General features: G+C 39.5%; 3 protein-coding genes across 10 annotated transcripts in view; 1 reads left to right on the top strand and 2 right to left on the bottom strand.

The window, feature by feature from the left end:
• Nucleotides 1-263: 263 nt before the first annotated feature.
• On the bottom strand, nt 264-5,035 carry TMEM60 (transmembrane protein 60). Of its 2 annotated transcripts, none has more exons than XM_080355369.1 (2): nt 4,982-5,035; nt 264-957 (listed from the first exon to the last, which is right to left on the bottom strand). In XM_080355369.1, exon 2 carries the CDS (start codon nt 913-915, stop codon nt 511-513), a length of 405 nt encoding a protein of 134 aa, XP_080211495.1. In that variant the 5' UTR covers nt 916-957; nt 4,982-5,035; the 3' UTR covers nt 264-510. The 2 variants fall into 2 exon arrangements, with proteins under 2 accessions (XP_080211495.1, XP_080211494.1); XM_080355368.1 differs by lacking the exon at nt 4,982-5,035 and adding an exon at nt 4,621-4,912.
• Nucleotides 5,036-19,548: 14,513 nt separating this feature from the next.
• Nucleotides 19,549-71,817, top strand: PHTF2 (putative homeodomain transcription factor 2; the record flags this gene model as incomplete). 6 transcript variants are annotated; one of them, XM_080360257.1, is made up of 18 exons in its annotated part: nt 19,549-19,593; nt 32,196-32,252; nt 32,658-32,669; nt 35,712-35,781; nt 38,329-38,487; nt 43,188-43,353; nt 44,028-44,192; nt 49,344-49,545; nt 51,660-51,818; nt 54,182-54,400; nt 56,969-57,097; nt 58,221-58,493; nt 59,537-59,668; nt 61,802-61,888; nt 62,822-62,977; nt 66,634-66,729; nt 70,910-71,035; nt 71,797-71,817. In XM_080360257.1, 18 exons carry the CDS (start codon nt 19,549-19,551, stop codon nt 71,815-71,817), a joined length of 2,274 nt encoding a protein of 757 aa, XP_080216383.1. The 6 variants fall into 6 exon arrangements, with proteins under 6 accessions (XP_080216383.1, XP_080216382.1, XP_080216384.1 ...); XM_080360256.1 differs by lacking the exon at nt 32,658-32,669; XM_080360258.1 differs by lacking the exon at nt 56,969-57,097.
• Nucleotides 71,818-101,453: 29,636 nt separating this feature from the next.
• MAGI2 (membrane associated guanylate kinase, WW and PDZ domain containing 2) overlaps nt 101,454-121,896 on the bottom strand; it is a gene marked incomplete at both ends in the record, with an annotated part of 741,772 nt that continues 721,329 nt past the window's right edge. For both annotated transcript variants that reach the window (XM_080355648.1, XM_080355649.1), the window contains one exon: nt 101,454-102,250. In XM_080355648.1, coding sequence (XP_080211774.1) covers nt 101,454-102,250 — 797 coding nt within the window. The remainder of the gene's footprint in view (nt 102,251-121,896) is intronic.

Raw genomic sequence — 121,896 nt, 5'->3', positions numbered from 1 at the left:
TCTCACTGTCAGAAAGGCCAAGTAATTTCATTATTTTTTTTCTCTTACTTGGCAGCTATGAATTGTTATTGATTCAGCACACTATACAAATTACTGTTAACTGGTTATTTCCTTGAGTGACAGCATCAAGGAGCAGAAGACTTAAGTCCTTGTTTCAAGGAGTACCCTGTGTGCTGAATGCTCTGGGATAGAACACTTGTGGTTCCTTTGGAAAGACCTTCTCCCTGGATGTGAAGAGCCAGTATGTTATTCTGTGTAACAACAGTAATAATCATATTAGAACATCTTTTATTGGACAAATACTTTTATTTACAAGAGCATCTGTGATAGTTTTAAAATTAAAAAAAAAATGGAACAAGTTTATTTCAGGTCTCCAGCCTGGTTTAGGTGAAGTCTCCAGCTTGATTGATTTCTTATTTGGTGTTCTAGTTTGGAGATCAAGTTTGTGGCAAAACTGTAATAATCCAGTAATTGGTACCAATCTCAGTGTTGAAAACCACATAGTATAGCTTAGTCTCTTCGTACATAGAAGATATTATATCCAAGTTCGATCATACCCCCAATAAGCAAGGCCCACAAGGGGATAAATACATAGGCCAGCTTCATTGTTGTAAACCGTTGCAGTTTAGCACAGAGGGCAAGGCAGAAAGCCAATTTAAGTAGCATTGCAATGAGATACCAGGTTTTTTTCTTGATGTTTTGGGAGCCATTGCGAGGGTCGAAGCCAGACTTGCAACGTCCAGCCATTTTTACAATCAACATAACTAGAAGAATAGTATCAAATATCCAGACTGGAATAAAAATGAGGAACCAGTTCCATGGTGCTTTCTCATCCAACTTTAGCACCAGCATGATGAGGAAGAGTAACGTAAAGAGCCATGTCAGTAGTACTCTCTGCGCCAGGGACATTCTCATTTAAACAGCTTTCAGAGGAAGTCTTTCACTGTCAGCAACAACCTAACAAAACAAAAGAGGAGGGGGAAGCCATCAAAAGATGCCACTACACAACCATTAGGTATATTCCTAAAAGGAGGCTCATTTCTTGTTCTTGCTTTCCCACCCCTCCTAACCTCACCTACACACCTAGTGTTTCTCTGGTAACCACCACTCTCAGCGAAGCACTCTTCTGGCCCTGTCCACCGTTCCATTTAAGAGCCTTAAGTCAGATATGTAACCTACCTTAATGTAAATTTGTTCAGTGAAACAAATGATGCTTTCATCCTGAACTAGCTCCTTTAGGGATTTTTGTGTGCTAAGAATATGTTTAGATCCATTTTCCTCCAGCACTGAGGTGCTCATAATTAGCACTTGAAAATAAACCTAACAATTCTCTCTATATAATGAATAATCATAGTAAAACATAAACCAACTAACAAGCACAAGTAACCAACCATCTGAAAGATCCTGCAGCTGAAATGACCCAGGCTGAAGCTGAGTCAGGCAGCACTGCCGCTTGCTGTCAAGCGGCAAACTCCTAGAAGTTACAGATAATGTTGGCATTTTGGCAAGTATGCAGACAGGAACACTACTGAGGTTTATTGGCTTGCTAGTGTATTTATATTTCTATGTAGTCATGGCAAAAGAAAAACAAGGAGGCTATCTGGCACTACAGACATGAAACGTAGTGTTGGTATTCCTAACTGAAAGGCTTTCACTACTGCATCTGCCAAAAGCCTTTCACTGCAAGCGTAAAGAGCAGAGGTGAGAACAACTATGATCTTAAGACTTCACGCTACAAATACATGGATCATCTATATCAGTGAAATGGTGCTGAAATAGGTTTAACTATTTAAAAAAAAATTGCCAATTCCCTTTGGAACACTGATATTCTTTCATTCGAAAGAAGAAACTGAGCTTTGATTTGTTCCAGATTACAAAAATCCTTAAATAACTGAAAGTGAGACAATGTGCTCTGAAGCATCTAACCCTCTCTGTCAGAAACCGTGAGCTGCTTCTCCCTTCTCCTCGGTGCTCACAAGCTACTGCTGCTTCCCAGGTTCTTACTGATCCTCACAAGATCACCCCATTAAGCCTATTAAACTCACTGAACAAGCAGAAATCTATTAGTACCTTTTTATTTTTAACTGGGTTCATTTTTTTTGCCAGATTATCAAGTTGAACCAGCTTTGTACTCAGATTAGCATTGGAACCAGAAGGGAAGTAAAAGCTGCTGGCTTAACTGGTTAGGAGATGACATTAAAGCTAAGGGATAACTATTTTGTACACCACTAAAATTATCCTACAATTTCAATCTGGGTCTTCAGACAGTTCAGCAGACCTACTTTTTTGTTCAGTCTGGGCTTGAAGGTTCAATGGATTTGACCTGGTGGATAGTAGTGGGATTTCTCTCAAGGAAAGATCCAGTTTAGCCTAAAATAACCTAAATTGGAGTTATTGTCAGTGCATCTCTTCCCTTGTGTTAGGGCTGACCCAGAGCAGGCCAGTTCCTTGAGCAGAACCAGCAAAAGAAAAAAGGTTAAAATAGGATTTTCGTAGTTTGCTTCTTGCTGTCTCAGTTCTGCTCAGATCCAAGGGTCTGGTGACAGCCAGCTACCAGCCAGGTGGAACAGAGACCCCCTCCTTAGGGAAGGGGTGAAGGTGAGTAGGGACACTAATGCAAGAGTTAATTGCTAAGCAGACAAATCACTGGAGGAGGTTTAGACAGCATTGCTCTTTTCTTGTTACAGAAACACACCTAAAGCACCTGGCAGGTGCAGAAGATTACGGAACAATTACTGTGACCTGCCTGAAGTATTTCCAGTATTTTGACAATATTCCCAATATTTTCAAGTGCCAGACTGCAGCTGAAGTGAAACAGGTAGTGATCTGAAACAAAGTTTGGACATTCCTTTAATGAGAAACTTTTTGATAACTAGTTGTAGAAATCAATGCTACAGATACTACAAGAAGGAGACTCTCCTGTTAGCAAACTGGGGAAAGTGGAAACCAAAGAAACAGAATGGAAACTTGGGTCTGAAAGGAAAAAAGGAATTCAACACTGTGATAAAGTATCCGGTTATCAGATACTTAAAGAAGGTGCTATCAACTGTCTCTGAAAGAAACAGAAAGCTATTAAAGATACAGTAGGTGAGGCTACTGAATTTGAAGGTTGATCACTCGATGAAAAGATTCGCAGCTTTCCTAAGCATTCAGAACCACTTTATAACAATTTTCTAAAAAGCACAGGCAGAAGACTCAGCATGGGACATTATACTGCCTTTCTTTGACCTAACTGAAGAGATGTAACCACAAGATTGGACAGGAATGCAAGACTCCATTCAACATTAGCAGCTATTTTTGACAAATACTCAAGAAAATCCACATGTCCTACAGTCCAAGTAAAGGAAGCTTTGAAATTCTGAAGACTAAGAGCTGGGGATACAGCCGACATAAGGATGAAGGCTTTCATTACATGGAGCACTTGGTCATCTCTGTTAGGAAAGACAGGAGATTCTCAGCAGGTTCTTAGCTACAGGCCAGCTATCACAAGGTGCTTAATGCCGGAGAAAGGATGCAAATATGGTACAAGTCTAAACTAGCTCTTCTGTGAAAACACTGAAGAAATGTCAGAGCATAAAAATAAAAAAAAGCTCTGGACTCCTTGTAGGACTCACATAATTAATAGTAAGTGAAACATTTCATTAATGAGAAACACCATTACTGACCTTGGCGAGATGATCTGCATAATTAGAATGCTATGATAGCTAATTATATCCTATTTAGAAGGAAAAAAAAGAGGAGGGAAACTTACACATAACATTCAACTCAATATTAATGATAACATAGATCTATAGATTTAAATTTAAACCTTAACCATTACCTAATAAAGGTCAAAAAGTGATATTATACTGAAAACAAATGAAATAGAACTCTAAGTTGATTAAGCAATATTTTAAAGACAGTTTCAGTAGGTACAAGTAATTTAACACCTAGAGAGAAATATTCTGGTAGCCCCATTTTAAAGCCACACTAAACTAGTCTGATAGGAATACAGGTCAGGTATTCACAAGTTGTCCTTGCAGTTGGTTCCTTCTTAGTTCTGGTAGTCTGGGTAGATTAGAAAGCGTAAACAAAACTACAACATCCCCTTAACTGGAGAGAAACTGTAATTTTAAGAGCCTTTGTAACTCCCGGGTGCTGAATTTGACTGAAAAAGAAAAAAATCTATAATTCAGAACCTATTCCGAGAAAAAGGATGAGGAAACCGGCGAACCAGCCAAGGGTTTCAAGCCCAGCCGGGCCCGCGGCAGCGCTGGAACCGCCCGCGGTGCCTCGAGCACCGACCGCTGTCCCCGGCCGGGCCCGCCCACAGCCCGCTGGCCCGGGCGGCGGCTCGGGGAGCCCGGGCCGAATCCCGCGGGGCTGCGGCTCCGGCAACTCCCGGACCGGCAGGGCCGACCCCGGAGCCCCTCGGGCGGGGGAACCGCCCGTCTCTCCCGCCCCCGCTCGCTAACGGAGGTGCGGACCGGCTGACCCCCCCGTCCCACGGCACCGCTGCTCCAGCCCTCCCCACCGGCTGCCGCCCCCCAGCCGCAGCGGGGCCCTGCCCGCCTGCAGGAGGACGGGCCCAACGCGGGACCCTGAGGTGGAAGCCCTCGCCCTCCCTCCTGTGCCACCTACCACACGGGCCCGGGCCGCCCTGCGCCGCTGCCGCCCTCACACAGACCCGCCGCCGCCACCCTGGCAGGGTCCCGGCGCATCCCCGTCCCGCCCGGCTACCCGAGGCCGGACGCGCAGCTGAGGGGCGGCCAGGCTCTCCCGGCCCGTTCCGCCACAGGAAACCCACCGCCTCCCTCTGTCCCCGCCCCGGGCCTGGCTATTGGGCAGCGGGGACGCACGTGCTACTGCGCTCCGCTGTCACTGGGCAGCGATGAGGTCGCTCAAGTTAAATCCCGCCTTCCCCTCAGCTACTCGGTCGTGGCGACGCCCATCAAGGTCCGCCCGCCCCTCACAGCCGGCGGCAGTTCAGCCTTGAGCCCACCTCCTTCCATTCTCTTTGCCGTCCATTCGTGCAGAAGGCTGTCTGTCACACCGGCCCCGCCTACACTCTTCGGAGATGTGCGTCAATAACCGCCCCACCTCCCTCCCGCTCTCATTGGGCAGCGCCACCGCCAGTCATATCTGGGGGCAGGGGAGGGGGGCGGGGTTAGTTGCCGACCCGCTCCTGGCCCCGCCCCCGGCTCGGCGGCGCGCGCGGTCTCGGGTGGCGCGCTGTTGCTGCCGCCGCTGCCTCCCGGGCGCGCGCGCCTCCTCATCCTCCTTCCCCCGCCGCCCCGGCTGCCGCCTCGCGCGCGCGCCGCCGCCTCCCCGCCGTCTCGCGCTCCCCTCGCTGCTGTTGTCTGCGGCGCGCGCTGGCCCGCTCCGCGCGGCACTGGCGGCCGGTAAGGGTGGGACCCCCGGTCAGCGGGGATGGAGGGTGGGGGGCTGGCGGGGAGGCGTCCCCACCCCAGCGGGAAGGGGGGAAGCGGGGCGGCAAGTTCCCCACGCGGCGGGGGAAGGGGCCGGCTCGGCGGGGGCGGGGGGAGGCGGCCGGAGCGGCTTCGGCTGAGGAGCCGGGGCGAGGCGGGGGTGCCCGCTCGGTGAGGGGCGAGAGGCGGGGGGGGCGCTCGGCCGTGCGGGGCGGTTGGCGCATCCCCATTTGCCGCGGCTCCCCTCACCCGTGGCCGGGCGGCGAGAGCGGCTCCGCTGCCGGCCCGCCGGGGGCCTCCCGCCCGGGGCAGCCTGGCCGAGGGGCGGGCGGGAGGCCCGTGGTCTCTCAGGCGGGGCTGCGCGGGTGTCCGCGCCCCCCGGGCCCGTCCCGCCGGGCGGGGGGTCCGAGCGCGGCTGCTGAGGGGCCCTTCCCGCCGCGCCGCGGGCCGCTCCACCGGCGTGGGGGCTGCGCCGTCCTGGGGAGCCCTCGGCCATCGGGCTCGTTGGCCTCCGGTAGCTGGGCTCGGTGCGGGTGGTAGACGGTCAGTTACGCGTTAAAGCCTTGAGCCTCTGACCGTTTCCGTTCGCGTTACTCCTGCTGGCTAAGTCTGACTTGAGCTGTTAACACACCTTTTCCTTGGTAAGTTGCTGTAATGCACCGTGAGCTGCTTTGGTGCCTGTGCCAGGTGATGGGACTTTTTTTCTCCTTTTCTTTAAAGGTCCTAAATTTCAGCATCTTTACCTTCATTTCTGACCTCATCTACTTTTGTGTTCTCGTATTTTATACTCTCTACTCTTCCTTTGGTGCTTGCTTTCTATTCCTTACCGCTTTTCTCCTCTTTTCACCCTAACCCAATGACAACCTGTCTACACCTTGTACGCTGTCCTTGGCTCTCAATTTGGGAAACTAAATGTCAGGCTACTTCCTGTGAGTTAAAATTTCTTTTGACAAATCTGTTTTCCTGGTAAGTGCTGTATTTGCTGTTTTTTCTGTCAGAAGCCAGGCGACCAGTGGGGAAAAATGATCATGCAGTAGTAGAACTGTCCAGGTGTCATCTTCTTTACTTTTGTTTTCACACATACTCCCTGGGTACATGTGACTTGAGTGTATCAGATTCACTGGCAGTTTTAGTCCATGTTCTCATGCTCTGTGCTTGGTGTTTTGTCTCTTACTGCTTTTACATGTTATTGGTCACTTGAAAGATAATGCTGCTCAGTCTTGCATTTTGTTCCAAATTTGCCAATGTCTTAACCATCTGTCATATAATTAACTGGAAAAAGTAATTAATTGGAAAACCTGACTTGTTGAAAGTACTTTAATTAACGCTCTGAAATTCTTTGTGATGAAAGATTCCTACAGAAAATACAGCTGGTTTTACGATTTTGACACATGAGTTCTCTAAGAGTAATGAGATTAAATATAGTGTGTCATCAGTAATTTGCCCACTTCTATCTTCCTGTTGATGCTGTTAAATAGATGGTGCTATCTGTTTTGTCAGGGAGAAGTGCATCACTTGAAATAGCCTCTTAATCCTAGGAAGTGAGTCCTAGTATCTTCAGCTGCATGTAGGGTAGTCACTAAGCGTCAGGATATATTTCTGTTCTATACATTAGCACTTGGCATGAGATGTTTTTGTTTTCCTGGAGTTAGAGGCTAAAAGCATTCTGTGAGTAAATCTCTGAGTTATAAATAGCTGTATGTATTTGGCTATTTCTGTAGCTCTGAAGGTTTTGGTGATCACCTTTGATTTGCTTCTTTATTTGTGACTCTCTGGAAAGGATAATCCTTTTCTCAGAAGTCTTATTTTTGTTTCAGTAAGGTGTTTATGAGCTGATGTATGTACGCACACCATACTTCTGTCAGTTTTGACTTTTTTTCTTTTTTTTTCCTTTCCCCAGAGCTCTACTTTACAGTATGTACAAACAGTTTTCATTTCTGAAGGTGAAGGTTGAGAGCAATACTTGGAACTGGTGTGCTTAAGATCCTGATCCCCATTTGAAGTGGAATGTTTGCGCTGTTGAGTTTTCTGTTGCTATGTTTTGCTGCCAGTGTATGTTTTTATTCTGGATATAAATATTATAAAGGATAAAACATGAGCCTGAGTCATCTGAAAAAGAATTTGGAAACCTAGTTGATTTAGTTCAGTGTTTGTAGTAGAATTTTTTTCCTCTTGTACGGTGTGGGATGTGACAAACAAATAAATGGTTGGTAATTGCTGGGAACTCCATGGAGCATTTCAAGTGTTCTGGTGGTACTGGATATCTCCCAAAGCAGAGTTAGTTCGGCTCGGCTCAGAAAGTTGCTCCCAGCTGTATCCATAGCTGCTGAATGTTGGTGTGAGTTTTGCGCAAACTCAGAATCCTGTAGGTTTTGAAACAGGGACACAGGGTAGTGGTGTTGTGTTGGAAGGGAGGCATAGGTGCGTTAAAAAGCCTTTGGTCAGCTTTGCTTGAGGCGGTTAACCAGGCAGCCGAGGGTGGAGCGGCTCTTGGAGGTGAATAATGCTGTTCCTGTCGCAGCTGGCAGGGGTCACTGGAAAGCAGTGGACATTATTTTTTTCCTCAGTTCTCCAAAGTTACGTATACTGGATTCCCAGGTTTTTTCTAAATATAATATTTTCTACTTGTTTATGGTTGAAATTTTGTTAAAGAAATAAAAACATCATTTATTTTACTTTTCTCAGGACCACTGTGAGTGAGAGTGATGACAGTCAGAGGGTTTATTTTTGTCTGTAAGGAAGTTCTTTTCATAATAAACAGCATGCTCTATGGATTCATCACCGACCAGTTTGTGTGAATTTTTAGCTAGGATTACGAAGGGCAGAAAGCTTGCACAATTACTTTCTTTGTCCGTCTTCTCCTGTTTGAGAACTTCTTTAGTCAGTCAGATGGCGAAACCAAATTTAATGGCAGCTGAAAGACATTAAATACCTACACAGTAACAGATTTTTATAAAACTTTTGGCAGCTAGTGACTCAATATTTCCATCTGAAGAAAGGCAGTTATAACTGAGTCACTTTCCTCAGATCAACTGCTGGCCAGTCTCTGTGCTGAGTTCTGAGCCATTGTGGTGCCCACTGCTGCTGGCCCAGCCAAGCAGTTGGGGCAGCTGATCATGTAGGTGTGGGGCAGGAAAAAATTGTTGAGTGAGGTGGAGAAGGACAATAGGGAGCCACAGGACACTGGTAAATGCAGGCAAACTTAATTGCTTCTGCTCACGGAACAAGGCAGGTCTGTTTTTATTGTGATTTTGTTGTTGGTTTTCCGTGTGGGCTTTTTTTTTTGTTTTGGTTTAGTTTTTTTGTTTTGTTTTATGAAACAAAACAGAAATCTTTTAGGATACCTCTACCAGAGGTAGTGCTTGTTCTGACCATTCAAGGACTTTAAGATATGTACTTTACATACTACTTTGAGATATGTAGTGACATGAAAAGCAAAAGACTTCAAAAGCTTTAAATACCATGTGTTCTCCCTGGAGTTTATTGTGCTATTATTCATGAAAGTCCTTGCTGGTCACAGAGGAAGCAGTTAACTACTTGAAGAAATTATATTCAAATTTTTAAGGAGAATACAAAGAGATTAATAAATTGCCTATAGGCAAAAATAAGAGTTAATAGTAGTTAGGGATATAATGTATTACTGTGTAATGTTTGGGCATGCTCTACGTGTAATCATAGAATAATTTAGGTCAAAAGGTTCACTGGAAGCCATCTTTCTGGTCCAACCCCATCTCAAAGCGGGATCAGCTTCAAAGTTAGAGCAAACACGTGCATATATGGAGACCCATTATGTCACCAAGAAATGTGGAAATATGGCTTATATTTGTGGGGATTTTTTTCTGTTGAGGGCAGGATATCAGAGAGTTCACAGAGTTATTCTCTTGGTTCTTAATTTACATGTGTAAAGAGGATTTTTTTCCAAATTCACTTCTGCTGGGAATACTCTTTAAGCGAGACATGTAGTGTTCAGTATTTAATTCTTTGTTCATTTGAGGTGGTCTTGGTAGACTCACTCCAGAGAGACTAGATGGCTTTCTGGAATGACTCCAAGCATTGGATTGAACTCCTGTTTGCAAATACATTTGTGGTTGTTCTTAAAAATTAAAATACAATTGCAAAGTGGGAGAAGAAATTAAAGCAGTGTAGCATCAAATGTGAAGTCATGCAAGCCATGCATTTTGGAAGCTGGCCAGCGCCAGATGCTTTTGGGGGTTAGGTGGTTGGCAGATGCCAGCGTGGCGGCTAAACACTCTTCGTGTTCAGCTGTCTTAAGGGACAGTTTGTTCTTAGCTTGCTGTGTTGCTTGTACCCTTTGTTGGTATTAGCTACTGGCCATTGGGAGTTCGGGCTAGGCAGAGTATTTTTGTGGCCAAATCAGCCCAGTGATGTCTCTGGATGTTTTCTTGCATCCTGGGTCACAAAGCTTGAGATTCCCTCAGCTGTGGGTTTTATTTTTTTTTTTTTCTTCTTATTGTGTGTTTAAATAGCTGCTTTCTTTTTGACTCTGAGTAAAATCTTGGCTTCAGTGACTTCCTGTGGTACTGAGTTTAACAGTCTATTTATGTGTTGTGATATAGTATTTCACTGTTAAAAGCTTGGCTTTGCTGTGCTTTAAGCTCAATTAATGAATGAAGTTCCCTTTATTGTTGGAAGCTGTTGTTTTCTTGACTATATTTTCTTTGTATTTCTTGAAGTCTCATTTAATTTATAATTCCTTATTTTTCTGTTCGGACTTGCCTGTCCCAACAGGAGATTCTTTCGAGCAGTTGATAATTTATAGCCTTTCTCAAAACACCTCCCCCTCTCTCAGTATTTTAATATTCTTCTTCAAATAAAATCCATGCATTTCAGGTTAGATCACACAACTGATTTACAGAGCTGTATTGTGGTGTTTTCCTTCTTCTTCTTCTTCTCTTCAGGTGTCTCTGTGTTCTTCTGACTGTAGTATATTGAATAGAAGAGCTCCCTGAACCGCCAAATTCGCTTTCTGGATTTGAGATACCTGATTTTAAAGTCTTGTGTGGTGTACATAGTTCATGCCCCTCCTCCCTGCCTTATAGATAATAATTCGCATTCTTGATACTGAATTCTGGTTATGTTGCTTGTTGTTAAAGTTGATCCAGTTCATTGCCAAAGTTGATCCATACTCTTAAGCTTTGCTAATGTTAGATTAATTGTCATGTGGAAGCGTTACTACTTCAGGTTTTCTTCTCTGATGTATAAAATATAAATATAGTGAGTACTGCTGAACCTATTTACAGAAGCTTGAAGTTTGGAATAATAGGGCAGGGCTCAGTTCACACCATGTAAGGACTTAATTTAGGCAATGCTTTGTAAAAACTTTAGGCTACAGGTCTAAACAGGGCAAGGAGGAGAGGGGAAATTGTCTTAATTAGTCCAGATTAACTCTGTTAATGGTACTTCAGAAAGTCTGCAGGTAGAGATCCGGAGTGTTCAAGTTGGCTTCAGTCAGAGATGCCTTACTATAGGCAGTGCTTCAGTGCTCACCTTATTCCATGGTCCATAGATCTGCAGAGCTAATTCGGATGAAAACTGCTCATTTAATTAGTAATGGCAGTCAATTCCTTGGAGATGTCTCCTGTGCGATGGATGGGCTCTGATGCTGGTAAAAGAGATGGAAGCTGGTGACTGAGAAAGAGTGTGGTCTGTGGTAATACTGGTTTAGAGTGGTTAAAACAGTTGCGAAGCCTTACCAGGCCACCCTGACCTTCTCCATCACTCTGTGTGGGCCTTACACATCTTTAGTGAGTGATTTCTTCTGCTGAAAGTTCCCTCTTAAGAGAGAACCATCAGGAATGTGAAGCATCTCTATTTGTAAGCTGGCATTAGCTGTCAGCACCCGATGAAGCAGTGGTGTGATGAGCGTCGATGCTCATCTTTCTCATAAAAGACTAATGATTAGCGTACTTAGAAAATTGGAAGCTGTGATTTCTGGCTGCTGTGATCCTGAATGGCTTTAATGTGAAACCTCTGGAAGAAGCTTGCTGCCAGGGCATGTGTATATTGAATGAGATCCCAGATGTCTGCATCTGTCACTGCAGAGTGGTCAGGTATGTGGCAGCTAGAGGAACATAAAAAAAGCAGACTAGCAAGATTCAGTCTGAGTTTAGTTTTGGGATCAGGATGCTTCTATGTGAAGTAGAATGGGGTTTTGTGTACGCTTCTCCTTGGACTGACACTAAATGGTAAAGCTATCAGGCCGGCAGTGTGTGATCCACCTGAGCAGGCAATAAATAGGCTGTTTTACTCAGAGTGGATGTTGCTATTAATTTTTATTATCCAGTTAGCCTATTGTAGTGGAGAATGGTGAACTGAAAATTTTGTTCAGTTTTCTGGCTATTTGATCCATGGCAATGTTTGCTTTTCACAAACAGCAGTCTATTTAGAAGTCTTTGACATCTTTCCAAAGGCTCTTAGAAAGTCCACATATGTTTTATCACTTGCTCTTGTTTATCAGTTAGTTTGACATGTTCAGAAATGCTGATAGACTAAGACATGATCTTCCTTTGCAGAACCTGCTGATTAGACCCTATCAGATAGTCTTTCAGGTATAATGTTGTTCTATTTTTAATGATAGTTTTGAAGATCTTGCCAAATACACATGTAAGGCTTGTTACTCTGCAATTCCTTTTCTGGATCACTCCAGAGACTTTTTAAAAAATATAGGCTCAGCATTCTCTACTATGTTTCTATAGAACAGTGTCTGTTACAAGAGACTGCAGCTTTTTCTGACAGCTCAGCCACTTCATGCCTCAGCTGCTTCAAGAACTTGCTGGATAACTATTTGTAGAACATGATGCAAACTTGGTTATTTAGGAGTGGTTTTCAGCTTCCTGACTGTACTCATCGAGAAGCCACAACTCTGCTGTGCATTGCCTGGTGACAGATAAACACGTCTTCCTAAATACCAAGTCAGTATTTTCACTGGGCAAGATTTATTGTTGCAGGAAATTGCTGTTGTGTTTAGAATCATAAGGAGGAGAAAAGGAGCATAGCATTTTATTTCAAGGTGGCCACTGTATATTTTTTTGACGGTTTGTTGAGAAGAGTGTATATATAAATGAAAAAATTATATTTATAGAAATTCTATTCCTTAAAGAAGTTGTTATGGAGTATACGTGCAGTATTTCTGGGATTTCTCATTATATGTTTGTAAATATGTTTAATGGGATATGTATTTATGTGTGTAGTATTCAGCATAAAGACCAGCAATTAAAAAGAACAGAACTTGAGGTTGACCATATACTGTGTTTTATTTGTCTTTTTTAAGATGCAGCATTTTCGGAAATGTCTTGGCTTGTAGATCTAGTGTGCTAGCAGCAATTACTGCATTTGTATTGATGGGAATCGATGTCTCTTAGATAAGATGCAAAATTAACTTGATTACAGTCCACTTTAAGGCCTTGAAATTTTTTCACTTCCTTAAACAGTATAATGTATTTAAATATTTGGAGCCTTTTGCTAGTTAGTAACCAATGCAGCAGACTCAGGAGTAAATTGTGACAGGTGTAGAATCCTGGAATTCTCAGTACAGAGTTCTTCCCCCCTGTTTTTACAAGTAAGGTAACTAGGAAACTGTGTGATATCACTTCAAATGGAGCCATGAACAGAAAACAGTTACGGAACAAAATTAGGAAATTTGCACAGACCTTAAAGCTGAGGGCACAGAATCCAGAAATGGCTACAGCAGTTGCAACAACTGCACCCAATGTTCTTTTCCCAGAGCTTGAAATAAATCTCAGAAATCCTGATACTCAACATTTTGTTACTATTTCAGACAGTTGTGTAATTGACTGGCAAAACAAGTATTCCTTGAGGACAGTCATTTTTTCTGTGATACTTCCTTGCTAGTTTGTCCTTCAGATATTTGTGTTTTTACTGTGGAAGTGAAGATGGTTAAGTGGAGTCTGCTTCCTATCAGAACTTGAAAACTGATTCTTGCTGCATGCTCAATGCTACAGCTGCAGCTGTGGGAGCTTCCTGCTTGGAATGGTAAGGGATAAATGGCATGAGCTTATAAGGAAGATTGTGTATGCAGTGGCAGAAATGGGATCAGATACGGTGGTTTGTGTGCAAAATACAGAGGCCTGAGAAAGTATCTGTTTTTCAGTAATTGGCATCTTAACTGGAGGCACGAGTAGGTATGGACATGCCGCCAGATGTCTGTGTGTGTCATGATACATCCCGTTTGGTATGTCTGCGTATATAAGAACAGGGCTTGATACACAGCAGCCAGCATAAGGTCTGATTCATACTTTATTGTTGGTATTGTTGGCCTGATAATCTCCTTAAACAAACATCAAAACTCCTCGAACAGGTACCTAGGGATGTTCAATGTTTTTTTTCCACCAGTTGTTTGGGGGTGGTTGTTTTCTAGTGTTGTTGTGGGGTGTTTTTGTGGTTTTTTGTTTTTTGTTTTTTTTTTTTTTTTTTGTGTGTGTGTGTGTGTGTTCTTCTTTTTTTTTTGAGATGGCATGAAGAACAGGGTTTGAAAATTCATTCTCTTTCATGAGCAGTGTCTTAGGAATGGTGATATCCAAATTTAGCAGAGTTGTCGGTGTTCTTTGGGGAAAGCAAGTGTGATAATTCCTTTATATTTACATAGTATCATGCTGTTCTTTGGGAAAGCAAGAATGTTAATTCCTCTTTATTTACAAACTATCATGGCCTTGGATTGCAAAGCAACAATCTGGGAGGGCCTTGGCTGGCTGGGCAGCAAGAGTACTTTTCATGCTGGCTACTGGACGTGTTCCTCAGGTTATCAGTGTCTGATATTTTAATTTTATTTTCTTTTTTGGCTTTCCTTTGGCCGCTTCAGATATTCTTAAGGCTAGCTGAAACAAACGTGATAAAACTTTCACTGAAAGGTGTGAACCTGGGAGTGACAAGTTTCTCATTTGCTTGTATACAATTTGCAATTCTGAAATGCTGCTTTGAGAACAGCAATGCATAGATAAAGTACTTGAACAGAACACTGAGTGCATTGTATAGTGTTTGATGTTCCTTTTTAAAATGAAGTGTAAGTGGTTTATTTGTAATGCACGTAGAAAGAGTGTGTCTTTTGAAACACTGGTTCAAGGGTTTGATCCTGTTCTCGGTGGCAGTGGCAGAGCTCCCGTGGATTTGAGCACAGGAAGGATGACTCTAAGTTTAGTGCTGTATCTGCATTGCGTTCATACGTATGTTGGTTTGTTTCGTCATGGCAGAAACAGCTTTTCAGGCAACAGCGGATGCCTAATATGACTAAGATGTTTATTGAGCTCATTTAAAGTTAGCTTAAAATATCAAATAATGTCAACAATTTGATGATAATGTTAATTTCTATTTTGATGTTGAACCTGGAAAGTGAAGGGGTTTTTTTTCCTCATTCAAGTTATTTTCTAGCTGTATATGAGCAGGTATAATGTTTTACTTTGAAGTGAGTTTGTGTGTGACAAATGTTGCTACAAAATTAGGAGTTCAGGCCATAGGTTTTCCTATTTTGATTCATTGTCTCTTCTTACTCTTCCTACCAGGAAATATTAGTGAAGTTATGCCTGTGATTGTGAAACTATAATATGGAGGATCTAACTTAATGGTAAAACAGTTCCTTTGTAGAAAGCAGTTGAAACCAAGTTCTGATAGTCCCATGGCTTTATGCAGTAACATTTTTAAAACTTCCTTTAATTTGCTGCTAAGGGAAATTAAGCTTCTGGAGGTAATAAAAATCGATGGTGTTTTGAAAAACATTTGAGCCAAATGCCATAGCTCTGCAATTTTACTTCTAATGATGTCTAGTGAACATACCAAGTTCGTCATTCCGTGATCATAATGAGCTGAGAAGGACATTCAAGCCTTGACTCAGCAGCTGGGTGCTATCCTGACCATTCAGGTTAGGATTGTTACAAAGGAAAGGAGGTTCCTTGAAATATTTAGTGATTCACAGTGTTTAGGGGCAAGGAAAGCAACTACTGGCCTATGCTTCCTTGTTTGTGTTGTGTTTTTAATGGTGTCCTTTTGCTAGCTGACACTGCTTAGACCTGTATATTCTTCTAAAAAATGTCTTTTTTTTTCCTTTTGTCACTATGAGGAGCACAATTTTGTTTTGAACTTCTGTCAGAGTTCAGAATAGATTTTATTTTCTGTAGTCTGTCATTTAGAAATGTATGCGTTTGTGTCTGACTTGGGTCACCAAATCATTGTGGATATGAATAAAATTTTAAAATATAGTTACTTTGAATTTATTAAAATCTATGTTGTAGTGTCTAATCTTGTCTTATACAATAAGTGCTGCATTGCTTGAGTGAGCATTTAACTACCTGAAGACATCTAAGTATAGATTTCTGTGGCTTTTGTGGAACTGCTCATTTGCTTTTGAGGTGTAGTGTGTACTTACTTAAAATGGAATGTGATTATGCTCTGAAATAGAAAAGAAATAGCTAAGAAACCCTGTTTCTAGATAGGGATCATTAAAACCAGGTAGTAATCTAGTTTTAGTTTTAAAGAAGTACTGCAGTTTTGATTAAAAACAAATGTTGCTTGTTATTCTTAGTATTAACTGTGAGTTTGATGGAAATGTGATGAACAGCTATGTTGATCACAACAACCCTGTGACATTCAAGCTTTTATATTTGGATGTTCTGTCTAATCTCTGAAGTTGGGAGTGTTTCTTTTATTGCTCTTAAGTCTTCAACTAGTTAAGATTAAGTTAATCTTGCTGTAGTTACTCTGCACAGGACCTCATACAACTGAGTGCAAAAGTCGGTCCCTGTCCCAGATGTTGGTATTTGAGAGAGAACATGAAACAAATGGCTGGATCTGGAGAGGAAGGGAGGAGAAAAAGGCAGAGCAAGAGGCCATGCTCTGTGGTGCTTGTGGGTGTGCATCAGCACTTTCGATTTGTTCACTTTACCCATTTGGTGCTGATGTGCCTTAGAGCCCAGCTTGTACAGTCTGACTTCAGGATCAACATCTGTACAAATTGTCAGTTGAATAACATATTAACTTATAATGAATATGCAGAGTTCTGAAATTGCTGTGATGCTTAGTCTCCTCTCTAGGTGTTCAGTGAGCTGTGGGCAGATTTAGAGTCAGATCCAGGGCTGCAGCTTTAGTGCTTTGAATTGCTACCATCCATTTCTCATCAGATAAGTTACCTTCAGGCCAAGACTATTGAACTCATTATACTGTCTCAAAAAAAAAAATTAAATTGACCAAAAAAACAAACCACAGACAGATCCCAGACCCTGTAAGCAGGAACACTATCTGGAAATAACTAAATGAACCTTTTTACCTTTCAGTTTTGTACTGTCTCAGAAATTGTTGTATACCTTTTGAAGAAAGCGTATGATATTTCCTTGTAGAGGTGTTTTTACTTAGCACACCAAACTCTGTTAAAGTCTTTTGAGACATGCGTCCCACTATTCTGTCATATTTGCTTTTGTAAGCATCATCTTTGCATTTGTGTATGCAAATGTGTATGCAAATTTGCTTTAAACACCACCAAAATAGACTCTGTGAAGGATTTAATGTAGAGGGTTTCTTAAAAATATTAAAACCGAGGGTAATTTAAATATCAGGTATGTTGATAGAAATAAAATAAATTAATAGTAAAAGTACTTCATTATAATTGGTTTATAGTTTTATGATGTGATTGTTTCTTGAGGCAAAGGGTTTTTGAGTAAATTGGAGAACTACTGCAAAAAAGGTGCAGCCTTTAAAATGACTTGTCCAATTTTAGCCATATTTGATACAGCTGAAAGTCCTGGATTCACAACTTAGTGTTCATTTCCTGAAAAATCATTGTCCTCAGAGGGAGAGAGAGTTCAAGTTAATGTAACTGTTGAGGGAAAGGTTTCTGTGCAGGCTGAATGTTTCGTTCTTTACTGCCGATAATGAGTTTTTCCAACCCTTTCCTCATCCTGTAATTATGGTGGTAGGAAGCAGAGTATGTTGTATATAATAGGGGATGTTGATTTAAGAGAAATGCAAAGGAATTAAAGATCCTCCAAGATGAGGTTGGTGTTTCCGTGAGCAGTGGGGCTGCTCTTGCTGTGACTGTGCTATGTAGGTCACGTTATATGTGGAGACTATGTATGGCTAAGGGTTTTATGTGGCTTTGAGTCTGTAGTCCGGTGTAGCAAATGATTTTAAGTTCACTTAAACAAGTTTTCAAACAAGAGAACATCCTATTTTAAGCTTTGTATGGGTGAGAAAGAAGGGTATCTGGTTTATGGAATATGCCAAGTTACATCAAAGTCTCCGTTGGGCTCCATGCTTTATGCGATAGAAATATTTTTTTATTTACTGTGCCAATGAATTCTTAATATCTGGTACTTGCTCTTAGAAAAACTGCTACTATTATCAGAAACCAATGGATCAGAAACAATTACACATGTTGACACAGTCATGGCTGCCAGCTTTAACTGACTTGATGTGACTTACACAATATTATCAACAGTGGAAAAATTGCACTGTTTGTTTACTCAGTTGTACCAAAAGTCAGTGTCCTGATATTTCTGAAATATGTTAATGACTGTTGAAGCTCTCTCAGAGACATTTCTTTCTATTGTGTTGTAATTTTGTCTGAACATGTGTAGAGGTTATTTGAGTTAGAAATCTTAAATATAGCTCCTTTTGGGTATATGATGTCTGTTTTTTGAAAAAGCTTTGTGAAACATTAAAATGTATGGCATTATGTTTCTTAGAAATTCTTGAGATCCAGTGTAAAATGTTTGTACTGTTGAAGGTTTGTACTATAGTCTATATGATACATATCTAAACTTGCTAAATATGGTGTCTTTAAAGGAATGAACTGTGTAAAATACAAGTACATCCATACATGAGTCATGGAAGGCAATAAATAGGTGTCAGTGCAGAACTGAGTCTTTTGAAGGGTCATCTTCTCTTTCTGAGGAATGCCTTGGAAGATGGTAGTGTTGATAGGGCAGTTTTAAAGGGACTATTTGTGATTTTTGTACAAACAGCTGTTATGATCAGGTCGTCCAGTATCTGCTTTTTTTTTAAAAAAAGTGAATTTTTTTGTGATCAACAATGTATAATAAAGTGTTACAAGTTCTTGTAGTGTTTATGCATTTTATAAAGACACTTCTAATTTAATGTATTGCACAATTTCAGTTTCCATCCCATTTTTTTGGAAAGTGTATTGTTCTTTGTCTTTCTTATCTGTGCAAATGCTGTAAACAAATGTCTTTCCCTTTGTTTTAAAATACAAGGATCACCTTTAATCTTTCACTATAAAAATTGCCTACAGATGAATAATTTTTATTTTCTTCCAATGAAGAAATAGAAGGTGCAATATTGTTGATATTGACAGTGTTATGATAAGTGTGATGTTTTTATCAGAAATCATAAAGCCATAGAATAGTTTAGGCTGGAAGGGGCCTTCAAAGCTCATCTAGTCCAACCCCCTGCAATGAACAGGGACATCTTCAACTAGATCAGGTTGCTCAGAGCTCTGTCCAGCCTGGCCTTGAATGTCTCCAGGAATGGGGCATCCACCACCTCTCTGGGCAAGCTGGGCCAGTGTTTCACCACTCTCACCATAACAAATTTCTTCCTTATATCTAGTCTCAGTCTTCCCTCTTTTAGTTTAAAATCATTGCCTCTTGTCCTATTGCTACAGGCCCCACTACAGGACTGATCTAGCACTGTTTTTTGTCTCCTCCAAAAATAAGCAATTGTCTGTATGAAATTTTATTGCATTTTATAACGCAATTATTCCTGGACTTCAGAATTCTGTGCTGTGGTAATAACTATAGGTTGCTTAATTTATTTAAAAAAAAAATGCTGCATGTAATTTAACTCTCGTGAGGTTCTTGTGAGACTATTACAGATCGTCTCTGTGCCATCTGTGTTTTACTGAGAAGGGTGGCCAGAGCTGACGCTTCTGATGTCCTGTAGCAGCAGTATCATTGTGTTTTTGTTTACTTAGAGGAGAAAACCCTATTACTAAAACAGTAATTAGGCATGGTGTGAAGTAAGGAAAGCTGTTCAGTGCTTTGCAGGTAATGGGAGTGTTTCTACATTCCCTATGTTGGCCTTCATAGAGAAGGTGGAAGTAAAGTTCTGTCTTTTTCTGTTAACAGCCTAAAATGACTGTGTGAATTCAGTGGAATAAATGGCGTCCAAAGTAACTGATGCTATAGTTTGGTACCAGAAGAAGGTAAGCTTTCTATTTGTTTTTATGGTGGCTTAAAAAAAAACCCAAACAGTTGGCCTGTTGTGTTTTATGTGTAAAGTATAAAAAACATAAAATACTATTGCTTTATTGATTAGCGTTGTATGGGAGTGAGTAGCTGGAAACTTTTCTTCCAAAAGTAAATGAATATTTAGTTAATGAAACAGAATAGCTCTGTGGTCTATGTTGAAAACTCCTCACTCGTTTGGCTACTTGTGCTATGGAAAAAGACAGAAAAGAAAATTTTCACTCTTTAGAATGTTAATTAACATACAGGTGAATGTTTCTATAGCATATGAATGAATCCTTGTATTTAAGTAGAAAGCAAGAATTGAAATGTATTTTCTGTCAGTAACAAGGAACTGTGTAATCCACACCCAAAAGAGATAGGCTAAGGCTTTTTGGAAGTTAATTAGGGAAAAAAATCAGGGGGGAGGAAAAATATGTCATTTGGAGATACATAGTTACAGTACCACCAGATACTGTATCTTTTGATTCACGTTTGCACATAGAAATGTTGATGTCTCTTTCTAATTTAGTATTTTGACAATTTCAAAGCATCATATCCTCTTGATGTTGCTACATTTTGAGGTATGTTTCCTTACTAAGACATAAATAAGGTGTGATGATTTTATTTTCTTGGCCCTCCATGGTTTAGTAAGTTTCTATGAGTTATTATTTTCCTTGGGGCTATGGCCATGTTTCTAAGTGAATACATCTTGTCCTTAGGAGGATAATGGCAATACTCTTCAAAACAGAAATTCTGGTTAACTTCTAGCTAAGCAACAGTTAATTTCTAGAATTAGACAATATGGGTATGCTTTGAGAGTTTTACAACTGTGAATTAAAGATATAGTTGGAAAAGCACGAAGATTAATTTTGCTGACTTAATTTATACAAAACATTCAATTACATATTTAAGAAATTGAAAACAATTTAGAATTTAATTAGGTTTTTGTTTGGTTTTGTACTGTGTACTCTCTCCCTTCTCTTATTCAAGCTTTACAAAAAGTATTTTTGTAAAAGTATCAGTGGAATTACAGTGTGGTTTTGAACTATTTCTTGATTGCAGGTCCAGTCACTTTTTTTTAAAGATTTGAAGGATTACTTATAGAAGATTTAGTGTAAACAAAATCCAGTGCAGGATCTTATGAAAGGGGAAAATGATGCTGATTTTACCTACTTTGTGCAGATAATACTTAAAAGCACACAGTTGTGTCCATATTTGGTCTGGCCAGGACCTCTTTTGTGCAATGCAAGAGATGCTGGCTGTCAGATTCTTATCATATCTTTGAGGTTGTTTTATTGATGATGATGAACTAGTCTTTGGACAGATCTTTTATGGTATTCAGCTTTATGTATAAATGGTCCTTTGATGCAAGAAAGAGTCTGAAGTCTCTGTAAATCTTAGGTGAAGCTGATGCTTGTTATCTCTCTATATTTTTTTTTAACTACATGTCTGTTTTCCTGTTGGTGATAGAGGAAAAGGAATGCCCTATGTGATATTCACCAGCTTTTCATCTTCCTGATGTTAAGAAGGCAGGATCTGCTGCTGAGTCACTGTGCTCTGACCTTACGGCGGGCAGGCCTTCTGTTTTTCATGTGAACAACCCATTCCTCAATTTTACTCTTCCCAGGACACTTCTCCTAACAGAATTGCTTATTATCAGTACAGGTCATTCTTTTAACCCTTGTTCTGTCATTTTTTTCCAGTTATTCCACACACGTTTCCATTTATTTCATTCATACCAATAATATTTCTGCTACAAGTCTCTGCAGGCTTTTACGGAGGTCTGCTCAGCCAGAAATTGCATGCTGCCTTTATGGTGAGGAGTTCTGGGGAGGTGACTCTTGTTACTTCATGAAAGACTGGGCTGTCTTCAGGAGGGATAAGATCTTGTGTAAACCAGATGTTGATGTTTTCCATGGCGTGAACAAAATCTAATTGCAGTCCATATGTGGACTGGGCTCTGCCAAATCAGCAGGCTTTTCTTCTTTTAGTATGAGGAAGTGGAGTCTGTTTTGGGGGCAAATGGATGCAATGCAGAAATGTTGCATCTCATGAAAATCTTCATGCTAATTTCATTATTTCTTAAGCTCCATTTATTGAAGGTTCTCTTGGATCAGACTGGTATCCCCAAGGGCTTTTTTCACCCATGTCCTTGATTTTATCTATTTATTTATTTAAATCTCTCCCATGGCACAATATTTTTTTCCTCATGGATTTGTTGTTTGCACCAAAGATTTCAAATTGGGGAACAGGAAGAGCTATGCTAGCTGTTACTGGGTACCAGACATTTTTTTGTCCTTTCTGATACATTTCTGTTATGTGATTGCTTATGATGGCAAAGTACTGAACTCTGAACTCTGTGAACTTTCAGTTCAGGTTGCTTTCGGTTTCACATTTTGATTTCTGAGTTGTCAAGTTGTCCTATTTACCATGCTTTTTGGATCTGTTTATTCCTCACAGAAGTAACTGAAATTGAAGGTGGGGAGGGATCAAAACTTATCACAATCTGGCAGTAAAGCATAGTTTCTGGGGCAAGAGAGAACCAGGGTTGCAGTCAGTATTGATCAAATTGATGTGACTTGCCTATGAAGTGACAAAAATAAAGTGTTGTCTTGGGGAGAATTTTCAGATTAATAAATTGATGTATGAATGCCCTAAAAAAACCATGAAGAACTTCTAATGTTTATATTCATACATAAAGAAGAAAAATATATTTGAGTAGTTAGAGGTTGGGTAAGCAGAGAACTTGCTCCTTGTGTTTGTTTTCCATTTTAATGTATTTTTGGATGTATTAATTTTATGTCTCTGTCTACTGAATTTCAAAGGTCTTGTTGTTTCTCAAAAGTAAGGCACAGAGTTAAGCAATTGAGCTCTTCCAACCCTACTTCAGGCAAGTTTACTAAATACTATATTTACTCATGTGACTCATTCTATTGTCTGAAATTGAGCTCCTCACACGAGGGTGATTTAGTAATGCACTTCATCGTTTAAAAGGTCAGACGCCTTATTATGTAAACTTGTAGTTTGTTGTTGCAATAGAGATACTGTGCTTTTAGTGTATTGGAGCTCTTGATTGCTGTCTTATAAAAATACAATAATAAATTCTTAGTTATTTTAAGTTTGATTGTAAGATTTCAGATAGTGTATTACACCAGCTTGTTATTGGAGATGTAAGATTGCATGGACAGAGCTTTACAACTTCCAGTGATAGCTTGGGTTTTCCAGATCCTACAAATACTTTTCCAAGGCCTGAAATGTTAACGGATAAATCCTGCTACACACAGGTTGGGTCTGTAGAAAGCAAAATAAATTAAACCTCTGCTGCGTTCCTGGGTGAACTGGGGAGTGCAATGCTGAGATTCATATGTCAGACGCGGTTTGTCTGGCTTGTTTTCAACACTTTCTGCTGCACCAGCTCTTGCAATAAAAGGGTGTGGCGGGGTGTCTGAATTGTTCTCTAGAATGGTTTGTTACATTGGTCCCAGGCAGCTACCAAGCTAGTTCTTACATACATGCACTTTGTTAGTTAATATCCTTAGAATTATGTGTATTTGCCAGAATACTGATCTTGCTTCAGATTTGTAATTGATGGATTTTATGGGAAAAAAACATAATAATGTTTCCTCTGAAAAAATCAGAGACCCCTCACAATTACTTTAAACAATTTTACTGTCTGATCGCTCACCTCTCTGATACTGATAGTTTATGCATACTTGACATACTGCCTCAGTAACAGTAACTGACGTTAAAAATCAAACATATTTCTTGTAACTTAAGCTTTTGCATTAATTTCTTACAATACTTTCAAGTTTTACAGATAGTAGATGTGCAGTTTTTGGTCTGTTTTCTGGGCTGGCAACTATGTGTAAATTATTTCAATCCTTATAGAAGCTTTGCTGCTAAAATGAGGAACTTTATACAAATTAGTTAATAATACTGCAGGAGAGAATTATGTTGCTACTTCTCTTGGGGATGGTTGTAGGGAAAGGCAGAATGGAACTTAATGAATTGAACCTGAATCCTGCACCTGATGACATATCAGTTAACTTTGCCAATGCAGCTTTCTGCTGTTTCAGGTGTCCCTTGGGTATGGCTATTAAAGGGCACAATAAAACAAATGAGATGTTTTCTCTCTCATGGCTATAAAGGGTAAAATTAGAGTTCTAATTTCATTGCTTGAAGATATGCAATATTCAGTGTTTTACAGCTCATTAGTCCAAGATTATGCTTGCCAAGTTAATAAAGGAAGAAATAAACTAAAAGTTATATAATACCCTGAAACCACCCATTTTCCTTCTTGGCACTGAATTTTTGTCATGTGCTGGTGACCCTGGCACCAAAACCCATTTTTGCCAAATGGTTGGGCTGTATGGCTCTGTTGCTTAAAACTTTGGATGCTGAAACTGCATCAATTTGAAAAGGTCTGCCTTCAGGTGCCAAAACTTGACAAGTGTCAGAGCTGGCTACTTGTGAAAGCACTGAGGAAGAAAGATATTTCTAGAAGAGTTTCCTTCCACATAGTGCTGGGATTCGGTACTGGGGTTGTAATCTGACCAAATAGGGGGGATTGCCTTCAGCTCCTTGTTTCGGTGAGACAAAACTCGAGTTTCTGAATCTTGGGTAAAACATCACTCAGAAACTGATGCTGTGGCTGAATAAAGCAAGCTTGCGTTTTGCCTGGCTGTTGGCTCCCCTGCCTGCTTTGCCTTCCCACAGACTTCCATGCACTCATCTGGTGAATTTGGTCGGGGAACTAACCCAGTTAAAACTTAAGACTGAGAATCTCTAAGCAGATGAACCTATCTAATGGAGGGATTGAAATTGCTCTGTCAGTTCTTGAAATGTTTCATTACGCCTTGTGAAACTGTAAACTAACATTTTATTTTCCTGAGTGATCTGATTGATCTTTCAGCCACACAGATGGGTGTTCTGGCACCAGGAAAGTGTGCTGTGAGAAGTGGAAATGGTCAGCAGTGTAAGGGCAGTGCAGTTTCAAAAGCCTAGGTGCAATGCTGGTAAAATTGCTGGATTTTCACTGATCTTCAGGGAGTTACACCGAATAATGGGGCTGTCAGAGTGGTTTTCTTTTCACAGTTATGTCTTGAGGCTGCTTTGTTTTGTGTAAGTACATAATTGTAAGAAAAATAAAATGTTGCAGAGGTCTTAACTGCTTAAGAGTGGGTGAGTAACTGGGCTATATTAGCAATGGTGTAGCCAGTGGGTCAAGGGAAGGGATTATTCGCCTCTGTTTAACTCATGTGAGACTGCACCTCAGATGCTGTATCCAGCTTTGGGCAGTGACATTCCTCCAGCGGAAGGCCACCAGTACTGTTAGGAGCTGAACCATGTGATGTACCAAGAGTCTGAGAGATCTTGGTTTGCTCTGTCTGAAGGAGAGAGGGCAAAGGGCAGAGCTTGCTGCTCTCAACTGCTGCTTTGGAAGCTGTGGAGAGGATGGAGCTGGGCCCTTCTCAGAGGTGGGCAGGGATTGCATGAGAGACAATTAACAGAAGTTGAAATGTGGGAAATTCTGATTATAAGGATAAAAATGTTTAGCGTGATGTTTGCCAAGCATTGAGACAGGACCCCAGAGAAGCTATGGAAAGCCCAGTCTTTGGTGACGCTGGGATCTCTACTGGATAAGTCCTTGAGCAAGCTGCTCAAGGACTGGACCTGCTTTGCACAGGAGCTGGGCTAGATGACTGCCAGAGGTTCCAACCTGTGCGCTTCTGTGATGGCTTTAGTTTGAAATCTGAAGATTAATAAATTTTGTCCGAAGGGATTGTGCTTAACTGTGATTAATGACAGAGATGGAATCTCAGTTTGTGCTGCTTTTTAGGTGTTGCTCTATAGTCCATGAAGCCAAAGAAATGGTACCTAAATTTACCTCTAGTGTCCAGTTCATGTCACTAGGGAATGGCTTAGTGTCACTGTTGATTACTCTTGTAATCTCATTTAGCTTAATATGCAAACTGTTTCTAACTATTCTGATGTATATAATTTTCCCTTATGCTTAATTGTGCAGTGAAAAAAGACTTTTTGTGTTTTTAGTAGATATGCTAAAATCTGTAAACCATTACTCAATGCAATAAGTAGGGCTGACTGTAGTTACCAAGAATTAATCTGTAATGAATGATACAGAAAAACTTCTAATATATAGTTGAGAAATGTTTAATTATGTATTATTGTACCCTGAAAGGGATGTTATCTTTGAAGTAAGCTTTGGTTAAATTATTGTTCAGTGAAATGGCTGTAAGTCCGGTGCAGAATTTTAGCAGGTCATTAGTCGAAAATTAAAACAGTTAAAAATAAATAAGCCTTAAGGTTTTAAATTGCTTAATTTTACTCTAAATAGCTGGTTTCAGCTCTGCCTCTGGGGCTGAACAAGGAGAAGGGACATGAATCCCAGAATCTTTTAGTAATCAGAGGTAACAATTCAACAATCATAAATCCAGAGCTCTGCACCTTAAGATATACAGTTCTAATCCCTTCATTGTTCTTCTCCATTTGACTAAAAGTTACTAAACTGTTTGCTATTAGCAGACAGGGTACAACTATTATATATAGTGATTTCCATCTGTGGTCTATTAGCCAAGTTTGTCTTAGCTTAGCTTGTCTGGTCCACATAAACCAAACTGAAAAATCCTCACCACCCTTGACATCCACCAAAAAACAGCCTGAAAAATCCGATCCTAAAACTAGAAATCTACTCCAACAGAGATAATGATACTTCTGAGCTACTAGATTATTGCCTTTGTTGCAATGGGGATCAGTTCATGTAAGGAATAAAATGGGGTTTAAAATAACTTTTAATAATCCTGTTTCGAGTTTTGAGAAAATAAGAAATGATTTATCGAATATCTGAAACTCTGTACTTAATCATAAACTAATTATTAAGCACTTTGAAAGATATTTTAAAATTAGTAATATTACATGTATAGAAATTATTTCTGTGTTGTTATCCTAATATTAAAATTGATACATAGAATCATATATTATTATAAGAATATGGGACTGTATATGTTAATAAAACATATTAGCTAATATTTTAACACTGAATATTTTAATAAGGTGTTAAACTCTTAACTTCGTCAGTAGGCAGTCCAAGGAAGCAATTTTGTTTTTTCTTTACCAAGCTCTGTATCTGGTATCTTTTGGATTTGTAATACTATTGTGATGTTGCTTGTAATAGTGTTTAGAGGTTTTAAAGAGCAAAGCTAAGCATGCAGATTTCATTATTGATAAACATTAAAGTTTTAAGATCCAGCAGGAAATACGATGTATTCTTAGGATTATAATCTTTGCTAGTCTGCTTGGTCATAAATTATAAATGTCTCTTGAAATATTGATTGATTCTATTAGAATCAGAAGGCCTTGTGAGTATTGGGCTACACGTTGATACCATCACTACATTAGCTTAAAGTGAATATCAGTGTCATTCACAAAGCTCAAATTCAATCTTGATGCACGTATGGCTTGTTATGAGAAAGACGTTGGGAAGAAATATTAAGCAGTGCAGAAACCCTTCGCACTGGGCTTTATTTGAAGTAAAAATTGGCTGTATTCTCAAGAGCTTAACTTTTGACTTAGGCTAATTGCTGTTAATATTGTAAAACCAAGCTGTTCAGGTGCCAAACAATTTGCGATATATAAAGAAATGTGATCCAATGCTTTCAGAGGTATTTGATTGGGAAGGAATAAGTGTAGTTATTTTAGGTAATTTCAAGAGGTGTACGTATCTCTTAAAACAGAAAAAGTTATGAAGAGTCTGCACTTAGGATATCAAATTTATGTAATCTTTCAGGAAATAACTAGCTTTATCAGGTATGTTTAGTTTTTTCAAATGTGTAGTTGCTTAATATCCCATGTCAATTCAAATAAAAGTTAAATTTTTTTGACAATTACTTCTGAGGAAACTTTTTTTTTCCCCCTAGAAAACGTATTTGAAAGTTTATTAGGCTCGATTGATTTAGGATGCTAAAGCCCCGCTTTTCCATTGTGAAAGAAGACTGGCAGAATTTTCAGTCTTTGCACATAATCCCTTGTATGCTGAACATTTTAATAGGTACTTGAAGAATAGTTGTTGATTCTACAAATACATAAAAGAATAGATTTCTTTTCATCCTCTTGGTGTTTATTGAGGCACAGTGTCTTTAGAACTGAATATTTTAGAGGTAACTGGCTTGGATAGACTGGATAGAATCTTGACATTGAGGAAACCTGGGATGCATGATTTCCACTAAATGTATAAAATAACATCTGGTAATTTATCTAGTTCTGCTACAGGTATGTTATACCATGATTTTTTGTATCTGTGACATATTACTGACAGGTTTTCTACAATGGGGTTGTGTTGCTGTTGATGATTGGTGATGAAAGTTACACGTAAAAATGATAGGATAGGCTAATTATCTCACTTGAATTAACAAATAATATGAAAAAGATCAAGAGAGTTGTTTTTTCATGCCAAATCTTAACAAATAAATGCTGTAGAATACAAATTTCAGGTTGTCTTTGATTAGATATTTTATGAATTAAATTAGAAGACATTTATGTGATAAATCAGATTAAAATTGGGATAATGTGTTGTATAGTTTGCTAAAAAAGTCTGTTGCCAGGTTTAGACTGGACCAATGGATTGAAAATACCAGTCACAAGCTATTATACAAACAATCTTCCTCTTAAGACCTGAACAGATTTTAAAAGCATTACTTATTGTTGTATACTTAAAATTTGGACATTTTTGGACCCTTGTATTTTGTACTCTAAATTTTCTTTGAAGGATACTGCAGGACCTGTAGCAACAATGGGTGAGACTCCAGGTAGAGTTGGTGGCTTCAGGAGCTGCTTGAGTTGATGGGAACCTTCATGTTGGGCCAACAGTTCAGGCACAGGGAGCTTGAGAACCTGCGGGGGAGCCCTGGGGACAGGTGTACATTGAGGGAAGGCTGGTTTTGATCAAGTTTTGTGTATATTTAAATTCTTCTGGTTGGAAGCATGAATGGTCTTATCTCTGGAAGTTTATTCCTTCATTTTATTTGCCTTTAAAGCTTAATTTCTTTGGCATTACTAGATGCTAGACTTCTTTTTAGTGTCCTGTGGGTATGTACAATTTTAAAGCATTGCATGAATAGCCAAGAGCTAGAGCCTACGTGCAAACGCTTGACAACTTCATATTTAGATTTAACATGAAACATAATTTAGATGCAAATACTTGTAAATCAAAACTCTTTGAAGGTGGAATTGACTGCTGCTCTCAATAATTTAAAGCTGGGAAGGTTTGGTAGTATTAACTTACATTCTTGAATTCATTTAGGAATTACATTCTTGAATTCATACAGGTGTCCAGCATCTCTGGTAATCATTCTATGTTGTAATTTAGCTTGTTGTTAATGTAAAACACTTTTCAATGATATCTGCAAGATATGTTTCACAAACTGTAAATGTTTTTTTTCCTGACATGAGGTAGAGAAGAAAAAAAAAATTAATGCCTCTGGGTTTTTTTGTGTTGTTTCAGTAAAAGTAGTTTTATCTGTTTTTGTTTACTGTGGGAAATGCAGTGTGTCACTACACTACTGCATAACAATGTCTTTGTCTGCATGTGTTTCCTTTTGGTCCACGTGCAAGAGAAGTATAGAGGGATTCAGGAGGGAAATTGGGTCTAAATTTGATGGGCTGAGCATGTACACCTGCTACCTAAAGTGCTCCTTAAACTTTCTTAAAACACAAAGAGGTGAAATTTGGTAGGTTAAAAAAATTACAAATTGTGAGAGGTTGTAATGATAATTACTGTCGGTAATTATTCCCTTAACTCTTTTTAGTTTGCAGCAATATGCTTTTACTTAATAGCCTTGTGCTGAGATTTTAATAATTCAAGTTGATCAGAGGTGACTGGCCAGATCCACTAGGCTAATAAAACAGTTGTAAAAGACCATCGCCCTTAAAGTTGTTTTGGCTCTCTCATTTTACCTCCTGCTGGAAGAGTTGCTTTATGGGGCAATGTTGAGAGAAAAATGTGAGTGGCAAAATCACTATTTGTCTTCTTTTGTGGAGACTGAAGCTTCTACCTAGCCTTGAGGGAGAAGAAATGTTTGTAGGAAAATATAACAAAGTCAAATTTTAAATCAGTCAACTTCCTTGCCTCAGATATCTTCTGGGATCTGTTTCCCAGAATTCCTTTAACAAGCGGTCTGCTATGCATCTGGAAGAAGAATGCTCGTCTAAAGACTCTTTCAACTTTAAACCAGTCTCAGCTATGAATGGAATTAGGAATACAGTTTGCTTTCACAGCTTTATTGGCACAAGGGCTTCCGCATTTCTTTCTTGCATAATCAAGAAGGAGACAGACTTGCATCCCCTTTTCTGTCTCTGTAGAAAGAAATCTTTTTTGGAAGTGAGGAGGGGAGGACACAATATTATGCAGCACAAAAACTTCACTTGGGGCTCTTATCAGTAAATTTTATGAAAAACAGGAAGACCTGAAATTTCATTTAAACTGTATTTAGAGAAAAAGCCAGAACAATTAGATAGAAATGTCTGGGTGGAGTGGTTATTCAAGATACTGACTTTTTAATTGCTGGCTGTTATCCAGGTGGAGTTAGCTCTTAAACTTCCTTTGGTTTAATTACTTTAATCATAGCAAGTACTTAATTCTGCCCAGTACAGTGCCCAACTCCCTAATTATTTTCCACAGTCTCATTTTTTTTTCCAAGTGAGAGGTGCAAAGCATATATTACTATTACCAAAAAGCCAGTAGATTTTTTTCCCCAGAGTTTTAAGGTAGCAAAATAAAAACTGTTTGGGTGCTTAGCTCTTGTGAATTGGAAATATTATTTGAATTTGAGAATGGGTAATTTGGTTCACTGTTCTCACTTTCAATTTTAGATATGCTTTGGATTTTACTGCTATAAATTAGATTTTTTTCATTTTTCTCCCCCCACCCCATCCCTACCTGCTGGGTCAGGTTTAGAGGCACAGAGGATACCTCTAGGGCTTTTTGTTCATGTCTCTTTTTATTTATGTTGGATCCTTGGTTAAAAGATCCTGTTTAACCAAGAATAGCCTTTTTTTTTTTAATTTATTTTTTTAAAATATGTGACATCTTTTATTTACCACTGCAATAGTAAAAGGCAAATCAAAGCAGTGTTCTGGTTTGAGTTGTATGTGCTTGTGCTTGGGCCTTTGTTGCAGTTTGTGAAGTGGAAAGGGAGCTCATGGCCCTGCAGGAAGGTTGAATTGATGAGGATTCCTTTTCCTGTCCATCAGGTGTCTGGAATAAGCTGCTTGTGTCAGCGCTCTCTGCACAGCTGCTAAAGGACTTTTAATCTTGGAACATGCATCTGTCTCTCCCTCATGACCTAAAAGCAATCTTGCACTTACCTGCTCAGAGTGCACGATCTGAATCAAACTCCAGATACCCCTCAGTGTGTGAGCGCAGGCGTGTGTACATCTAGGTAAAACTGCTGGGAAGGAAAAGCTTTAAAATCAACTTAATAAAAGAGATGATTACTGAATATCATCTGGAAACACCATTTGTGCAGAGTTCAAAGCCATCTGAAATTTGATAACTTCTTCAAAAACTTGGAAATATTGTCTCATATATTGACTTGTTCTTGTCACTTTATCTTATATGTGAATTTTCTGAAGTTTAAGGATGCCTTTCTTCAAAATATTTGATAGTCATGGAGTGGCGTTCTTTTATAAACAAACACACTGTAATATCTTAAATTAACTTTAGCTACCTGTATTGATAGTTATTTAAAATGTCAGAACTGATCAAAACTGCTCTTAGTGCTAGGATTGTAAGTGCTTGCAGAATCAAACCTTAGTCTTTCTATGGTTTTGCTCTTATAAAGTTTTCTACACTGCTGTGGTGAAGTTAGAGCCTAGGAGAAAACAATTCCTTTTTATTGCATTTTTTAAATCAAATGCTTGTAAGCAATTAGAGGAGTTTCATGAATAAGTAGACCAGCAGCTTAATGAGAGTGGGCAAATTTTGGAGTAGGTCTACTAGAAACATTATTTCATCAGAACTTCAGTGGGGAAAGTGCCATTTCCTGATGTTCTTTGAGGTTTCCCTTGCCTATAATCTGGTTGCTTACAAGCCTGACCATGTATTTTGTTGCCGTGCAATCTTAAGAGATAAAGCTAAAGACAACGTAGATACAGAGATGGTTTAAAAACAATGAATTAAGGTGTGGGTTCAGCGAGATGTGCATGGTGTTTTCTCTGAAGTTAACTAACAGCCGGTCAGCGTTGCTGCCGTGGGTCAGTTCTGTGCCAGTACACAGACTGGAATCCCAGCCTGGGCTACGCCATCCTCAGAGCTGCGCTGGCCATGCCATGGGCTGAGGTGTCTGCCCACTCCCTGCTCGCTCTGACACCACTCACAGCTCAGCTACACCCACTCCTGCCCAGACAGAATGGAGAACATAAAGATTTCTTTGTAAATAAACCTCCCCGAGCAAACAACCTGCTGTCTTCATGCTTGTCTTGTTGAAGATTGGTTGGTTTTGTTTGATCAAAATGCTTTAAAACTTAACATAGATTTTTGTGTGTGTGTGTATTTTCTTTTTAGATTGGAGCATATGATCAACAAATATGGGAAAAATCAGTAGAGCAAAGAGAAATAAAGGTAATAATATAGCAATTCAACTTTTTTTTTCCAGTTGTGAGCAGTGGTGTCTGTCATCGTGTATGTTGATGTAATTTACAGTGTATGCGGTGGTATTTAATACTGGTAAAGTAAAACCAGGCTTCTGGAGTGTAACCAAATGTAACCGGCATATTATGCTCTATTTATTTTACATAATTAATAACTTTGCAGCTTTTAAAGTGCTGCACCTTTCTGTATCTCAGTACTTTTTTTTCTTTTCTGTTATCTTAAGCCAGGGCTTAGTTGTTGTAATACCTCTGTCTTTCACTTTTCTTTGTGATGAATTCTAATGTCAGTTATCTGAGCTCTCTTTACTTTCAGTTAGTTACCTTATACCTGCAGTTTACTTTTCCTCCTTTATGATGCTGTCATTGTTTTGTACAGTTTATTAGACTGGTAAGTACTTCAGGCTTTGTTTCCCCGAACAAGCAGTTTAACAGCATTCTTTGCATTTTGGTTTAACTAACAGTGCCATCAATGTCTGCCACATTGCTAAATTGTTTTGGAGAAAAAGAAATCAATCCTATATGTAAGAGTTTTATGGATTGTATATTATATCATGCTATACTCAATTATGTTAATTTAATTAACATCTCCTTGCAATTAACCTTTTTTCTTCAAATATTGCACACAAAAAATATGCTGTTACTGCATGAGTTTCAAGGCGTTGCTAATTCCTAACATGAGCGAAGTGTACATGGCTTCCGTTTCCTTGTGGGTGGTTGTTTGTTTGTTTTTCTTTCCTCCCCAGCACTTAAATAATTAAACAAAATGTGCTGAGGGACTTGTTGGCATGATACGGAAACTTACTGACCTGAACTACAGAGTTACTTGATTTCTGTACAAAAATCTACAAATTAACTTCTAAGTGGGAGAGAAGCGCTTCTAAACCCTGTGCCTGGATCTTGGAGGTGCTGCTGGTCCCGGGCTGGCTTATGATACAGGGTGCCCCCCATAGTGCAACCCCCAGGACCCCACCTGACCCCCTGGCAGCGACTTGTCCTGCCCGTGGCTACCAGACCCAGCCAGCTGTGCCAGACAGCTTATTAAAATAATAATTAAAATTATTTAAACAATATATTGCAAATAATGCCTTGCGCTTATTAAAAATGCATCTCGTTTAGCTCAGTAGTCCAATAACTAACAAATTAATGATGCCCGCTATATGAGTTTGTGCTGATGAATTTAGAGTAATGAACCAACCTACTAGATTCAGGCATTGCATGTTAGCACTTTAATCTCCAAGCTACTACAGTACTGTTATAAATAAACTTTACTAAAAAAATATCGTTTTTTTAGTAGAAAACCTGTTTCTGATAGTATAAATTTATAGTTTAGTTAGAACTATAATAGAATCTATTAAGATTGATTTTAAAATGTCTGCAAAAAAATTTTACAATAATAGCAACTATTTTTAAGCATTTTATTTAACTTTTTTTTTGCTATGAGTCAGCTGAACTGTATTCAGTGCAGAATAGAAGTTGTATGAACGAACCAGATGGACTTCAACAGTATGAAACAGTATGGTTTTTTTTTTAATTAACCCTAGTTTGAAACACTGCTGTTTTCTACATACATTACAGGCATTTGTACATTTCCATGGACACTGAAAGTGTTTGGGATTTGACCAATGGAATGTTTAAAGATTGTGTCTCCACACTTTTCCTATGAAAGCTGCTTCAAGTCATACTGTTGCAGAATTCTTTCTTTCAATTGAAAACATAATTTTAGCCACAGTGGTAAATTTTTCCTAGGATTGTGCATGTGTTTCCAGGGGGTTATTTTTTCTAAGATACCTCTTTATTTAGACTTCCAGGAAAAATCTTGAGGCCCATAAGCAGTACATTTGAAAATTATTGTATCTTTCAGTATTTTATTTTTAAGCTTTAGATCTTTTTATGGAGTAGCTCACTTATGCAAGATTTCACAAGAATCTGTAGCTGGTTCTACAATTATAATAATTTCCAGTTCTAATTATGGGCTTGTTTTCTCATTCCACATTAAATTACTGCAGCTTTAAGACTGCTGTTCTGTAAAAAATCTTGCATGTTGAGCTCTGTGCAGTGCTTAAGTCTACAGTACATCTGGTTTTCTCTATTCGTCATCCTCAGAGCACATTTTGTCCTCTCCATGTTTTAGTTCTATGTATTAATTTTGTTTAATTTAAAGCAATCTCTCATTTTTCTAAATGACACCTCAAGTGATGACTATATAATGTAGTTCATTGTGAACAGTTTGGTGTCATGGTTTTGTTGTTTTGGTTCTTTTTTATTTCAGCATGAAAAATAAATCCGATTGCATTTAGATGTGAGAAATATTATGAGCTTCACTCTACCTATATGAACAATTTACTTGATATCATTCCTATGAGGATTAGCATGACCAGATTTCACTGATTTTTCTGTCATTGAGAATAATTTCATTTTTATACTTTCTCCTGAATTTAATGTTTACATTCAAGTAATACATGTTTTTACACATGGATGAAATATGACCATGGTGGAAATCTACAGTTCACCAGTGAATTTAACTGCTTTTGAATGAAAACAGTTAAATCACTTCAATCATAATTCCATTTGTACTCAAACTGTTTTTTGCAAACATTGTGTTTTCCACGCTATGAATTATACTCTGTGGAATCATTATTGGCTGGTGTGACCAAGAGCCTGATCTAAAGGGATCAGAATAAACTCACAGCTGTCCCTGAGGCTTGAGAGTACGGCATCACATTTTAGCATTAAAAACAACAGTGAAAGGTTTGCAGGTTGTTTGGCTTTTCAGTGAAGAAAGATAACATTTCTAAAAGACAAATAAGCTTGCTTTTTATCCTGCCTTTTTCTGTTATGTGGGCTTTTTTTCCTCTTTTTAATTAACTAATCTATATTTACTATTAAGAAAATGTCAATGCTGTTCTATAATTTGGATTTCTGACAGTGGAACTTGCCGGTTAGTGGCTTTTGCATTACAACATGATTTGCTGTCTAAGTTTGGAATGAAGGAGTTGCAGTGTAAGAATTTTGTGAAGTTTAATTAGACATCTAAGGAGAAAAGAGATCCAGGAGAGTCATTTGTTGCAAAAGTTCTGCAAATGTAATGTAAATGTATTACTAATTCTTGCAAGTGTGTGCATATGTTGTCTGCATAATCACAAGCCATGGGAGATGAGTGCTCAGTGCTTAACTATGTTTGAAAAATTACCTAATGGGTCAGTAATTGGTTGGGTTTTGTTTAGATTGTCAAGTGTGTAAAAAGCATTTATTGTGCCTTGTTCCTTGAAATGTTGATTTTATAGTACTTTAAATCTATGAACATGACATATTTGTCTGAATATTCAACAACAGTGTAGGTTAAATACAATTACTGACCACATCAATATTTTTTCTTTTGTAATGTCTGTCATTTGCGTGAATACATTTTGATAGCATTTGCGTATTGCAGGGTTTGAGAAACAAACCAAAGAAAACAGGACATGTGAAACCAGACCTCATAGATGTTGATCTTGTAAGAGGTAGGTCCTGAGTTAGAAAAAGCTGAATTTCTCAGTATAAAGATAACTGTTATCCTGTGTCTTGTAACAAGTGTTTTAGTAAGTATTAAAAAAAAAACCAATGCTACATAATTCCTACCTAAAGAAAATGAGTAAGAAATATTGTTAAGAGATGACCTCTAGATTACACTGAAGGCTTAAAAACTTGATTTAAATTTTGTCGTATAGATTTAGAAAAAAAGAAATATGTGATTGTGACGTATTAAAGTTTTTGAGTTATTGGTTCAGAAATCTCTTATTTCCATGTGTTCGGACTTCTTCCAAATATCCTGACATTTAGAGGAAAGGTTATGTTTAAAGTTCTGGAGAGCGAAAATTGCATAGGCCTGGAATATTTATCGCCTGTTTTAAATAACAAAACAGCAACAGAAGGTCAGATGATAAGAGACTTTTCAGAAAGTCTTCATTTATTTCTAGTTTGTTTTATCTTTATTTGATTTCCCTCATGCCTCACGAAGGCTAGGAAAAATACTTCTAGCATTTTATTTTCCATGAGCCCAGCAGCCTGCGTGGTCTCCTGATTCTGTTCCAGGCAGTGCTCTTTGAATTCAGATCCCAGATTAACCGAAGCACCCCACTGTCCTCTCGTCCTAGAGATACCCAGGCACCCTCACACCCAGAGCCTGCCCCAGAGACCCGTGCACCCCTTGCTCCCAGCCCTGTCCCCCCCGTCACCAGCTGGTCTGGCTTTGTCTTTGCTGGCATTCGCAGGCTCGTTGGGGCTGCTGGCACCACGGACACACAGCCCCAACTTGTGCTCTGGGGTCTGGCTCCCAGAGCTGGCACTCAGCCCCCCTACGCAGGTGTGCACAGGGAATAGACCCCACCTCACCCAGGAGAAAGTTACAGGAATTCAGTTAGAAGGCAGGACAGACCGCACTGATGGTTTAGTGCTAGAGTTAGGTTAGGTTATGGTTGAACTCCATGATCCTGAGGGTCTCTTGCAACTGCAATGATTCTATGATCAGACACATGGCACAGCCAGATAAGCAACGTACTGACCAGCAGCTGTTAACGTGCAACCGGCCTTTTTTATCCCCTGCCTCCTCAATTGTGCCACACTTGTTCCTTCCCAAATCACCTAAACACCTGCTTCCTCCCACTCTTGGTTCCTTCTTTAAACATCCCATAGCAAGTCCTGTGCAATCTGAGCTCCTTTTCCTTTGCATCCCATGAGCTCCACACCCTTGGACAGCAATCCCCAACCCCCTTTCATCTGAAAGGTGATCTGTGGAGCTGCTCCAGTGGCTCGTGGTGATGGTTTCAACCAGGGCAGCAGGGCTGATGGCTCTGCTGGGACCCCTAGGAAGGGCCTGCTTAAGGGCAAGGTCCTTCCTTGATTTGGAATTCCAGCCTGGCCTTGTGGAGATGGGCCTTCGAAGGGCTGATGAGTCTAGAACCCTGGCAGGGTATTATTTGGGCTCCCCCTCCTGCCATTGCCTCTGAGCTCTTCTGTGGGCATGCAGATGAGCTTTTGTCACATCACCTAACAATATAACTTGTTAAAAATAGGAATGTGAGAGAAAGAAACAAAATCAAATATAACATTTGAAGTTTAAAGAAGCAGAACTGAAAACTAAATGTTTGTAGGAATTTAGGAACAGTAGTAGACCACTTCAATATAGTGGTATACATGAATAGCATTTAAATTACTAATCTGCATGGATGTCTAAGTTGGCGTTGAAGTAGTTTGAGTACGGACAGTGTTTTACCTATGCCAGCAGAGAGCTCACTAATGCCAGTTCTGCTCGTAAAAAAGGTGGAAATGGCAAAGCAGCACACAGTAGTTGCCCTTCCCAAGCAGTAACCTTGGCGTGACTTGAGTCACACCCCAATTGAGTAAATGTTGCACAGTTTTCTAGCTGCCAGAAAAGTGGGAATGTGCAGGAAGAAAAAGAAATGGAAAGATATGAGAGAGAAAGGACATCTGAATGAGTGCAAAATGCTGTAGGAGAAACAAAGATAAGTTATGCTTTAGGTGGCTTCCCTGCTCCTGGGGCCAGTCCTCAGCTGGACAGATACTCTATACTTCTCAACCTCATTTCATTTTTCTGAATGACATGGCTGGAGCAATTTACAGATGTTGTTTTAGATCCCTTTGCTGTGTCAGGAAAGGGCTCTGCTGTGCCCACACAGGTGTGTGGAGTTCTCATCTGACTTCCTGTTGCTTCATAGCAAGTTTCTGATACCTCAGTGAAACAGAATAATTTCTAATAATTTATCTTTAAATAATAAGAATTGGCAATGTTTTGTTATTCACGCATTCCAAAATCTAGGTATTTGTAGAAGTTCCTGATAATGGCAATCAACAGACCACTAACAATTTTCACAAATTTTGGATTGAGGAGATAGTCAAACAATGGAAGTACGAGGTTTATTCAAATAATTATGTTTAACAATTACTATTTTAAATGACTGTCTCAACTATTCTGCTATTGAACAAGTAAGGTTATTTTGAGCTCTAGCAATGAAATATATTGAAATTTATTCTCTTTTTTCTTTTTAAAGGATCTGCTTTTGCTAAAGCAAAGCCTGAAAGTCCTTGGACATCTCTGACCCGCAAAGGAATTGTGAGAGTTGTTTTCTTTCCGTTCTTCTACAGGTGGTGGCTACAAGTGACATCGAGGCTCATCTTTTTCTGGCTGCTTGTTCTTTACCTTCTTCAAGGTAGAGTTGTATTACAGGCACAGCTTCAACTGAATGTCTTATTTTAACCATACGGAAGCTACTCTATGTTAGTTGGTTTGTTTTATGCTGTTAAGGTAAATTCCATCATTGGAATGACACAGTCCCAAGCATGTGTCTTTTGGTTGACATTCCTTTTACATATGTAGAGGGGGCATCCTGAAAATTTAAGGATTTCATCACAGGTTTTCCTCAGCATTTAGCACACGTTAGCTTCTCATCTCTGTATATAATGTAGGTTTTCAAGGCTTTCTAATTTAATTCAGGACTAAGCAGTATGAAAGGAACCTTTGACTTAGGGCGTGTATTTTGTCTTGGGCTTTTAATCTTTCCAGTACTTGTGCAGATCAAGAGCTCTGGTTAAGAAGAAAGCACAGCGAAACCTGCCAAGGTGCGTGCAGCTTGTGAGGCCTGGTTGGATGATCTGTTTGACCAGCTTCTCGTTGTCCTTACGATTGTTGTTTTGTCACATCAGAGGCAGTGAACGTCTAGCTTATATTTTAGTCAGACCTCAGCCATGCTCCTGAATGACTGGCAGATGTGGGGCTTATTGCTCTATGGGCTTCTGTTCTTTTTTCTATTGCAATGGGGAGACTACGCATCTTAATTTTATATTTCTTAGATTATAGAAGGACTTTTGGACAACTGTTAATGAACAGAAGGCAATTCACAGCTTTCAGGATGCTGAATCTTGAGTTCTGGTACTCTGACTTTGTGCTTCTCTTAATTATTTGTACTGTATAAGAAGAAAATTAGAAAGGGAAGAATGTAATGTAGTGAGTGAGTATCTAACGGCGTTAAAGTCACCAAAAGAATAAGTGTATCAGATGCGTGTACAGCAGAAATGGAACAGAAGGTTAATGGAAGTTGGGAGCAATTTAAGTACCCTGAGAAGCTAAATGACTGATAAGTTTCCCACTGAAGTCCAATTAAAATACAATATTACTTTTTAAATTTAGCCATCTGTCCTTGCAGTTGTGAATCGGTGTATCATTTGAAAATGATATTTAAAACAAGAAATGGAATTAAAAGAAAAGATGACAGTGTCTCTTGTGTGATGATGTTAGCAGCTATAAAATGAATTTCATAGTACCAGTGCCCCAAAACTGGAAATATTGACAAATAGTCATGTGATCTCCTATAAAATTCTCCCTATCCCCGTTTCTGAGATAGATGCTTAAGAAGTATTGTTCTGTACGTTAGCATTTATGTGTACTGTGGTAAGTGATCCTATAGTGTTAATAATTTTAATCTAATTTGTAGTAATATAGGTAGTAAAATACATAAGTTGTAGTTCATTTATTAACATGTCATAGGTGGCTTAATCTAAGAAAAACAATTATAGTTTTTTTTGTGTTCCTATTCTTAAATTTATTTTCAAAAATACTTTGTTCGTGGAGCCTTCATAAGATTCTAAAAGCAACAAAATAGTAAGACAGTGCAGATTCTGAGTGCAAGCAGGCTTTTTGGACATTTAATTACAAGATAGCTCTGTAATTACTTCCCCCCCCGCCCCGCTTCAGATTTCTTGGGATCTATGATTTACTAAAGTTATGGTTGGACTGCATCATATCCCTAATCCATATAGTCTGAAATGTGACAAAATATTTTTGATATTTCTGAGGTTGTGAGTTAACAAATAGTGGAAAAAATTAGTAGTATTCTATATTACATTATAATCCAACTATTTGAAACACTTGTCGTTTAAATTGTGCTGAATTAACTGCAGAGTTTTTGATGCTTTTTTGAATCAATTGGAACACTTGTAATGTACGTGTAAGTGAAATTAAATTGACAAAATTTTTGACTGGAAACTATTTAAAAAAGCCCTCAACAAGCCTCTCCTTTAAAAGAATACTTGCTAGCGTTTATGTAAGTCAACAGAAAAGAATTATTTCCTTGGCTGTGGATTTAAACTCCAGATTTTATTTGCATTGGCTTCCTTTAGTATAAAGTATGATTAGCAAAATGTGTGATAAGAGAACTACGGAGAAATGTTTTCTTGTCCAAGGTCACGGAACAGGCTGATAAATTAAGGCAGAAGTAACACCTTTTTATTCTGACTCCTTATCCGTTTAGTTTATAGCATTACCTCATTTTTACTTTAAAAATGTTTCTATATTCTAATAGGAAAATTTTTAAGTTATAGCATGTCTCTCTATGATGTATTTCTTAAGTGCAAAACAAGAAACTTTAATAGTTATATAACGGTTGTTTATTGTGATACATATATATGTATGTATGCATTTTTAAACTTGATAATACAAATATTTCAAAGCTTTAAATGCTCTAAAAATAAATGCATGCTGGCCTTTGAAATTTACAGTTGTTTTCTTTGATGCAGCGTTTTGCTCTGTGTGAAATGATTTCATTTGTGTCCATTTCACAAAATAAACTGTCGTAATTTAGCAAAGTCCCAGTCCAAATACTATAAATAAGTACAGAACTAATTAAAAGTGGTGTGAGAAGTTCTGTTCCGTGACCTGGCTGTTGGTAGGAGCAATTCTAGGATAACCTGAAATATAGTGTATTGATACACTGTGCAGAAAGAATTTATTGGATTCCAGCCCCCCCCCAATCCTACTGAAAAGATTGGTAACACTTTCTTAAATTTGTGTGAATTGGTGGGAATCTGCAATCTACAGATTTGTGTCTTCTGGAAGAAGATGATTTCTTCTAGATCACTCTGCTTTGCTAATGTGTTTTTTTAAGTAGCAGAAGAAATCTTGTAGTGAAGTTTGGAATTATTTAGTGGAGGCCTATTCCTGCAAATGATTTCACATGGGTCCGTGGAGCTCCATGTACTTATCCAAATTGTATGCTACAAGTCACAATTGGCTACTTTATGTCTTCTGAAGCCTATTATATGTGTGAGAAACTCAGATAAGCTCGTTTAGAAAGAGGGAATATTATCTGTACCTTTTACTGTCTGTACTTTTTAAAATTTATTTTGTAGTAAGTTGGATTTCTGATTGATGCATTCTGTCCTTCTGAGATCTCATACAGCAAAAACTTAGTCCACTCATAGTAATAAAAGATCCCCTGTGTGTTCTCTGTAAGACTGTTGTGCTTTAATTTAGGAAAAAGACCGATGGGAAATTAGTTTACCACAATAAAAAATAATTCCATTGTTTTGTACATTCATTATGTTTCTATTACTGGTTACCTTGCTAAAGATTATTTCATGAAAAACACATCTAATCTCTTTTTAGTGGAAAACATCACAGCCAGATATCTGCTGTGTTAGGTGTGGCTTCATGTGGTATATTTTAGGCGTTTGAATATGCCACACAGATTTACACGTGGTTGGATTTTTTTCAGTTAGTTTTAGTAGAGAAGTGGTGAAAGCTGTTGAACTTGTATGGTATATTTCTTGTGCTAAGAGTAGGTCTAAGTTATGGGATTTTCCCTTCTTTAGTGGTACAAGGGTAAACCCAAGTTCTCATGGGATATGTGGATGTTAGGAGCAGGGAATTATTCCTCTGTTCTGTTTCTGACTTGTTTCTTGGAGTTTCTGTTTTTTTCCTTGGCAGCTTTTCTCAGCTCAGTTATGAAACACAGCACTTGAAGCCATGGAGGCAGCTCATTGAGAACATACAATAGCAGAGAAAAGAGAGAGATTGCCTTGTCTGTTTACCCCACGCCTGTTGAATGTGTCCAGACTTACCTGAAGCCTGTAAAGACATTTCTGAGCTGTAGAAGTGGTTGGGCTCTGGGTACAGGAGCAAGGAGAGCTGCATGTGTGTTGGCTATATATGAAAAGCTGGTTATAGGGTCACAAAATTAGGGGTTCACTATGGAACTGGAAGTTTCTCCTTTTCCAACCATGAGTGCAAGTTGGAGTCCTGGTCACTTCAGCTGGACTGCCTCATAGTTTACATGGTTTGCCTTTGATCTTAATATTTCAAGAAAATATACATACAAGTATATATGAAATGTATTCAGGGTTTCATTTACACATGTCTGTCTATCTGTATGGGCAATTTTGTCTTTTGACTGGAAGATGGAGAAAATGCTCTATGCTAGACAGTACAACGAGTTTCTAGTCTCTTGGTGCTTACAGTGTCGAAATAGATGTCTGGTTACCCAGAGTAGCAGGTTAGTTGAGGTTGGCAAAGACCTCTGGAGATCAAAGCAGGGTCAGCTGGCACAGGGTGCTCAGCGCTGTGTCCAGTCTGGGTTGGAGTATTTCCAAGGATGGAGAGACTTTGACTTGTCTGGACACCCTGCTCCCGGTTTGATGGCTCCTGTGCCCACCAAACTTGTTGGGTTGTGCTGCATCATTTTGAGTGATACAGAATTAGTTTTATTCAGGCTGCTTTAAGAGTGACATTTGCTTTTTGGTTTTGTCTCTTACAGGAGTTTCACCTTAATTTAAAGTTGTTTCATGACAGACCTTTTCAAATGCTTCCCCCTCTCTTAATTCTACCACCTTTTTTTTAACAATAGACATAATAACACAAGTGTAAAAGAAGAGATGGATATTCAGACAGTAGGCAACTGTTTAAATCTTATTGCAGCCTATTTCATTGCGATTATAATTCCCTCCTCTCAGAATTACATGGGTTGGTTTAAAATGCAGTTAAAGGACTACGTCTGACTGTTTTTCTTTCTGACAAAAGCCGTATGATGAGCTGGCCATTTCAGATACTGAACTCAACTTCATTTCCCTTCTTTTCCAGTTGCTGCTGTAGTGTTATTCTATACAGCCCAAAGCCCACATAATATACCTCTGACTGAAGTAATTGGGCCAATATGGCTCATGTTGCTACTTGGAACTGTGCATTGTCAGATTGTTTCAACACGAACTCCTAAGCCACCTCCCAGCACAGGGGGTAAAAGAAGAAGGTATAGTCCATGTTAAAGTACTTATCGTTTAGGATTGTTAAACTATTCTAAACAACGTGCATGAAAAAATGTAGGGGTTTACAGTCTCTGCTTTGCAAGAGAAGAGAAATTGGTGCTCAGTTTTTATCTAAAAGTTTAAAATGAGTACTTAATCAGTGCTCTTCAACTTTTATGCATTGACTAATTATGCATTGTTTTAATTTTAATGCGTTGAATCTGACATTTTGCCTCAAAACAGTTTATATCTGAGTAGTGGTGGAGTAACAATATTTATGTTACTGCAAATCTAGTTTTATGTGCAATACTGACCAATGATCTCTGTGAGTAACATACATTAAAAGAGATGCTATTGGAACCTAAGTCTTCCAGCACTTAAATGAATAAGGTTTGCTACAGTGACTTGTCCCATTAAAATGGGAAAACCTGCAGCAGTGACTTCTTGCATATCTAAGCCTCTGATGATGAGATGGAATACATTTTGGGTTTAAGGGTTATGGTAATGATTGTTATGCTTGGTTTTATTAAATGGAGTTTATTAAATTGATGTGATAAGGCTTTAGCAAAATATTTTAAAATCTTGCTTGGTTTTGCATGCTTAAATTGCTGAACGTGTTATAGAACTAGTTGATTGCACTTATAAAGCTACCTTCCAATTTTAATCTCTTCTGATGAAGGAAATTAAGGAAAGCAGCACATTTGGAAGTACATAGGGAAGGAGATGGCTCTAGTACCACAGATAACACACAGGAGGGAACAGTGCAGAGCTACGGTACAAGCACCTCTTGCAGTATTGGCGCTGTCTTCAGAGATATCTGGCATGCTGCTTTCTTTTTACCAGGGTTTGTATTTATTCAAGGCTACATATGTGTTAGAGATGCGCTATCCCTTTTCTAAATAAGTAAACATTGCTTAAACTTTGCTTCATCCAGTTATTGGTTTTAATAATAAACTCATCTTCGTATTTGAACATGTACTAATTTATTGTTTCTTGACTTTTGCAAATGCTGATGCAATTTTGAAAAGATGTGGAATTAACTTTTAGTTAAATTCTATTTTGTAGGAGTATTCTGTGTGGGCTATCAGGAACAAACCAACTCAGTTTCTCAATTTTAATCCAATGAGAAAATGGAACTCTTTAATTTTACTTTATTACATTAGCTGCTTATTACTCAGAGAGTGCTTATTGAACTCTATCACTTTCTTCAAATCACACACTTTTTCTGAAGGAGAAGCCTTCAGGATTCAGATTAGCACAGCATTTAGTTTATAAATAAAACATCAAAGATGCTTTTTCTAATAACTGGAAGAAACTTCTAACACTGTTAGATTCCAGTGCTGTTTTGCAAACGATCAATCTGTTAATGCAGTGCTCTGGGCAATTAAAAAGTTTTTGTTTTTTTAAATTTTAACAGGTTGTTTTCAATATATGATTTGTACGCAGTATTGTGAGTGCTATATGTGAGCATTTATTAACAAGAGAAAATATGCTCATAAAATAGTATGAAATTGAGAAAAGGGATACTGCAAGTTATTACATTAATGTTCCGTTGTGCATGCTGCATTGTTAATATGGCAACACTAACATGTCTGTCATACTCGTGATGCGTGCTCTTAACCACTGGTAAAGCTTACCTTATGTTACGTTCTGGGAATACCTAGTTGAAACTCGAAGTTACAAAAATGTTTAAAAATATTGTAAGAGCAGAGTTCATTTGACTTTTCTCTCTATAGTTTAATCTATAATAGCTTTGAGAAGCTGTTCTTTGAATCTGTATGCAACCATATCTGATATGGTTGGAGTGTAATCTTGTAAACTTTTTAATATTTCCATTCATTGAAGATACTGATCTGCAGAAAGAGCAGGAGTGTGGGAAGATTTGGGGTTTTGTTTGTTTGGTTTGATTTTTTTTGCTTTGTTTTTTTGTGGGTTTTGTTTGTTTTGTTTTGTTTTGTTTTGTTTTGTTTGTTTGGGTTGGGTTTTGCATGGTTGGTTTGTTTGGTTGTTTTCCTTCCTTACCTTCCATCATATAGGGCCCTGTGTTTTCAGTTGAGAAAGGCTGTGTGGGACTTTCTCTAAAGACTTGTTTAAACCATTTAATGAGAGGTAGTATATATAGAGGTGTATATATATATACACACTATATGTATATGTATATAGATGCTAAACCTCAGTGATGACTACTTAGTATATACAGTATCTTCAAAGGATAAAGAGCTCAGAGTAACTGAGAAAGCTGTAAGTAGCCCCTGGTCAGTTGTTACCTCTTTAATTGCGGATTCCCAGTTGTTTGTGTACAAACCACACCAGGAACTCATCCAACTGAAAAATAACCTTCCCCCCCCGCCCCCCCCCCCCCAGGAGATCACGCAGATCAGTTTCTTCATGTAATTTTTTTCATGGCAGCATGAACAGTTTTGTCAGCACAGTGGGATGGCAGAGTGGGGCTGGGAATGAGTAAGCAGGAGTGCAGTGGGGGGTGCATTGACTGCTTTACTTAGTGATGTTGCTGAAGAAAATTTTATGAAGCCTCAGTGCAAGGAAGCTGTACAGCGACATCTGTCCTGTTTCTTAAAACATATTTTGAAGCTCTTTAGATAAGCACATTAGAATGTCTCATTAGTGTTTATTTATTTTTTCACATATACTAAGCCTTGAGATACCATTTTCTGAGGCTTTGAAGATACGTCTTAAACACGTGGTTTCAAAATTAACCTCAGAAATGATGTTCTTTGCTTTAGAGCAGGCTCCTGCGTACTTAGACCAATTGCCTACACTCAGGTCATTGGTAATCTGAAACTGTGTATTCAGTAAATATCCTTCTGAATACCAGAACTCAGTCTCACTAATAAAATAGAAGTCTAAACTTTAATCCAGCACAGGGGGGAATTTGGAAAAGACTATTTATTAGCTTCAGTGGAAGGGAGCACAATATCCAAATAAATAATTTATTCAGAATGTAGTACTGATTAGGGACTTTGCTCTCTGTGTGTCCTTATTCCAGTTCTGGAAAACTGTAACTTTCTTAAGCCTTTTGCAGTGTGGACAGGGAGAAGAGTTTTTTGACCAACACAAATGAAAATACATGGGAATAAAATACTTGACAGTGAAAATCTACAGTCTTCCAGAAACTGGATTTCACTCTTCCTTAATATTTTCTCTAGCTAATGCGTGAATAGGACTAAAAGTAATTCTTGACTCAGTTTTTGCATATATTCAGACTTATTAAGACCTTCTTGGATTTATTCTTGGTGTTGTCCTATCTTGTGCTCAAATACTGTTAATTCTAATAGGAAGTTTAGAAGTTGATTAATGATGTGTATATACAGTAGTTCTAGGAAACTATACATTTCTGTCAGCTAGGAGTATTGTTCATGTTTGTTATTGTTTTTTCTTTTAACACAGTGTAGTGCATGGAAACCAAACTTTAAGCCCAAATTTCTGCTTTTCTGGCTTATGATTTACACTGGAATTTAGGTATTCATACAAAAACTAACTGTGATTTCTACATTGGAAACAAATGGAGGACTTCAGTCAAGTTACCTGTTTTCTCAGAATGAGCTTTAATTGATATCAGACTAGTATTTGTCTTGCGGTTTTAGCACTTACACATTGCTTGACTAGCAAAGTCCTATCTGAACAAATTGTGCATACACACATACTTTCTTTTTTACTCTTATCTCTTCCTACTTAACTGTTTGAGGCTACTTCTTCCTAGTAGCTTTCAAGTTTCACGTGAAATGTAGAAGAACTTCTCAAATCATACTTGGAAGAGTTGTCCTGTTACTCCACTCACACAGCTTAGTAAATTTCGGGGCAGATCTCTCTGACTGGACATGTGCATGTGTGTATTTGAGGAGAACTGCATTCCCTTTTACACTGTTAAAAGGAAATGTTTTAGAAGTGCCCAAAGTATATTTAATGCATTAAAAATTGGCCTCTCTGGGCTCCTGCTTGTTGCAAATAATTTAATGTAAGTGCTACTTCCTTAGTGCTTACAACTGAGTTTACTGAAACGTATTATTTTACAGAGTTGCCACTGCAATGCTGATACTTGCTTTATTCCTGAAACAGAATGGCTGGGTTTTTTTTTTTTTCCCATTAAATAATAAGCTAAGCTTTCTTCAGTTGTCTTATCTTTGTTTAGTTAAACAACGACATTATTGAATGGCACAGAAATAACCTTCTAACATGTTTACTGTTGATAGTTTGACCTTTTTGTCCAAAGCCTCAATCATGTTTTCGATGACCTTCTTAACGGACATAGAAAACTAAAACTGTGTATGTGAGCTAGCACATTGGTAATCTGCAAACAGGAGGAGGTTTACTAACTGCTTCTCCAGCACAAACCACATGCTAAAGCGCCTTGCTGGCTCTTAGTTTGTAAGCTTATAATAAAAATTAATCCGTGCAGATATATAACTACAAAAAAGTTTCTGTTGGTTTTGTACTCATTTAGAAATAGAACTAAGAATTTTGTGAATAGATCAGCGAATAATAGGTGAGTTCTATGGCTTCCTACAAGAGAAGTGGAGCAGCAGTTACTTTAGTTTAAAAAAAACTATAAATGTTGTTAGCATTTTTCCAAGAAGGGGTGAGGGGAGGTAGAGTGAGACTAAAGATGGGAAAGGAGTATGAAACACCTTACTAATGTTGCCTTCTCACTATTTCATCTGCATTCCAACAGATGAATTATTCCTTCTTGGATTTTTCCATTTTATCCAGCTCTCCCTAGATATTTTTTTGTGTTCAGGTCACTCCTGTATATGTGGAATACCTTACCTTGGGAGGAATGTGAGGTGACTATCCTGATTCGTTTGATGTACATATTAAAGAGAAATTGAATCTTCTGCTGTGTAAGCCAAGCTCTCACAGAATTCCTCACTCCTTAAAGAGAAAGGCAACGCACATTCCTTCGCAGAAGCACACGATCAGTTGAACAGATTCTTGATAGTTTTGTGCCAATGTCCAGCCGTTTAACTTTTAATAAAAATTTAAAAGTATGGAAACTTGATTTATAACACTTCTCCCTCCTCCCTCCAAGTGTTCTGGGAATCTAACAAACAATATATAATAAATGTAAGATATTAATTGCTTTTCTGATATTTTCCATGTCATTTACTTTGAGAATACAGAAGCTTAAGTGAAGACTTAAAGTATACTCTGTCGATAAGGTTGCAAGCTGCTACTCCTTTTCATTCCTTCATCGATTGCACTTTCTAATTTGGAAGTGTAATCATCAAAATGTTTGCTTTGAGAAAGCCTTTTTCTGGCATTAGGCATTCTTTCTGCTACATCTTTTGAATAGATAAGGGCCCTGATGTCTAGAAAATGTTTTGGAAGACTATCCGTCAGTATCAGTAGCCTTAACAATAATACTGAAGTATAATTCATGTGATTTGAAAACAAGTTTAATTACTGTGTTTGTAGATATATTGAAATATATTGCCAGGGGTGTTACTGGATAATATGGAAAAGGGTAAATCACTGTCTGTTTAGTAGAGTTCTCAATAAGCTAAGTGTGTTTAAACATCAAAAAATGTCTGTGTACACAGTACTAAACAGAGCATGTTTGTTTGCAGCTTCAGGAAATGGCCACTAGCTTTGAATTAATAACACTTTAAATAAACATTTCTCATACCTATTTTTTTCTTAAGATAGAATAGGGAAGTTTGTCATTAGATTTTAGACTTGTGGTTTTTCTGTTGCCAAAGTTGCTGGGAGGTTCTAGTTTTAAAACATGGATTACCTTTACTGTTCTCTCAATAGCTAATGATGAAATTTTCTTTCAGACTGACAGATTCTTTTATACCAATTTGTAACAAGTAGTGTATGAAGTGTTAATGTTGTTAGTTTGTGTCATGTTAATATTATTAGTTTATGTTCATCTTAATAGTAAAATTAAAACATGGGTTGAGAGGGGTAAACACAATTTAGACTGGGAAAAAAATTGAGATAATTAATTGAATACATATATTTGTTTCAAATATAGATCTAAAAAAGCAAAAAACTCAATAGATAAATCCACTGAGACTGATAATGGCTACGTGTCCCTTGATGGGAAAAAGACAGGTAAAAGCAGTGAAGAATGTGTGCAGACCCATGAACGTCGATGTGAAGTGATCAAGCCAGAAGAGTCGGGCTGGAGCACAGCACCAGTGCGAGATGCCTTCACCAACCACAGTCATCACAAAGTAAGTGTGCTTATTGCTTTCAAAGCAGGATTATTCACTTGTCAAATGATATGTGAGGTGTATCTTTATGATGCTTTTCATGCATTCTTATCTACTTTATCCTTAAAAATGTTTTTAAAATGAAATCGGACTTAAGGCCTTGGGACCAAAAATTGTGTTAAGTCTTCTTATTTCATCCTTATATTCCTCACCTTTCCTTTTTCTTGTTGGAAGTTCCTTACTGACATCTAAACATCCTTTGCCATTCTGTATTTCAGTGCACATATTTGTGTGCTGTGGGTTTTTCCAGACCAGCTGAACACACTGTACCTTTTCCTGCCTCTTTGGTACTCTGGGCACAGGTCTGTCTCCATGGTAAAATGGAGCAGTTTGGATTACTGACAATTTACAATTTTGAGGTCATTCTGAGCATTCACCTCTGAATCATCTTTTCCTTTTGAAATCTGAATCTGAATCATCTTTTTCCTTTTCCTTTTTTCCTTCTTTGTAGAAGATGAGGAAAGCACAATTTCCCTCTCAGTGAAACAGGCAGGACTCTGTAGAGTAAGGAACAGGGATGAGATGGAAGCGTGGGAAGTGTAGAACTTTTAATTTGGCTAAGTCTAATTATCTCCTGGATATCCTGTTTTCATCTATGCAATAACTTTTCCAAAACATTTTTCCTGACTCTCCTATCAGTGGCATTTGAACATATATTGACTGTCATTACAGCTTTACACTTGACTCTCTCTCACTGGAATTGACCATCAGTGATCAGTCATAGGCAGATTTTTTCCATGGAAAAGGGAAAGGTTATTCTACGGAAGTCTACAAGTACACAGTTTTATAAAGGAAAGACTTTATTTGTGGATTTCATAGCCAAGTTATATAACAGCCCCTTAAAGATCCATAGATGAAGTCAGAATGAAGGTGTTGAAGGTTCATCTTGGGGCAAAAACTTCATTTTGTTGCTCTGCAGGAGGTGCTTTCTCAGCAGTGATAGTAACTGAGGGTCAGTTTTCTTTATCAGTTCCAAGCATTTTACATTCTGGATGAAATTCAACAAATCAAGGATTTTTAAGAAAAAGTAACTTTAAGAGTTTTGAGTTTCTTTGATAGAATGGATGAGACGTTGCCTGTGTTGAACATACTCAATGAGTACACACCCACATTCAAGAGAAATTGGCAGAGTCTGGAATAGGCTTCTGTCTCCTCCTTCTCTTTTCTTCCCCCAAAGACAATCAATAGATTTTGGTGCCACTGCAAAAGGTAGTAGATAAGACACCCCAGACTGTTCTGTGTGTCCTTTTTCTGTGCAACTCTGCTGTTAAAACAAATGAAATGACCTGACCTTGAAGCATCTCAGAAAACAGCATTCATCATGGAAGAGAGAATGATGTCTGAGCTGCAGAGAGGGGAAAGAATTTGTTGTATTTGTAGAGAAGAGCTTAACGATTTTTGTCCTTTTAGCATTTCAGTGATGACAGGAAGACTCCAAAGACAACTTTGCAGGATAGTCTCTGGTGATCTCATAATAAATGAGAATACACACACAAAAAAAGCTTTTGACAGCTGAGTGATCTTTCACTGCCCTTTTTTCTTTCTGTTACTGAAAGGGCTACTTTAACTATAGTTCAAAATCAGGAAAATGGAAAGTGGAATAAAATAATGATCTGAGTATTCTACATGTAATCTGTAGCACTTTATCATTGGAACAAGAGGTAAATGTTAACTTTGTACTGTATGTGTTGATAACTCCATGTTGTAGTGTCTATTATCACAATTTTGTTGAGGTTTGTTGGTTTGTTTTTTCAAATCTTCTGGCTATTGTTGCCTCTAAGCCTTTCTTGGTAGGTTTGCTTTAGACAAAGTCGCATTTAAAAGAAGAATGTCATGTTCTTTAGTATAATATGAGCTAGCCCTTCATCATTTGAAGAATGTTTATTTTGATATTACAATTTCTGTTTTATAATTCCTTCTGTACCACTTAATTTTGACAATTGGAGATGTATTAATATCTAATGTAACTGAGCATAGATAACCATGTTGCAGGAATAAATTTAATTTCAGTAGTTGAGAACAAGACCTAGTAAGGTTAAGTGTATGTCCTAGAAATACTCTGTTTCTTGCACTAGGATACTCACAGGACTGTGACAAATTTATCAGATGAAGTTTCTAGTGAGGAAGGGCCTGAAACTGGATATTCTTTACGTCGCAATGTAGAACGTGCTTCTAGTGATTGTACACTTCGAAACAGGAAATCTCACCATTATAAGAAACACTATCCTGTGGAGGTATGTTATTTTCTATTGCTTCTTTTCTGTAAATTGTTAAAACCTCTTGTTTTCTTATTGAATGTGTATATTTTCCTCAAACGTTTTTTCTCGTATATTGGATTTTAGGAGTCTGTTAGTTGGAAGTCATGCTAGTGTGGGACAGGATTTTTTTTTTATTTAATGATGGTTTTAAAATTAAGAGGTTTTTATTTACTTGTTTTTTCATTTTGTTGTAAAAGTATTATTAGATAATCTTCCATTTATTTCTCACAGACGTTGGTTAGAAAGATCCAGAAGGCTAATTGATTTGACTGTTTAATGCCATATGCATGTTTGGTTTAGGGTAACTGAACAGGTTGATACTTGGAACCATTTGTTTCATAATTACAGAAGACACCTCTTGACTGTATACTTGTACAGCTTGTAGTGCTTGACAAGAGGAATCAGAAAGACATGAGTGCAGTCAGTTTTTTTTTAATCTTAAATATGTTTTCTCTCGCATCGAGTGCTTCAGAGTGAGGGAAGACTGTGTAGGTATGTTCAGAAGCTGAAAAGACTAAAGTTGGTGTGTGTAGCTTTGGCAGTAACGCTTTACTCTTGTTCCCCGTTTACTGGTCTGGCTGATGCCTTGAAAGAGGAAGCCTTTCTCTGCTGTTACAAACTCGCCTCCCCCACATGATTACAAAGGAAATGAAACAATAGTTTTCAAATCTATGAAAGCTTTCTTTGTATTAAAAACAAAATAAAAAATTGTGAAGTCAGTGGATATACTGTCAACTTCTGTCCTACATTTTCTTGATCTTTATGTTTACTTGTCAGCTTAATTGTTGTTTGAGCAAGCTTTTTAATGTTCTTCATTTATTAACTTTAGGACTCAGTGGTGCCCAGTAGAGACTGCCTTCTATATATTTTTTTTGAGAAAACAATTATTTCAGGCTCTTTCTGCATTGATGTTATCTCCCACTTTGTAAAAGAAATAGTTCAGACCAAGTTTTTTCTAAATATTTCTTTACAAAATTGCTTACAGAAAACACATTAAGCATGATTTTCAGGAAGAACAAAATTTCTTCAGATAGTAATGCATTACAAATCATTGAATTAGGATGTCTGCTGAAATATTGCTTAATTATTTTTTTTCAGTGTAAAAATTGTGTATATTCTCAAGAGAAACTAGTAGAAATAAATACATTTTGTGTTAAGAGGGAACAGAAATTGCCAGAAGATGGTGATGAGTAGGATGGTACTACTTTTAAGACTACCTACATGTCTTGCAGGATATGGATTCTGCTTACAGTAGAAAGTAGTCTAATGTGCTGCATTCTTGTTCTGAAGACAACATTAGATGGTTTTGTATGTATGCATGGGGAGATTTTAATGCCCCAACCTTAATATTTTGGGGTTTTGTCCAAGATATAGCTAAAATTTGAGCATAATAAGGCATATTTCTCAAGCACAGTTTGTTTAAAATAATTGAGATTTTATGTTTGACTATGTAGATTACACATATACCTAACATTAGCTGTGTATACTTTTGTTTAATTTTCCGCTTTAGACGTGATGCATAACTGTCTTCAAACAAGTTCACTCTCTCTTTGCCTTTGAGAAGCTGTGTTAGTAGTAATAATGGGGAAATGTGATTTACAGGGGACTTCGAGAGACAATTCCTCTTTTATTACAGACTCTTACATTTAGTAATGTACTTCTGGAACATACCAAGCTTTCTTTTACAACTAGTTCAATTGTGTCCACACTGCTTGAAAGGCTGTTTGAGTGCCTCAGGTCTTGGATGACTGGAAGTACCTGTCCAATCTTCCTCTGGGGTCTTGCCTGTTCTAGAGAAAGATTTCCGTACCGTATGCAGAAGTTAATAAATAGCTAAAGTACTTCAGCTCAAACAACTAGAGACAGAAAATGAAAATGTCAGATTAATTTAAAATACGTTGTGAATGATACTTTTCTCAGTCACATTTCTGAATTACAATTTCAGTCCAGTGTATATGACTTTAAGCCTCACTTGTGTTTTTCACATTTTCACTAAAATAATGAAGCTCTAAAGTGTTTTAGAAGAGGCTTAATCTATTGCTTATGAAATCAGAACTTTGAGACATAATTGGAGTCTATGGCTTCATACTTGCTGTTCAAGTCTAAAAATCTGTAGAATAGCCATTTCCTTTTAATAGTTAATATGATTTGATTCATCATTATGTGATTTCCTCCCCAGCAAAGCAGGATCACGGACTGTCATTTGTATGGTGTCAGTGGGCTGGAACATAAAAACCAGATAAACACATATTCAATAATTACAACTTTATAACTCTTCTGTCAGGAGACAACGTAGAATACAAAAGCTACATTAATTCCCATGCATATTTTAATTTCAGGATATACCTAAATCAGGTACTAGCTGCAGTTCTCGGTGTTCAAGCTCCAGACAAGATTCTGAGAGTGCGAGACCCGAATCAGAAACGGAAGATGTGCTGTGGGAGGATCTCTTACACTGTGCAGAGTGCCACTCCTCCTGTACCAGTGAGACGGATGTGGAAAGCCCTCAAGTGAACCCGTGTGTGAAGAAAGAATACAGAGATGACCCATTTCATCAGGTTGGTATCCACCCATTTTGATTTTTTTGCACTGCACACAAGTTCAGTATTATCAGCTGTATCGTAGGACTGAAGGCCTGGGAGAAAAAACTCTATATTAAATGAAAGTAACAAAGCCAAAGCAATTTGATAGCAATAAAACAAGGAAAATTTGATTTCTGCTATTTGGTCATTCATTTGTCAAATTAAGAGGATACGACAATATACCAAAATAGTCTGCAGAATATTTGAGTGTTTGAATCTTAGTTCTAGTTCAGGTCAAGTACCAATTGATTTAAGTTTCCTCTGTGGTAGATGGTTCTGTGTGGACGTTTTGTTTGTTTGCTTTTCCTTAGTGGAATTACTTTTTTTTTGAACACATATTAGACATCTTTCTGTTTGCTTGTATATAGATGTATATATAAAAAAGCAAACAGCAAGATAACATGCATAGTATTTAATGTTTTGTATATATATATGTGTATATATATAGATAGATAGATAGATAGATATAACGAATGTATTTGATGTTACATGTGTGTTGTATGTCTAAATTCTATTTGGGTATATTTTTATTTTTACCTTAAAGCTAATAGTTTTATTTTCCTTATTTAATGCTTTTCTGCAGCAACATATAGGCAGTTGGGTTAATGTCGAACAGAATCCATTGGTAGTACTTAATCATTAACAATCAAGTATTCGTCTTTATTTGATAAAATCCATTCGGATGTCACAGTGTCAGTTATATTTTATACTTGTAGTACAAGTCTTATCTTTAAATTGCATGTTAATTGCATTGCTAATTTGAACCATTTAAGTAAAGATAGGAGAGAGAATGTGAAACATTTTCCTGGATAAACATGTCCTGTGTTGGTAGCATGTACCTCAGTACTAAGGAATGTCATGCAAGAGATGGTGTTAATAAGGATAAACATTTCAAAAGGCAGGCTTTTCACTCATAACCTTTGAAAATCATATATCTGTTGATTTTAAAAAACAACCCCCCAACTCCCTCGTCCACCCCCCAAAACAAACAAACAAACAAACAAACAAACAAAAACAAAAGAGACAGCAATTTGGATTTCATGCAGTGTTTGCTTTTTTGTTTTATTTTTAGTTCTTCTTGCTTCCATTTCATATAAACCCTAAAACTGGAGCCTTTCAATAGGGATTTAAATTGCAGTATTTTCATTGACTTCGCTGTTCTGCAGTTGAGTGTTTTTCTGTTTGATTGTGGGTTTTGAGCGTCAGCTCCTGGTGTTGATACTCCCTCTAGAGGTAGATCCTGGCAATCTGTGATTAAGAAAATCCTGCAACTAATATTTGCATTGTTTTAATTTTTTTTTTCATCCAACAGAAAAAAAAACAGATAATAGAGTACTTAGCAGAATACAAAGTTGTCAGATAAATACTGTTAAAGCAAGTAATAAAATAAAAAGCTTTACTTTTAGTCAACGGCAAATAAAGCTTTTGAAAATACTGTTACACTGTTACTCTCCCCTTCCCCAGGAGCATCACTTCCAGTAATTTCAATAATTTCAGTAATTTGATGCACATAGTGCTAGGTGATCAGGCAGAGTTAAGAGCAATTTTAATAACTTAAATGGAAATGAATGAGATTGGACTGAGGGAACTCAAGAAATGGCCACAGCAGAACTTGTTGCCTCAATGTTTTTCCAGATCCTTTACTTCTCACCTGTCTCTGTTTCGAGTAAAAGTGCCTCAATCACAAGTGCATTCAGTAGATGAGACTGGGATCGCTTGGCTCTTGGAGCAGCGTGTATTGATTAAACCCTGGCTGCTCTGAGTGTTGCCAGATCTGATTAGCAAAGGGGGGACCTTCAGCCATGACAGGGATTGGGAAGTAGATAAATATAGAATCAGAGAGTCTTAGAATAGTTTGGGTTGGAAAGGACCTTCAAAGCTCATCTAGTCCAACCTCCTGCAATGAGCGGAGAGACATCTTCAACTAGATCAGGTTGCTCAGAGCCCTGTCCAGCCTGGCCTTGAATGTCTCCAGGGATCGGGCATCTACCTCCTCTCTGGGGAACCTCGGCCAGTGTTTCACCACCCAGGCTGAACAACCAGGCTGAACAACCCTAACTCTCTTATCCTTTTTTAATAGGAGAGGTGTTCCATCTCTCTGATCATTTTTGTAGCCGTATCATTAGAAGCAAGTTAAAAAAAATTTTAGCTTTAGGCTCAACCTGAGAAGAGTACTTTTCAGAATGTTAAGGGAGGAAAAAAAATCAGAAAAAGAAAATATTCCATTAAGCACATGGCAAAATTAAAGGTGGCTTATAAATAGACCTTTGTTTTCATACGTCTATCTTTGATTTGTTCGAGCAAAAATAGAAGCCAATTAATCCTCAACCACGATAACTCAATGCTATTAGAAAATGAAGTATGGGGAAGGAGAGATGTCTGTACTCAAAGCTATTTCTTGAAGAAGTGGATGATTTTGAGGAATGTGGTTAACATTTTGTAGAATAAAATGCTATATAACAATATTTATGTCAGTCTAAATCAGTTTTTGTCAGCAACAATAGATTTTTATCTCTGATGGAATATATTCCTTGTCTTCCTCAGAGTCATCTGCCTTGGATCCACAGTTTGAATCCAGGACTAGAAAAAATAAGTGCAATTGTATGGGAGGGTAATGACTGCAAGAAAGCAGATATGTCTGTGCTTGAAATCAGTGGTATGATAATGAACAGAGTGAGTATTCTTTTTACTTTATGCAAATGTGTTTACAAGTCTAAGCATTACCAAAATGAAGCTTGTTTTATGGGTTTTGTTTTGGTTAAGTATCTTTTATTGACATTATTCCATGGCCTACAGTACTGTGATTTACTTGTTACTAATAGATAAAAGAGCAACCAAATCTTAAGTGTTGGGCCAATAAAATGTATTTGCTTCTTAGGTGCTTACTAAGGTAGCCAACCTCTGTTTTATTGTCCTGAAGTGATATATGCTTTGAATGTTCTTATTTATCTCCTTCATTCTGATAAACCACTAGTATGTTGGGTTAAGAATAAACAGACCTGAGTATCTGGGTGCTAAAGTTAAGACTGGAAAGGGAGCTTTCCCCTTTAGGAAATAAACATCTAAGAGGATGAGTAGAATGTCTCACTAGTCCTCCCTTCTTTGTCCTAGTACTCCTCTCAGAAAACAGTTGGAACAGCATTTAATTGATGTCGTACTCTCTTTCAGTATAGACATTGTTGGCATTTTGTAGAGTTGAACATAAAATCTTAGCATAGCTTAAGAAAACTATTGCTAATTCCGAGAAGTTGATACTTACCATCTCCAGCTTGTTAAAAAGCTTTGTATTCACAAACTTAGTTCAGATCTCTGTACCTGACTCAGAGATGATACAGTTTTGGGTGTAATCCACAGCAGAAATAAAATTAACAAAGCCACAGCCATCACAATAGAACTCCAGTCCTGTCTGACCTGTGAACACTTTGATTCCTTAAAAAAAACAAATGACCTAAAAGAAAACACAAATAGGAATAACATACAGGATGTAAGCAACACAACCCAATTGGTGCACTTTGCTAATTCAGCACTTAATTAATTATTAATACAAGAATGTGCACCGGAGTTTTTTAACGGCAATGTTATGTTGTTGGTTTTTAAATGATTTGTCATATTTGGTTCCAGTGCATTAAGTTCTCTTTGAGGACTTTGTTTTTCTTAACAGTAAATTGTGAAGCTGCTTAGTTGAAGGTTTCATATAACTTATCAGGTTATAAAGTGTTCTTTGTGATACTAACATTAATAATTTATTGATTTAATTCCAAAATTAAAAACAGATTCTATTTTCTTTTGTTTTTAGGTGAACAGCTATATACCAGGAATTGGTTATCAGATTTTTGGACATATCATATCTTTAATCTTGGGTTTAACGCCATTTGTTTTTCGACTTTCCCAAGCTAAAGATTTGGAACAACTAGCTACACATTCTGCCACTGAACTTTGTATGACTGCTTTTGGATCAAATGGAGACATTCTGGTTATCTCAATGGTTACTATCAGTTTTGTGGTCCGAGTGTCTCTAGTGTGGATTTTCTTTTTTCTGCTATGTGTAGCAGAGAGGACATATAAACAGGTATGAACAGCAAACCAAGAGGCTTCATACAAAGCAAAACAAGGTTTAGTGTTTGTGGATTTTTTTACTTTGTGGATATTTTAGACTTTTCTTCAGTGCACTGTGATTAATGTACCAATGATGAGAGATACTTCAGTGGGCTTACAGTTTAGGAGATGACTCAGTTGCAATGGACTGAAGTCTCTGTACAGTCTCTGTTACTTAAACCTTTTTTTCCTGGAGAGCATTTCTGAAGGAAAACTTTTTAATCTTTTATTTCAGATTTCGGGCTCAATGAATTAACCCAGCTTTTAGTCATGTCCCAGTTTGTCTCAATTTTCCCCAAGGAAAAATAATTTCAATAAAAGAACTCTAAAAACCTAGTTCTACCCATGTGTTTAATTCAAAGCCTTCAGTTTAATTCAAAACAGTTCAGTCCAGACCTCAGCCAAGAGCCCTGCCTGCTTTGCTGGTAGATCAGTTCCATGGCTGGAGACCATGAAAGCTGCCATCTGAAATAATACACCTCTTAATTTATTGCTTGTTATTGCAATAAAACTTTCTTAAGAGAGTATCAATATCCCTTAGTAACTGCGGCGTATAGATACTTGCTGGTCTACAGGAAAAAAAAATATACTTTATTTTCTCAAATGATAGCCAAAATGTGTGATTTAATACAGCAGAATTAGAATTAACCTGCTTCTAATATCAATTTCTGTTGGAAGGAACTTCTGTGATACAGGCAGTTTCTAATGGAAGTGACTGACAGGTTTGATTCTCTCCCAGATTTTAAATAGCATAGCAGATCTGTTGCCTGAATTTCAAGAAAGGAAGTCGAAGTGTAGCTTTATTTTGGTTTTTGTTAGAGTAAGAAGCCTTTTAAAACTCTTAAGTGTGTCTCCTCTAATAGGAACTTCCTACTCTTATTTCTGCACTGTTAACATATTTTAATTTGCATTGATACATTGTACATTAAGTTGACATAGTAAGTGATAGCTCTTTTCCGTTTTCTTTTTAGTGCCCTTGAAAATAAATCAACAGTTACTTTTATTTCTTCTTTGCAGAGGCTGCTGTTTGCCAAACTTTTTGGTCATTTAACATCTGCCAGAAGGGCAAGAAAATCAGAGGTTCCTCACTTCCGTTTGAAGAAAGTACAGAATATAAAAATGTGGCTTTCTCTCAGGTCCTATCTAAAGGTAAAATATATTTTTGCTGCCACTTTAATATAAAATAGCTCATATGCTGTTGATGGAAGGTTGCTACTCTAGTCTGAATTTTTCCTTCTGTGCACTTACCCCTTCGTTTTGGAGTCTCTGGGCCAGCAGTGTCTATAGGCAGCCAGATTGTGAGAAAGTAACTGTCTAGTTTTTACCTTGAAGTAAAGTATGAGTGTGTTCAGAGTTGGAATCTGGTATTACTAATGCTAGCAGAAAAGTCTTTCAGGTTAATATGTCGAGTAAAAATGACCACTTGTAGTATAATACAGACAATACTTTATTATAAGAGCCCTACCAGTTAGTGTCATTAGTGCAGAACGAATTTATGAAGCAAGACAAGTTTACATGCATATTTGTGCTGTGAGTGGTATGTACCAGGGGAAACTAGAAATTAGCCCAAGCGTTATCTGTAAGACATTCTGATCTCTCTAGTGTATGTTCAACTCGTATTTTAGTAGTCTCCTTATATCTCTCTAATGATCTTTTCAAACCAGAACATTTTGATGATTCTTTGTGAAAAGGATTGTATTATCTAACTCAGGGTTAGTATTTCATTTTGTTTTGTTTTGTTTTCTGCCCTAGTTTTTTTCCATTTTTTCTCTCTGCATTAGGTAATTAAAGTCAGAATGAAGCTAGATTTTTTCCCTGTTAGATTTCTATAGAAGCAGGTTTTTTTGGTGAACAGCAACTGACAATCTCGTGTTAGTGGTGGTAATCGCCTTATTTGCATCTATGCTTTCAAAAGCACTTAAGAAGGGTTAGATGAAATCTGCTATCAATAGTGTTTAGAATCAGGTAAAGGATTATGAAAGCATAAAGAAGTTATGGGGTGCAGACTGGAGAGTGTGGAAAGCAGGACCTGAAAGCAGGCAAAGTTTTTAATGTAAAGCACAATCTTAAATTTGAAAGATGCATAATTTTAAGAGAAATTGAGGTGATTGATTTATGATACCCCTTGTATTATGGAAGTATCTGCTGGGAAGGTTTTTAAAAAGAGATGCCCTTTAAACCTTACACTTGAGACACTTGTATCTTTTTCCTTGTAGTCTGTAATGTGTTGCTGGATGGGAAGAAAGGAGGTTAACATCACTAGGACAATAAAAAGTACTTCTAGTGCTTAAAAGGCTATTTGTGATAGCACTGTTGTGGAGTGTCATGCCTTCTTTCCTCACAAACACATCTGTTTTCCTCACAAACACACCTTTTCTTACACCACAAGAAACATTTGTGTAATTATGTGGCAAAGAAAAAAGCTATCAGACAATGGTCATAGGGAACTGACCCAACTGAAGAATCACCAGTCACGAACAGTAATTCCATCTGTTACTTGACTTGCTTCGCTGCACAGCTCTGTGATGCCTGTGCTGGCACAAGGAAAGGCAAGGAGAGCAGCAGCTAAGGAACGGCTGCCTTGCAGTGGTGCTGCTGGCATATACTGGCATAGCATTTGTCCAAAATACACTTGCATATTGTCTGTTTATCATAGAATCATTTTGGTTGGAAGAGACCCTTCAGATCATCGAGTCCAACCACAACCTAACTAGCACTAAACCATGTCCCTAAGAACATCTTTAAAACACCTCCAGGGATGGTGACTCCATCACTTCCCTGGGCAGCCTGTTCCATGTGAGATAATGACATTATTGCACACTGCAATGGGACAGCAATTTACAGCTACAATTTTTGTTGCCAAAAAGGTACAGGTAATGGAAAATACAAACCATGTGAAATCCTATGTTGATATCTCATTGCAATCTGGTGTCCAAAAATCTTTAGGTAGCACCGGTTTGATACTGAGGGTTAAAGCCTAGTGCTGCATTGAATTTGTTACATCAGGGAATGCTGCCCAAATTGAAGGAACTGACTGAACAAGTAGTGAATATTTTCTCACAGTTGTGTTTAAATGCTTGCATCTGAATTAATCTCACATGACTTTAAGGGTATGCAAATATAGTGATATCGTTAGGTTCTAATATAGTGCTTGAAACTTCAGTTGCTGAATTGTGAGCCAGAATGAAATAGATTCAAGGTGTGAATCTCTCAGGATGTGCTACATATCAGTGCTGGCTGGGTAGGTTTTCACTCACATATATACTTCTCTCTTATTTTCAGCGTCGAGGTCCTCAACGCTCTGTCGATGTAATAGTTTCATCTGCCTTCCTACTGACTATCTCAGTTGTGTTTATCTGTTGTGCACAGGTGAGGAAATCTTACATGTCTAAAATCAGCCATGACTTAAAATAGTTTTTAAAATAGTTTAGTGCTGTTGCATGGTGATTCCTATTAAGTTAAAAAACGTCTGTTAAAACACATAGTGAAAAATCAGTAATAGCTGTTAACAGTTTTTCGGAAGAATAAGCTCTATTTACATTGTACATTTTTATGATATTATTCTAAAATTAAAGGAACTTATTGATAGCATAATTCCTAACGTGATATTATTTTTTAGATCTGTGTCCTCTTTCATTTTGCATCATGGATTTTGGAACACTTTTTTTTTTCTAACGTTTTGCATCAAAACACTTGTGCAAAAAGCCCCTGGAGACTGACCTCGATTGATGGTTTTTGCGTGGACCAAGGCTGTTGGCTGTATTAGCCTGCCCTCTAGCGGATTGTCTTTTAGTGAGCAAATCTATGTTTAAGGATTATTTTTACTGCTTAAGTGTTTTGAGCTTTTTTTCAGAATACAGGGAAGCTTCTGATTGCATTCTTTTTTTTCCACTTTTCTTACCTAATTAATATTATGTGTTTTTCTGGTAACTAGGTATAAATATTTTAATAAGATTATAATTTAGCAATAACTACTTATTTTGTTTTTCATCCCATGTAGTGTCTTTGCAAGTTTGAATACGAGTTTAAAATTGTCTTAAAGTGTATATTTTTTATATTGCTTTAGGGATACAAAAAAAAGATGTCTAAATTCTGATTGAGCCTTTCAGAGCCTATCGTTTTCTCAAACGTCATATCTTTTAAATGATGACTAAAAAATCGTTTATGCCTAAAACCTATCTATATACTTAATATTGGGAAATTTTTCTTGGAGTTTGAGAGATACAGAATTATTTTCTTATGTTGTAATATAATTATTCCTTTGCATTAAATTTTTTATATTTTTTCCTCTTTTGTTTTCAGCTGCTTCACATGCATGAGATCTTCCTTGATTGTCACTACAATTGGGAACTTGTCATTTGGTGCATTTCACTGACTCTTTTTCTCTTAAGATTTGTTACTCTTGGATCTGAAACCAGTAAAAAGTACAGCAATACCTCAATTTTACTTACTGAGCAGGTGAGAATTTGTTATGGACCTGTATTTTTATATCTAAACAACTCATTCATCTGGTAGGGCTCAGGCATGCATTTTAGATGTATTAAAATAGTCTGGATTAGGCAGTTAATTATGATGTAGTGAAACAACACTTTACAACCTGAAGTTCAGTTTCTGTGGGAAGTGTGTGACTCAGTTTAAAAGTTGTATGGAACACTGAGATGGCTGTAGCCTGATTTCTCTTAAGTGCGTGGGCTTAGAGGTGTCAGTATATGCCATTTGATATAATTAAAAGGTCTAACAGAATGTAAACATTGAAAGTAACTTTTAAATAGGAAGAAGAAACTTGAACTCTCAAAGTGTTTGATGGGAGAGTAAAAAATTTGAAAACAAACTTATCCTCTGCAGAATGGGTCACTGTTTCCAGTCTGATAATTTTGACTGCTAGGTTATACGCATTATGTATAGTCTTCTCTAGATTCCTTGGAAACCTTTTATTTCAAGCTTGGCTTTGAGTCTACATACTTCTCAGGAATGTTCTAGTCAGCTTTTGTCCTTTGAACTTCCCTCTCTGCTCTGCCTGGCCTTGCTGATAGTTTTCCAAGCTAAGCAGATACAGTTAGTGTCAGGTTAGCAGCAATCCCCTTCTGCTTGGAGAATTTTCTCGCTAGTGCAGAACACAGCATTCCGGACAGGTAAATAGGCAATTCAAGAAATCTTCCCAGGTTTCCTACAGGAAATGCATTCAGGTTGGAGAATAACATCTTCCAAACTGAGTCTCCCAAAGTCAGGAGGTGAAGCTTTTGACAGATAGCATAAATGACTGCTTACGTATTTGCTCAATGAGAGTTCATTCTGTCTTGACTAAAGATGATGAGGCTAGACCAGCAGTGTCAAACTCCTTTTCACCGGGGGCCACATCAGCCTCGCGGACGCCTTCAAAGGGCCGAATGTAATTTTGGGACTGTATAAATGTAGGAGTAGTTACATTTATACAGTCCTATACATTTATACAGTCCTAAAATTACATTCGGCCCTTTGAAGGCATCCGCGAGGCTGATGTGGCCCCCGGTGAAAAGGAGTTTGACACCCTTGGGCTAGACACTGAGAAGTCAGACTGCCTGTTGACTTTGTCCTGAATGCTGTGTTTTGCACCAGTGTGAAACATGTCAGAATTCTGGAGCCTGGAGAGCTTTGCATTGTTATGTTGATCCTCAGGGTACGGTTAGCCTGATGTGGTTCATGTCCTCTATTTTTGGAATGAAAATGAAGTGTTTGGGGTAAGGATTGGAAAAAAATTGCAGAGAGCAAGGCGAGAGAGAGACAGAGAATGTCAAACCTTTGTTTTACTTTCATAGGTTTCTAGACTATGCTTTTCATGAGAGTCAGTGTTTGAACATTTTAAGCCAGTGTGGACATTGAAAGAAGCACTTTCTGTGTCCCCAGAACTTAAAAAAACCCCAAACAAACAAAACAAAACAAACAAAAATTCAGAAGATACGATACTATCAGAGGCTTGGTTTTGTATTTAGTCCAGCTTATCCTGTTATAAGTAATTTTCCTCAAAAATGCCTGAGAGCTTCATGAAATGAAAACCAAAATAGAATTCACAATTGTTTCTCAGAAAATAAAAAGGATACTCATCACCCTGGGTAAAACTTATTTTGGACTGGTTTCACATACCAGCTGGATACCACAGCATATTGACAGTGTTCTTGAGGCAGACTCATTGAAGTGTGATATTTTGGCCTTTTGTGAGAGGTAAAGCCTGAGCAATTGACTGACACTTACTTGATCTATAGATGCACACCTTGAACTGGTGTTCTTGAAAATCACACGCCAGTGTTGTTGGGCTTACTGAGAAGAGAATGAAGCTTTAAAACAAACAAAAAAACCCACAACAACAAACAAAACCAAACCAACCCAAAAAAGAAAACCCACGAAAGGAAAAACAAACCTCAACCCCCAGATTCAATTTCAATGTTTCACAGATAAGAGGAAATTGCAAATTCTGCTTTCAGTCATCAAAGTTCCAGCCACTTCTGTGTGCTTTATATTCAACTTATGAATTTCATGATTAGGAGTCATGGTGTGAAACTGAAAGATCAATCCAGTTACATCAAGGGTTTTTTTGTCTGTATACTGTTTGCCTGTACTTTTTCAAGTCCTTCTGACAGTGTTTTGAATTGGTTTTGGAAATATCTCAGTGGTTCCTTGTTGGGTAAAACACAAGGTATGGTCTGATCAAAGTTGTCGTCTTGCCAGTTTCAAGTCTCAGGATAGGTAGGGGAGATAGCTGTGTGTATACGCATTTGAACTCTCCTTCTCCAAAGTTTGTTATTAAATGTTGGTTTCTTCATAAGTTAATGACATCACAGTAACATTTTAAAGAGATTTGAACCTTCCTAGGGTTTGTTACCTACCATTTTTTTTCCTGACATTGCTAAATAGAGCCTTTATTCTTAGTTTATTCCTGTTTAGAAACACTTGAATTGTTGAAAGTAGTAATTTTATATTTAAAGACTGGATATTCTTTTCCTCTAGAAGCATAATTTGCTTTAAAATAAAATTGTTAGTCAGGAGCTTCATATGCCTTGTAGTATATTAGGCATAATTTTGATTTTTAACTTAAGAAACTTACACTGATCTTTTTAGGGAGATCTGATAATATTCAGTTACTTTGCTTAGATGTCTGTGGCCCTCATTTCAATAACCACCTCACAACAAGGTGTTTAAATATATCATAGCATCATGTAGCATCAGTTCTTTTCTGCAACTTCACTTCTGTAGCTTGATAAGAGTCTCTGTCATCTGAAGGACTGTCTTGGCATACTGGTAAATTGTTCATTTTTTATTTTGTTGAAGGTCGTCATCCTAAAACAAACAGTTCATGGCTTTTCAAGATATTTCCTTTGATTTGCTTCTGTTAGGTGATAAAAAAGAAAAACTAACCTTTGCCTGGTCTAGGATATCAAAGATGGGTCATTTGAGAATGAAGCTGATGTTTCAAAAACATCTAATTTGTACTCTTAACTAAACTTTCTCAGAAACAATGACCTCAAGAAGCCTGGATCTCAGTGCTGAAATGATCAGTATACTGCTGTTCTGCAGCAACAAAGACTTGAATAATTTTTCAAGTATTTGAAGGCACTGGAAAGATTGATTTTCTGCACTCGAGTTGCACATGAAGTACTCAATTACGCTAAAATATGTTAAAAGACATTACACTTTAGCAGAATTATGTTTTATCATTTCAGTCTATTCAATAATTTTTGGGAGATGTTAAGCCTTGTAAGGTCTGCATACTAGTATAAAACCTTCTGGGAATGAATTGACAAACCTCAGACAGTGATCACAGGGAGAAAAAGAAATTATGCAAACCTTACAAACGTGGTGTTTTTTTCATGCCTAATTTGTAGTTTACATTAAACTTTAAATTTTTGCTATAATAGTGTCAAAAGTATTTTTTTGTATCATAAAACTTTGTATTTTCCTATGATACTGAGTATTTGTTCTTAAATATTAAAAGAGAAGAAAAAGAAATTGCTTACTTGCAGAATCACTGCTGTTCTGTCGTATGGCTGCTGAGTAATCGTTTCATTTTATTATTAAATATTTCCAAGAGAATTCCTTTAAACTCTGAATAAGTGCTGATACTTATATTTTATTTAACTCAGATAAACTTGTACTTGAAAATGGAGAAAAAGCCTAATAAGAAGGAGGAACTGACACTAGTGAACAATGTTTTAAAACTCGCTACTAAGTTATTGAAGGTAAGAATTAAATTAGTAATGTCATATTACATATAACAGAAGCAGAATAGATTGCTTAGTGAGTCACTTGTGCTACTTCTGCAAGCAACACAGTGCTCTTCAGTTTAACTCTGTTCTGTGACTGTCACAGAGATGCTACTTGTTCGTACACTACGGTCTGTTATGTTGCTATAATTGTGGATTACAAATTATTATTATATGCTGTAAGTTTTATTCTTTAGCAGTATATAAGCAGCGTGAGCAAAGGTACTTAGGGATGGACAGGGAAATAAATAGGAAATGATGCAATTTTGTTGTCTGTTTTGAGTCTTGATAATATGTTTCTAGTATTAAGCTAGTGGAGGATTTGTATTCTTCCAGAAAAATAATTCCTTTAAAAACTGGCAGTGGTCAGTGTTTCAAATCAAAACTATAATATGCTTGCTGTCGTCTTCACTTACTTTCATAGGAACAATCCTTTTGGAAGACAAAGAAGTTGTTACATAGATCCATTTAGAAGTTAATTAAAGATATAGAGTTCATGTAATGTAATTCAAATATTTAAGTCAAAGTAGCTGTGCCCTGGAATTATTTGGCTTTTTTTTGTGTGTGTGTATGTGTGTGTGTGTGTAGATTTGCTGATTAGTAGAAAAGATTTTTGATTATATTATATTATATTATATTATATTATATTATATTATATTATATTATATTATATTATATTATATTATATTATATTATATTATATTATATTATATTATATTATATTATATTATATTATATTATATTATATTATCCTGTTTGCCAACCAACTATGCTGGGTGGGTAGAAGATACTTCTTCACAGTGAGAGAACATGGTTTTTTTAATTACTTCCACTTTCTAGGTTTTGCAGAAGAAAAATCATCTTACTTTCACTCATCTGGACATGCTGAGTGCTATTTTAAACTTGTTGTTATCATTATTAACAAAGCAGTGGTTGAGGTTCTCAGGAAGAAACATTTAATCCCAAATTGCCTCTGCCAAGTTCTTCTGTTCTTTCAGATTCAGAGATCTGTCATAATTTGGGAAGCAAGCTGCTTCATTCTTTCAGTTGTCTGGGAGCTTAATTCTTGCTCCAGAGATGTCTCATTCTCCTTCAAACTAAACTTTTCCCTAATGCAAAACTTACTTAAGGATTTACCTGAATGCCAAGTAAGAGTGATAAATTTAAGAATTTTAAAACATTTTTTATTTTAGGTTTGACTTTTTTGAACAAATAAGATCAATTAGATCTAGAATTTCTTATGTGGTTTTAGACTAAAATTAGCAGTATATAACTTTTAATTAACGATACTAGTCTTTCGTGGCACCAATCCCAAACTCTGGCCATCACTTAGTTACTGTGAGAATGTGCCCAAAAGTGAGATGGGATTTCTAAGCCACCTAGTGTGAGCTCTTCGGGAATTCATAGAATCATAGAATCGTTTAGATTGGAAAACACCTTTAAGATCATCAAGCCCACCACTAAACCATGTCCCTAAGAACCTCATCTGCACGTCTTTTAAACAGCTTTAGGGATGGTGACTCAACCACTTCCCTGGGCAGCCTGTTCCAATGCTTGACAACCCTTTCCATGAAGAAAATTTTCCCAATATCCAATCTGAAACATGTCTGGTGCAACTTGAGGCCTTTTCCTCTTGTCCTATCACTTGCTACTTGGGAGAAGAGATCAACACCCTCCATGCTACACCCTCTTTTCAGGTAGTTGTAGACAGTGATAATATCTCCCCTCAGCCTCCTGTTCTCCAGGCTGAACAGCCCCAGTTCCCTCAGCTGCTCCTCATCACACTTGTGCTCCAGGCCCCTCACCAGCCTCATTACCCTTCTCTGAACTCTCTCCAGCACCTCAATGTCTTTCCTGTAGTCAGGGGCCCAAAACTGACCCCAGGATTCCAGGTGGGGCTTCACCAGTGCCCAGTACAGTGGCACAATCACTTCCCTAGTCCTGCTGGCCACACTATTCCTGATACAAGCCAGGATGCTGTTGGCCTTTTTGGCCACCTGGGCACACTGCTGGCTCATGTTCAGCTGCTGTCAATCAACACCCCCAGGTCCTTTTTCCCCAGACACTTTTCAGCCACTGTTCCCCGAGCCTATAGCGCTGCCTGGGGTTGTTGTGACCCAAGTGCAGGACCCAGCACTTGGCCTTATTGAACCTCATACAGTTGGCCTCAGCCCAATGATCCAGCCAGTCCAGATCACTCTGCCAGATCTGCCAGATCTGCCTTCCAATCCTCCAGCAGATCAACACTCCCACCCAACTTGATGCCATCTGCAAACCTACTGAGGGTGCACTCGATCTCCTTATCCAGATAGCTGATAAATATATTAAAGATAACTGGCCCCAATACCAAGCCCTCTGGAATATCTCTTGTGACTGACCACCAGCTGGATTTGACTCCATTCACCACAACTCTTTGGGCCCAGCCATCCAGCCAGTTTTTTACCCAAGGAAAGTCTGCCTGTCCAAGCCACAAGCAGCCAGTTTCTCCAGGAGAACGTTGTTGGAAACGGTGTCAAAGACTCTATTTACTGAAGTCCAGGTAGACAACCTCCATGGCCTTTCCCTCATCCACTAAGTGGGTCACCTTTTCATATAAAGAGATCAGGTTGGTCAAGCAGTACTTCCTTTTCAAATACTCATTCTGACTGGGTGTGATCGCCTGGTTGTTCTGTACATGCTGTGTGATGGCACTTGAGATGATCTGCTCCATAACCTTCCCTGGCAACAAGGTCAGACTGACAGGCCTGTAATTCCCCAGATCTTCCTTCCAGCCCTTCTTCTAGATGGGTGTCACATTTGTCAAGTTCCAGTCAACTGGGACCTTCCCAGGTAGCCCGGGCTGCTGATAAATGATAGAAAATGGCTTGGAGAGTATCCTCTGCCAGCTGTCTCGGTACCCATGGCAGGATCCCATCTGGCCCTATAGACTTGTGTGGTAGTTAGTGAGATTGGTAGTTAGCGATCAATGCAATTATGTATTTTATGCCCAATAGCTAAATGGAGGTGTGGGGTTTGGACTTCTTTTGGTTTTGGATACTTTTGATCCTTAAGATTTTACCGAAGACTATATTATGTTGAATTTTCTTGCTATTTTCTTACTCCCAAAATTGGTAAGATGAATCCAAAAGCTGAAAACTTTTTCCTTAAAGAATTTCTCTACTGTTCTTCTCAGAGTCATGTCTTTTATATCTTTTGTATTTGCAGCAGAGTTTTATACCACATTACGTCTAAATGAAAAGGTTGTTCATTCTTATTTCATTTCTTTTGAAAGGAGAGTCAGAGCTCTCAAATTCCTCTTTATTAAGAAGGGGTTTATAAGGCCTTTTTCAAGGCCCAGGATGTAATACAGGAGAGGAATGAAGATTAAATTAAAGCTAGAAAATATGAACGACCCAAGCAGTGATAGTTGTTACACTTTTGTATAATCCACATCCACTCTTATATTTTAAAACTTTTTTTCTTCCTTTATTTGATATTTCTAGGTGAGAAAAGTTTGGGTGACTTTATTCACACACCAAGAACTGAAAATGGGTGAAACAGCCTATTTGTTAAGTTTGTTGAAGATTAATTTTGGCTAAATTTTTTATCCTTCCAATTAAAAAAAAGTAAAATACTCTCAGTTAAATGGTTATTTTTTTTTTCCTTTATTTTCCTTTTCTGGCTATGTTCACCAGTAATTGTTCCCAAAATTAATGTAAAAGGAGAGGAAATTGCATTTTTTTCATAGTAGTGAGGTAGCCTTCTGTTACTGCAGAAAGTTCTTCTCTTGTTTCTTTGTGGTGCTACTGTCTGTTTAGCTCTTTTAACACAGAAAGTGATTTCTGGAAGATTATAAGGAATTCTAAAATGGTGGCAACTTGGTGCGAGGAAAACCAGCACCCTCTTTTCCTGGCTCCATGAGCAAACTGATAGATGCTCTAGATGGGCAGCCTCCAATTTTCTGAAGGGTTATTTAAAAACCATCAGTCAAAAGTCGGTTAATGTGGTGGTTATTTTCTTGTGCATTGTTTTTATATGCAGAAGAACAGGAGAATGTTTTACTCCACTGTGACGTGAAGACTTCCTTAACTATCTAATGTTGCTCAATATGTATGTGAACAAAACCTCCTTTGTGTGGTTTTTGCTTTTTAATGATGTCATTGTTTTGCATTACTAGGAACTGGACAGTCCCTTTAGGTTGTATGGGCTCACAATGAATCCACTGCTTTATAACATCACCCAAGTTGTCATCCTGTCAGCTGTTTCTGGTGTCATCAGTGACTTGCTTGGATTTAATCTAAAGGTAACTCCTCGCTAAGCATCCTTTTCTTCACCATGTCATTCAGAAGGCTGTGATAGATGGATCATATATTGCAGCCTAATGAATTGTTAAATGTATTAATTAGAAGAAAATTGTTATGAAATTTAAGCTATATGAGAAGAATAGTGATGTATTTGTCAAAGCAGCCCTTTTAATATTTCTGCATTGCTGTGACTTTCTAACTTTGTTTAGGACAGATAATTACTAAGAAATCTTAGAAATAAATACAGAGACATTTGTACACATAAGTACAAGACCTTATTTAATTTTTCTTCATATCTCAGATCTGATTTCTCTTGAATTTCTCGTTGTTGACCTTAAGGGGTGCTGAGAGCTGCAAGCTATCCTTGTCTTGCACTTCAGGAAAGCGTTGCAGTAGATAAGCCGTTACTGTGACCAGTCTTACACAGTGTCATTTCGTCATGGCTGAAGGACTCTCTTGTTAGGTCCTACTCTTGGTGACTTCTGAACTACAAACTCTGGAAACTATGTCAAGGCTCAGGTTATGAGGCATGTGAGTTTCCACAAGCTTGTAGCACAAAGCCCTGAAGTGGCCATTGAGTTTGCTTACATCTGCACTTTTTTTCCTGTTAGAAGTAAATAAATGTGAAATGTATTTTGTGTGTCATAGAATATGCAGCAAATACTATAAGAAAAAAAGAAAAGCGTGGTGATATTGTAGTTCTGGTAAACAGAAAACTGAGATGGGAAATAATGTTGATTTACTGCTCTAACTTTTCCAGCTCTGGAAGATCAAATCTTGACAATATATAAAGAAGATGCGATAACACAGTGTTACAGAAAAGCTCATTGATTGACAAAACTGCCTCAAAGCAGCCACTGAACCTGTATTTCAAATGCTACAACCTCTTCAAGGATGTCGTTTGGAAAATTGAAGTGTTTACATCTGACTGTCTTGTGCAATCTTTGTATTTATTTCACATTCTCACTGTTTTATGTTCAATTTAGTAGACATTTATATTTTATTTTCAAACTTCCTTGTTTAGTTTTGGAAACGGTCAGATTTGGGAAGCATCAAAAACTGTGAGTCTGAGAACTTGAAATCCTGGAAGTTGATTACGCTAAATTTCTACATCTGTTGTTAAAGCTGAAGCCAACGCTGAACATTTTTATTTACAGTAATACTGTATGGAAGTAATTGGATTTTTGATAGCGTGGTAAAATTGCTTAGGATATTTCATTTGCCTCAGTCATTTATGAAGACAACAAAACATCAATAGATGTTTGGTTGCAATAGAAAAGTGAGATGCATACAATTAATGAAGTACTGACAATACAGTATGACAGGTAGCAGAAATATTTTATATTGCTATTAGAAGCAGGTGGGAATTTTCAATATTTTGACTAATTCCAGGATCAGGTAGGCTGCAGTTTAAGTATCCTGAGATATTAATAAGGTATTATATAAAAAGTCAACAAGTGCTCTTTGATAACACTTTTATTAGAGCAATAATTGTAAATGGTTACCATGCTGTATGATATTTTGATAAAATTAAATATTGTATTTATTTGAAATACTGGGCTGTCCTGCGCAGCTCTGACTGTGCATGCTCAATATGTGCACTTTTTATTGTTACTTTTAATGAAAAACTTTATCTATATACATATAAATGTATATTAATTGGAATATATTATGGTGAACTATGGAGCAGTATATATTATATGTTGAAGTTGCATATTTAAACAAGTGAAAGATTTACTAGTGGAAGGAATGCTATGAATGACAGAGCATAAGCCAGGTAGATGCTCTCCTCTTGTACACTATAGTATATGCCGTTCATACCACATTGAAGTTTAAGAACAGTTAAGAACAGAAAAGTTTGTCTGGTAGAGCTCCTGAGCCTGGTGTTGGGAGGTTTGTGTCTCCAGATACCCCTGTCCCACCTCCCTCCCCAGCAGGGCGCAGGCCCTGGCCGGGATTCCCCACCATTCCCGCTGCCCTCCGTACATGGACCATATTGAGCCGTGATTCTTCCATGGGACAAACAGATGTTCAGTCCATGTAAAATTAGGTTACTTGGAACAACATTTCCATCTACAAATTATATCGGGAGGATTGATATCACCAGGCACAAGTATTCATATATTTTATGTTTCTAAAATAGTGGCTTCATATTGAAAAATGACAAGAAATTAAGTGGCAAGAGTCTGGACATTGCACTATGTTTGCTAATCTTCAGAATCTTGAAAGATTTGAAGTAATGTCTCTTAAACTTATGTGGTATAAAAATATTTTTATATATAAAGCAACACAAACAAGCATTTTGTATTTTATTTGCCTCTGTACTAATATTTAATAATGACCAAAGTGCATTCTGGTTTTTGAAAGAATGTATTACTGGAGCTTTAAGAACATACTATATTTAGTTTCTCATGTGAAAACTTCAGCTGCATCTGATCTGTTTCTTCTTTCTCTGTTGTTTGATGTTGGGATTGTTTTTAAAAATTAAGTACATTTTATACACAGTTTTTTCCAAGCTATGGTACAGACCTACACAGAACTTAATTTTGCACAAAATATATTTTAAGAAAAAAAAGTACAGCAGGAGTTCTATGGGTGATAAAAGATAAGGCTGTTGCTTTTTACAGCCTGTCACTGTTACAAAACCATTCTTTACTCTATAATGAAATTATTTTTAAAAATCTAAAATAGTGAATATAGAGCTTTCATTACCTTTTTTTTAATTAAAAAAAAAGGAAAGGAGGGAGGGAAAACATTGTGGTTTCAGTTGAAGGTGAAATTAGTTTAACCATGTATACCTCAGCAACTAGCACTGTGCTGGATTGGTACACTAACAAATGCTGGCTTGGGGAAAGTAAAAGATTTGTGAAATGAAATTAAAAATAATAAAAACCTTTATTTGCTACCATTAGGTATATTCATTATGTTAAAAATGGGAGAGGTTTATTCTCCATCCCTCAATATGGAAAATCCAGTATGAGAATAGAGGCAAGTAGAAATATGGCAGATCTTGCGTGTTGACTGTTATTTTTTTTGCCACGTTTTGTAACTGAAAGTGTGATGAGGCTTGGAATAAAGCTTTCTATGGTTGATGGAAAAAAGAAACAAACTAATGCAGTGAGCTATATCTTTTAGTAACATCCAACATATTTCTGAGTCTGCCTGTTTTGATTTAAATCCATATATTTATTTAAAGTAAAGCATATTTGGGAGAGAAATCCTGCACATGGAATGTGAGTGATGGTTGTCAAAATCTCACTTTATTAAAAGAACACAAACTTTCAGACACTTTTAGTTATGAAAGTAGTTTAATTTTATTGACAGTACTAGACACCTTTCTCTTGAGTGCCACGTTTGGAATCTGAAGGGATGTGAGACCTTCCAGGAAACCACGGAATTGAGTTCTAAGAGGTTTTACCTGCATGCTGCTTGCTTAATATCCAGTTGCAAAGCTGCTGTCTCTGGAGCAGTGAGCCATTTTCCTCAGCCTCATATATGCTGGAATAGAACAGCGTAAGTTAAAACAAAGTACAGGTGAAATGCAGAAAGATACTTTAATAGTTCGGTTCATCCTTCACATTATCTTCCTTTGGTAGATATCAAATCTGGTAACTTCCAGAAGCTTTTCTGGATTGCAAGCACATTTCATTCCAGGTAGTGCCTAGGAATGTTAGTGGTTCAAATGTCAAAGATCCATCCAGCAGTGTACAATAGAGACTGATTTCTCTGCTTTCCACAGGTGGTGGTAGAGGGCTGCTGCTGTCTCCCTGCATGCTTCAAACCCAAAGGCATCCAGCTTGTCTGGTGGAGGGAAAAGGAGGAAAAAGGCTGTTGGTGCTGCTGGTTTGCCCACTGCTGCCTCCGGAGGTAAACTTTGCTTACCAGTTCCTCCGAAGTGAATTTGCTGCAGCGTAAGAGAGAAAGGTTAGAGGAGAAGAAATGCGTGATTCTTTTTTCTTAGTCCATAGAGCAATCTGGTGTTCCTTGCATGACTACACAAAATAGATCTGTGTTGGTGCAGGAGATGGGGAAGCAAACCTTATAGTGATAAATAGGAACCAATAAACTCTATGGGGAAAGCAGTCGTCTTTTCCTCCAATACCATTACTTACAAGGTAGCATAGGAAATAATCTTGAGAAGGAACTAATGTTGTTTGTTTTGTTTAAAAACCAAACAAACAACAAAACAACCTACAACAGTCGTCACTTGTACTGTGGCTCCTCTGAAGTGCTGCCTTCTTACCTTGTCAGATCTTAGGAAAACTGATCAGTCCTTGCCGGGCTGTTAGGTTCTGCTTTGCTGACACTTTATTTTCCTGGAAATCACCATCTTGTCATCTGTGATGGATGGAGCCTGGAGATGTACTTTGAAGTTCCTCTGTGAGGTGTGTTCAGCCAGGGGCTGATTTTGGCAATTCTGCTGGACCCTGGGGAGCGTCTGGCCCAGGAGTCAAAAAGAGTGCTGCGAAACATCTGGCAGGGGTCTGTACTGCCAGCGTTCGTGACTTGGCTGATAGAGGTGTTTGCGGTAATACCTGTCAGCTCTGCTCATCGTATCTGCTCATGCGGGCTATTGAGTTGCTAACTGAGCAGATGGACCCCACTGGTGAGAGCAATGGAACAATTCTGGGTGGGGGAAGCGACCAAGGCTGCCATGAGCAGTTTGTGATAGCTCAGGAAAGGTAGTGCAATTCCTCTGATATCTGGACCTACTGCACCCTGAACCACTTCTGGTGGCAATTCTACTGTCAGGGCTGAATATCCGCATTATTACATATAAACTGTGAGTCCAGCGTTGCCTGGGGCTTGTCAGAAAGAATTTACTCATTGCCTCAAGCAGTCCGTCACTTCTAACCTTGAATCTGGCGTGTGGTGCATGTTCTCTAGACATACAGGCAGCCTGGAGAAGGACCTTCTTGTGCAGCCTGCTCTATTAGGGACTCCAAGATCTTCCCCAGAGTGTGCTTCTAGTTCCTTTGACTGGGTTTGAGACAGAACTTGCAGTGGATGGCGATGGACAATTCAGTGATAGTAACGGAAAACAAGAGAAATCACTGAGGAGGCTGCAGCTGTGAGTCTGATCCCTTGGCACTTGGTCTTGCTGTGGATGCAACATGGTCATCTTGCAGGCTGGACACTGCTCTTGACCCATGGCTGTAGACAGTGTGGCTTACCCAAGTCATCCTGGGGAGGTTAAATCATGTGGAGAGGTTGGTTTTAAACGTAGAAGATCCACATGTCCTGCAACCAGTTTCAAAGCTGATCAGCTGCTGGCACCGAGTGTTTGTCCTCTTTAGTCCTTTTGATCCTCACAAATAAGGCACCTCATGGACTTCAGTAGGTATGGGCAACCACAACTGTCCTGAGGATGCCGTAGACTATTGCTTAATGGATGTTCGGTGTAGAGGTTGTTCCATGTGGAGGAAGACTTGTCAACTGTCCTCTGGCTGTGTCAGCAGTTGGATCTGCTTCTCCAGCCTGAGAGCAGCCCCATGCAGGGATCTCCGTGTGGGGCCAGAGCTGGAGCGCACCGTGACCACCACCACAGCCTGGACGCTTCGCCTGGCGCTCTGTGCTTCAGCTGGTACTAGTTCAGGTTTAAGGCAGTTAGGGCTTTCTGGCAACAAAGCATCAGAAGGTCTTGCTTTAGTGCTGTCATACCAAAGATGCAATGAAGTTTTATCTAAGCAGGTATGTAAAACCATGGAATTTAATTGTTGTATATTCATGTCGAAGCTCAGGCCAGAATCCAAGTCCCATTTTGGTTTCATCAGTGAAAATTTGTGGTGTGGCAATGCAAATAAATATGAAATGGCAAAGAAAACCATTTGGTTGATGCCAACCGCATTAACACTCAGGTTGTCAGTTTGGGCTCTTCATTTGAGACCTTTCTGCTGTTACCCTGGTGCACGTCCTTCTGGAATGTCTTAATTACACAAGTGTAAGATTTTATATAGAGTTAGTTTAGATGAAACATTGGAGAGTCAATATGTAACCTCGACATGATAAAAATAATTCACCCAAAGTATTCTTATGAAAGACTATAAAAATGAATTTTAAAATTTGATATGTTTACCTTCTCCACTCTTTAATAATTTTACACTTGAGCTGACACTGGCCATCTTTAAACAAAATTTCAGAAATCTGAAACTGCTGTGGGGTTTCCTGATAGAAAGATAGTTCTCTGGGCTGCCAGAGATGCCACATCTCCTGCATCAGTAACAGGATTCTCTAGAGACAGAACTCAGAGAGATTTTATCTTCCTTTCTAGCTCTTGAGAGATGAAGCTACAACCTTCAGTATGGACACGAGCACCTGGGATAAAATAAGCAGTAGCAGTTGCTGGTTGGATTCAATTTTTCCAGTACAATTTTGTATAAGTTTATTATCTGGAGTAAGACATAAGGTCACGATGGAGAAAGATTTGTCCTTCTTGCTTTCTTTGTTTCCTGCATCTGATTAATAAATTCAAGCAAAAGAAAGCAAATTAATTTTAGGGACAAGCTTCCAAAATTATTTAATTTGTTACTCATTTCATTTATTACTTCAGTCCTTATATTTAAAATGATTGTACTTTACATTTAGGCACACTTGCATTCTTAGATACCCACCCACTCCTCTTTTGGCTTCTAGCCCTTCCTTACACACAGCTCCTGCCCCTTGAGCATCATTGTATTGGTAATGCAATTTATCAAGGACTAGGTGTCTGCCTCCTGACAGCACCACTGTCCAAGCCCCTCTCTGCACACATGGTTGTAAATTAAATGAAATCTTTTGGTTTTGCTCATGTGTGTGAATGGATGGGAAGTGAATTACCTGGCTAATTCAAAAATGCAGTTAAACAAATGGACCTAAGTGGTAGATGGCCACCAAAACAGTGTGTTTCTGGCTAAATGTTTTACTTGGGCATACCAAGGAGTGCCCTAATATTTAATTAAACCATCTCTACAATAGTGCTGACTGGAATCAAAGTCAAATCAGCTAGTCGAGGGATAGCAGTTTGACCCTGATGAAAGCTCTGCATGCTCTGTTTACCATACCTATAGCCATGGTCATACATTTTGCGTGGTGTTCATTGACCTGAGCATCAGATATCTAAATGTTAGATGCCGAATTGACCCAAGGCTTCCTTTGCAGTCACTGGAAACACACATTGACCTTCAGAGGGGGATTCGTTGACATGAATTTTAGTGATACCCTGGGGTATTTCTCTCGTGGCTGTAAAAGCAAAATAGTGTGGATAGCACAGAATCAGATACGAAACTTTTAGCCACCTAAAGTAGGGCACGTTAATCCTACTTTGCTGGTTTGTTCTGCAGTGAAGCCTTCGGTGTTTGCAGCTGTGTAATTAGTTCAGCTGCCACTGGAAGACTTTTTTCTTTTTTTCAATTTTATTTTATTGGTTTGCTCTTAGAAAAAAAAAGATTTCCAAATGCAAATTCCATCATCCTGCACCAGCGCTCAGAAAGTCTCTCCCGGCGCTGCAGTACCCGAGACAGCACCCAAACAAACCAGTCACAGCCAGCACCAGAATAAATCACAGGTGCACCTGAACAGATCTGTTTCTTACTAAAATGAGTAACTCGAAGGCCAGGTAAGATCAGCTCTAAACTCGACCTGCTCCTGGGGAAATGCTGCTCCTGTTTGCAGGGAGCTGTGGGGGTGATGCTGCTTTCATTCTTCACGTGTTACACTGAAAATCCCTTATGGCAGTGCTGCTGCCAGATGTGAAGATGTGATGCCATTGAGCTGTAAAACCCTTCCAGAAACACAGAGCCCTCCCTGCTTGGCCAAAATCCTCTGTGCAGAGCGGACACTGCCATGTGTGTCCTGCTGGCAGCTGCAATCAAGGGTACCCTGTGTTCAAAGGGAGCAGAGGTGACAGACACAAGGCTTTCCATATGTCCGTGATGTTATCTTCAGGCTGTAGTTTTGCAGCTAAGTCAAAGATACTCCCAGCAGGCCTTTATTAGGTGACCAAACAATGTTTGCAGGGCAGATAAAAACAGTACAACAGTTCTTCCTTGCAAAGTGGGGGAACCACTGACATTTTACGCCCATCCTCCATCCATGAATCCTGGTTCCGGTCTTTTGTAAACCCATGCCATGAAGATAAGACTGTTTCCAAGTGTATTTGGCAAGTTATTTGTTCATCTGGCCTATGTGGATGGCAGAAGTAGCTCTAGGATGGATGTGGATGGCAGAAGTAGCTGTAGGATGACAAGCGGAGGCTGCACAGGAGCCCTGTTTCTGTAACAGGCTGTGGCTCCCGACACGTGCTGTTATTGTGCAGGCAAATGCAGCAGGAGGGGTGAAGCACAGAATTTAAGCTGCATTTCTCACTTGCCCTTTGTTCATTGCCATTTAACCTAATAGTTCCTGATAGCAGATAACCAGCAGATAGTGAGGCAAGCCTGTCCCTGGTCTTATGAATATGAATGTTATCCTGGGACGAGGTCTCTGGTCAGTCTTCCCACTTTTTGGCTGTTGAGGGGTCTGACTGTTCACAGCTCTTGCTTGCTTGTGCTACAGCTCGTTTTCACCACTTGAGAAGCTGGCTTAAGCAATTCCTTCCTCTCCTGAGTGCAGCTGCATGTCTCCAACCCAGGTGTGGTTTGCGTTTAGCATGATTTATTAGTATTTCAGTGGTGTTTATACCATGAGCATCGGTACTGATACAGCACAAGCAATGCACTGTGGTAATGGAGTAGAAACTTGAAGCTGTTTTTTTGGCTGCAGAAAGTGTATTGTGTCGCTACACACAACAGTGATCACCGGCATCAACTTTGACATAAATGGGAGCCATCGAAGCTATTGAAATGAAATTAATTCCCATTATCTACAGTGTGGAATTTATACAGTGAATGCGAGTAATGTAGATGGCCAACAATTCTGGCCTCAAGGTGACATAACGCCACAGTTAGAGACAGCCATTATTCCCTATTCTTCTTTCCCACACATACGGGCATGTTGTGCATTTCAATTGCACCACAAACACTGTTTTCTAGATTAAAAAAACCCCAGAAGTTCAAAGTATGCAAAAGAATAATTGTGAAATAATTGTTATAACTTGGGGGAAGCAACAGATGTTTCACTTGTTGCTGGAACTCTCTGAAGGAGAACTAATTTTCCAAGCGTATCGAGTACATGCTAATCAGAAACATTTTTCTCTATGCAGCAGCATAATGGTATTCCTCAAAATGCTCTTTGTGTTAGCTTAATAACAGACAGCTGAAGGATGCACTACTGGGATTATTGTAGCAGGTTTTGCCACTACCTTTATATTTATTTCTTTCAAATTCTCTTAACTGGGCCAGCAAACTTTCTTGAAATAAAAGACAAAATCAGTTATTAATGCTTAAAAATAACATTAAAAAAATCCAAGACCTAGCTGTAAAAAAAAAAATAAATAAATTAAACCATCTATTTTTACTGAAGATAAGGCTGATGCCTTATTGAAGTTACTACTGATAATGCAGATTTAACACCTGGAGCTCACATATGGGGAATATACTGAAAACTGCAATGTTTTTTGCCTCAAATCTGATCTTTTGAACCAGCTCTTTCTATCAACAGCTGTGACTTCTACTCTTCAAGATACCAGCCTGGCTCTGCAAAATTAATATCTGTCATTGCAGTGCAAGAAAATGATGCGGATTAGATAGTTTAGATAGTGGTTGTGGTATCACCAAGATCATTAAAATATCCACTGACCTTAGACATGGACAGGCTGGGAAGGGTCCAAAGGAGGGCTATGAGGATGATCAAGCCATGATCTGAACCTGCCCTATGAGGAAAGACTGAAGGAGTTTGGTCTTTTCTCCCTGGAGAAGACAAGGCTCAGGGAGACCCAAGTATTCCAGTGACTAAAGGGCAGCTCCGAAGAGGATGGAGGCTCGCTCTTCACAGGGAGCCACACGGAGATGACAAGGGACAACAGGTACGAGTTGCCTGTTTCAGCCACAGATTTCCTTGCATGCACAGACCTATGTTTTTAAAACGCAAAGACTTTCACTACATCAGAATGCAAAGTAAAGTAAACCAAGAGATAAAAGGCAACAAAGATCAACGAGCAAGACTGTGGGACTGTTGATTCCCTGTGATGCTCTTTATCAAATGCAATTATTATTTGAGAAAACCTTTCCAGAGCCTCTGGGATAGGGCTGTGTGAGCGCAGCCAGTGCGCTTCTCTGGCTGGGGCGTTCAGAGCCTGTGCGGACTCTGCAGAATCATCACCTGGGAGCACCATTTCTGCTTATTCTTGAGGATTGTCACGTTCTGTACCAATGTATTTCGTTTAATACCAGCAGCAGGATTATCTGTTCAACATGCCTGTGACGCTACCGTTTTCAGTTGACATGGCAGAGGGAAAAATCTGAGTATTACATTTAGGTTGGAGTGTTTATAGAAAATTTTCACTTGAATGTACGTTGAAGTCCTGCCTTTTTGGATTTAAGCAGCAGTAAATTACTGAATATTTGTCTACAGGCAAACACTGTAAGTGTCCCAAAACCTTAGTGGCTGTGATTTTGAAAATGATTTTAAGCATCAATATAATCAAGCTCAAAGGACCAGAGATAACCCTGTGTGGGGGTGTGCACAGCCTGGTTTAAACCAAGATGCCCTGAGGTTCAAGAACCATTAGGTGAATTTTATATCAGACAAAAATAACGGAGGTAGGCATATGAGGTTGTACAGACTATTTAGATGCTCTACTCAATAATATGAGGATTTTTTCAGTATGTTTAAAAATTTTGAGATTCCTCATATTCCTTTGAATTAGCCATGATCAGCTGACAGTTTCTTTTAAGATTTGCAGGAGATGTTGGTTTTATGACAGAGCGATGTCTTGTTCATGACCCAGGTGAGAGAAGGAAGAGGAATTGTGATGTGGTGGGGAGGAGCAGACAGATGTGTTGCTGAGACGAGGAGCGAGAGCAGCGTGTGCTGGGTGCATGGGAGGAGAAGAAAGGCTTAGGACAAGACCGAGAATTACTAGCTAGTATCTTGAGGGGAACATATTTTCCCCACAGAAATATGTCGTTGCCTCATTAAGGGTGAGTACATGAAAAGTTGGTGTTATTTAGAAAAACGATAGAAACTGGGAGTAGGATTGCATGAAAGCACAGGTCTGCCCACACTGCATGTAATTCCTGTGTGGTGTAGGGAGGCAGACAAGTAGGGGTCCTCCCTACTTTCAGCATGTCAAGCTGAATGGAGCACAGGTGTTTTCCTTTGAGTCCTGGTGCCCAGGATCTCCTCCCATGTTTCACAGGGGGTGGGAGAAGAAGGGATGTCTGTCCCTGGGTCTTTTCTCCGTGCGAGGTTGAGGTGGCTGTGGTGCGCATCTGGACCTGGATAATAGGAAATCATAGAGTCATAAAATATCTTAAGTTGGAAGGGACCTATAACGATCATCAAGTCCAACTCCTTGGTCCTTGCAGGAATACCCCAAACTAAACCAGATGACTAAGAGTGCCCCTTGAGCTTGGACAGGGTTGGGGCTGTGACCACATCCCTGGGGAGCCTGTTCCAGTGACCAACCACTCTCTCAGTGAAGAACCTTCTCCTAATGTCCAGTCTGACCTTCCCCTGACATGGTTTCACATTCCATGTCCTCATGTCCTGTCGCTGGTCACCAGAGAGAGGAGATCGGCACCTCTTGCTCCACTGCCCCCCGTGAGGAAGGTGAAGGCTACGATGAGGTCACACCTCAGTGATGAGGTGATCCCTGAGCCTTCTCTTCTCCAAGCTGAACAAGCCCAGTGACCTCAGCCACTCCTCGCAAGTCTTGCCCACAAGACCTTTCACCATTTGGGTTGCTCTCCTCTGGACATATATTGAGGTGCCCAAAACTGCACACAGTGCTCAAGGTGGGGCCACAGCAGAGTGATGTAGAGCAGGACAATCCCCTCCCTGCCCGGCTGGCAATGCCGTGCTTGATGCACTCAGGACACGGTTGTCCTCTTGGCTGCTAAGGACACTGTTGTCTCATGTTCAACTTGCCATTGACCAGAACCCTCAGATCTCTTTCCCTGGTCCCAGGGCTCTGGGAGTGAGGGAGAGCTCATGTGGCTACAGGCATGGAAAAGGAGAAGATACCTTGTAGAAGGGTGGTATTCGTAAAACAACCCTGGAATGCTCCACGCTCTTGTTAGTGTATCAGAGAGATGCAGGCGGCATTTCTTGCTTTTATCTGTTTGCAGAGTTAGCGGCAGTTCATCTCTGGGTACTCGTGCCATGTACTAAAACATATGGCAAATTACTTGCCCATATGGGTTCAAAGAGTGATGTGTGTTCGGCAGATTAAACCCCAGAACAATCAGAAGATGAGCTTTGCATTCCGAGCTGGAGAGCATGGCAATCATCTCACATTGTCTAGACTTCCCTCTCTCTGTCATTTTTACATATTTTGCAGTGATTACACTCATTTCCTCTGGCTTCCTTTCTGCCAAGATCCATCTGCAGCTTAGAATCGGTTAAGATAGCTTTTCATGGTATTAGTTACTGTGAGCATATTTGGGGTGAGTACTTCTGATGCTCCCATCAATTTTTGTTATAGTAAATTAATCCCATTCTGCGAGGGTAATGGAAACTGTGGTGTTTGGGTTTTTTTTTTTTTGTTGTTGTTTTGTTTATCTATGCAAGTATCATAAATAAAATGAAAAAAAAATCAAGAAGCTGATGTTTCAAAATAATGATTAATCCTGTTTTCTTGGAAAATATATTATCAGACAGATATGATATAGAAAACTCATTACTTCGGCCATAAAAATGCATTAATTAAAGGACAGTGTCACCAAAAAAAAAAAGAAGACAAACTTATTACGGAGTAATTTTCATTTGATACTAATGAAAGTGCAGTTCTTGGCTAGCTGGATTGAGGGGCTAATATTCCCCTTTTCAGTTTGCTGATGTTGATGGGATTTTAAATGACTTTTGACAAGTTTGAATAATATTGCATATATTAGCAAGCTGTCAGCAGGCAAAGGAGAGTGCTGAGATAACGGTGAAACCTCCAAACACAAGGAAGGGCTAGAAGGTGGACTTTAATCAAAACCTCCATACTCCTCATGTTTTCTCAGCTGAAGGGAACGTTCTCTTACCCAAAAGTACTGATTGAGTTGTACTTTCCTTTTGCCGTGGGCTGAAGCTAAAAGCCTTGTTCTCAACCACTGCTTTCCAAAGAAGGAGTAAGAAAAATTTGCCTTTCAGATTTTAGTGCCTTAGGGTTCGGACACCAATTTATCAAGCAGACAAAATTTTTGGTATAGGCGGGAGCTTGATGTTTATTCATGTTTGAGTGAGCAGTGAGGCGCTGTACAGATGCTGTAGAGCTCACAGCTCAACTGTGCGTACCCCCTCCCCAAATTCTTCATGTTTATTGCCCTTCAGCTGGAAATTTGGGAAGACGTCTGGTTTACTCATGCAATTGAGATGCACGTTGTTGTCTGAGCAGGTAGTTTGCTTTCTTCTTTCAGCTGTTGTGAAATTCCAGTGCAGTGTGAGACTGGGGAAGCTGCTGTGGTTTGGGGGCTGGTTTGGGTCACTGGAGCAAGGTGCCAGTGTGAGTGCTGGGCTGACCCCCGCTCCCCCTGCCGTGTTCCTGCAGGGCTGTGTGCTGCTCTCCCTGCGTCCCTGCTGCTGCCCCGGGGCGTTATGTGCTGCCACCCACACCCCCCTCTGCCTCATGTGCACAAATGCAATATCTGTCTGTGTATAGCTTTTCCCTCCTTAATTTTAAAATTATTGCTTTCTGCTTTTTTACCAAAACAGGTGTGTATGCATGTTGCAAACTTGTACTTAACCCTCAGCCTGACTCTCTGGCAGAACTGCAGAACAACTCCCCATTTACAGCCATGCAAGGAGACCGGACCCCTGAAGTGTTGGCTGGTAGGTGATTAAGTGATGAATGGTAGATGAGATTTTGTCTGCAGATCACTGCCATGATTTGCACAGCAGGGCTGTTCTTCATCCTGCATTGCAGTGCTGTGGCTCTAACCCAGCTCAGCCCAGCACCCCCGACCTCCAGGCCCAGCTCAGCCCAGCTGGGGTGCTGAGCTGCTCTGCTCCATCCTGCCTGCAGATGGGGACTGAAAACTGCATTTTGAAGGCACAGCTACGGCGAGTGCTGCAGCTCACTTCCAGAAGGCAATTACTCATCCCCTGCAAGCCAGGCTCTGCCTCCTCCTGAGACCCACATTTCTTGAAGAGGGGAGCGCGGTGTTTAAAGAGCAGCAGTTCTTCCCCTTGAGCTGACTTCCCAGGTCCTCTGCTGAAAAACAGAAAGAAGCTGAAGGACCAGCAGTAGAGATCATTTATCAGTGCAAACTGCTGTGAGAAATTTCCTCCAACATGTGTAACTGCATACCTATATACACACATGCACATATACACATTTAGTATGCTTTATTTCATATATATCAAATAGAAAATGCTAGATAAACAAAACCATAGCCAAACTGTCCTTTATGTTGCCTGCGCTGGGGCACAAAGCAGCGGGGAAAGGCAGCTTGGGCATTCTGCATTTGATGTCCTGGGAATGGGTTATTTGGACTGCAGGTGGTCCAGCTTGCATTTGTTACACTGATAGGCAGAGGTGACTGCTGTGCATCGTGCTCTTAGCTGAGCTATAGTGTCGTCTGACTGTGCTTATTCATATTCCCAGGACAGCACAGCTGTGCAGGTGACTTGAAAATGCACGACCAAGGCACCTCGGTAGCTCTGCCTGGAGGTGCCTGGGTCTCACCAGGGCAGGTCCGAGCGATGGTGCTGCACTCTGCACCCCTGCAGTGCCCATTGCGCTTTGGATGGAGCAAATCTAGATATCTTTCCAAAATGTGCTGAAATCTTCCATGACATGTATGAATTACTTTTCATTTTGGAGAGAGCCAAAGACAGGGGACTCAGCACGAGGTCTCTGGCTTTTATCTTCCTCATAAAAGGCTTGAAATGCTCAAGTAGCCCGGTACTCAGCTGGGGGTTCTTCTCCCTGTGCTGTAATAAGCTGGGCATAGCAGCCAATTTCCCTTCCAGGTGTTATATGAAATTCTGTCCACCGTGAAATCAGAGGTTTATGTTTGATTTCAGTGGAGCCAAGCTTTCATTTTTATTTCATAGGAAGTTTGCTCTGATTTATATGATTAAGAATTCCATACAACTTATTCTTGTAAGGATACTTCTTTTTCTCCCCCTTTAGAAGCTTCCTAAGCATGGAGGGGCAGGCATACCCACAAATTATGTCTCTAAGGTGAGGGTGTTTTTGTGACTGTAAGCAGTAAGATCAATAAACAGGGAGAAACCCATGATGGTCTCATGCTGCCTTGCACCCCCCTAGGCAGAGCCTAGAGACTGAATGCATCAATGAGGACGTGCTCAGAAAAGCACAAAACACGAACACCTCCAATTTAGCAGCCCAGTACAACTGCCGTGTGGGGATGGAGGTGTGCGAAGCAGATAATGTCACTCTGAATTTCTTCTCTGCCTTGAATTGGCCCTTATGAGTTTCTTCTCCTAGATTTTCAGATTGAAGGTGTATAAACTCTGCCTATTTACATTTGCAGATTTTTTGTATAAAGAATTTTTTTTTTAAATCAAATGCCTACTAGTCTTTCTGTGTCCATGTTAAAGAAGACCACGGAATGAGCGACATTGGACCTTTGCCTCAGCTTCCACAAAGAGCTGCTGCAGGACGGCGGCATTAGGATGCTGGTGCTGCAGCTGCCCTCAGGTTCCTTAGGGGGACAGAAACCTCACATTTGTCGTTGGTTCTCTAAGGTTTGTGAGTCCCGGCTTTGTACTACACCACATGTGCTTGTGTTGCAGGATGTAGATCGCTGAACTCTGGTGGTGTCAACCATCCTGCTCCCTGGAAGGGCCCTGCTGGGACACAGGCCGCTGCAGCTCATCCCACACACTTGTGCTCGTGAACATCCATCTTGCGACTCACACAAAGTCTCTTCCTTCCCTTTCCATCTCCTTGGTGTCCCTGAGTTTCCACCTGTGTCACCCATGCTGGCCTTTACAAGCTTTACAATGTCTTTTGTTAAATATTTAAACCTTTTCCATCACTTTGTTAGGTTTTACAGGTTCCTGAGAGACTGAATTTCCAAAGCATTTTTTGTCAAACAGCCCAAACTTTAAGTCCCAGCTGTCTCTCCAACTTGTACTCTCCCCCTGCCAGCAGTTACAGCCTTTGATCATCAAAATTTCTATTAAGCTACTTGATTAAAGGTATTCAGAATTCAAGGTGAGAGCAGAGATAGATTTACATTTCAAGTGATTTATTAACCTGCCATAATTTAAGGTCATGATAGTTTCAGAATATTGTTAGTCCTTAATTTCTGTCTCTCTTTGTGCTATCCAGTAATAGACAACTAACGCTACTTTAATTCAAAGGCTTTTTGCTTCCTTGGAGGAAATATTAGAAGGAAATAAAAATTCTGTAGTTGGTAAAAGGGACTAGGAAAAAAAAAAGTCCTTTTGAATTCCTGTTCTCAAAATCCCCAGGCTACAAACACAACTGACTAAGATATCACATAGGTAAGAAATAAAAAATTACCTCTGGTGCATCCAAACTCGCACGGTACCCTTTGTGTCACCTACTCAGTAGCAACCAGGTGTCAAACTGAGCTGTGAATGGTGCACGTACACTGTAACTACAGGGTTTGCTTGGTTGTGCTACAATCTCCTTATGACATGAAAAATCCTGGATGGGTTAATTCTAGAACAGACAAATGCAGTTCAGCTGAGATGCTCAACATATGACTGTGATATCCTGCTCATCTGCCAATGTCACTCCATCATACAGGGTGGGGATAACAGTTTTAATCACTTTGTGTGTTAGCCACCCCCTAACCATCCTTCCAAAAACTGAGGAAGTTAAAGAGTACCTTGGGATTCAGGCACGGTGCAGCTGGTGCTCGCTAAGCACTCCCTGTTCTTTGTCTTCATATGATACACCTTTTGTTTCCTTGAGAGCAGAATAATAATTCGATATACATAAATACAAGTATATGGTTAACTTATGAAAATAATGTCAAATGCAAAATTCAGGTTTCATGATAGAAAGCCAAAATGGTCCCAATATGAGAGAGCTTCAGGCCTGAATATACAGAATCACAGAATGTCAAGGATTGGAAAGGACCTCAAAAGATCATCCAGTCCAATCCCCCTGCCGGAGCAGGAACACCCAGATGAGGTTACACAGGAATGTGTCCAGGTGGGTTTTGAATGTCTCCTGAGAAGGAGACTCCACAACCTCCCTGGGCAGCCTGTTCCAGTGTTTGTTACCCTCACTGAGAAGAACTTTCTTCTCAAATTTAAGTGGAACCTTTTGTGTTCCAGTTTGAACCCATTACCCCTTGTCCTATCATTGTTTGTCACCGAGAAGAGCCTGGCTCCATCCTCCTGACACTCACCCTTTATATATCTGTAAATATTAATGAGGTCACCCCTCAGTCTCCTCCAAGCTAAAGAGACATAGACTTCACTGGCAAAACTCTGATTGAGCAGGGCTGCTTGTGTGACTGGCGAGATGTGTTTTTGTGAGTGTGCACATGTGTGTGTGTGCAGGTGTAGATTCTCTTTGCCATGCTCTGTTTGGGCAGGAAAGTTCTGCTTCATTTTCTGTTCCTCACCAATCACACCACCGGTGCAATGAAACTGAAAAAATGTCTGTGTTTCCAAAGAAAAACGAGAGTACCCAGGTATTGATTTTCTCCATGTTCTATAAGGATCTGCTTCTATTTCTTTGAGAGACCCGGGCTTAGATTTTTAAAATATCCAGCATTCTTTGAAAATAGAAAAAATATCACAAGGGCAATTTATGGAGGAAAAAAGCAGACCACACAAGTAAAATAACTCAGGAGCTCTGCAAAAAGGAAAGGAAAACAAGTCTGGGGTAGTTAGAGTTGGGATGGTGGGCTGTGTGTCAGGGACAGATGCATTGATGGGTTCTAGGCAAAAGCATCTGAAAGGACGGACCCGTGATGACCCACGCAGGAACCACACTCTGAGGGAAACCGTGTGTGAGGTCTGTTAGAAACAAGCAGTTTTGCCTCACAGCTGTACACCAAACCCTGAACTGCTGCCTCTAGACAGCTGAATGCACGTCATGGTGAAAAGCAGCATCACCTCATTGGGAAGGGGACGCAGGTTCTGCCATGCAAATGTGAACTTCAGAAAGAGACACTTTAAGTTAGCAACATGACACCTTTTCAAACACATTAGTAATTACCTGTTAGTTAGATGCAAAATATTTGTTCCTATAAACCTGCAACATCCACAGTTATTCACTTTTGTGTTACTTTCTGAGCATTGCACATGTGTTCTGCTCCGAAGGACTCAGGGCAGGAGCAGGGCGGGCAGTAAGAGAAGCTGGGAGCTGTGGCTTCAGCAGGACTCCCTGGGTGGGAAGGTCCTGGCTCTCAGGGGATCCTGGCCACCCCTCTTCCTGTCAGTGGTGGTGGCAATCCTCTTGGTTGCTCCACATCATCAGAGCTGGAGCTGAGCTACTCCCTAATTGCTGAACGTCTGAGTGGGGATGTACACAGACAATATAACTAATAGCTCTGACTGAACCCTCAGAGTTTTCCTGCTTATCTCCTTCACACAGCCTGATCCTATACATACATCTCAAAGGCATTTTGGGAACATTTTAGTAGAGACTTTTCTATTCTGAGTTCAGGAATTGAGACATCAGATGTGACCCAGAGCTAGTAATCCCGCATGCACCTTCTAGTGGATAGGAAGATTTAGATGCTTCTGCAGGACAATTAATTTTACCCTAAAGGTGTTGGACAAATCTCTTTCTAAAAGTGTCTGTTGGTCTCCTCTGTGAAAAGCCTAGAATGAGTAACGGTAGTGTAGATATCTAAACTTGGATGAGATGAATCCTGCTCTGCATTCATATCCCATCAGTCTCTGGAGCAGGGACTGAACTTGGGGCACTAACATTCATCTTCCTAACTGTTGGGCTACTGAATATTCTCAGTTCTGCTTGGTCTATATTGTATAGATGTTTACAGGGAGAGAGGATTTGCCTTGAATCCATAGTGACTGGTTGTGCATCTGAGCGTTGCAGCAGCACCGTCTCATGGAGGAAAGCTGGAGCAGAAAGCACACGCACACATATTGCTGTTAAAATCCTGGTTTTGTTTACTCAATGGTGTAGTAAAAGATAAACTTATAGAGACAACTGCTGAGCTGCAGTGGCAGAATGTGGCAAATGGGAAGACCAACAGCAGAGCTCTTTCTGGAGGTGATGGGGGAACCACAGCAGATATGCAGCAGCATTCACCCTGTGTGGGGTCCTTAACCAAGGGAGAAGGCAATGGAGCAATTCCTTTCTCTCTTCTCCCTTTGATCCCATTCTTGTAGGGTCCATAACTGTCTTTTGTACCCTCTTGCTTGTTTGTACTGTCAATCTATGCAGTATATTTCACGTTATGTTGTCTGCAGTGCCCTAAAAACTGGTTCCTCCCAGCTTTTGAGGTCACACTCCTTTTGGGCCCACTAATTGGAAATTTGCGCTTTGTGTTTGTGACCTTGGGACCCAGATGTCATCCTGTTCCTCTAATGCATCCTTTGGGGAGTTCCTCTGCTGCCATCCTACGTTTGTGCTTTCAGAGCTCCTTGCTATACAGTATAGACTGAAACATTGATTATCAATTCCTGATATTGATTAAGGCTCTGTGTCCTTCAAGTTCTTGAATGTGACCTACTACAAACCAGTTAACTGTCGTGCTGGAAGAAATAGAAAAACTCAAAAAAGTCTTTTTCATACTGGAAAACTAACTAAAAAGTCATTGCATAGTGAACACACAAAGAAGAAATTACAGAACTTCTTGGCTGAAAGATCTTTTTCTTGTGAAGCTGACCCCACTTGGTGTCAGGCTGACCAGATACCAGCCAGATACCAGCCTGGGGAAAGATATTTCATCTTTGCCAAAGACTCAAAGTTTGATATTTTTCTTGTTTGTTTGTTTTGTTTTCTGTTTTTTTTTCACTATTTTCTAATGCTATTTTCATAGAATTATGTAGTTGTAGTTTACTGTTTATGGATTACATCCATTGTATTACTTAGGCTGTAGGTCAGACTGTGTAACTGTGTTGTTGTGATTTGAGTTCTTATGACTTGGTAGTTTCTCCTGTGTCAGTTTTATTCTGTGTTTTCATTCCTTGATTCCATTAGACTTCCTAAAATATCTGGTAGTTCCCTAGGGTTACATGCTTACAAAGTAATTTACAATAATTTCTTAAAATGGTGGGATATTAGCTAACTATAGGAATTCTATGACTATGTATATTATTTATGACTTAAAGGACAAAATTCTTTCCTCTTAAAATATTATGTTTTTCACTTTTCTACTGGAAGATCTTAGTAGAAAACATGTTTGCGTTTTCTACTAATGCTTACTGCTAAAGCTTGGAAGATCAGTGCTGGGTCATAGAGTCTATTTTTTCTTGCCTATAAATACCTCTATATACAGAGCAGAAGAGCTTTAGCAGGGTCACGCCAGCACGGCTGGCACCCCCTCCTGCCAGTGGCACGGTCCCAAGTAAGCCTGCCTTGGGCTGGAGTCATCATGAAGATCACACGTCCGAGTTGTCCTTTCCCAGCAGCGAGGCTGGGAGGGAGAGTCAGCACCAGCACCAGAGCTGCCTCCTGCTCTGCTGCTGATGTGTGTATGGGCGCCTGCGCCGTGATCAAGGGCACAAAGCAACAGCAGCAGCAGCTCATCACATCGAACTTTCCCCCCTTCCCCACAGAGCAGCTCCCACCATTCCTGTATCCTAGAGAAGATGGCCATGGATGGCTTTTTGACATACAAAGGCTGTCTCTAACTGCAAGAAAAGGGAGTGAGAGATGCCATTAAAATGAACAGCTCAATTTATACTTCATATTTCACATGCTACAACTGCCTTTTTGCTTTTTTTTATCTTCAATACAATCTTTTATTTTTTTTTTTAAAAAAAAGTAATAGTTCCTTAATATCCCTCAGTCTGTGCTGGCTGAGATTCCTACTTAGCTTGACATGAGAGTAATTGCTAGTGTTGTACAGCAACAGCCTATACCACCCTGCTTTGACTCGTAGGGCCCATTTATTCCATCTGAGCCTCCAATGTTTGCATGACCAGCCCTGGATCAGAGATCCCAAGCACTTTCCTATGTTGACTGGGTCACCAGGAAGCAATCCAGACCAGGGTGGTAAAAATCAACATCTGGTTCTTCAGGGTAGTTGGTCCCAGCCAGCCTGCTCTTGGGCTGATGGTGGCAGAGCGACATGCTGCTGTGCCCCTTATTTACTGGGTTCTCCTGGTGTGATGAGGAAAATGTCTGAAATGAATGAGGAAATCAAGGGGGATTTGTCATTAGGCTGGTCCATCATTTACTCCCTTTCGACTTCTGCAGCTGCATAAGCAACGGGGATTGCAAAGCAGAACACGGACACCTCAGCGGAAGGGTCTGACTAAGAGCAGAGAACTCTGGTGGCATCCAGGCCAAGCACACTTGGCACCTTGTCACCTCCAGCCCCACTGCTGCTGTACTTGCTGGCATTTTGCTGTAGCTAATGAAGCTCAGGGATGCTAGTGCTTATAAGTGGGGCTGAAGTACGAATAATTTCTATGTAATGTGCAAAACACATTAACAATCAATCTTAAAACCACCAGATATAAAACCTTCTGAATTTATTTCAAAGTCATTTAGTCTGGGAAGGAGCTGCTAATCAAAGAACGTAATGGACTTATAAAACTGTGAATTAAAGACCTACTTGTTAACATCAGGGAACTGAAGGTACGGAGGGAATCAATTCAGGCTGCATTTGCATTTGCATGGCAGAATGGGAGACGTTCCATATAAAGAGAAGATAAGAGGAAAAGAGAGAAGGGAACAGGGCAGAGGCTGCTTGAGGAATCTGCCCACAGGGAGAGAGGTTACTGATCCTCCAGACTTGGTTTCTGAGCAGCTGGGGATGGGCTTTTTCAGCGAGATCAGGGCAGAAGCATTGCTGAAGCTGCCCTCTCTCAGGAAAACTGCCTCTCTGTCAATCAATCTGGCAAATGAATTAGCAGCCAGGTTAATGGGGCTGTATACCTCAAAATAGGATCACAGGATAAACTGTTGCAGTGAGGGGAAAAGCTTTTTCTCCTTGGCACAAGGCTAGTTTGGGGGCTCGTGCTGTCGGGTACAAGTTGTTTGGGGACGCAGAGCTGTTTGTGCCATCCCATGGCCAGGTTTGTGACCCCTTTCAACCGGATGCCATCTGGGCCTGCTCTCTGTGCTCCTGGGTGCAGGGGGATGCTGTGGGGCTGGTGTGCAAGTCAGGCAGGAAGGTATCTCCAAAAAGCTTTGTGACCTGCTGCAGCTGCATGGCATGGTGGCACTCAGGACATGTCTCTATCAGCAACCACCCCGAAAAGCTGTGCTGTGCCAGCGATGTGGGAGATAGGAGTCACTCAAGAGGAGGCACATGCTCTCATTCATCTATCCTGAGATGATATAAAAGGGTAATCAGTTGGTATTGTTTGTGATGTTGGAGGCTTGAGAAGTACTATGAAATATTCTGTACTAACTCATCACAGTGCTCCGTGTTGCCTGCTGGGCTTTATTTTTTATAAACCTCTGGAGTGACTGAAGTGCTAATTGGAATATGTGTTTTGTACATGGAGAGCTTTGTGGACTACACAGGAAGAGGTCTGATTTTCTTCCTGAATTAAATAGGTACCTAAATGTAGCTCTTTGTACTTGCTGGTTTAGAGACAGGACGGACAATTTTCTGGTTTGTGGACTGCAATTCTTTACATACTTTAGTTAAAGCTCTTGGCACAGTTTTTAATCACTCTGGGAAAGTATAAACAGCAAAATTCATTGATTTCATACATATATATGCATAGAAACTTCAGAGCAATGGGCAGCCCTACCACTTGGTGATGGCAGAGGAGCATGTTTTGGCCTGGTTTGGTTTCCTTCACTATTTACAAGCAAACAGCAAACCAGGAAGTAAAATCTTAATTTTTTTAGAGTGTTAGAAAAGCAATGTAAAAATTCAGGTGGTTTCAGTGACAGCAAGGGTCAAATTTACTGGGATGGGAGGTCTAGAAGAACACCAGTACCCTGGCCTTATTCCTGCTGTGTCTCCTGTAGTAGTTGTGGTTCTGTGGTTGCTCAGATCAACTGGGGTTGGAAGGGACCTCTGAAGATCATCTAGTCCAACCCACTCGCTAAAGCAGGTTCACCTAGAGAACATTGCATAGAAATGTCTCCAGGTAGGTCTTGAATGTCTCCAGAGAAGGAGACTCCACAGCCTCTCTGTGCAGCCTGTTCCAGGGCTCTGGCACCCTCAAAGTAAAGAAGTTTCTCCTCGTGTTCAGATGGAACCTCCTGTGCTTCAGTCTGCCCCCATTGCCCCATATCCTATGATTGGGCACCACTGAAAGGAATCTGGTCCCATCCTCTCAACATCTACCCTTGAGGTATTTATAAGTATTCATAAGATCACCTCTCAGCCTTCTCTTCTCCAGGCTGAACAGACCCAGCTCTATCAGTCTCTCCTCATAAGAAAAATGCTCCAGCCCCTCAGTCATTGTAGCCTGCTGCTTGACTCCCTCCAGTAGTGCCTCGTCCTTCTTAAACTGGAGAGCCCAGAACTGGACACAGAACTCCAGATGCAGCCTCACCAGGGCAGAATAGAGGGGGAGGAGAACCTCCCTCCACCTTCTTAATGGACCCTAGGACACCATTGGCCTTCTTGGCCATAAGGGCACATTGCTGGCTCATGGTCAACCTGTTGTTCACCAGGACTCCAAGGTTTCCCTCAGCACTGCTGCTTTCCAGCAGGTCAGTCCCTAACCTCTACTGGTGCCTGAGGTTATTCCTCCTTAGGTGCAGGACCCTACACTTGCCTTCTTTGAATTTCATTAGGTTTTTCTCTGCCCAGTCCTTCAGCTACAGCACAGCCATCTGCTGTATCAACCACTTCTCCTGGTTTTGTATCATCGGCAAATTTGCTGAAGGTACACGCAGTCTCTTCATACCGGATCCTTTCCTCCAACTTGCAGCTGCACTGGGGCTTTCACCACAGGTCTGGATTTGACCTTCACACTTTTGCTAGTCCCCCCACTACTTCCACATCTACAGCATCTTTGGGTGGGCAACAAGGCTGTCCTTTGGTGGTACGCAGCAGTCCGGGGGCACAGAGATAAAGAGAAGCGTCACGGGGGTTTGGATTCTTGACCTTTCTACATTGCAGAGAAATAGTTGCTGCTGCCAGGCTGTCACTGCAGAGCCAGCGCACTGCTTGGGTGGCTCAACGTGCTGGAGAAACGGAGGGATTAGTCTGTGTGGAAGAGCCCATCAGTACCTTGGAGTTGCTCTGGAGGTCAGAGGACAGTGTGTTCCCCTCTCCTCTGGTACCATCCCTCTCCTTGTGTGTAAACAGACATTTTACTTACTTTTCTTTTTTTCTTTTGGAAAGGTAATCACTGAATATCTTTTCTTGCCACCACCAAAACTCGCAGTGCTTTATTGAAACATTTGTTGTGTTCTATAGGTCATCTTTTTTTTCATTTTTAAGCTTGAAGAATTTGAAAATAGAGCAGGTCAGCAAGTGGCCACATCACAAAAAGCCCTGTCACTCCTCTTTGTCACCACTTTCTTTCTTTGTTTTTCAGTTTGAATATTTCCTACATTTAAAACACTTATAGCAGTTCATTTGTGGACAACCAATAGCTTTCTCTATCAGCCAGCATCCTTATGTGGTGTTTTGTTTTGTTTTGTTTTGTATGTTTGTGTGGGGTTTTTTATTGGTTTCTTTTTGTCCTTCCTTCCTTCCTTCCTTCCTTCCTTCCTTCCTTCCTTCCTCCCTCCCTCCCTCCCTCCCTCCCTCCCTCCCTCCCTCCCTTCCTCCCTTCCTTCCTCTATCTATCTATCTATCTATCTATCTATCTATCTATCTATCTATCTATTTCCTCAGAAAGACAGGCACCCATATCAGCCACAGATAGTTGGGAAGTTCCTGAGTGAAGATGGGAGGTGGTGCTCCAGGACTCTGTGTGGGTATTTGGGCAGTGCTGTTCCCCCAGCTGTTTAAAAGATATATATTTGTACCTTGTAAGCCAAACTCTCCTTATTGATTAATTGAACTGGCACAGTAACTTACGGCCATACAGGCACTAAAGGCAGGAAAGGACAGAACATCATTTTTATATTGGCTATAATTCAGAGATATTGGTTATGTTACTGTGCCTTGAAGATATATTTTAAAAAAAATTGCTCTAAGCTTAGGAACAAACTATAAATGTGCGATCACGTCATTTTACCAAGAAAAATATTTGGAGACTGGGAAGACTGGGCTGAGCATGTCTGTGCTGGCTGCGGGAGGGTGAGTGTCTACACAGAGCTTGTGGATACTTATTTGGGCAGCAAGAAGAGGCTGTTGCTCCAGGGGAGGGGCCATTCCTGGGTGCTGAGCAGGGGACCTGCAGGTTGGCCAGCGAGGGGTTTGGGGCATAGGTGACATTTGAGCCCTGGCCCCTCCCGAAGCACAGCTGTTTCTGTCCAGATGGTGCACTGGATTTTCCTTTGGGAGTAGCGGCTAATTAAAAAAGTCTTGCTGTTTTGATGACAGCTGGGAAGGTAAATGTGATGTTCAGCTCTGATGTGATAGATGGAGACACAGCCTTGGGAGTCCTTGAGTCTAACAGATGTGGGGGTGGGAGCCCCGCATGACACAGCCAGGGAAACTCTCTCCAAGTCCTCTGTTAGTCATGAGAGCAGGCAGCCTGCCTCGCCTCTGTGGCCTTTTTAGCAACAATTATGGAAAATATCATAGGCGTCAAGGGGACAAAAGAGGGAAAGGACTCTTTTAGAGACTTACAGAACTGACCTGTGAAGTAAACTTCTAATGAGATCAGTCATCCCAAAGCCTTCTCTAACTTTGAGCTCCATGGCAGTGCACCAAGAAACTTTTCCTCGTCACACCAAAGCTTCCCTCCGAGCAAGGAGAAGCATGGAGGATGACATCCTCATTAGCTGAGCCGTGCTCTTCTACTTAGGCCTTTGCAGTTCTGGCTCCATGTTTCTGCTGCAGCAGTGGTGTACAAAAAGCATGTGGTGGCTAAGACAGAAATGTGCCCATGGCTTTGCTTGTCCTTGCCTTTGTAAAATGAATTTGGAGATTTCCAGCAGAGATGATAGCATGTTCCAGCCACAAAACCCAGCCTGAATGCTTGGATCATTATCAGTACAGACATTTAGCTATAATAGCACTGAAGAAAAAACATTATTTGTACTTGAAAAGGGAGTTAGTGACTTCACGTAGAATTAGTATGTCTAATCAGTAACCAACCGCTTCTGATTTCTGTGTGCAAGGTAGGTGATTTGCATCGGGCTTCAATACAAGATGTTGAGTGTGTCTATATGTTTATATGACATGCAGGAGTATGTTAATGACTTGGCCAGTGTCAGTAACTAAGTCCGCTAAGGTGGACCTGCTGAGGTAAGGTAGAGGCTGAGAGCGTAAGGTAAAAATGTAAGGTAGAGGCAATTGGTGTCAGCTGGTGAGAGAGGGCTGGAAGGAAAGAGGAGAGAAGAGGAAGACAAAGTTCTGAGGGATAGAAGAGGAAAATGGAGAATAGAAGAATCAATACACTGGAAGACAGCAGGACTCGGAGATAGGACTAAGAGCACAAGCAGTGGGGAGCTGTGAAAGAGGAGAGATTCAGGATAGATACGGCGGTGCTGAGGGCAGCTGGGATGTAGGGAAAGCTAAGCATGAGATGCTCATATTCAGCAGAGATGAAGCAAATCAGGCTGAAGCTGATCTTCGATGGAGATGAGAAATTCTTGGCAATGGTGGTCGGCTGCACATTCAGACGGGAAATTAAAAATATCAGGTAAGAAACAGATCCGTTCTTGAACTTCTGCATCAATTCCTAGCAGACAGCTGTCCATACTGGTTCTGAATTGTTGGCAGTCTTACCACCAAGGCCACGGAGTAGGTAAATATAGGGATATAGGAAGGTAGATATAGGATATAGGAGGGTAGATATACCTCCTGTTTAGGGGAGGTTAAGTGTAGTGAAACCAGTGCAACCTATGCTCTGTTGCACCTAAATGAAGAGTGCTATCAGTCCAGCACCTTTCTGTAAGAAAGGATGGCATATTTGGCAAGATCTTGTAGGAGTGCAGATACTGTACTACTACATTTAACAGAGAAAGGATATGTTACGAACAGAAGTTAGACCAGGTGAGGCTATATGGCTTCAGCACCCTTCCCCATGATACCACACCGTCTGAATCAGGCCCATAGTCAGGTTTCTGACCATGAAAATGATGGCTGTTTAAAGAGCAGCAACTATTTTTGCAGTATTAAAGACGCTTTACATTTCTTATGTGTTTATTGTAATGAAAAATGATGTTATTAGTTCAGCTGGTTGAAATTTTTATGTGGAACATTAATCTTTTGAAAAACAAGGCTCTGCAGAAACTGACTTCGGGTGTATGAAGTAAAATTAGTATTCTATGAAGAAAACTATATTTTAAGGAAAAAGGAAATATTTATTTAAAATAATGTCACATTCATATGAAAAATAGTGCTAGTTTTGCAGCCAGCACATCTTAGGGTGTCTACAGACTTTAAACTGGTGATTTATTTTGCCTGAAAGGAAGAAGCATTTTTCTGTTCTGTTTGATGGGGGATGCATTAGGCCCAAGAAGAGGCTGTGCGGATGCAATTATTTTTACACCCTTAGGATGTATTCTGAGACACTGTTTCTGTAAAGTAAATCGGAAATCAGATTATGCCCCCTTCACTCAGCTCGTAAACAAACCTTTCCAGGGCTCGTTAGAGCTGCCAAATTCATTTGTATATATGGTGCATGCCCAGAAGTTGTCTCTCCGTGCTGGGAGTCTGGCCACCCTGGTCCTGTGTCTCCTGGGGCTGGAAGGAGAATAAGAGGTCTGGCTTTTCCACCAAGGGAGAGATTTCTCAGCATCTATGTAACCTCTTAACTTGCCTGTACGGAATTTGTTTGGTCACCTACATGTAAATTCATAATTTTTACCCCTTTTCAGAGTAAGAAATCAAAATGGGCCATTCCATTTTTTATAATGCAGTAGTTATTTAATTCTACTCATATGCTTGTAGAGATAGTTTCTTGGTGTAACACCGAAACCTGTTGCTCAAAATTAAAAGCTATGTACAATTGAAAAAAAAAAAAAAAAGATTTTTGGATATATATTTTATTTGACAGTGGTTTAGAATATCATACAGTAAACAAGATTTCTGTAAAAGTTAATTTATCCATAGTGGTGCGTTTCATAAAAATAGTTGCTCACTTACAGCCTTTCTGTGACTATTAATACATGAAATTATATTTATAGAGATAGAGCTGTACAGGGTAAATTCACAGCTAACACTACACAGAAATATTATTTGGAATGGGGTTTAGATGATGTGCTGTCTTCACAGGTTATCGATTACAGCCGCATAAAGCAATTACTGCACAAGGAGTAGCTGTGAACTGTGCAAATTAGAGTTTATGCAAGCATAATCTCAACTGTTTTTTCAGATTTCATTGTTTGCTTTCTTTATACATAAAAATAAGATACTGGGACGTGCATTTACACTACAGAAGCATTGTCCAAAATCAGATTCAATAAATTAATGGCAAATTATATTGGATTCTAGTTCAGGGGATAAAGATTTTTTTTTTTTCATTAAATAAGAGTTTTATAAACAGCTACATGGACTTGTGCTTTTTTAGAAATTATAAATGGATTTTTGTTCCTAAAAAAATTGTTTGAAAGCTGCAAAATCCTTGACTTGAGGCTTTTCGAATAATTGGACAGGAAGAAACATGCCTATAAATTTCTCAGTCCAGTGCAATGTTTGAGACATACAGTAATGTGCTGATTTCTTGGAACAAAGCCAATCTCAATCTAATTTTTCAGCAGAGCATGTGAGGAACTAAGATTGCTAGAGAACAATAGTTTTTAAATATGAATTTTTGACAGTACTTAGCTTTATGATTTATTTTTTTTTTAAATCACCAATGCATTATTGCCCAGGATTTTGTTTTAATTTTGACAGACAAATAAGCATATGCACACTTACACAGGCACACACACGTCTTTTTGAAACAAGATAATGACTGATTGACTAAACTCGGAGTTATTTCCTGTGAAGGCAGACTGGAATGTTTACCTGGCACTTAAGGCTTGAAATTCAAAACAGACAAGCGAGAAAGATAAAAACAAAAAGACCACAAAATAAAAAAAAAAAAAAATGGAGGTAGGGAAAAAATGATAAAATGGAAATATGTCAAATTAACTGAATGAGGACACTGACAACCGTACTTCAGAAACCAGTCTAGTCATTGTTAATGTGTGCCGTAGAGGCACCTGCTCTGCCAAACTGAGGGGATGAAAGGTGAGCGTGTCCTAACTAAATGTAGATGGGTATGAAACATAGCACTGTTGATAAGTGAAGCTCTTGTGTTCTGCAGGAGGGAAAGGCCTTTCCTTAAGGAAACTGCAGCTTTTTCTCCGTAGCACTCTTCCTTTCCTTGCAAGGGCCTTGCAGATGTCTGTGTTCTGAGCCTGACCAATTGGTTTGTGTGCTACCTCGCAGGACTTGGGGAACCTGTCGTAAATCACTTTTGAGAATAATTTGCGAATACAACTCCACTCTAACTCCTTTCCAATGTACAGAAACGTGGTTTGTTCACAAAAATGGCAGTAGAAATGGTATCACAGAAACTAATCCACTGGATTCCCCACTCCTCCTGTAGCTCCCAGTGAACTATGCTACAGGGTATCATGTGGACTATCCCAAAGTGTTAACAGTGGAGACGTGTCATGGGTGTACAGTTCCGAACGATGCTTCAAAGAAACCCTTTAACCCCTGTCTAGATATGTCGAGAACAATTTATTTACAACATTTTAGCTCCATGAAAAGATCCTCTCTCGGTTTCAGCTTGCTCCGTGCAGTTTTATTTAAGGCGATGTTCCAGTTCGTGATTGCTCTATCTTGTTCCAGTTTCTTGATACAAAGTTTGAATGAAATCCAAGTCCTTCATGCAGTGGGAAAAAAATGCTAAAGCTACACTGCACTATTCTTCTCTGATGTACTGTCCTTCATAGTGTTTTGGTTTCTTCCATAGCTGCCAAAGTCCCTAAAATGGAACTGGGACTTTAGGGTCGATTTTAAATCTCCGTGTTGACTATATGCTTTTGAACTTATTAGATACTGTGCACATTGTCATGGAATTACACACTAATGTTTTCATCCCTCAATGCTTTGTGTATATGTGTGATAGTTAAAAATAAATTAAAACAAACCAATGTGAGACAAAAACTAAGAAGAATGTTCTGCGTCAGTTTGAGACAGTTAGAGGGCAACAGTCCCTTGCTTATCTGCTCATGGCAGAAGTACCAGACTTCAGGACGCTAGGTAGCTTATCCGAGCCAGGGATTTTCCACGGCCCTGGGGAGACGGTTGCCTTTCGAACTGTGGTGTTGGTGCTGCGAGTGCTGATGGAGTGGAGATGTCCCTTCCTGGGGAACTCGCTGGGTTTCCCATCAGGGTCCCTCTGGCTGTGGTCCATATCACTTCCAGGCGAGCTGCAGCGGTTGCTACTATACGTCTTGGTAACACCTGGATCAAGCTTGACATGGTCGGATGCTGCAGCTGACTTCTCACTGGTATTTGTGGATTTGTGATCTTCTCTTTTGCCAAGAGATCCTCCTCTCTTGCTTTCCGGCTTCCTCAGCCTCCCAAACTGTTCATCACTGGTTCCAGCACACACGTGCTCTCTTGCGCCAGCCTCGATCATAACGCTGTGTCCCACCACTTTGCTTTCTGAGGTGGGCCTGCCACCATCAGTGGTCTTATTTTTGCCTTCTGAATATCCTTTCCAAGAAGCCTCTTCATGCTTTGACCTGTCTACCTTTTTAGGACTTGCTGACCTTTCTCTTTGCTCTCCTAACCTTTTCTTTTTGTGACCGTTCACCGAAAGCTCCTTTGGTTTCCTTACATCGTGTTCCCTCTTGATATCCCATGTTGGCTCTGGGCTTATCTGGTGAGAAGGGTCAGAGGGTGGGGCTATGTGTGATGAAGATAATGGTGAGATTATGTCGTCGAGGGAAAGCGCTACTTCCGGCAAACCTGGGGAGGCGGCAGAGGGAGCACTCCAGGAGTTTGGTTCGTCTGTTGTAACAATAAAGAGAAGGGAGTTAAGGGCGTATTCGACAGCACAGGCATATGTATTCTGAGCAACATCAACACCCAAACCACATACCAGACTTAAGCTCCTCTGTTTTAGAAATACAGAACTTAAATTCCTCTGTCTTAGATAAGGCAAAACTCCCAGGGGAGTCAATGGGGAGGAAAAAAAAAATAATATCCCTCCCCCCCAAAAACAAGTTCAGGAGAAGCAAGAACCACAGGGCTAGTAACTTCAAATGCTGAAAACCTTAATATTTTTTTCATATAGATTCTGCCTTACTCTGTCTATGTTAAGTTATTCTTAAAATAATAAAAGCACATGCTCATGAAATCAAATTGCCTCTTTTGTAGCCTCATAAAGGATTTCTTAGCTGGGCAATATCGGTGCTATCTCTCAGGACAAATGAGAAAGACTTCCTGCCATCTCTTAAACATGTCCCTACAAGTGTATAATAATTGACAATAATTTGTAGCTAAGATAAGGTCATCATTGAATTCTGTCTCATATTTTTTCTAAACACGTGTAATATTACAGTGTTTATGGCCCCACCACTCTTACAGGGTACTTACAAAGCTCTGCCTTTATATCACAGCATCAGCTTCTTAGTGTCTTGCCCATGCATTTTGAATCTCTCCTGGTAACTTAGTCTCAACACAATATGGTTGGATTGTGCAGATCCTGTTTAATTTAGCTAAATAGACATCTCCTTTGCTGAATCATGATGATTTTCCTAATCCATTGGTACAAAACAGAATATTCTGAGATGCATTTCTCTTGCATTCTCGTTTCTTTTGATTAACGTTCCCGCAGACAACAAATCCCTCATGACTAATGACAGCATGGCTCCTATTCTTGCCCGTCTACGCGGAGGTTAGAGAAATCACTGAACTCGGCTAATGTCATTCCCTATTTAGCACCATTGCCTGGCATTGAAAGGTATGAGCAATAATCTGTCAGAGATGAAGGACTATCTCAGGGATCCATGGAAACGAGGTGGAACTCATGGCAAGAGCCACATATTTCATGGGGGGGAGAAAATGTAACCTTCCAGCAGAAAGACAAGCATGGACTTCTGCAGGTCAGGACCAGAATCTCTGAGTGATATCAACTGTCCTTTAAAAGATACATTTATTTTTCTCAGCGCTATGGCTGCCTTCAAATTATCATGAAGATGCACATCATCTCGAAAAATGGAATGGGTTTTAGTGCCCAGCCTGGGATCTGCAGCTTGCTTGACTCAGACGGCACTTTTAAGTTAATAGATTGATTGAGTGATTGCTGTCTTGCAGATAAAAATAGGAGAGACAATAGTGAGGTGGGTGACGTAAAGGGAGAGAGCAGCGTGGTTAGCTGAGGAGCTATTTATTTTCCCAGATGGTGTTTGTCATATGCTTTTGCATAATGAGCATATGTGTAGAGAGGATTAGCATTTGAGAGGGGAGAAAGTACAAGTTCTGTGTAAGACAAATAAACTTTGAGCTGGGAATCTAAATGGGCTGAGGATCTCATTTTTTTTTTTTAATTTTTTTTAATCACACTTTCTTACCCTCCAGTTAAGGCTGAGTAATGTACCATCTGCTGCCTGCTTGGCACTGGAGCGAGAAAAAATAAAAGGAAGGCTCATGAATGTAGAGTGATCAGCTCTTAGGAGATTGCCTGCAAAAAGCATCTGCTTTGATGGGCTTGTTCTTTAATTCTGGTCTTCATCGCCACCCCCCTGGTGCAGGACTGCAGGCTGTGCCTAACAGGGGGGTGCAGATCCCACCCAGGTTCTTTTAGGATCTGAAATCCAGTGGATCCCCTTTTGGCTAACACTTGAATCAGGGACCATGCTTGGGGTCCAAGTCGCTTTGCCTGGTTCTCTAAAACTATGCCTGACTTTGCCAAGCAGCAGTAAGCTGCCTGTGTACACCAGCAAGGTACCCGAGCCAGCACTAAACCAGACACTTTGGGTCTTAGAAAATTAAGTTTGTGCTTTTTATGGAATTCTCGCACCTCCCCAGGGTAAAGGTGGTGCCAAGCATTGCCCTGATCAACGTATTTGACTTAACTAGTCTTCTTTTCCAGATGTCCATGGGATTATGTTTTTCACTGAGTAGCAGTGAAGAGCAGTGGGCAATCACCAGATCTTGTGTGAGGCCCTGGGAGCATCTAAAGTTACAGAAGTATCAGCTACACCCCAGTAAAAACACCCCAAGATGCTTTCAGGTAGCAAGATTGCCTCTGTGCAAAAGGTGCCACTATGCCCAAATCAGCTGTTTCTCATCCAGGAGCACAAGCCAGGTGTCCACTATTCAAAACCAGGGTGGCAAACACCTCTCATGGCTCCTTCGAGGCATGAAGGGCAATATTGTACCAGTTATTTGTGGGACACTCAGGGAAGGAGACCCAGGGGTTAGTGGCCTGTTGTTTTATTCCCTGGAGATGACAGAACTGATTTATTAATGGTCTGTCTCCCTAGAAAATTTACATTTTTAAAAAAAATTCTCCCTTGAATGGGAGGGAAAAACCACCAAATTTTGCAGTGAGAAATTGTAGCAGTTTAGAACCTATTTCGACAAAAGTGAATCAACATATTTGTTACATGTAATGATATATAAATATACATATCTGTAAACTTGAATGTGCACTGTTATATATGTTACTGGATTACTGCCTCTCCCTCAGAAAACCTTAAGCAAAAGAAAACTTGGCTAGCTATGCAAGAAGACTTGTAGCCACAGCTTAAAGGGAAGTTTGGCTGTGGGAGAACCCCAGGGGGCCGCTGGCTACAGTTTGCTTAAAACACTCTGCCTGGTCTTCTTGCCAGGGAGACACCTCCAGAGGCTGTAGTTCTGGTGGCTGGGGGAAAAAAACTGCCAGGATATAACAGTACCATTCCTATTCTGCAGTAATATTGTACTTGTAAGTAAGAACTCGAAAAATGACTTTCCATAAGGTTTAAGTACCATCAATCTGAGACAGCCAAAACCCAGACTAACCTGCTTTTTCTTTCAAATGAAATGAAATTATGTAGAAAGCCATTCACAGCCTTGGTAGACACTAGTGTCAACAAGCCGTTGTTGCCATATGTCACTGGCTAGTGCAGAGAATACTGATGGGAGGGTATTGTAACTGACTTTCCTCTAATGTTTGAACATTATGGGAAAATATCAAAATTACTAGGGGAGAGCAAAGTGCAGTAATGTAAGTAATTTGTTGCTTGAAAGAGAAGCCTTTTAAAGGGCTGTGTTCAAGCCATAAGGGTTCATTTGGACTTGTTCAACCAGCACTAAAGTGATTGCTTTTCCATAACAAATATAAACGTGAGAAAAAGGCAAAATTTTATTCTGCAGGGGATCTAAACTAATGATTTCTCTTTATGGTTATTCTGGGGTTATAGCTGCATTTTGGAGAGAGTTATTAATAATTCTGAATATTTTTTTCCTATAAATTTTAAGCTTTATATAATACCTATGTGTTAAGTGTGAACATAACCTACTTTTACTGTTATTCCAAAGTAACTCAAAACATTTTGCAAACATAGTAAACCAGAGACAGAGCAATGATTTTATTTTTTTCCTCCTTCACCTCTTGTAGGAACTGAAGACAGTATTTGTTTAATAGAGCATGAACTACTAATGCCCAAATAACTTACAAGCAGAAGTGAAGGTTATTGCATTCCGTTGAAACTGCAGGAGAAATTTAGAGATGATGTAGTTTTAAATCTGTTTCTGACTTTGTCACTATGGATATCACCCTTACTCTGGGATAAATTGTTTTTCAAAAGCATAGATCTCACTGAAGGCTAATAGATGCCTTCCTCCCTTGTTTGAAGGGAGAAAACCTCCCTTGACCTACTAATTTAGACAAGATAAATGAGCTGGGAGCAGCACTACAATCTGTCACTGTGATGGCATTTGATTTGGGGTAATTTAGTAGGTGTTTTCTGGGTGGCTTTTAGTTTCCACGAGCTACTGACATGCAGGTTGGCGGTACTTCTCCATGGGATGTGTAAGAATGACTCAACCTACGACCTGTTTCGCATAACTCCCAGGCGAGGAGTAAATTGCTAACTGAGTAAGAGACACCACAGACACAAGATCTTGAGTGTGTAGGAGGACAAGTAGGAGATGAACACAGCCACTTTGGAGGATGAGTGACAAGGGGAAAACATCAGGAGCAGAAGTTTTCTATCTAAAGACTTTTTTGTTTGAGGTAGACCTGCCACGTACACGAATTGTTTGCTTTGCTATGTCAGCTTACGTGTACTGGAAATTACGGTACTACTCTCATGAGTCTACTTGCTCCTCAACTAAGGCCCAGTCCTCTACTTGGATCCTGTGCTTGCTGATGGCTTACATCTGAACACCTACCAAAAGAAACCGGGCTTTATTGCTAACAGAGAAGAGACGACTGCCTGTCTTACTTTGTGAGCATTGCCTGTGTACTGTCAGAGGAAAGAGTTCAGACTACTGATTAAGTTAAGTTAATTTCCTGCAATACTTATGTTTTCTTTACAGGTTCCCATTCTAAGATTCTCTCAAGTCTAGTGTTGCTGTGCTTATCTGTTGTACCAAGATCTCAGGTCCAGAGAGGTTAGTCTCAGATTTGTGACTAGGTACTCCTTTTGCATTAAAATATTTTAAATAATTACTTGATAGTTTATCAAGAATGTGGGATTTTTCATCAGATAAAATTACAGAATCACAGAATGTCAGGGATTGGAAGTGACCTCAAAAGCTCATCCAGTCCAATCCCCCTGCTGGAGCAGGAACACCCAGATGAGGTTACACAGGAATGTGTCCAGGCGGGTTTGAATGTCTCCAGATAGGAGACTCCACAACTCCCCTGGGCAGCCTGTTCCAGCGTCTGTCACCCTCACTGAGAAGAAGTTTCTTCTCAAATTTAAGTGGAACTTCTTGTGTTCCAGTTTTAACTCATTACCCCTTGTCCTACCATTGGTTGTCACCGAGAAGAGCCTGGCTCCATCCTCGTCGCACTCACCCTTTATATATTTGTAAACATTAATAAGGTCACCCCTCAGTCTCCTCTTCTCCAAGCTAAAGAGACCCAGCTCTTATAGATTATAGATTTCAACTGTCCCAAGGAGAGTTGAATTGATGTATCACATTATAGACATGGAGGGGAAGCATGTGAAGTCTGACATACGGGTACTTTGTTTCAAATATTTATTTAGTAGTAACGGTAAGAGTAAAAATTTTATTACTTAAGTACAATAAAATCTCAATGCCTTTTAAATTTCCAAATTATATGGATAACAAGCAATATATTAAAGCTTTGAATGCTTTTGGTAGTGAGAATGAACCATTTCCTGAAATGTCTAAGCAGCTGGTTTTTTATCTTCCCAGAATTATTTTCCTAGGGAATCAAAGAGTTTTTGATTAAAAAAAAAAAGGTACTTTCTTTTTTTCCCCCACTTTTTGTGTGAAATTATGTATTACCAGAAGGTGGGAAACAGTTCTTACAGATGCTGCTAATAAAGAAAAATGGGACAAATTGTCCCCTGGTGAGTATCCACTCATGTTGGCAGTGTTACATCAGGAATGCATTTGTCTCTTTCTCATCATAGCTTGACATGTCTGTGATGTTCCTGATTGCATTGGCCTCCTGCAGCTTGTTTTTAACACTCACTAAGGAAGGATATTTCAGAATATTTGAAGAATCTTTAATCTTTCATCCTGGAGCTTCCACAACCCAGACATACAGCACCCTTTGTCTCCTGAAATAAATGATTCTCTGAGGTTTTGATGGTTAGAAAAGCTCTTGGTATCTTCTGTGCAGCTGTCAGCCTCATGAAAACATGACATGATGTGCCACCCCTTCCTCAGCCTCTCCCGGAGAGCGAGTGGCAATGGGCTCTGGTCTCACCTCACAGGCTCCCTGTACTTCTGGCTATAAACTTGCACTTCTTGTTAATTATTCAATAGTTCTATGCAAATGTTTGCTCACAAATTTCACTTTCTTGGGCCCCCCTTCCACTGCTCTTATCCATGTTAAAACCACTCAACACCGATAGCTCTGGAAATAAACATCAATGGATTCAGGGCCTTTGTTTGGTCAGTCACCACGGGCACACCCAGGCGAGACAGCCTTGTCATCATTAGCATTGACCTTACATGTTTTTTTAATGCTATGATGGCAGTGTGCTATGGGTGCAAAACATTGATCCTCTGTACAAAAATGACATACATGCCATATACATTTTCAAATAATAAATCCAGGTTATGCTTAGTTATTTTGATATAGAACTACTTTGCCTTTCCTATACATGCAGTTAAGTAGATCTGTTTGGTATTGTAAAGTCCTGTTGCTGACACAATGAAAACCTAATCTAATTTCTTGCTATCTTAATGTAACTACATTCATTATACTGCTTACCTGTTTATACTCAGTAATGTCATGGTGACTTTGACTGTTTACAGTAGCCTGTAAATGTAACTTTGCTAAAATGAAAATGAACATGCATCTGAGTTCCTGCTTCTTTTACTTCTGAACTTTGTGCTCAGTGTTTTCAGGAAAGAATAACGATTTGTCATGAAAGACTGATGTTTGGAGTACGACACAGTGCCATGCCTAGTGTCTCTGTGACCCGAGTCATCGTGGATTTTTATTTTCATCACTGGCCTAATACTGGAAGTGAGGGGCACTACTACGTCTGCAGGTGTCCACAAGAACTGAAGAGATGTGACTGTAAAGGTAGGGTAGATGAGGAATAGTTTTATCTCCTCTGTAAACTTCAAATGCTTAATTTTACATGCATTTGGGCATTGACCTATCCCAACACAGGGAAGCATAGCTCTACTCCCTGCTTTACTCCCTGCTTTATTCCCTTCCTAGTGCCATTCACACTCTGAAGCCCTACTTCGTGCTACTAATTGTTATTGACGAGCAATAATTTAATTCCTTTGGGTTCATTATATCCATCTTCCATTGTATACTTTACCTAGACACTAAATGGGAGATTTTCCAAATATTTTTACAGTAGATATGGTGTTCATAAAGTCCTTGCAAGGGCCATCTAATGAGACTTTGAATGATCTCAGCTCAGGTAAAATTCACTTTTGTCACCGTTTCTGTGCTCTACATGGAGGTTTGTTAGAAAAAGTGCTTTCTGGTTAAGAGATCTAACTGGAGAACTATTGAAACACACTTCAGAAAGAGCAGATTGTTTGTTATGCTTGGAAGACCAAATCTGCAGAAGTTCAGGAGATTATATTGCTTGTTTTGGGGGAAATAGGGGAACAGAATGAAAGAGAAAATTTAAATATGGTCAGAGAGGGCAAACCAGCATGTTGCGGGGAAAAAAATTAAAAAAACCTTTAGAAAAATGCTGAATGTTTTCTTGAAACAAGAAAGTCACACCCCTTGATTTGTGTTGGCTTTAATCTTTAGAAAGTGCTATAGATAAAAGCACTTTTCAATTTTTTATGTAACCTATTTAAAGATGGTTAGCAAAGAAACATGGGAAGTGATTGATCTGACTTGGAGAGTTTCTGTTCTTATTCTGCATTGTTTCTGATCCTACACTATACTCAGTGCATCCTCAGTAAATTCCTTTCCCTGAGTTAGTTCTTTAATTATGGGAGTGCTTCACCAGTGTTTTACTGTTCTAATCACTTGAGATAATAATTTAATTGCCTTGAAGAGTCAGAGAGAGAGAGAGGTGTCTCCAAAGACCTCTGGAAAGAGATGTCTGCTCTTCTGTTGAACGTGTACACACTGATGTTGGGGTGCTCCTTCTGGGAAGCCCGTGAAGAGGCTGTGGGTCAAAGCTGAGTGGATGGACATGAAGATCCACACCCCTCGCCCCACCTCAGGTCCCTTTTATCAGACATGGGCCACTGCAGGTAAGTGGCCTGAGACCCTTCAGGCTGACACAGGAGATAACTAACGAGTTCAGAAACACTCAGGGTTTCTGCCCTGGATGGATTGGATTGTCTCCACGACTTGGATGAATTTGGGGCACTATATCTAATTTTAGCTCTCTCCTGGTTACGCTGCAGCTCTTCACTTAAATAAAAATCATATCCATAAGCAATTCACTAGTGATTTTGTAAATAATGCCTAAGCACTTTATCATTTGGCTCTCTCCAACATCTGTCACATCTTCCAGCTGGACCAAGGTAATTTTAACACTGCTTTTACAATAGCAAGAATAAAAAATAGTAATTGTTTTATGCAGAAAAAAAAAATACCTAAAGTGCAGAATGGGAGAGGGAAAAAAATAATCAAGAGCCACACTTAGAAACAGGTTATATTTCAGACCTGAAACGGGTAAATAAATTGAGCTAATTTACTCTAATAGTCTCCTGGTGTGAATCTTAAGGCCAGATGATTGATTAGGAGTACACAGTTTATCATTCATTCCAAGACCCATTTTAGACTCTTCAGCAGATATAGATCTAGTAAACAGTCCTATCCATTAAATATTTAAACCAATGATCATGATCACTAATCTGAGTGAACTTGGTAAATTTGCTTTTCCCTCGCATCAAGTTAATGTATCTGCATAGATGTTACAAGATCACTCACTAATGCTGTGAACAGCTGAAATGAAAAGTTGCAGCCTGTACAGTCCTTTTATCTTCCACAGCAAAATCCTCACCGCTCCATCATCGCTAAATTTATGGACAGCCTAAGTGCTAGTCTTGAGTAGTGTGCTCTAACCATTCATTATCATTCACTAGGTCCTTCAGGTGGTCTCGTATCCTTTTTGAAATGCTGAGCATGTCACATAACTATCAGATCAGAGTTACTGAGGCAAAAAGACCACATCCCTCAAGTAAAGAAGGTTCTCTTTTTAATGTGTGGTCAGGCAGTAGAGTAGAAGCTGCAGAAACCTCAGTAGTTCTCTTCTTCAGCCATGTTGAAGCTGGATAATCTACATGGCAAGTTACTGTATAATTAAAAAAGATAATGACTTTTAAATTAGTTTTTATTAATAGAATTAAGCCACATTAAGTCATAAAAGATGTTCATAAATATGCTAATAGAATGTGTGGTAGTAATGAAAAACATTCTGCAGAGACTGAATAATTTAAGGCTTGGATATTACACAATTAAACTTAAATATTAAAATTATTAATTATCACAGCTAAAATGGATGTTAACAGTAGGCATCACATCCTGTCTGGTCAATAAATAGCTGCCACAATTAAAAGTATGTAAATAGTATATAAAATTTATTTAATAAGTGAGGAATTCAGAGAATTTTGACTGTGCACGAAATGCCCCTAGAAAGTTGTTCCTGGCAGGTGCTGAGTGTTGGCAGCTCTCACTTAAGATCTCAGCAGGATCTTAAGCAAAACACATAACTTGGTTTGAACACATCCTTATTTACAAAGCTCATGAATAAGTATTCCTATCCTGCTTAGGGCAGAAGCTGCAGTCTTTCTTTAGCAAACTCTTTTCAGACTTGTGGCCACCAGGCACTGAAGGTGCAGAGCTGGCCCTGGGACCGTGCTCGCTGTCGGGGCTGTTGTGGTATCTGATATCTTTTGGATGCTGAAACAATTTTCTCTGTAAACTCTATAATGAGATGGAAGTGCTTGAATAAATGAATGTCACATTATAATATTCAGCTCCTAATGAGTAAACATGAACTACATGTTGTTAGAAAACCCAGATGTTTAAAATTCTGAGTTGCACGTGTGTTGCTGTAGCTCAACAAAATATAACATGCTCTGTGGTCACGTACATTAATTGTCTCTTGGAGAGAGACAGTTACCTCATAAAGTAAAAAAAAAGTGTTTAATTTTCTCAGTGTTTTGTCCCCAGCGAGGCGTAAGAAGCCATAAGGAATATGACAGAGGCCAGGAGCTTTTCTAACCTCTCTCTGTTGGTCAGGTCACAAAGCACCAGCCAGGAGCTGCACCACGGGATGGCGGAGCAAGAAGAGCCAAGGCAGGACCAGCTGCAGGTCCCCATGTGGGCAAATCTTACCCTGCTCCTCTCTAATGGTTGGAATTACATTTTTTTTTTTAATGTCACTCTCTGTGTGATCATTTAGACTCACCAAATTTCAGATGTCAAAGACTAGAGTCGTAAGAGGCCCTGTTAGTCTGATTTAGTCCTGCATAACACAGCATCAGGCTGCTGGCAAGGCTTTTCAGATGCACCTTGATTGCCCCTTCTTGTACTTTTATATAACTTTTGGTACTTACACGGCTGTGCTTTTGTCCCTAAAAGAGCTGATGGCTCTTTTTAAATTCTTCTAAGCAGGCTAAAAAGCCAGATCTTTTACACCTGGACGACCACAGATCAATTAAAAAAATCATATAAATGAGTTCAAAGCTATTGTGTCCTAGCTCAGCTGATATTCCTAGAGCTGGTACCTGTGTTGGGAGGTACAAAGATAAGATATTCTTGTTTCTGTCAAGCCAGAGGACACACAACAGTTTCTGGATCCTTCTAAAGAGTATGAAGTTTGGTCCCTCCAGATTATTATTTACTTAAAAATGTAGATGAGTGTCTCTGCTCTCCTTTTGGGGAAATGCATGCCATTGCAGAAAACTGACTGTGCTGAAGTGTGGAGGGGTTTTGATAGATAAAGATTTGTTGCTGAACTAGTCAGGCTCAAAGGAATCTCAAAGCCGCTTTGAGAAGCTGAGAACAGAATCTGCTGTGAGAAAGAGGGTTGTTTCTCAATCAGCGGGGTCCTGGCGTGGCGTGAATCATCAGACATATCATCAGTGAGACTCCAGCACATGGACAGCCCATGATACTCATTTAGAGAATCCATGCTTGGAGTGTGGATGCATGATTAGAATATAGTTGCATATATAAGGAGGCTTGTTTCTGTAATAAATGGCTTTAGCGTGATTCACATTGAATCAAATTGTTTGCTGAGTCCTTTATCACTCCAACACTGAAGATACCCTGAAGTCTGGCCATTGAAGCAGTTACTGCACAACCTTTGTGATGAGAATTATTGGGCCAGGCCACCAGAGCAAAGGTTTGTGCTTTCACACCGTCTCCTTCGATGCAGAGCTCTGTATGGGGAGGATACCATCACAGATATGTAGGGAAGCTGACTCTGGTTAAGAACAAGTTGGAGTGATGCAGTCTTGCTATTAACTGGGGGCACATTGCAAATTTGTAAGTGAGAGGAACTGCAAAAGGAACAGCAGGAGAGGGATTTTACGGGATGCTATCCTGCAAGAGCAGAAGCCTGTACTGAATCCTATGGCAAACTGCAAAGACATAGTGAATGCCACTGAATTCCTGTTTTCCCTATTTCTCTGGATTACACAAAGAAAGGAAAAACTGATGCTGTGGAGCTGGGGGATGACTGTGTTCTTTCAGGCCTTGTATTTCAGGTGCTTATTTTCCAATATTATCAACTGGGTGGAAATACAGGAAGCCACAAAAAATGTTAGAAAAAGATTTGTGTGTGGGACTTTTCCCTTCCTTGGCTGAGAAGTCTGCTTGCCAGTTCATGTGAACAAAACCAGGGATAATGTTTGTTCATCTGTTTTATTCACTGTAGTTTAGCTGTAATCATCTACACTTTATACCATATTAGTAAATCTACTCCAGAATATTACATTATAATAATTAAGCCTTAGTAATAAGAGAACTTGCTCAACAGCCTTATTATTAAATCTTTGCTCAGATGTGGGAGGACACTGCCAATTTTGGTGTGGATTATGTGTGTGGATTAGTGAGGTTCTGCTTTAATAATAATATTGAGTAGTCAACTAGGAATTTTAATCTTTAAAGTGCTTTTCAGGCATTGAATAACTAATCCCCATAACACTCCCATGAGATAGGTGAGTAAATATTACTATCCCTGTTATACAGATGGAGGAAGTGTGGGTTAGAGAATTCAGCTGGACTGGCCAAAGCCACTGAAAATGTAATTGCCAAAGCAATGTTTAGGACTATGGAAGAGACGTAGCATTTTTGCATTTAAAAAGTAGGGAAAAGGTATCTCATCCCTGGGAGCTAAACGTTGCCATAGAACTGAATATGCCTTCCCATGTGTCCCTCTTCCTTTCAAAACCATGTTCTCTATTTCTACATCAAGGGATACCTATGTAAAAGGTCTACATATATTTTAAAATAAAAATTTGCATAATGAGACAGAAATAACTATACACACCCAGATATACATACACAGACACTGTTACTTAACAGAAGGTTGTTCTACTTTCCTACCAGCTGCTATATATTTATTAAATACTAAAGACATGTTCATAAAGCAAATTTTAATATTCAGTTTTGTCCTTGAATAGTTTTTACCCATAGCAGTAAAACAGCTAGAACCTTTGGGAGCACATATTCAAATTGCCTGATGCTTTTAGACCAATTTTGTTAACCAGTATATTGATTCATTTAGTTAGTCCTTTTTTTTCTTTTTTTTTTACACACCACAGGTTCCTCAAATTAAGTTGGTATTGCTAGAAATAAGAAGGTGGTATTAGAAATGCAGCAGGAATATGAATGAATGTTTGCAGTTCCACCAAGGTGGTCACAGATGGAAAGGGCATTTTTCCAAAATGACTATTGATTTTTGCACTCACATCAGATGAATGATATATAAGGTAGTTCAAGTTTCGAATAACACTCAACCTCAGCTCTAGTGATTTCTAAAATGAGCATTAGAAATAGGATGAATTAGATGATCCGATCAGTAAACTGAACAGGTAGGAGTATCTGGCTTGAATGTACAGGCCAAGAGGCTTTAGCCATTTATTGGACAAACATAAAAGTTTCAGACATACTAACAGAATTGAAGAACTAGAAAAATGCACTTTGGAGCTGACTAGAGATTTTGGAGGGAATTAACTGTATTCAAACAATAAAAACACACTACAAGATCCCGATTTTTCATCTGTTTTTTCAAAGATAAATGTGGTGTTCACTAGTAAGAGCTAACAAACCTGTGGTGCAAGAAAGCACAGGCACACATCACTTGACATCTGGCACCTGCATCTCTCCTGTGCTAGATCTAACTTCAAGTAAGCCTATGGATCATCTTCCTGAGTGACTATTTATACAAAATGGAACAATTCCAGTGGGAGACATGTGGACTCATAACAGACCACACTGTGATGTTATGGGAGAGGTGTGCTAGAATGGTTAATATATCTGTTCTACATCAGGAAATTTGAGTTACATCCTTGATCAGGGCTCTTATGAATGGTAGCACAGCCACAATTTTGGTTGGGAAAAGCCCCATTGCAAAACTAGCTCTTTAGGAAAAACCTTCCCCTCAAAACACCTGAAATGGAAACATTTTATAACACACCTGTTTTCATTTGACCTGCTATTACTTTTTTATCAATCAAGTATTTCAGTTTTGGTGTTGATCTAAACTAAATTGCTTTGGATTTTCTGGTTATATTTTACTGGGAAAATAATTCTGTCCTAACGCGTCCTGCCAAATAAATAATCAGAACTATTCACAACTGAGTGACTGTGCAAAACTAACTTTAGCTGCATGTATAAAGGATTTATGTTTCTACTTATTTCAGGAAAAAAAAATACTCATTTCCTGTGTCATTTATGCTATAGGAGGAAAAATAAAGATAATGCATAGAAAGCTGTGGTTATAAATAGTTGTAGTGGAACTGCAGTTCACTGAACTTCCTATGCTTGACAACTGGGACTTGTAAAATGGCCCTAACGTCAGCCTGGATTTTTAATCTTGTGACATCGCTGAACTACTTTTGGTGAAAGAACAAAGCAGAAGTGAGGTCGGAATAATTGCAAGGAATGGCACAATTCAGATTTCTACAGAATGCAGAAACTTCTTTGTTGCAAGGAGGTCTCTGATGGTGACATAAATGCTTAAACTACATGGGTACGATTTTCAAATGGCCTCTAGATGTGTCCAGCTCTGCACTAGCAAAGTATAGGGACATGGCTGTGTTCAGAAAATTTTTACTTACAGAAACAAATTGGAAATAACCTGTAGCTGGCAAGACATGCAAGGAATCGATTAGGCTACCTGAATTTGCACGCACAAGACTGATACCTTAAGCACTTCTTAGCACCTGGGTGCTGGGGCAGGAGTTCTGTGGGTGTCACGCTGGAGGAGCTGCTCAAAGCCCAAAGGCTAGGAGAATACCTTTGGGTATAAATCCCTTTCTATTTCCAGTCTACTTCAATAGCGTGATACTGGCCTTCTAATTTTAGAAAATATACAACACTGTGCAAAGTAAACGGCAGACAGACTGAGTGCATCTGAACACTTCTGCATTTCCCATGATGACAGCAATCAATAACCAAATAGGAAAAATAGGTTTTTCTTTTCCTTTGCTTTCCAGGTATCATTTCTGAGCCGTGACTCTGCATTACAAATTTGCTGTATCTGAACAAGCTGTGCAGTTGGATCTGATTTATGATGAAAATAGCTTGAAATCAAGTGCAAAGTGCTGTGTGTAAATTTAGCACAGCCACTGGGTTTAAAAAATAGGTATTGCCTAACAGCGTGTTCCAAAAAGTCTTCAATTTTGCATTAGTTATTTCTTCAAGAGGATGCATATAAATATTGTTTGAGATCAGCATCTAACTTCTACCCTCACATTACTAATATTTTTGCAAGCCAAATACCATAATAAAGAGGAAAATTATGGCTTTGGTTCCCAAAAGTTCAAGATTTTCTAACTGAGAAGTCATATCCAGAGTATAAATCTTTGTCATGAGAAAAAAGCAGATACATAGCAGACCTATGGCTGTGTTTCTTGCACTAGAAGCAGTGTAACATGATCAACTAGTTATCTAGGATATTAAAAGACATTTGTAAAATGCATAGCTGCTTTGATATCTAAGATAATTTATTATGAAAGAAATGTTGAATACTGTAGAGACTAATAAGCAAGCTAGCTTGTAAGACGTTGGAAAAGAGTCTATTAACAGTTGTGAGAAACAAAAGCATATTAGAGAAAGATAATACACATGCAGAGTTTACAAACCGTGTCTTTAGGGTGGCCCAATAAGTAGAAATATGGGGACCCATGCTTGTCACTTTTCATGCACATGGAGAGACTGGAAGGTACCATTCCTAAAGGAAGGGGAGGAACAGCCTAGGACCAATCATTAGAATTAACAGAACCAGTGACATACAGATATTTCACTATTGTTAGAGCAGAGAATTCTTAGTAAGTTTAGAACAACTGAATAAAAGGCTTATATGTAACAGGACAGAAGTATTTCTGAAAAGCTAAGACAAATAAGCATGCTGTAAGTCTAAATATTAGTGGATGACTGGAACTACTGTGCATATATATTCAGGACATAGATTCGCCTGAGCTACAGATGTGGAGTACATCTTGAGGTGCTTTCTGAAGGAGTCATAACAAATCAAAAGCAAAGAGTTTAATGCATTTCAGAACTCTGCCAAATTACTTGTATGAAAAATCTTTGTATTGGTATCAACTCTGACATTTTTTGGATTTGTTGGTGGCGTCCTGTTGAATTATGAGCTGAGAATTTCTTCAAGGCCCTGACTTACTGCTAAATAACTTGTAGCTTTTATCTGTTAACCAGCAATGATTTTGTGTATACTGAAACTTTACTGTTGCATACAGAACTCTTCCTCCCTTAAATAGCCGAAACTGAATCTAAACTCTAGTTGTGCAAAATCACTTGAATGTCATGAACCCATGGGATGAATTTTGTACATAATTCAGCATCGTGTGAAGCAACAGATTCCAAAAATGCACAGTGAGACCCCAGGACATGTCTTAATTAAATCAAACAAGGCTGGTAACAGAGGGAAAGAACCACCATTGTGTAAATCCATACAGCATCAACCAGCCATGAGACACAGATTCTGTGTTCAGCAAGTCTCACTGATTCTGGTTCTAGCAGCTCTGTGTGTGTTAGCGTTGTACCATGAGCCAGCACGCTCAGCACCAGATCCAGATTTCCAAGGCAGGACAATGGAAAACTTTTCCAAAATCTCGGTGTGAATAGGCTGGAGTCTCTAAAACTTTCTGCAGGAGCTCTCAAGCAACTTAAAACTAAGTGAAAAAACTACCAAACTTGATAGAAAGTATGATTTTGAAGTCCTGCTGTGAAAGCAGGAATTAGCTTTTTTTCTAGATATTCCTTATGGGTGAAACTCAGTGTTTCTGCTTCCTCTGCAGTGCCAGACAGAAAGTATCTGGGGAAGGAGGTTGTGCCTGGAGTCAACCTGCAAGTGTTAACTGTGCTTCAGCCTCTGCCACCTTCATGCCCTGTTTGCAGTTATTTGGTTATAAGACTCATTGATTCCACATACTTCTAGGAACTTATATATTTTAATGTAGCTTTGAGTAATGAAAGCTCCAGCTGGGAAATGCCAGAAGAAGTAAACCAGAAGAAGCAAGCTGCCAGGACTGCTAGGACTGAGAATGAAACATCCCTGGCTTTCCTAGGCATCGTCTTCCATAGATATTTAGAGAAAACAGTGGTTGTTCCCAGAGAAAACTGTAGCTTCCTGGGGCTGATCTGTCATTAGAATTAACTTACCTCTTGCTGAGCTCGTTGCTGGATGGAAAGGCTATGATTTGTTAGTTTTATTTAATCTTTAATGTTACTATTTTGGGATTTTGTCAACAGTTTTCCCACGTTTTGCCTTTAGGGACGTCTCTTCATTCCAAAGTTTGGCTGCACATTGTACATGTCCTTCTCACAGTGTTTATACAGCTATGGGTAAGGCTTGAAAAATAGGAGAATCTGTAATTAGACTCCCACAGTGTGAGCAGTCTGATCTGTAGAAGCGCTGCACACCCAGTAGCTCCTGCTGAAGTCAATTAGCTCTTAGGTAGAGGCCCACACAGAGAATTAGGCAGCCATTGCAAGAAAAGTCTTGATCTGTCATTTTATGCAAATTGTATTCAATGCCAGGGTGAGAAGTGTTCAGTGCTACAGTGATGACCATGAATTTTGTGTCCTGTGACATCTATGAAACCTCATACTCCCTCCAGCTGGACTCCCCGGGCATTAAGTACCTTTTGAGGTCGGGATTTCCAGCAGTACTTCTAGTCTTTGTTGCACAGTAATGTGATTTCTTGCTATGACTTGGTTCTTCAGAGAACATGGCTGGCAGACTATTTCCTATGAAACATGATGCTGATGTTCTTCGGGTTTGGATGAGCTGTGATAATTCACCTTCAGTGGAAGCTCAGTTCCTCTGGCTATCCTTATCCCCAGCAAACATGTTCTGAGATGCTGGGTGATAAAACATCTGTTTTCTAAGCTTCTTTTCTTGCACCCTGCTGTGAAATCAGCTACCATTTTGGAGCATTAATCACATCTGTGCTCCTTCCCATATAGTCTGATGGTACTGTGCACGCTACAAGGGGATTTCTCCCTCTGAAAAAGGATCGCTGGAATTTGTTTTCAAGCCAAATCAGCAGCTGGAGTTGAAGTAAATGATGCATTTGCAACACACTTTATTTCTTCCCCTAGGTTTAAGTAGTGCTTCAGCTCATCCAGAATTTTCCGAGATGCACTTGTAGGGACAGATTTCCTGGCAGCAAAAAGTGACATAACTCATTCAGGAGATTTACAGCCTCACAGAAGCTTGTTCTTAGTTTCTTTACTGAGTGCTTTCTTCTTTTCAATATACATTCTTTTCTTTCACAGATCACTTTCTTACCATTGATGATATTTTTCTTAGCACTGCTTTTACTGATGTCAATCACATCATCATTCAAACACTTCGCACTTAAATATGTGAGGTCATATTTTGTACTAGCAGAAACATGACTCTAGAATTATAAAAAGCATTGATTATATTGCACAAGGAAAATCAAAAAGCTGAAGACGGAGAGACAATAATGTGGTGGGTTTTGGCCAGTTGGTTGAAGTTGTTCTTGGTAAGCTCTCTTCTTTTTAATGCTGTAAATCTGAATGGCACAGCTGTTGGAAAGGTCTTTGTCCCGGTTTTGTTAAAAACAAGTTTCTCTTTTAGTGAATTTGCCTGTCAGCTAAAGCCTTCATATTAGCTGCATTTTCCTGGAAAACCAGATACATGTTTTGGTAAACATAGCAATGGAATGCGAGGTTATTGATAAGGACGGATGCACATCTCGCAAGAGGGGCAACGAGAAACAGGTGACCAAAAAACTGACCAACGAGTATAACATCCCATTCACGTGAATACTTCATATAAAAGCGGGAGATCACGAGGATCTCGCCCCTTTTTGTTATGGCTGACATTAGGAGAGGACCTTGCTAGTTGTCCCTGTGAACTGAGGCATAGTGACAGACTGAATCCAATTCTGGTTGGCTGTAGAGTCCAGTCCAGGACTTCGGGTGCTGGTCCCTCATCTACTGGAGCAGTTGCTGGGACTTCGAAGATTGGTTTTGTAAATTTTGTATAATTTTCTCTATTCTTATTTGTAGCATTAGTAAAACATTTTAAATTTTTCCAACTCTCTTCTCTGTGTCCTTCTTTCCCTCTCAATCGCCTGTCCTTAGTGGGAAGGCGGAGAGGGAGGGACTGAAGGAGGAAGGGGGCGGGGAGGGCATTAACAATACATCTGCCATGGTTTTATTGTCACCCCGCAATCAAAACCTCGACAGTCTTCAAACACAGACTTGAGAAGACTCTGACCATTTCACTTGTCAGAGACTGAGAATATCCAGGAAAGGACCCTGGTATACCTGCTCTGTTTTTATGTTCCTCCCGAGGCTTCTCCTGCACACCACTGTTGAAATATGGATACCAGCTCAGTCCTCCAGCCCTGCATTGTTGTAATCAGCTAAGTCTTATTTCCAACTGATGGTCTCCAGAGCTGGGCCCTGACGAGAATAAGAACTATTTCTAACAGGAACTTGCTAAGAAAAAAAAAAAAAGAGGCTGATTATTTCAGTAAAAAAAGCTCCACTTAGTTTTGTCACATCTCAACCATGTAATTGTGGTGGGAAGAAGAGGGAACTACTAAATATTGGCTGGTTTATCTACTGTCTTCAGGGCCACTTTGTCCTCGAGCTTACTGTCACAATCTTCTCTGTGTTCAGTCTTCCATTACTTGGAAAGGACATTCTTTTCTTGGAATCCTTGTCATTAATACTCTGGCAGACATTCTTTGCAGCACAATTACTTCCCCTTGAGATTCTGGCTTCCAGTTTTAATAATTTCTGTTTGTTAATTTCTGTTTTAGCTTCCTAAGCAGGCTCCTGTTGATTTTTATGTGCAGCTTCTGTTTATTCTTAGAGTATTTCTCATTGCTTTGGGAAATGACCTAGGGACAACTTTAATATTTCAGTTAATTTCAACAGGCTTCTTCTCATTTTGCTTCCATTCTGCCTGCAGACTGGATACAGCACTGATACTTCTCTGCCTATGCAATGCACATATTAAGAACTGCAGACATGTGGATGTTATCCTTTGCTGTGATGCTTTCTCTAGGTTGTGTGCACATCGCAAAGTAAATCCTGAACACTTTCACTGCTTTTTTAGTGCAGTAGGACAACACAGCTTTCAAGCACACCTACTTAGTTCTCTTCCCGTAGAGAGCTGTAGGCTGGGGATGCAGCTACGAAGATGCTCTGATTAGACAGCACTACTTTGCAGCAACTTTTATATCACAGTGATCTGCATTTTTACACAACCTTTCTGCTGAAAATTCCAAATGCATTTTGAATGGTGAGCATGGCCTTAAACAGTCCTGTGAAGTCTTGT

This window comes from Nesoenas mayeri (assembly GCF_963082525.1).
Source record: "Nesoenas mayeri genome assembly, chromosome: 1".
Taxonomy (NCBI): Eukaryota; Metazoa; Chordata; class Aves; order Columbiformes; family Columbidae; genus Nesoenas; species Nesoenas mayeri.
This window is presented reverse-complemented; position numbering and strand designations above follow the sequence as displayed.

Bases quoted from the DNA above. Each gene is read 5' to 3' on its own strand.
- TMEM60 (XM_080355369.1), bottom strand. From the start codon at position 915: ATGAGAATGTCCCTGGCGCAGAGAGTACTACTGACATGGCTCTTTACG.